This window comes from Gymnoscopelus microlampas (genome assembly GCF_963454915.1).
Source record: "Gymnoscopelus microlampas genome assembly, chromosome: 4".
Classification (NCBI taxonomy): Eukaryota; Metazoa; Chordata; class Actinopteri; order Myctophiformes; family Myctophidae; genus Gymnoscopelus; species Gymnoscopelus microlampas.
The window spans coordinates 23,614,694-23,755,692 of NC_139941.1; the positions used below are offsets into that span (position 1 = coordinate 23,614,694).

The 140,999-nt window shown below is 41.9% G+C and overlaps 17 protein-coding genes and 1 long non-coding RNA gene across 27 annotated transcripts in view; 9 read left to right on the forward strand and 9 right to left on the reverse strand.

The window, feature by feature from the left end:
• Positions 1-5,970: 5,970 nt before the first annotated feature.
• On the forward strand, positions 5,971-7,040 carry LOC311043725 (fatty acid-binding protein, liver-type-like; the record flags this gene model as incomplete). The annotated part of the gene is made up of 4 exons (XM_084055080.1): positions 5,971-6,037; positions 6,313-6,485; positions 6,815-6,904; positions 6,990-7,040. The coding sequence occupies 4 exons, from the start codon at positions 5,971-5,973 to the stop codon at positions 7,038-7,040; spliced, it is 381 nt and encodes a 126-aa protein (XP_083911206.1).
• Positions 7,041-9,029: 1,989 nt separating this feature from the next.
• LOC311044026 (fatty acid-binding protein, liver-type-like) lies at positions 9,030-10,066 on the forward strand (the record flags this gene model as incomplete). The annotated part of the gene is made up of 3 exons (XM_084055448.1): positions 9,030-9,096; positions 9,376-9,548; positions 9,947-10,066. The coding sequence occupies 3 exons, from the start codon at positions 9,030-9,032 to the stop codon at positions 10,064-10,066; spliced, it is 360 nt and encodes a 119-aa protein (XP_083911574.1).
• Positions 10,067-10,398: 332 nt separating this feature from the next.
• Positions 10,399-20,458, reverse strand: smyd1b (SET and MYND domain containing 1b). 2 transcript variants are annotated; one of them, XM_084054857.1, is made up of 10 exons: positions 20,202-20,458; positions 18,649-18,831; positions 17,320-17,533; positions 16,565-16,695; positions 16,058-16,096; positions 15,017-15,218; positions 12,490-12,582; positions 11,841-12,004; positions 11,193-11,361; positions 10,399-10,835 (listed from the first exon to the last, which is right to left on the reverse strand). In XM_084054857.1, the coding sequence occupies exons 1-10, from the start codon at positions 20,321-20,323 to the stop codon at positions 10,668-10,670; spliced, it is 1,485 nt and encodes a 494-aa protein (XP_083910983.1). In that variant the 5' UTR covers positions 20,324-20,458; the 3' UTR covers positions 10,399-10,667. The 2 variants fall into 2 exon arrangements, with proteins under 2 accessions (XP_083910983.1, XP_083910984.1); XM_084054858.1 differs by lacking the exon at positions 16,058-16,096 and having other exon boundaries at positions 20,202-20,457.
• Positions 20,459-22,275: 1,817 nt separating this feature from the next.
• LOC311044028 (protein CNPPD1-like) lies at positions 22,276-24,993 on the reverse strand (the record flags this gene model as incomplete). Its single annotated transcript, XM_084055450.1, has 2 exons — positions 22,276-22,349; positions 24,120-24,993. The coding sequence occupies 2 exons, from the start codon at positions 24,991-24,993 to the stop codon at positions 22,276-22,278; spliced, it is 948 nt and encodes a 315-aa protein (XP_083911576.1).
• A 738-nt stretch (positions 24,994-25,731) lies between these two features.
• On the reverse strand, positions 25,732-26,160 carry LOC311044029 (protein LTO1 homolog; the record flags this gene model as incomplete). Its single annotated transcript, XM_084055451.1, has 1 exon — positions 25,732-26,160. The coding sequence occupies one exon, from the start codon at positions 26,158-26,160 to the stop codon at positions 25,732-25,734; it is 429 nt and encodes a 142-aa protein (XP_083911577.1).
• A 1,630-nt stretch (positions 26,161-27,790) lies between these two features.
• On the reverse strand, positions 27,791-28,741 carry LOC311044030 (eukaryotic translation initiation factor 2 subunit 2-like; the record flags this gene model as incomplete). The annotated part of the gene is made up of 1 exon (XM_084055452.1): positions 27,791-28,741. The coding sequence occupies one exon, from the start codon at positions 28,739-28,741 to the stop codon at positions 27,791-27,793; it is 951 nt and encodes a 316-aa protein (XP_083911578.1).
• Positions 28,742-30,284: 1,543 nt separating this feature from the next.
• On the reverse strand, positions 30,285-31,235 carry LOC311044031 (eukaryotic translation initiation factor 2 subunit 2-like; the record flags this gene model as incomplete). The annotated part of the gene is made up of 1 exon (XM_084055453.1): positions 30,285-31,235. The coding sequence occupies one exon, from the start codon at positions 31,233-31,235 to the stop codon at positions 30,285-30,287; it is 951 nt and encodes a 316-aa protein (XP_083911579.1).
• Positions 31,236-36,538: 5,303 nt separating this feature from the next.
• On the forward strand, positions 36,539-43,505 carry lzts3b (leucine zipper, putative tumor suppressor family member 3b; the record flags this gene model as incomplete). The annotated part of the gene is made up of 7 exons (XM_084054588.1): positions 36,539-36,727; positions 37,257-37,727; positions 38,069-38,236; positions 38,657-38,785; positions 39,564-39,755; positions 42,041-42,271; positions 42,474-43,505. Exons 1-7 carry the CDS (start codon positions 36,602-36,604, stop codon positions 43,503-43,505), a joined length of 2,349 nt encoding a protein of 782 aa, XP_083910714.1. The 5' UTR covers positions 36,539-36,601.
• A 3,333-nt stretch (positions 43,506-46,838) lies between these two features.
• Positions 46,839-55,183, forward strand: ubox5 (U-box domain containing 5). 4 transcript variants are annotated; one of them, XM_084054606.1, is made up of 8 exons: positions 46,839-47,079; positions 47,879-47,942; positions 49,796-49,897; positions 50,027-50,802; positions 51,160-51,706; positions 51,737-51,779; positions 51,883-52,068; positions 53,651-55,183. In XM_084054606.1, exons 2-8 carry the CDS (start codon positions 47,889-47,891, stop codon positions 53,866-53,868), a joined length of 1,926 nt encoding a protein of 641 aa, XP_083910732.1. In that variant the 5' UTR covers positions 46,839-47,079; positions 47,879-47,888; the 3' UTR covers positions 53,869-55,183. The 4 variants fall into 4 exon arrangements, with proteins under 4 accessions (XP_083910732.1, XP_083910730.1, XP_083910731.1 ...); XM_084054604.1 differs by having other exon boundaries at positions 51,160-51,779; XM_084054605.1 differs by having other exon boundaries at positions 46,839-47,022; positions 51,160-51,779.
• A 1,007-nt stretch (positions 55,184-56,190) lies between these two features.
• On the forward strand, positions 56,191-57,193 carry avp (arginine vasopressin; the record flags this gene model as incomplete). Its single annotated transcript, XM_084054936.1, has 3 exons — positions 56,191-56,316; positions 56,703-56,907; positions 57,057-57,193. The coding sequence occupies exons 1-3, from the start codon at positions 56,194-56,196 to the stop codon at positions 57,191-57,193; spliced, it is 465 nt and encodes a 154-aa protein (XP_083911062.1). The 5' UTR covers positions 56,191-56,193.
• A 6,440-nt stretch (positions 57,194-63,633) lies between these two features.
• Positions 63,634-65,067, forward strand: LOC311043390. Its single transcript, XR_014600602.1, has 3 exons — positions 63,634-63,780; positions 64,379-64,499; positions 64,728-65,067. It is a non-coding gene; the product is annotated as an uncharacterized lncRNA (long non-coding RNA).
• Positions 65,068-68,154: 3,087 nt separating this feature from the next.
• slc35d2 (solute carrier family 35 member D2) lies at positions 68,155-74,086 on the forward strand. Its single transcript, XM_084056035.1, has 12 exons — positions 68,155-68,325; positions 68,482-68,515; positions 69,371-69,457; positions 69,557-69,624; positions 69,717-69,788; positions 70,043-70,111; positions 70,263-70,365; positions 71,164-71,256; positions 71,668-71,735; positions 72,356-72,434; positions 72,547-72,629; positions 73,941-74,086. The coding sequence occupies exons 1-12, from the start codon at positions 68,201-68,203 to the stop codon at positions 74,074-74,076; spliced, it is 1,017 nt and encodes a 338-aa protein (XP_083912161.1). The 5' UTR covers positions 68,155-68,200; the 3' UTR covers positions 74,077-74,086.
• Positions 74,087-76,501: 2,415 nt separating this feature from the next.
• Positions 76,502-80,613, reverse strand: znf367 (zinc finger protein 367). The gene is made up of 5 exons (XM_084056036.1): positions 80,024-80,613; positions 78,666-78,816; positions 77,767-77,886; positions 77,261-77,399; positions 76,502-76,764 (listed from the first exon to the last, which is right to left on the reverse strand). The coding sequence occupies exons 1-5, from the start codon at positions 80,318-80,320 to the stop codon at positions 76,512-76,514; spliced, it is 960 nt and encodes a 319-aa protein (XP_083912162.1). The 5' UTR covers positions 80,321-80,613; the 3' UTR covers positions 76,502-76,511.
• A 2,350-nt stretch (positions 80,614-82,963) lies between these two features.
• LOC311043835 (intracellular hyaluronan-binding protein 4.S-like) lies at positions 82,964-89,536 on the forward strand. 2 transcript variants are annotated; one of them, XM_084055207.1, is made up of 8 exons: positions 82,964-83,329; positions 84,433-84,544; positions 85,400-85,543; positions 85,820-85,891; positions 85,983-86,084; positions 87,495-87,627; positions 88,507-88,695; positions 89,346-89,536. In XM_084055207.1, exons 1-8 carry the CDS (start codon positions 83,068-83,070, stop codon positions 89,409-89,411), a joined length of 1,080 nt encoding a protein of 359 aa, XP_083911333.1. In that variant the 5' UTR covers positions 82,964-83,067; the 3' UTR covers positions 89,412-89,536. The 2 variants fall into 2 exon arrangements, with proteins under 2 accessions (XP_083911333.1, XP_083911334.1); XM_084055208.1 differs by having other exon boundaries at positions 87,504-87,627.
• A 1,762-nt stretch (positions 89,537-91,298) lies between these two features.
• cdc14b (cell division cycle 14B) lies at positions 91,299-105,838 on the reverse strand. 5 transcript variants are annotated; one of them, XM_084054695.1, is made up of 16 exons: positions 105,576-105,838; positions 103,073-103,163; positions 101,412-101,487; positions 101,096-101,188; positions 100,922-100,998; positions 100,742-100,808; positions 100,586-100,648; positions 100,409-100,496; positions 99,914-100,144; positions 99,067-99,205; positions 98,748-98,913; positions 98,506-98,603; positions 93,490-93,537; positions 93,263-93,385; positions 92,865-92,988; positions 91,299-92,185 (listed from the first exon to the last, which is right to left on the reverse strand). In XM_084054695.1, exons 1-16 carry the CDS (start codon positions 105,682-105,684, stop codon positions 92,162-92,164), a joined length of 1,617 nt encoding a protein of 538 aa, XP_083910821.1. In that variant the 5' UTR covers positions 105,685-105,838; the 3' UTR covers positions 91,299-92,161. The 5 variants fall into 5 exon arrangements, with proteins under 5 accessions (XP_083910821.1, XP_083910819.1, XP_083910820.1 ...); XM_084054693.1 differs by having other exon boundaries at positions 92,847-92,988; XM_084054694.1 differs by lacking the exon at positions 105,576-105,838 and adding an exon at positions 103,438-103,734 and having other exon boundaries at positions 92,847-92,988.
• A 319-nt stretch (positions 105,839-106,157) lies between these two features.
• Positions 106,158-109,999, reverse strand: prxl2c (peroxiredoxin like 2C). The gene is made up of 6 exons (XM_084054319.1): positions 109,743-109,999; positions 108,475-108,543; positions 108,248-108,301; positions 107,993-108,098; positions 107,655-107,789; positions 106,158-106,727 (listed from the first exon to the last, which is right to left on the reverse strand). The coding sequence occupies exons 1-6, from the start codon at positions 109,920-109,922 to the stop codon at positions 106,597-106,599; spliced, it is 675 nt and encodes a 224-aa protein (XP_083910445.1). The 5' UTR covers positions 109,923-109,999; the 3' UTR covers positions 106,158-106,596.
• Positions 110,000-114,635: 4,636 nt separating this feature from the next.
• Positions 114,636-118,237, reverse strand: LOC311044032 (uncharacterized protein; the record flags this gene model as incomplete). Its single annotated transcript, XM_084055454.1, has 6 exons — positions 114,636-115,387; positions 115,758-115,826; positions 116,363-116,510; positions 116,768-117,021; positions 117,549-117,656; positions 118,124-118,237. 6 exons carry the CDS (start codon positions 118,235-118,237, stop codon positions 115,355-115,357), a joined length of 726 nt encoding a protein of 241 aa, XP_083911580.1. The 3' UTR covers positions 114,636-115,354.
• Positions 118,238-122,484: 4,247 nt separating this feature from the next.
• Positions 122,485-140,999, forward strand: part of fbxl17 (F-box and leucine-rich repeat protein 17) — a 273,887-nt gene continuing 255,372 nt past the window's right edge. Inside the window, exons 1-6 of the mRNA XM_084055102.1 lie at positions 122,485-122,640; positions 125,416-125,921; positions 126,941-127,312; positions 127,522-127,644; positions 128,994-129,251; positions 130,428-130,559. Coding sequence (XP_083911228.1) covers positions 125,436-125,921; positions 126,941-127,312; positions 127,522-127,644; positions 128,994-129,251; positions 130,428-130,559 — 1,371 coding nt within the window. The 5' untranslated portion in view covers positions 122,485-122,640; positions 125,416-125,435. The remainder of the gene's footprint in view (positions 122,641-125,415; positions 125,922-126,940; positions 127,313-127,521; positions 127,645-128,993; positions 129,252-130,427; positions 130,560-140,999) is intronic.

Sequence of the window (140,999 nt, forward strand, 5' to 3'; positions counted from 1 at the left end):
TAGCTTTAATGATGAGAGAGCCTGCCTGTGGAACCGCACGATTCCAGACCTGGCCAGCAATGTTTCGAATATGATTGGTCGAAGTGTCCTTGAGCAAGACACCTAAACTGCTCCGCACCCCTTGTGGGCAGCGATCAGCTGGGTTGAGCTGAAACCAAATTTCCACCATGGGAGCAAGTAGGTCAATATTAATGTGAGGTGTTTGAAACCTTACATATGGCTGTAACTTTTCACACGTATGTGAAATATGTGAAACTGTGGGAAAGTCAATGACAGTGTATTGTGCAGTAAAATGGTCTATCACACATTTTATGACTCTGTTCTTCTTGATGTTTACAGTGAGAGTCATAACAAATATTTGGATGTGTATTACGTTGATCCTTGAGCAGCTTTTTCCACAGATTGAATACTTTATTAGTCAGAAATGTAAACAGCATGTGGTACAGTATAATGGAAAATATGAATATCCAATCAGCGTGAAGTGTTGATAATTCATTAGGGAGATTCAGGCAAGGAAACAGTATCTACAGCATCAGAGCTCTGGCCTCCCGGCCAGACCTCGGGCCCCACAGGGCAGAAGACTCCCTCGGCCCCATTCTCAGACAGTTCTTATAGTCCACTCTAACAGAGATGCTATTCTAAATAGTCATATAAGGATATATTCAAAAGATAAGGGCGACACACAAATTGAGGAGTCAGCTCAGCTGTTAGATTGACAGCTGTAGTCGAGTTACACAATACTACATATATTTGGCAATCTATAAATTCAGCCACCACAACAGTAAGACATGATTACTTTAGGACTCCTATGGCAAATGCATACTTTTTTAGGTGATGAGGGCCATATGTGACTCATACTCAGCTCACTACAACCCATAGCCTGGGAGTTATTATCGATCTGTGCTTAGTTAATGTTAGTTGCTAGGCCAACTGAGGATAGATACAATTCATAGCGTGGAGGGATGATTGCTCTGTGATTGGCTAGTCCATTGTTATAATAATAATTTCGGCCTATAGGAAAAACAAAAATCTGAAAGACTACTTGATCCACAGCAAATTGAAGCCATGGAACCAAGTAGCACGGGCAAGGCCTAACTACTTTAGCCCGAAACAAACGGTTAAAAACAGGACAAACAAAAACATTATTAGCCTAAGACAGAACATCACATACAACACCAGAAATTGTGTTTATCTGATTACTTGCCAAGTGTGTGGATTACAGTATGTAGGAGAGACAGGCAACTCCATAGCAATTAGAATAAGCCAACACAGGTACACCATTAATAATGAAAAAGATACCCATTTATTAATTGTTCAACACTTTATGACACATGGGATTGATGCCATAAAAGTATGCGGCTTGGAATTCAATAGATAATTTCGGCCTATAGGAAAAACAAAAATCTGAAAGACTACTTGATCCACAGCAAATTGAAGCCATGGAACCAAGTAGCACGGGCAAGGCCTAACTACTTTAGCCCGAAACAAACGGTTAAAAACAGGACAAACAAAAACATTATTAGCCTAAGACAGAACATCACATACAACACCAGAAATTGTGTTTATCTGATTACTTGCCAAGTGTGTGGATTACAGTATGTAGGAGAGACAGGCAACTCCATAGCAATTAGAATAAGCCAACACAGGTACACCATTAATAATGAAAAAGATACCCATTTATTAATTGTTCAACACTTTATGACACATGGGATTGATGCCATAAAAGTATGCGGCTTGGAATTCAATGACTGCTGGACAATGGGACAGAGAAGATTCCATGAAAAAGAATGGATTACAAGACTTGGCACAAAATATCCAGGAGGCCTAAACTTCTAAACTGCCCAAAAAAACTGAAACGATCCACATATTCTTACTAAACTAAACAATAGAGTTGATCACCTACATCAACCACAAAGTTGTGGGGGAGATCTCATTGTTGAGCTAATGAGAATATCAATGAAGGCACATTGATACCAAGAGCCATCAACATTTGGACCATCAACAGGGAGCTAATTGTCTTCCAAATTGGAGGTGTGAACATCAGAACTGTGGATATGCTAACTTGTTTCCAAAACTGTATCCCTTCAGTATCTACCCCATAGTCCTAAAAAATATAGTGTAAACACATCCTTAAATGGAATTAGGAAATAGCTTTAACCCGAGGGTATGCGGTCACCCTGACTCAGAGATTAGACGCCTCTGCCCTGCACAGTCTAATAGAAAGCACAAAGCTTTTAAAAAATAAGGCTGCCTCATCCAGGCAGTGGGCCAGGAGCCACTTTGAGTGGTAGTTGGGATAAACGCAGTCAGTGGAGCAAACGCAGTCCGCACCAATAATATTTACGATTCTGTCCCTATCGGTACATAACTCGGACGGCGCTGAGTCGACTAGCAGCCCAGCGGCTGGTCGACGCGGCCACTCGCGCCTGGAGGCGCGAGGGGGCGTCTCCTCAGCCTTAAGGTCTGCTGAGTCGGCGCGCCTCCGTCATGGCCCATAACTTATAATTATAAATCATAGGGAAAACACATCCTTAAATGGAATTAAGAAATGGTTTTACCTTTAGTCTAGGTAAACTTAATTATTTGCAAAACATGACATCCCTCATTCAAAACAGATGGCGAATGCATTCTTCTCTTTATAGGGCCTACACAGGTAATAAAATTGCCTGTGAGACCTTCATGAATTGAACCTCACAGTCAGCAGTCAGTCAGTCAGTAACATGTCAGCCGAGTAGTCTGGCCCAAAGCCAAAAGGCTCCATCAACAAAAGCCTTATCAGATTGTAGTATGAGATTGTATTCAACTGAACTCATTCACAACAACCTCTCAGCCTTTATCTGCATGCACACAATCGCGTTTGTGTAATTCTGTAAAAACGTTTCTGTGACTGTGACAGAAGTTTGTCTCACATCAATGCTTATATAACTTATAACTCACTGACTGAATCCTTACATGACTTTTTGTCGTATCCTTGAACCCGGCGGGATTGGTTTGGTGTCCCCCTTGCATCACCGTTGCATCAGTTATCATTGTTATCATTAAGAAGCAGTCACCTTTGAACCATGCCCCTTGGTCACTCAGAGGTTTAACTGTCCTATGATAAGCCATAAGCCTCTTGTCATTGAAGAATGAAATGATTTGTAATCAAAACAATTCTCTTTTTTTAACCCACAACAGATTGTAAATATATAGTTATATAATAGTATATGGTCAGATATATTATATAGCATTGTATCATATTGAAGTCATATTGGGAGCTTATTATTCTGCATAATTTTGTATTATCTTACAGTATATGTGCATGACTTTGCAAAGTGCAAGTCGATTTTTTCATTTTCTTATCACAGTGAGTGACATTCACTTAGTATCATCACCTGAGTTGCAGATCATAATGTCAGCAAAGTTGCAAAGAGTTCATGCTGAGTCAATGCTGTAGGAACAAACTGCTCCTTATCGTGACTGCATCTATTGTATGCTGCTCTGGTTACTAGAAAGGGGACATTTCTTTTCCTTTTATAGGTGACCCTTGTTACAAATCCTGGCTTGACATGGCCCAAGCACTACAAAGTAAGTTAAAAGTTTTCATAATGGCCTTAGATATGCAGCTGTTCCATATAGTTTAAAGGACTGCACCCAAGGCGTTGTGTTAAACTCATTTAATCCAAAGTGTATCTTGCAAAGCGATAACAAATAATTCCCTTTTATGCATTGATTTATTTAGACAAATAATTTCAGAGAGGGAAGAACATTCAACAAAGGTCTCCAGCTGGAATCATAAACATATAACAGGCTAGCTACCAAAATGAGAAAAGTGTTATGATCTGCACTGATTTACGAAAGATTGAATAAAACTCGGCTTTCTCTCTTCTGTTCTTGAACTCGAGCAGTTCTTATCGGTTCACATACAGCACATAAAGATAAAAACATAAAGTGAGTAGAGGTCCTGAGTAGGAAGAACATTAGCTATCTGTGAAGTACCATATATATGTACTGTGAAGTTGTTCACACACTGACATACAGTACAACTAGGCATTTGCCAGGATAATCTGTAATTTCAGTTCAGATAATCACATTCAACTCAGTTTATTATTTTTTAAGATATTATTTTTGAGCCTTTATTTATAGGACAGTAAGTTGGACAGGTTATTTGGAGAGAGATGGGGAGTGACATGTAGCAAAGGCCGCCGGGATCAGGACTCGAACCTGCAATGCGCTGATAGGCTACATTGAGCCTAGGTGCCTGGACCGCTATGCCAGCAGTCCAGGCCAACTTAGTCTATTTTGACTAAACTGAATTTGTACTGGACTTATTTCCTTAAGTAGCCTATTGGGAGACAGTTACATTTTTGATTGAATTGATCAAGCCGTAAGACAGTGTAAGTTCACAACGCGTTACATTGCCACGTGTTGTGAGCTTGTAGGTCGACTATTTTGGGGCGAAGAGATTTGGTGTAGAGTGAAAAAAGAGTGTACCAAGTGCAGCTGCAACTCAGGTCCGTTTCACTAAGGCCAACTGTATCACACTTCTCCAACATGAAATACAAGAGGAAGGACAGAGCAGATGAAAATAGAAAGAGGAAGGAGGAAAGGAAAGGAAGTTTGAGAAAGAGAAAAGAGCATGCATGGCGAGAGGCCAAGGTCGTTGAAGGAAGGGAGGAGGGAAGAGGATGAAGGAAGGAAAGGACAATGCATTAAGCTTTAGTTACTGTAACTGACTTCTATCCTGGTAGCATGAAAACTATCATCGTCACATCCAATCTACTGCTTTGGGGCTACAAATATCTATTACTATTTACTCACTTAACCACTGGGCCACTTAACCACAAAAATAGCTGATCGAAAATAGCCGATCTACAAGCTCACAATGTGTCGCATTCCAACGTTTGTAAGCTTTTAAAGTGGTTAATAAAGTCTGTCTGTCTGTTTCTCTTTTAGTCACGCCCACACCCCAGGTCGGATTGCAGTCAAACTTTCCATAGTGGTGTGTTATGGTCAGCGGAAACGTTTTGAAACATTTTATACTTTATATTTAACTTTTTAGAACTTCAAACTTTTACACTCAGTGGAAGCCTAATAGCTGAAACCTTGCCCAAAAATGGGTCATATAGATGATGATGTCATAGACTGGTGTCCAGGTACTTTGTGTCGCAATAAATGATCTGGGGAACACTGGGTAAACGGGCTATTATGTCCACTTACATTAATGGCTTAGAACAGGGGTTCTCAAAGTGGTGTTCAGGGACCTCCAAGGGGGTCCTTGAAAGGGTTCCAGGGGGTCCCCAGCAAAATAATAATAGTTTTGTTTTTTTAAAGATATATTTTGGGGCTTTTCTGCCTCTATTTTTTAGAGTGTATAGTAGAGATGGACAGGAAACAGGGAGAGAAAGATGGGGAGAGACGCGCAGCAAAGATCGTTGGGAACGGGACTCGAACCCGCGATGCGCTGTCAAGCTACATTAAAGCCTAAGTGCCTAATGAGGAACAGTTTAACCCTACTTTATACTTTGGCTATTTGAAAATAGCCAATCTACAAACTCATAACATAATGGAATAATTTATACAAGTTTTAATAATTTATAGACTTTTTAACAACACTAATTTTCTCTTATGGGTGTCCCTGGCACTAAATCTTTCCAGATGGGGGTCCGTGGCCAAATTATCAATTTGGGGGTTCTTGACATGAAAATGTTTGAGAACCACTGGCTTACAATCTTTTAGAATATTATATAATTGTCTACAGACACTGTCACATGACATTACTTTTAAGACGGTAACCTTCTATGATGTTCCTTTTATCCATATTATCTATGTACCATCCCCTCTTTTTGTCCTTTAGACTCTACTTTGAGCTCAGCTAGAAGTGGGTCCCCTAATTGGAGACAGCCGTGGTTAATAATTGCTGAGGTGGGAGGCAATAGTATAAAGTAGACTGGTAGCAGGCTTGTCCAACCTTACTTGTCAGCCACCACCATGTCTTTCTCTGGAAAATACCAGCTGGAGTCTCAGGAGAACTTTGAGTCTTTCATGAAGGCCATTGGTAAGACTTGAAATGTTGTGATCTTCTGTGGATTGTGAAATCCAAAGGAAACTGTACTGCATGGCTTGGCCACCATGAAAATGGACAGATTGATAAAATGGTGAAATGTTGAGACTTGGTCAAATTACTTTAGAGCAACAATGTTTCAATCAAGACTAGAAAAGGAATGTGACAGCATTTGTGTCCATTTGGCAGTGCTAAAGAATCAGTTTATGGCTATATTATATTGAAGCTGGTTGCCTTTTAATAAGTAAACCTAAATCTTTTTTTCCCAGGTCTCCCTGATGAACTCATCCAGAAAGGCAAAGACGTGAAGAGCGTTTCTGAGATTGAGGAGACTGGTGACACCTTTAAAGTAACAGTTACTACTGGCCCAAAGGTCCTTGTTAACAGCTTTACCATTGGACAGGAGGCTGAGCTGGAGACTATCACAGGAGAGAAGTGCAAGGTAACGCAACATTTCACATTCATTTGTTGGGCTACTCAAAGTTTGGTCACTTTGTGCCAAGTAAAGGGGGCTGCATGTCGTCCTATGTGACAAGGAAATTCTGATTCAGACTCATTGGCATAATGTATCGCTCAACTGCTTCTGTGCCCTTTTATGATTAACCCATTAAAACATTTTTGATTTTAGCGTTGGCTATTCAAAAATGCCAGATATACAAGCTTGCACTCATTGCAGTGCGTGACGTGCATCTACTGTTTTTGAACATTTTGGGTTAGGGTTAGTTTATGCATTTGACTTGATTTTTGAGCAACTGGCTATTGTCTCTCTAGGGTGTGGTTACGCGTGAGGGCAACAAGCTGAAGGTTAGCCTGAAGGGAATTGACTCCGTTACAGAACTGGTTGGGAACACGATTGTCCATGTGAGTAATGGCAACGGGCAGGAGGGTTAGTTTAACTGATTTGTATGTCTTTGCTCAATCACACCTGTCACTTCTTTCTTTTCAGACGATGACGGTGGCTGGCATTGTATACAAGAGGATAAGCAAGCGAATGTAACACTACACTACTTGGATAATAAAAATTATGTAAAGGCAGAACTTTGATCCTTTTTATTTGGGGGGACTGGGTATAATAGGCTTTCAAAGGTAGAGGCAGACCTGTACTGTAAGGAGCCAAGTGCATTATAGGTGACACTGGCGCCTTAACAAAAGTGGATGCTACTTATAAAGCCCTTTTAAATATGCTGCTATCCATGGTTTTAAAAGAACTGCACTCAAGGTTGTGACCTTATTTAATCAAATGTATAGCTTACAAAAATGAAAACATCCTTACTCAAAAACAAAGCATTATCCAGGGAAAGCTACTGTACAAACATATAATGGGATTTCCTCTTTTAGTTCATTTCGATGGGGTAGTAGAGGGGTGGAGACACTGGGGGCAGAGAGGGAGATCACCAGCTAGACTCTCATCTGGTGACACGTTCACCATGTAATGCAGAATCTGCTTAGCCACTGGACACCCACTGGATGTCTTGGATTGTAATTCTATTTTCTCTTTTGATGAAAGGGGTTCTTAATTCCGTCTTCTACAGTAGGTTGGTTCATCATGGACATTGGTCTGTTCTTAAGTGCCGCCTCTCTCATCTGGTAGTAAACATACTTGTTCTGTTTGAACATCCTCAACTCCATCTCTGTCTGGAGGCGTATTTGCTAGGGGGGAAAGAGGCCAGAGATTAGTGTCATTAGTTACCACACTGGAAAAGATGTCCCATGGTCTCTACTGTAAAGGCTTAACGGATACTACAGTGAAATCACAGCCATGGGACGACTCAGGATGCTTTTATGCAACAGTGTTTTGTGGCTGCTGTCCTGCCAGTTTCAACTGATGCTAATGTGAACACTTTTGACAACTGGGAGATTTGTGCTGTCCTGGTCCCAAACAAACCTGACAACCAGGGGCATTGCTTAACCCCTATTACGAAAAATGGCTGCAATAGTCTACGATCTCACAATGTGGGCATGTTGTGAGCGTATACATAAGCTATTTTAAATTGAGATTTCAACTTTTTTTGGGGGAGGGGGACAAATTTAGAAAACTTGGTTGTCAGAGCTATTTTCATTTGTTAAAACAGTTTCTGACACATTTTGAACATTTGTCCAGGTTACGTGCATAAAAGGCCACCAAGTGATTTGTCAGACTACATACAACCCCAGTATGCAGCCATGAACTTTACTTCAGTCAGTACACGGTAGCCTAGTTGAAATGTTGATTCGTCTCGCTGGCACCTGGAGTTTTGACTAACATCATTGATAATCGTGGATGGCTGTGAATTCCGGAAACTCCATTCTACCTTGCCTGAGCACCCTGGCGGTGGGTGCTCGAAGTACATCAGATGAGGTCATCATGGCTCCTGGGAGTGAAAACAATTCAGCCACCTCAGACTGTAAACAAACCACCCAGAAATCATGGAATATATGGTCCATTCTGCGCTATCGAAGGCAGAAGAGACTTTTTATTACAGACGACCGGTCGCATTAGATCTAACTGTAAATTGCCTCAATCTTTTCTGTTTTGTGCTAAGTGATTGAAATACAAATAACCTATATTTTAAAACGTTGTGTCCTTTTTTAATATACCTTTTTAAGGTCAATATGATTATTTTTCAATCGATAGGTTGGTTAATTATTGATATAATTTCCTAACTTATCAGGGTCTGTGGCCAAATTATCAATTTAGGGGTTCTTGACATGAAAATGTTTGAGAACCACTGGCTTACAATCTTTTAGAATATTATATAATTGTCTACAGACACTGTCACATGACATTACTCTTAAGACGGTTACCTTCTATGATCCTTTTATCTATGTACCATCCCCTCTTTTTGTCCTTTAGACTCTACTTTGAGCTCAGCTACAGTAGAAGTGGGCTGGCCCAGCCCTAAATGGATACAGCGTGGTTAATAATTGCTGAGGTGGTAGGTAATAGTATAAAGTAGGCTGGTAATGCCAGGCTTGACCTTGTATACCTTACCTTTCTGCCACCACCATGTCTTTCTCTGGAAAATACCAACTGGAGTCTCAGGAGAACTTTGAGTCTTTCATGAAGGCCATTGGTAAGACTTGAAATGTTGTGATCTTCTGTTGATTGTGAAATCCAAAGGAAACTGTACTGCTTGGCTTGGCCACCATGAAAATGGACAGATTGATAAAATGGTGAAATGTTGAGACTTGGTCAAATTACTTTAAAGCAACAATTATACAATCAAGACTAGAAAAGGAATGTGACTGCATTTGTGTCCATTTGGCAGCGCTAAAGGAAGCAGTTTACGGCTATATTACTGTATATTGAAGCTGGTTGCCTTTTAATAAGTCAACCTAAATCTTTTTCCCAGGTGTCCCTGATGAACTCATCCAGAAAGGCAAAGACGTGAAGAGCATTTCTGAGATTGAGGAGACTGGTGACAGCTTCAAAGTAACAGTTACTACTGGCCCAAGGGTCCATGCTAACAGCTTTACCATTGGACAGGAGTCTGAGCTGGAGACTATCACAGGAGAGAAGGTCAAGGTAACGCAACTTTTCACCTCATTAATTTGTTGGGCTACTCAAAGTTTGGTCACTTTGTGCCAAGTAAAGGGGACAGTGGCTGCATGTCGTCCTATGTGACAAGGACATTGTGATTCAGACTCATTAGCATAATGTATCACTCAACTGCTTCTGTGCCCTTTTCTGATTAACCCATTAAAACATTTTTGATTTTAGCGTTGGCTATTCAAAAATGCCAGATATACAAGATTGCACTCATTGCAGTGCGGGACGAGAATCTACTGTTTTTGAACATTTTTGAAAAAAATCAGAACTACTGATTTAGAAGGCATTTGTAGAATCTGTCTCGGGTCTTAATGGGTTAAATAGTTTATGCATTTGACGTGATTTTTGACCAACTGGCTATTGTGTCTCTCTAGGGTGTGGTTACGCGTGAGGGCAACAAGCTGAAGGTTAGCCTGAAGGGAATTGACTCCGTCACAGAACTGGTTGGGGACACGATTGTCCATGTGAGTAATGGCAACGGGCAGGAGGGTTAGTTTAAATGATTTGTATGTCTTGGCTCAATCACACCTGTCACTTCTTTCTTCTCAGACGCTGACAGTGGCTGGCATTGTATTCAAGAGGATAAGCAAGCGAATGTAACACTACACTACTTGGATAATAAAAATTATGTAAAGGCAGAACTTTGATCCTTTTATTTGGGGGGACTGGGTATAATAGGCTTTCAAAGGTAGAGGCAGACCTGTGCTGTAAGGAGCCAAGTGCGTTATAGGTGACACTGGAGCCTTAACAAAAGTGGATGCTACTTATAAAGCCCTTTTAAATATGCTGCTATCCATGGTTTTAAAAGAACTGCGCTCAATTTTGTGTTAGACCTTTATTTAATCAAATGTGTAGCTTACAAAAATGAAAACATCCTTAATCAAAAACAAAGCATTATCCAGGGGAAGCTACTGTACTTCAAACATATAATGGGATTTCTTCTTGTAGTTAATTTCGATGGGGTAGTAGAGGGGTGGAGACACTGGGGGCAGAGAGGGAGATCACCAGCTAGACTCCCAACTGGTGACACGTTGACCATGTAATGCAGAATCTGCTTAGCCACTGGACACCCACTGGATGTCTTGGATTGTAATTCTATTTTCTCTTCCTTTGATGAAAGAGGTTCTTAATTCCGTCTTCCACAGTAGGTTCGTTCATCATGGACATTGGTCTGTTCTTAAGCGCCGCCTCTCTCATCTGGTAGTAAACGTACTCGTTCTGTTTGAACATCCTCAACTCCATCTCTGTCTGGAGGCGTATTTGCTAGGGGGGGAAAGAGGCCAGAGATTAGTGTCATTAGTTACCTCACTGGAAAAGATGTCCAATGGTCTCTACTGTAAAGGCTTAACGGATACTACAGTGAAATCACAGCCATGGGACGACTCAAGATGTTTGATTTTCATGACTGTTTCAGTAATATCCAAAATTGGCCAAATATTTTCAAGATCTTTTGAAAATAGGCGATCTTCAAGCGCAGTTTGCAGATCGGCTATTTTCAAATAGCCAATGTATATAGGATTAAACTGGTTAAAGTGGTTAAACCTTTGATGCTTATAACACATTTTGCTGGGGACCCCCTCCCACTTTGAGAGGTACTGCTGTAAGAGGCCCAGTGCTTACCTCCAGGTCCTTGACGATGGGATGTGTGGGACCATGGGTGACCAACATGATGGCATAGGCCTTGCAGATCATCCCATGGCCAACTTCTATGCGCCCGGCCTGCCAGTGGGTCACACCTGCCCGCATGGCAGCCATACCCATGGCTGCGTTGTTGGGGTGATACAGTTTCCTGTGAGAAGGGTTGAAATTAAGGCATACTGTATGCACAAATGCTTGCTACCACCAATTTTATTAAAAAAAAAACTGAAATATAGAAATTCTCTGTTACAAGTAAAAGTCCGGAATTCAAAATGTACTTGAGTAAAAGTACAAAAGTTCAACATCTACAAAGTAACTAAAGCTTTCAATTAATTGTAGTGGAGTAAAAGTACAATATTTGCCTCTGAGATGTAGTGAAGTACAAGTACTGAAAATTTGAAATACTCCAGTAAAGTAAAAAATACCTCAAAACTGTTCTTAATTAAAGTACTTGAGTAGTACTTAGTTACTTAACACCCCTGGTTTCCAGTTAAACACTGCTGCTGAGCCAATCAAATTAAACTTATGAGAAACTTGACACGGAACAGGAAATGTTTATTCCACATTCTGGAAATAGGAACTACGGTTGTGCTCAAAGCCTATTCTATCCTTTATGGTCTGTATACTCACAAGTATCCCTCCACCATTTTGCGTGAATATTCTGCGGCATCGTTGTTGAACTGCAGGTAGGCCTGCACTTCACTATACGTGTTCCATATTCTCAGCAAGTAGATGTGAGTGTTCGCCAAAACCGGCTCTACCTTCTCTATGCATTCACTGCATATCTTCACCACCTGAGGAAAAGATAGGTAGAAAGAAAACAGAATCCAAAGTGGGACGGATGAGCGTGAGCTGATGAGCAATAAGCAACATGGCTGAAAAATGTATTTCTTGTCTTCAGTCATCTGAAAATTAGTTTCAAAGGATTTTCATGTGGTAGCCTAATGCGATTGGGGGTGATCTAGTGCAGTGGTTCTCAACTGTGGGGTCCAGGGACCCGACAGGAGTTCCAGGGGATCCCAAGCTACAGTAAATGATTGAGAATTAGGAACTGAATGGAACCTTACGGGTCTATAACACAGAGTTTATATGTGGAACCAAACTGGTTCCATTGGTACACTCTCAGTTAAATGAAAACTGAAGATTTGACATTGTAGATTGGGATCCCTGAGATAGAAATTGCATATCAAACTATATCAAAAACGGTTGAGAATCACTGATCTATTCTAGGGGAATCTGTGTCCATTTTGCATAGCTGTAATTTTAAGCTCGACTGTACCTGTCCGTATTCACCCTCTAAACGAGCCTTTTCCATCTTCTGCATCATCTGGAAGCAATAATCTGTTGCTTCCTTCACTTGCTCTTCAGGTATCTGAATATGGGGAAAGGGAGAGAGTCTGTGAGGCAAAAATAATGCTTGAATGAAGGCATGAAGCCTAATTCAGACCAAAGATTCACGACAAGACAAAACCGTTTTATATACTTCATTGTATAATGGCGTCGAGCACTGACAATAGCAGATCTACAAGCTCACAACACGTCGCACCTGTGACATGTTGAGAGCTTATAGATCTCCCATTGTCAGTGCTCGACACCATTATACGGCAGAGCATAAATTAAGCATTATAACGGTGTGGAGAAAAATCACAGTGGTGTGAATGATCCCTGAGGTTATCACATATCTGAAATATCTTCAAGTTATAAGTTTTGTTCTTCATAAGATATCACATAGCGAAAATTGCAGATCTATAGGATCAATACGAATCGCATAGTGACGTGTTGTAAGCTTGTAGATCAGTTATTTTGAGTTTTGGGCTAAGTGATTAAGTAGCCAACTGGATCCGTATATTGACAATATGCTAGCGAAAATGATGAAAAACCTATTAATAATCATCTGGATTATTAGCTTTGTCATTCAAACTTGATTCCAAAGTCTTTGATAACCTTTATCTTGAGAAGACCTTTAAACTGACTAAAGAGTCATGGTACCTCAAAGCTCTTTCACTTCTTATCAGTGTATCCTTTCATCAGTATCACTTTAACCCTGGAGTCCCTAAATTAGGCAAGACATTGCAGGCTACATAAAACAAAACCCTAATAACAAGAAAAATATATATATTTTTATTTTTCAAGGCTTCGAATTTTTTCAAAAATAGCAAAGCTAATGTACAACATAGATACAAGATCTAATATACAGCTGATAACATGTTGCAATGCCATGCGTTGTGAACTTGTAGATCGGTTTTATTTGAATAGCCAAAGTATAAAATTGGGCTTAAGTGGTTAATGGTAACAATTCTTTTCTTTAACCAGAGACAATTATAAAATGGAAAAGAAACAGGTGGTTGTTAACAACCCTCCCCCGCTTGAATGAGTTGAACCCTAGCTGTTGACAATCCCTGGCAGACACTAATAATAACTCTAGACATAGAAGACATACCCCTCTCTGTCTCTCTATCTATCTGTCACTCACTTACTCACTCGGACGCACACACACACACACACACACACACACGCACACACACACACGCACACGCACACGCACATGCACACGCACACACACACACACGCACACACACACGCACGCACACAAATGCACACAAGCACACACACACACACACACACACACACACACACACACACACACACACACACACACACACACACACACACACACACACACACACACACACACACACACACACACACACAATGGACTGGATAATTGTGTTGACAGAACTGTAATGCCTTCTATTTCAAACAGTATGGTCATGAAAGGTCATAAGGTAAGACACGTGTAAAGTATTATGTAACAGTTACATCATGCACTGATTAGTCTCGCTGCAGTAGCCAGCTGATTAGATAGATAGCTAACGTCTGGGACGCATCTCTTTAAAAGTGGTTAAGGACATGAACTGCCCGACCACAGACTTCTGTTACAGCACAGCAAGTCAGAGTGATGCCTGGACCCTTCCTCTGGCTAAACCCAGACATGCTGACTTGTGATCAGACCCTCTATTGTAAGACGGTGGGTCTATATGCTCTCATGCAACAGTTAATCGACTAACTGATTTAATCGATTATGATAAATCGATTTTCCCAAAATATTGCATATAGCAGATGTACAAGCTCACAAGTAAACTCACAAGTAACGATACCATTGTACAACAATGTATAAAATAGGGCTTAATCAGTTAATCAGACTATCAAATTAGTAGTTGATACATTTTTTTATTTATTTCGTGTTGATTCGTTGATATATAATATAACAGCAAAGGATTTTATAGCCTCAACTTTAAGTTTTATGTCCTGTCCCGAAAGAGAGAGAGGTAAAAATTGCTACTGTAACACCGGGGACTTGAACCCTGGTCTCCAAAAACACAAACGCAACAACACAGCTGAATCCCAGTTGGCAAGGGGAGAATATTGGCATTATGAGCTTTGGCTCATTGTCAACCAGTAGGTGTCCTCCTACCAGACAGAGTCTAAAGTTCTCAATGGAAGAGCAGGGAGACCACCTCCTCCAACCACTGCAGATGTACTAGTTTAGTTATATTGTATTAACGTAAGATTGGTTAGAATACATTTGTATTCATTCAAATAAGGCCTGGATTCGAGCTTTAAATAGTTTATGTACGACCACGACCCCCCATACCCCACCCCACCCACCCCACCTTTGCCTTTTCTGTGTTTTTACCACCCAAGCCAGCAGTAAAAAGGTTGAAAACACTTTTAGTATGTTTGTTCTGTGTAGTATAATACGGCTGTTAACAACAATAAAAAAAGACAATCTTTTGAGCACAAACCTTTTCTTCTCCTTCTTCCACTTCCTTTCCTGCCATCTTTAAATCGTCTTTAAAGTGGTCCTTGCATGACTGACACGTGCAGTCAAAGAAGTACTGGTTCTTCAGTTGCTTTTGACGGTCCTCTGTCAGGGTCAGAAAGTCCACATAGGCCACCGTCAGCTCCTCTCCCTCTGAGATCTTACCCAGGGCCCGCAGCTCAATCCTGGGGACGGGTTCAAAACAGAGAGGGCACTTAGGAATTCATGCAGGGGCTGTCTTGTTTGGTTTTCATGATCCCACATGTCTTTTCTCCTATTTACACTTATTTGAGGGAACTGATTTGCCCACAGCAATCAGTTCCATAACATTGCTTGCTTTCAATTCTAGCAGTTCAGATGAGAGACAGAGGACACCTAGAGGAACCTCTGCATACTGTACTTTTCAGAGGGTTGAGTTAATTAATATTATTCATTAATATTATTAATTAACTTTTGAAGCTACATTCCTGGGAATAGTCTGCATAGAAAATTGCTGTTTCTATCAGTTATTTTGTCAGCTACCGGCACTGGTACAACAAAGTATAAAGGCTTTACACACTCACACAACACTCTGTGTAGCAGCTATGCTAGTGCAAAGAGAGAGAGAGAGAGAGACACACACACACACACACACACATAAACAAGACAGAAAACGCAACAGACGGAAGTCACGAAAGACCAAACATGAAAAGAAAGTTGATAGACAGTGGAAGAGAGCCATGAAAAATAAGGAGGAAGCAGGGACAGCTAATGCTACGGAAGGTCATCTAGGTTATTATCCCCCTGTGTGATGCTAAATTAGATAGGGCAAAGGTTAGAGCATTCAAATAGCAAGCTATGTGGTGATGCATTCATAGAGCATCGGGGCATCAAGTGATGCAAGTGATGGAAAGGAAGGGGTGGTGAGTATGCTGATAGTTATGTAGTTAGGTGTTTTATGTGAGGGACTTTGATCTAAATGGGAATGTTTTGATGGATTATTATACATATGAACGGGGCCAAGGTGGAGGTGGAGGTAACGCACCTCCGTTGAGAGTGATACATAGTATTCAGAGCTGATTGACTGAAAGACAAAGCAGGAAGCGGTTTACACCAAACACAACCAGACTGCACACAACACATTCACATACACTATATATGTATAGAAGTTGCATACCAAACACACACGCACGCACGCACGCACGCACGCACACACACACACACACACACACACACACACACACACACACACACACACACACACACACACACTGCAAAAGCATTTACATTTGAGATTGTTTCAGACAAACAGGATTCTTAAGGCTATTAGGATATACAAAAATAATAATAATAATATATGTTACAGTACAAGTGAGAAACCAGTACCAGTGACAAAAGCGGAACGAGGAGCGCCGGGAAGCTGTTACTTTCGACAAGCGGCACTTCATATAAATGAGCTTAGCTTCAGTAGAAATATTGATCGATCAAAACAGATCATGGATATTGCTGAACAGTTATCGGCCTCAACAACAGTAAAAGGTGTTGTACATACTTGCCGTGGTTCATGACAACAGTGCAGTTGGGCCAGCAGTCGTGGTTGATGAGACACAGGTTAGGGAACAGACCCACACCTACTGCGTTAAGACCCCGCTGGTCACTCACACCGAAGCCATTGCAGTTGACCTGAGGGACAAAGCAGAGGATTATAGATAACTGCACAGTATAATAATTTAACTCAGATAGTGTAAAGACGTAATCAATTGGACCCGTAAGGTCCATTTGGTTCATTTGTACACACTCTAAGTGCCAAATGTATAAATTAATTAGTTTTCTGTGCCCTAATATAAATGTCCAGAATAAGTTAAAAGAGCATGGACATCGACATGAAAATAAGAATGGAAATATGACATTTCTGATATAATCCTAGATTGCTATTTCCATGCATTTGATGTATTACGTCGTGTTTTCCTTGCTTACTGTGAATCGCTCTGGATTAAGAGTGTCTGCTAAATGCCTAAATTGTAATCAGGCGATTAATAATTGTGACAGTCCTATGTGTGACACAAAGATGGTAGTGTGCTGCTGCAGTTCAGTGAATTAATGACAGACAGACGGACAGACAGACAGACAGACAGACAGACAGACAGACAGACAGACAGACAGACAGACAGACAGACAGACAGACAGACAGACAGACAGACAGATAGACAGATAGATAGATAGGCAGATAGACAGATAGACAGATAGACAGATAGACAGATAGATAGATAGATAGATAGATAGATAGATATGGCATGAACAACGCACCACTCCTAGGAGGTGTGAGACGTCGTTGGTGTTGTGCTGCTTGGAGCTGCGTGGCCAGAAGTCCAGGAAGTTGTGGATGTCTACCCTGAGCTCCTTATGGTCATCCTCAGGCATGTCCGCCACGTGGTCCTCCAGCTCCTCTACAGTGGTCAGCTGCGTGTCGGACACCACGCCGCCTTCCTTGTCGAGACGCCAGAAGATGCGAGCCACCAGGCTGGGCAGAATTAAGGGATGAAGAATGAAAGACACATCACTTCAGGCCCAGTGGTGTAAGGTAACTAAGTACATTTACTCAAGTAGTACTGTACTTAAGTTCTAACAAATTCATACACACTAATGCCAATGTATTAGTATCACTATTTAGACTTGCAGGTGTATTCTATTTTTCAAAATATCCCATGCACTGGTAGAGGATGCTGCAGCTTCTGATTTTAAGCAAAAAAAAAAATTTGCAAAAATTGCATTTTAATACTAATAAGTTATAACATTGTGGAATTCATTTAGCCTAACCGCTTCCATTTCTGCCTATTGTCTTTTTCAGATTCATTTGAGGATGAACACACTACACACAGAAAGCAATATTGTACCTTAACTTGTAATTCAAGTAATAAGTGATATGTGGTATATCAATTTCTGAAAGGAACCCCCTCAACAATGATCAGGAATGATGACTTATGAACAGTGGTGGAAGAAGTACTATTTTTTTTACTTAAGTAAAAGTATCAATACCACAATGTAGAAATACACATTTACTTGAATAAAAGTACAAAAGTATTGGCATCAATATGTACTTTAAGTACCAAAAGTAAAAATTACGCATAATGTCCCATTTCACAAGTTTTCAAAAAGTATTAAAATCTTTTGAAAATAGCCAATCTACAAGCTCACAATGCGTCGCAAGCTTGTAGATCTGCTATTTTCAAATGGCCGAAATATGTCTGATGTCCTCCTCCTGTGATATCTCCTGTGATATCATACGATCTACAATACAAACTTAATTGTCTCCATCTGCCTCAGCATCTTGATGCAGAATTCCTCAACATTAGCTAATGCATAGTTAATGATTACAACACTTAATTTGTGTTCTGTGCTGTGGTGGGTTGGCTTTTGTTCAGCTGTCCATTTAGTTGTGAACTAAGAAGAAATCATGATCATGCTTGATAAGTCATCATTCCTGATCATGTACTTTCCTCAGTTAATGCTTTAACTAATGTGTTGTTCATGCCCGAGACACTGTGATATCATCTACATTCCTGATTATTCATAAGCAAGCATGAATTCATGCAACTGAGTCCCCCCACACACACGTTTTGCTCTCGCCGTGCTTACCGGATGCTCTCATTGGGTACCTTGCCAACGCCGTACGTCTTAATGGCGCCACATTCATTCTTGTGTTCATCCCAGGCGGCACGCTGGCAGGTACGGTCACAGTAATGGGCAAATTTACACTGGCCACACCGCTGGAGCTTCGGCTGACTGCGGAAACAGCTGTGGCAGATGCGGTCTGCTAGGCTACAGAGGGAGGAAAGAAAGAAGCCATAAGAATAGGCATATTTTTAAATGTGAAGCATTTAGGATTGAGTGATGGAAGGGTTCCAGAGGTGGAGAGGTAGCTAAAGTAAGTAAAAACATGGTGCTGTTGGTCCCATTTTGTATTCTATAAATAAACACACAGGCAGGAACCAATTCAACTCTTATCAAGGTGTGAATGACATATGACCAAATGGTGACACCTCTATCCTCCCATCCCCCAAGGACAAAATGCATCACAGATAGTTCTTTCTCCTTTCCTCTGTTTCAAAACACTGATCAACCTCAATCTGAAATTGATGTTCTGTGCCCCTGACAATTTTGTTTTGTATTATTACAATCCAAAAAAAGAAACTATTCTAACAACATGTACAGTTCAAAACAGAGGAAGAAAACACAGACCTGTATTTGTGAGGTGCTGGCCAACATGGCTCAATCAAAGTAAAACAAAATAGTTTCTGCACAGATTTAATTAGAAAAATACCAACACTTCATCAGCCTTAACCCTGTGACGAAGGCAGCACAGAGCTGGAATGCTATTTTTCTAAATAAAAGTGTGTGTCAGAATAGTGAGTGTGTGGCAATTCGCATGATGTACAATCAAGACATGTAGACATTCCTTTGAGCCAAAACATCTTTTCAACAGGGTCCCTAGGCCGTAATAATTTGAAATGGGATCCATAACCTAATGAAAGTGAATTTGTCTCTCTATGCTATGGCATGAAAAAGGTTGAAAACCCCTGGACACGCAAATCTCTCTAGGAAAATGTTAATTATAACATTTCTTCATAGACATGAGATATTTGGGGTATTTTCTTCTCACGTGTCATCAACACGAGGAGAGTCCATTCATTATGGTTTAGATAATGAATTAACTGCATGCAGGAACATATCTCAGGAGATATACCTCAGTTCAAGAGGCCTGGTGTGTGTGTGTGTGTGTGTGTGTGTGTGTGTGTGTGTGTGTGTGTGTGTGTGTGTGTGTGTGTGTGTGTGTGTGTGTGTGTGTGTGTGTGTGTGTGTGTGTGTGTGTGTGTGTGTGTGTGTGTGTGTGTGCGTGTGCGTGTGCGTGTGCGTGTGTTGCAGTTTACTCTATGACCATGAAACTTCACGATTGACTGGATCTCTACTATAGAAAATCTCACCAATCCTAATTCAGATGAGATCAAATCACAGTTTGAAAAAGGTTGTATCAAATTATTAATTGCACTACCCTTGTTAAGCATATATTTTATGGAAAGAAGTGAGCAAACACAACCACAACTCAGCTGCCCATCGCCCCATTGTTTAACCTGAACACATGACTGAAAACGGTGAGCAAACACGTGCACAAGCCATATACTGTACTGTACCTGTCAAATACCACAGCGGCAAGGGCAGGCTCTGCGAAAAGAACATCTCCGGCCCAAAACTCCTTGGTGACCTTCAGACCTCTCCCTTTTCCAGGTGCGTCAAATACCTCAATGTTCTCCATGATAGCTGTGCTGGTTCCAGAGAGATGACCAGTCAGTCCAGCAGATGAGAGCAGAAGAGCGTCAGAGGCAGGAATGAGAGGCTACTACTGTTCAGGGGTTGGTGGTTAGTTGAGCTACTCCTACTATCTGTGTCCTCTTATCCCTCCAGCATGACAACTGCACATTCCCAACCAAAAGGTCTTAAAATAGCCCATCACCCCGTGAAGGGTGCCAAGTGACAGAAAAGGGATGAGGTGACATTTGCATTGCTAATGAGGAACAAATTGTCCTGAAAAGAGGGGTCAAATTGTCTTTCGCCTCCATTCAACTGCCAATCTAAGGACCCCTCTGTGATTTAACGACTATTTCATACATCCTAGTAGTTCATATCAAATGAACAAACAGAACCTCCCCTCCCCTACCATGAGTTGGTAGGTGCGAGGTCCTGTGGGGTATTTTTGTCCCTCAGCTGGGCCTGTCTGTCAGGGGTCGGCCATGGTGACGTTAGACAGCTGCATGGTGGCTTGACAGAGACAGGGCCACCCCATCTGTCGCTCCATTCACTTCTGGCAAGTTCTTTACGCTATCTCTCTCACTTTTCTGAATACCCCCCCACCCCCCCTCGCTCTCGTTCTTTCTGTCTAAATTTAATTCTAATTGGGGTGTGTGGAAAAAAATCCTAGACTACCATCTATAAGCCATGGCTGTAGTTGGCATGTAGTTGCCAGATCTGCTTATTATAATTTCCCCGCAAGATTTTTTTTGAAAATAGCCGATCTACAAGCTCACAACGCGTCGCATCGCGACGCGTTGTGAGCTTGTAGATCTACTATTTTCAAATAGCTGATGTATATATGTTAAAGTGCTCATGTGGCCCATAGTTGCTTCTTTTGGGCTGGTTTTCCTAGACCTGGTTGCTTGTTTCTCTCACAGAATCTGCCAACACTGAGTACTACAGCCATGGCATAGTTGAGGACTGAGATCTGGTTGCTCTTTGGCCAATACCTGGAACATCATATCTCTGGCTGCCTTACCAGTGCAGTACAGCACCCAGGATAGACCGGCCACCTGGGCACAAGCCCTGTCTTGACAGTAAGGTTCTTAAAGATTCCCGCGGCCAGACCCTAGGGGGGAGCTGACATTGAAAGACAGGTAGCCTACAATTCCACCTCCCTGGGGGTCCGTAAAACTGTAGGCAAACCGGGAGATGTCACCCAAACAAGCTGGGGGATGAGGGATAGTGCTTGAGGCATGGATTCATCTCAATCTGCTCAAGGAAGGGGGCACGGTGGCGCAGTCGGTAGCGCTGTCGCCTCACAGCTAGAAGGTCCTGGTTTCGATTCCCGCCAGGGACGCTGTGGGCGCTGGGGGCGTGTTCTCTCCTCCACGTCATCGGCGCCCATACCCTAGGTGGGGTTGGTGAAAGGGCCTACTCTGTGTGGAGTTTGCATGTTCTCCCCGTGTCTCCTAGGGTAGTTAATACCCTCACAAAAACATGTAGTAATCCTGGTCACTATACTGCCTCCCCCTGGTCAGCCGGGGCGCCTGATGGAGGAGAAGGGAACTGGTTGGAATAACGTGTTCCTTCCACGCGCTATGTCCAACCAGGGAAATTCCCCCCTGTCGGGTGATAAGAAGCGGCCTGCTTGCTCCTCATGCATTGAAGGAGGCATGAGCTTCAGCTTGGGCTCTCCCTAAGCTGGCAGAGGGTAGGTAGTGCCCAGGATTACATAGGCAATTGGCACTGGGTGAAAAAATGTGGGTTACAAAAATCGTGGGATAAAAATTATATAAAAAAAAAAAAAAAAAAAAAAAATCTGCTCAAGGACAAGAGCTTCATAGTGTCATATTTGATCCATTTTGTGTCTCCAGCTGATTTTACAGCTATCCACGGCTTCTTCTTTGGTGACTCTGGTTGTCTCTTTGCAGTGTAACACCAGACAGTCTCAATGCTGTCCTCCATGTTCCGCCTTCAGTACTTGAGGAAAGACCCAGAGCGAGCCACCAACAGTAGAACTGAGCTATGTGTACAAGCAAAGAAGCCACCTGGGGAACAGACAACAGCAGGTGGGAGTTCCTGGTAGCCAAGTGGTTAGGGCTCATACCACATGGGCTCTAATGCCATGTCACTATCCTACTGTCTCTGTGTTTCCTGTCTCTGCACAATACCCATCAAATAACGGCCGAGAAAAGCCTAAGAAATGAACTAAAATGAGAATGGTGGGAGTTAGGGAAAAAAATGCATGGGTTTCCGAGGCTAGGGATTGTGTTATTGTTTAGGATTTCTTTCTTTCTTTTTTTCTTTCTTTCTTTCTGACCCAGTGTCCTGGAGCAGGCTGGTCCCTGGAGGGATGCGAAGATCTGTTCAGATTATTGTACCCAATAATCAGCAGAGTAAGGAGTAAGAAGTGTGTTGTTTGGGGGAAGAGACCGAGGGGGCAAGAGGAAGAAAGCTGATGATAAAATTAAGGACAACAGAACATGCACACAGCCTGTGGGTGAATGTTGATCCGCTTTTATATATTGCAGGAAATACATGTAGAACTAATGACTATCATGTTATCATCCATTGAAACACTTAAGTGTTTAGCTTTAGATAAAACAAGTGTAAAGTGGGTGAGTTTGTTTTTGTGCAAGCTCCATTGTTTTGCTGTTCTCAGAAAGAGGAAAAGAAAGAAGGGGGCAGGGAGAGCAAGGAAGGAGAAAAATCAAACAACAAAGATATGTCAAGGAGAGGCAAAAAAAATAATTCACGGCCAAGTCACTGTGACAACATAACCATAAACAAACCACAGCTCCATATATGGGCACAAAAGCGGCATGCCATATATGGACATATACTGATGAGATCAGGAATCTCCACGTATGGGCATGAAAGGGACAAGGACTGACAGATACAGAAATCTCCATATATGGGCATGAAAGGGACAGGGACTGATAGATAGAGATCTCCTTATATGGGCATGTTGATGCTGATAAAAGTGATAAAAACTGACAGATATGTCCATATATGGGCATAAAAAGGACACAGGTAGACAGACAGAAACGGACATCTCCATATATGGGCACAAAAGAGACAGACAGATGGGTACAACGGGTACTCTGACCAAGCCCCCGACACTATGACGGCAGTGCGATGTAGGTGTTCGGGCCGTGGCCCAAACCTCTAGTATATATACACGCATAAACCAGCATGTGCTCTATGTACATGAGGTTAGACATGGTGCAAGGTGGGTCACAGGACCATAATGGAAATGCTGTGTTATCCTTTTAGCACCATTGTATAATCGTACCACTGTACTATTTGCAAACTGTTAATAAAGTATTCAATCAATCAATCAATCAATCAAAAGACACTTCGGTAGGTCCATGCACATTAGCAGCAGGTATGTACATGAGATTAGACATTCACTTGATAGAATGTTAAATGGCGATGTCAAATCATTTCTGGGTTAGTCAAAATAAACCACATTGTGATTTTTATCACAATAATTTAATTCAGAAGTCTTTTTGGGATTAAAAAAGCATCTGTGTCTTTTACTGTTTTATGAGGACAAGCCACTGTGAGCTGGATGCGGCTGTAAAATGCATTAGTTCTGTACTTTGCTTAACTTGAAGAGGGAAAAAAAGAACGATAAAGGAGTAGTTACACGGTACAGTGGTTCAAACTTTTTGTGCCTAAGGCACACCAATGGGCAAGACAACATCTCAAGGCACACCTGTATTCATGGACAAAATAGCCGATACATCAAGCTTGTAGATCTGCTATTTTGAAGGATTGTGCTGATGGCTTTGGTTGCTCCTGCATGGGGTCACCAGATCGGCAGTAGTGACTCTCGTTGCCCAGGACACAGCAGGGAAGGTGGTGGGCAGGACGGTGGGTGCTGGGTGTAACACAACTGGTGGTCTGGAGGTGCATTGGGCTGACATCAACTGTAGCTGTGCCCAGTGGCAGTGACTGGCTGGACCTAGGAAGAAGGCTGAGCTGGTGCAGCACAACGCTGGTAGCGATGAGACCTGCCACACTTATCAGATAGATCAGGCTTGGCATGCATGACACCTTAGTGAAATACTGGTAGATGGATGTGAGGGTGTGCCGCCACGCTGGTTGCTCTAGCAGCACACAGAGGTCGGTGTATGTGAACCAGCCACGTTTCATACCTTGCCTCTCTGCAATGCTGGTTTCTAATTGACCCAAAACGTTGAAGAAGTCACTGGGCTCTGTGTATAGGTCCCACTCAATGGCTTTGAGGAAATCCATCTCCAGGCCGTTGACTGTTTGCACGTCCAGTTTCCCAGCTGCTCCCCACTCGTTGTTGAAAACCTCCTCATCCTCTCCTTCGTCATACAGGTATTTGCTGGCAACCATCATGGAGATCAAGAAGAGGTCAGAGGAGGAGATGTGCTGCAGGTATTCAGGGTTTCTGTGTCGGAGTCTGTTTATGTACACTTGGGCCAGCATCATGGCACACGGGGAGATGTATGCCTCCCTGGCGACATGGGCCGCATACTTCTCCTGGAGCCTTCCTATCGGGCTAGGGGCAGATTTCCGGAGAAACTCCACGGCAATATCTGTAACAGGAGAAGAGAGGGTGTCTAGGGAAACATCGTGGTCCAAACCATAATAGAGTCGCTTCCTCACTTGTTCAGAAAACCTCTGATGACCGGGAAGAAACTCATCAAAACCCATACTGTCGGCTGAACAGAGTACATGAGCTTGAGGTTAGAAAGACATGCATTACTTTGGCTGGGGCCTTTTTCCATTTGTGGCATGCGTGACATCACGTGACATCACCCCCTTTATGGAGTCACATTCTCCATGGCGCTCCATATTATAGTCCATAGATGATCGCTCTTCCAGAGGGCAGGCATAACAACACAGCAGGGAATGGGAATATGTTTAAACTATATCAGTGTATTTGTACAGCGTGGCACCTAGGGGGCAAGCCATATCCTGAAGAGCATTGTGTTTGTCTGTGTGTCTGTCTATCTGGAGTCATACATCATAGATACGTCATATATATTTCATACACGACCATCTTGCTGCCTCACCACTTTATCCCTAAACTTTTTTTGCCATGTTTTACTATTTTGAAAAACATATTTTTACAATAGTTCAAATAGCCGCTCACAACGTGTCGATATAGATCGGCTAGTTGAACTGTTTAAAAGTGTTTTTCAAATAGTAAAACATGGCTAATAAGTTTAGGCATAAGGGGTAGGGCGGAGCGCAAGATAGGACCCTTCGTTTTTTACATGATGCCACCAACCCTGCAACCATTTGTCCGACAGTCAGCAAAGCTGTCCTCATAGGAAGATGCACATCAGCTTGTTTTCCTCTCGGCTCCATGGGATGCATCTGCATTTCATGGTCAGCTCTGTCTCCTCCCACCCTCACCCTGGAGGTCAGGGAGGTAGTCTTCTGTATTCAGAAAGAACTGTTGTCATAAGCTACTTTGATGGAGTCTTTGAAGTCTGAGGGCACATTCAGCATGGAGCACACCTGTCTGAACTTGGCACGAACCTTCCCCACATTCTCTAGCAGGTCCTCATCCTGGGGGTCATCATAAGGACACTTCTCCATCAACCCCATAAGAGTCTCCAGAGCCTTCACACGCTTCCTTGATTTGGTGTCCTTGTTGTTCTGAAGGAGACATTTCCAGGTGATAGCGAAGCCGTAATAGAAAGAAAGCTCTGCAGATACTCTAGCTCCATATCTGATTCCATGTTGCCGGCCCTCAAGCGTCCCTAGAGGAATCCCCTTCTCAAATCCCTCATGATATCCCTCCATATAACATGTGTTATCTGCCATGATGATGCTGTCGAATAAATCTTCATTTCCAAACCCACCATCCATCTTCATGTAGTGATCAAACTACAGCTAAATCAATTTTCAACACTTTGGAGAAATGAGTAAATAACCCACTATAAAAAAGTCTGTCATCAACTGCTAACCTATTCAGCAACAACACTGAAATTGATGTTGCAAGCAGTTTCACTTATACGTCCCTTATATGAAATTGTTGACTTCATTGCTGATGTCACTGGACCAAACATTTCTTCCACATTTCTTTTGGGGATATTTGGGTTAATATCTATCTATACTATAATGAATGGAATCTGTATACGTGTCTGTCTCACTCTGTCTGTCCCGGGCGTAACTCGGAAACTGTCGATCTCAAACTTGCCATGTTTGTCTCATGACCCTGAGGTGTGTGGTGTCAAATACTGTAGCAAGTCGGGCGGGTATTGTAAAACCAGAGGGGTTCCCAACAGGCATCGTTCCCAACGGGCATCGGCCCATTGTACTCCTGCCTGTGAAATCCCCAACTCCTTCATTATATTATACAAACCACTCACATTCCTTTGCATGGTTGGGCTGCAATATAGCCTATCAATAGCCAAACCCCTCACCTGTCCTGTCCAATACAAAAAGTGCAGCCATAAATCAATGGGACATAATCAAATGTTGTTGTCGGTTCCTCTTTTATATATACAATTATTTTCTTTTCTGTTATTTATACTATTTTACTTATTTAATTGTTTTTCTGTGGGAGGGGGGAAAGAGGAAGGGATTTGTTTATTTTTTCATAATAGTTGGTATATGGACTATGTTTGTTCATGTTATGACACCCCAAGTCATCCTCCCTAAGAGCAAAGAGAGGGGGCAAGAGCCAGAGAGGAAGAATTCTCATTCTACTATTCTGCCACCAAAAACGTGGAACGCCCTGACACCATCCATTAAAAGATGTGAATCACTGGTTTCTTTAAAAATTGCCAAAATTGGCCTGAAAAAACACCTATCAGGGGGTAAATGTAAATTCTCATCAAAAGGAGGTGTCATTCACTGCCTACGTTGTTCCTTTTTTTGCATTTTTTGATGACACGTATTTTTTTTTTTGTTATCAATTGTTTTTATTATCAAATCGACAATACAATTATATATTCATAATAATATGAATACATTTTTCAACAAAAACAAGATACAAACAACATAAAACAAAATAATAATAAAAATAAACCCACCCACCCCTCCCCGGACCAACAATTTCTCGAAATGTAAGGGCCAAACACCATGCCTATACCTGTGCAAGGTCAAAACACTGTGTACAACACTTAAACCAAATCTTTAAGCTTATCTGCAACATTAGACCACATATCAATGTTCCTCTCACTTGCTCCATGTAACCTCGCCGTTGACAGTTCTAAATAAACAGTATCCAAAAACGTTAAAACCCATTGGCCATGACACGTATTATTGTGTTAATTTATTCTTTGTGTTATCCTTTTAGCCTTAATGCCTGACTGTACCACATGCTGTTTATATTTCTGACTAATAAAGTATTCAATCAATACAAAATTAAAAAACCTGGTCAGGTGTAGCCTCGGAAGCCTCTTTTTGTTTGTTTAGGTGTGACGCGTTGTGACACGCATATTTTTGGTGCGTGACACCCGCAAGCAACTAAGGCCCTCAGGCCCCCTTTAGTTTAGTTGGCTTTGGCGCGGAGCTGTGCCCTCTTGCCTGTGACCGCCTGGTATCCGGTCCTGATGCTAGTGACCGAGCAGCGGGAGTGGCAAGCCTCACATTGTAGGAAGTAGAGACGCGTGTCCTTTTGAAGCGTGGTGTCGGGGGAATGGCAGCTGTAACACCTCACATATTCCTTGATGTATCTTCTCAAAATGTTTTCTATCTGGTAGGGTTGAAATCTACCTTTAATCAAAAGCTGGTCATTTCCATCTATGGAACCACTTGTACCCAACTCGGCCAAGAGGAAAGCTAGAAGATGCTCTGGCTGACGATGCAATAGACTGCAGATGTCATTGAAGTTCACAAAGGAGGTTTTCTTGGTACCCACTCGGACTACGTGAGGAGGCTTCAACACAAACCTCTTCTTCTCTCCGGCCACCATGTCTGGGTTCTTCTCCCTCATGTTGCTGTAGAGTCGGTCGAGCAGCTCGTCATATGTGTAGACTCTTTCTGAACCAGCCACGGCTAGTCCTAAGGAGCTAAACACGATTCCATCATCGTTTGTCCTCCCCTCGTCATCCTCCAGAGCGTCATCATTCTCCTGCATCTCTCCGTCCTCGAAGTGGACTTTCTTCGATTTCTTCTTCTTGGCTGGAAACATGAGATCGACGGTTTCCCCCTCCATAGCCTCCGTCTGCTCATCTTCAGTGATCTTCAGCTCTTGTATTCCCTCCTCAACTTTGTGAAACATCTTTGGTTTCTTCTTTTTTTTCTTCTGATTGAAAATGTTCAGATCATCCAGATCCAGCTCATTGTCTCCTCTCTCTGGTTCCACCTCCTTTGCCTCCGTCATCTCCTTGGACTCCTGTCCTTCGATAATCCCCTCTCCTTCCTCCTCATTCAGCATGAAAGGCTTCTCCATTTCTTTGTTGGTCATGTTGGGATGGAAAGTCATCTCGTCTCCTGGCATGTTTGCGGACTAATATTGGTATAATTAACTATCATGTCTTATTCATCGAGTCACACTGAAGCAAAATGTCCAGTAGCGGGCTTATATAGACGGCCACGTCACTATGACAACATAAACAAACCACATCACTGTGACAAAATAACCATAAACAAATCACGGGTTAGCTCCATATATGGGCACAAAAGCGGCATACCATATATGGACATATACTGATGAGATCAGGAATCTCCATATATGGGCATAAAAGGGACAAGGACTGACAGATACAGAGATCTCCTTATATGGGCATAAAAGGGACACAGGTAGACAGACAGAAACAGATATCTCCATATATGGGTACAATGGGTACTCTGACCAAGCCCTCGACACCATGACATATTGGTATAACCCACTGTAAAAAAAAGTTTGTCATCAATTGCTAACCTATTCAGCAACAACACTGACATTGCTGTTGCAAGCAGTTTCACTTATACGTCACTTATATAAAATTGTTGACTTCATTGCTGATGTCACTGGACCAAACCAAATGAGGACATTTCATTTGGGGATATTTGGGTTCATATCTCAATTCTATCTCTATCTATCTATACTATAATGAATGGAATCTGTATGCGTGTCTGTCTCACTCTGTCTGTCCCGGGCGTAACTCGGAAAGTGCCGATCTCAAACTTGCCGTGTGTGTCTCGGGCATCGGCCCATTGTACATGATATACATCATCTGCGTGTGCCCTCCTGCCTGTAAAATCCCCAACTCCTTCATTATATCATACAAACCACTCACACTCCTTTGTATGGTTGGGCTGCAATATAGCCTATCAATAGCCAAACCCTCCACCTGTCTTGTCCAATACAGAAAGTACAGCCATAAATCAATGGGACATAATCAAATGTTGTCTCTTGTATAATAATTTTCTTACCTGTTATTTATTCTATTTGACATATGTAATTGTTTTTCTGTTTCATAATTGTTGGTATATGGACTATATGTCTTTGTCTGTTCATGTTATGACACCCCAAGTCATCCTGCCTAAGAGCAAAGAGAGGGGGCAAGAGCCAGAGGGGAAGGGCACCCAAATTTAGAACACACATGGGAAAATTACCATTCTACTATTCTGCCACCAAAATGTGTAATGCCCTGACACCATCCATTAAAAGATGTGAATCACTGGTTTCTTTCAAAAACACCTAGAGACCACAAGGGGAGGTAAATGTAAATTCCCATCGAAAGGAGGTGTCATTCACTGCTACGTTTTTCCTTTATTTGTATTTGTTGAAGTATTGTGTTAATTTCTTTCTTTTTCTATGTTGATGAATTGAATACATAGGACCTCAATGGAAACAAGCCCCCAGGACTTTTTTGTGCTATCCCTTTAGCTTTAATGTCTTTAATGTATACCACGTGCTGTATACATTTATGACTAATAAAGTATTCAATCAATAAAAAAAACCTGGTTAGGTGTGACGCGTTGTGAGCTTGTCGATCGGCTATATTTTCGGTGCGTGAACACCCGCAAGCAACTAAGGACCTCAGGCCCCCTTTAGTTTAGTTGGCTTTGGCGCGGAGCTGTGCCCTCTTGCCTGTGACCGCCTGGTATCCGGTCCTGATGCTAGTGACCGAGCAGCGGGAGTGGCAGGTCTCACATTGTAGGAAGTAGAGTCGCGTGTCCTTTTGGAGGGTGGTGTCGGGGGAACGGCAGGTGTGACACCTCACATATTCCTTGATGTATCTTCTCAAAATGTTTTCTATCTGGTTGGGTTGAAATCTACCTTTAATCACAAGCTGGTCATTTCCATCTATGGAACCACTTGTACCCAACTCGGCCAAGAGGAAAGCTAGGAGATGATCTGGCTGACGATGCAATAGACTGCAGATGTCATTGAAGTTCACAAAGGAGGTTTTCTTGGTACCCACTCGGACCACGTGAGGAGGCTTCAACACGAACCTCTTCTTCTCTCCGGCCACCATGTCTGGGTTCTTCTCCCTCATGTTGCTGTAGAGTCGGTCGAGCAGCTCGTCATATGTGTAGTCTCTCTCTGAACCAGCCAAGGCTAGTCCTGAGGAGCTAAACACGATTCCATCATCGTTCTTCCTCCCCTCGTCATCCTCCAGAGCGTCATCATTCTCCTGCATCTCTCCCTCCTCGAAGTGGACTTTCTTCGATTTCTTCTTCTTGGCTGGAAACATGAGATCGACGGTTTCCCCCTCCATAGCCTCCGTCTGCTCATCTTCAGTGATCTTCAGCTCTTGTATTCCCTCCTCAACTTCGTGAAACACCTTTGGTTTCTTCTTTTTTTTCTTCTGATTGAAAATGTTCAGATCATCCAGATCCAGCTCATTGTCTCCTCTCTCTGGTTCCACCTCCTTTGCCTCCGTCATCTCCTTGGACCCCCCTCCTTCGATCATCCCCTCTCCTTCCTCCTCATCCAGCATGAAAGGCTTCTCCATTTCTTTGTTGGTCATGTTAGGATGGAAATCTATCTCGTCTCCTGGCATGTTTGCGGACTAATATTGGTATAATTAACTGACACTTTTGATCCATCGAGTCACACTGAAGCAAAATGTCCAGTAGTGGGCCTATATAGTTACATTGCATCTTGCGTCATCAAATATGACAAGTGTGTTGCTTGGGGCTTCCAGCAGCAATACTGCTGGGAAGCAAACCTGGAACTCGGCAAGTGTTACCTATAAGCTACATTATTAAGTATGTATTATGTACCATACACAGAACTGTGTATGTATATGGTACACAATAAACAGAAAATAAATGTGATACTGAGGACTACTCTTGGAAAAAACGGATTCAGTTTTTTTAAGTTTCAGGTCATCCATGTTTGTTGTGAGCAATATTTTCAACCTCTATTTGGATGGACCCGTGTCATGTGTGGAACTGAAATATTCTACCGGATAGAATCACTCACAGTGCATTCCAGGTCTGCATGGAGAGATCTAACATTTGTACAGTATGTTATTCAGTTATCCCAATATTAATCAAAACTGTATCCTGGATGATTGAGTGAACCGTACATCAGAAGCCTACTCAAAATCCAAATGATGTCATGAGGATGTTTTACATGAAGACAGGGCATCAACAAGCTGGGTTTATATAGGTGGACGTGGTTCACTGAACTGATCAAATGTTATTTTATATACTCTTTGTTCTACCATTATTAGTCATTAACCTGAAGGTTTTGAAATTGTGACTTTGTGGATTCGGCATAACCAAAGTGAAGTAGAGTGGAAGGGCTTTAAAATGTAAATACATTATTTTAATGACTTAGGCTATTATGGAGAAAAGAAAATGTCCGGCTGAATTGCAGGTAAATCCAGGTAATTAAGAGACTCTCAATTGATTAATTAGGACCACAATGGAAACATACCCCACGACTTTTTTTGTGTTGTCCTTATAGCCTTAATGTCTGACTGTCTGTACCACGTGCTGTTTACATTAATTTTGACTAATAAAGTATTCAATCAACCAATCAAATCATTGCATGGAGCATGGAATTATGGGGTTGATGGTGCCAATTAGCCACCACATCGCTTTTCCCATGAAATCTTTTCTCATCCATCACCCATGTATCTATCCATCCATCCATCCATCCATCCATCCATCCATCCATCCATCCATCCATCCATCCATCCATCCATCTCCATAGTGTAGCAAACCGGTGGCCCCTAAACACTTTTCAGGATGGAAGCAGTGGTGGAAAGTAACTAAGTACATTTACTTAAGTACTGTACTTGAGTACAATTTTGAGGTATTTGTACTTTACTTGAGTATTTCCAATTTCCAATACTTTTACTTTTACTCCACTACATTTATTTGAGAACATTAGTTACTAGTTACTTTGTAGATTTTGATTATTATTACAAAACATACATTGACCACTTCAGCCCTATATACATATCGGCCATTTGAAAATAGCCGATCTACAAGGCAAGCTCACGATGCTTTTAGACGCATTGTGAGCTTGTCGATCTGCTATTTTCAAAGGATTTTAACACATTTTACTTGTAACAGAGTATTTCTATACATTGCAGTATTGATACTTTTACTTAAGTAAAAAATGTGGGTACTTTCTCCACCACTGGATGGAAGGCATTGGAGGAATGCCAAAAGGGGGCGTGTCCCTCCAGCAGCCAAAGGGGCGGGGCGGTACCAAAGGTGGGTGTGTGTCTCTCAGCTGATGCGCGCATCAACCGACCGCCTCCATCATCAGCATCCGACGCTGACAGCGGTCGGTCGAGGACTGTCTGCAAATCCCCAATAATACCGACCCGATCATAGCATCGCAAAAAATAACTCAAAATCGTGTCGACCAAAACTGACGTTCGCTGTCTATTACACAATTGTTTACTGGGGGGCTGCCATCTTACACACGGCGGAGCTGCAAATAGTGAGTAACGTTATGCCTTGCTAGGATCAGGATGCTACAGTCGGTGATTCAAAGCCACTGCATGATATAACGGTCATTAACATGGTGTAGATTAGTAGGGAGGGGGGGGGGGTGCGGCAGACTCCGTTTATTTCATCTATAACCTCGAATAGATTATTTGGAAGCGGCAGGCTATTCAGGGCTCGATGCGGATGGTGCTTAAAGCCGCCCTTATACCGCCCAGGGATGCAGAGAGAGAGAGAGAGAGAGAGAGAGAGAGAGAGAGAGAGAGAGAGAGAGAGAGAGAGACAGAGAGAGAGAGAGAGAGAGAGAGAGAGAGAGAGAGAGAGAGAGAGAGAGAGAGAGAGAAAGAGAGCTCTCTTTCTTTCTCTCTCTCTCTCTCTCTCTCTCTCTCTCTCTCTCTCTCTCTCTCTCTCTCTCTCTCTCCCCCTCTCAGAGAGAGAAAGAGAGAGAGAGGGTCGTGAGGGGAGGGGACTGAAGCAGAGCAGCAGATAGATAGACAGTGTATTTTACTACTACTACCACCACTACTATACTATTCTATTCACCCCACTGGAAGTAAACCTCTTGTAAATGGGTTGAGGTGGGGGTGGGTGGGGATTGGGGGGACGGTGGTGCTGATGGTGTGTGTGTGTGTGTGTGTGTGTGTGTGTGTGTGTGTGTGTGTGTGTGTGTGTGTGTGTGTGTGTGTGTGTGTGTGTGTGTGTGTGTGTGTGGCAGTGGGGGGGGGGGGGGGGGGGGGGGGTATTGGCGTGACTGATCTTCTCTATATCTACTTCTCTTTCTCTCTCTCTCTCTCCCCTCCACCATGTCTATCTCTGCCTATTTCCCCCCCTCTCTCTCTCTCTCTCTCTCTCTCTCTCTTCTCTCTCTCTCTCTCTCTCTCTCTCTCTCTCTCTCTCTCTCTCTCATAATGTACCATAATGTATGCCAGGATAGAATATGACATATTTTCCACACACACACACACACACACACACACACACACACACACACACACACACACACACACACACACACACACACACACACACACGGTGGTGGTGATGATGATGATGATGATGATGATATGATGTTATGATGATGAACTTGATGATGTGGATGTTGTCAACATGATGTGAGTGCTGCGTTTTACTTCATGTCATGTGATTCATGGGAGGCTACAAATCTGAGCCTTTGTGAATCGCTTCATGAAATGCATCCCTTTGGATGTCAAAATGTGAGTCGATACTATGTCTTATGATGTCATGCTTTTACTTTGTACGCACATGCACGCGGACACCCACACACATATGTGCTTGTGCGCTGTACACACCTTTTGTGTTTATTTTCGGTGTTGGTATTCAGCTATATCCTAATCTATGCCACTCAGCCTATTTTTAAAGACACAAAAAGATAGTCTGTATATTGAGTTTGTGTGTGTTGTATGGATAAAGATGTATTTATAGGCCTACTCCATCACACGCCGGTGTCCTTTGCTGATATTCAATCTACAACGTGTTGCATCGCAAAGCGTTGTCAGCTTGAAAATCTGTTATTTTCACTGTTGTACTATACAGCATGTAAACTAGGCTTAACCGCATGAACCCCAGCATCCCTACTCTGAGCATGTCATAGCTGATATTTAGCGAAACTAGATCTACAAGATCACAACGTGTTGCAAAGCTTGTCGATCTACTATTTTAGCTTTAGCGATTTGGTGTTGAGGGGATAAACTAGGGTGCCCGGTCATTCTACAATTGGCTTCTAAATCAGTAGTTCTCAAACAAAATTGATTTGGCCAAGGACCCCCATCTGAAAATGTTTTGTGCCAGGGATTATTCAACATTTGTCAAACACTTTCAAGATTTTTCAAAAATATTCAAAAATAGCAGATATACAAGCTTGCAACGCGGCACAAACTGTGACACGCTGTGAGCTTGTATATCTGCTATTTTTGAATAGCCAACGCTACAATCTAAAATGACACAGATGCTTTCCCGGTTTTAATTGGTAATAAGTACTGTATCCAGGGTTTAAGTTGGTCTGTCTGACCAGAGAAGTTGCTTAATGCTTTTGTGTCAGTTGCAAATGTATGTCTGGTGCAAAAACAGACCATTCATAAGCCTTTAATTGAACAGAGGAGAGTTTTATGACACATTGCTTCACACTACAAACTGTCTAGACTTATCTTCCAACCCATCCATGTTTATTATCATGGTGGGACCCCACTAGCTGTGTATGTGGGATAGAATCTCTACTGTGTTAGATGTTCTTCTTGTATAACTAGCACTCCGAGGTCCTTCTGGTACTTTTAATTCATAGATGAACGGACAGCATATACGGATGCGTTTCGGCGTCAAGCCTTCCTCAGCGTGTGAGGGAGGCTTGACGCCGAAACGTGTCCGTGTCTGCTGTCCATGCATCTATGAATTAAAAATACCAAATTGACTTCGGAGTGCTGGCTATTACTTTCTTACTGTGTATCTTCGTGAGCCGTGCACCCGGCAAACTGCGTTATATACAGACCGAGTGTGTTTGTTTTTGTTTTCTTCTTGTATAAACTGCCTATTGTGTAATTACTATATTCTATAACTCCGTTTATTTCTCTGTGTTTCTCTAGTGTATGTGCCCCCACTACCTGCATTAGGTTGTGATGACCCACACTGCTACCAAATGTATGTGTGACCCTCCCTTCAATCCTGACTCCTAACCTCTAACCCCTGACCTTTGACCCCCACTATGGGCAGTGTTGGCAGTGGGGTGGCCGGAGAGCAGGAGTTTGCCATGAAGTCTGTGGGCACGAGGACCACCCTGCCTCGGGCCCCTCCTCTCTCTCGCCGTTGTCCCGCCGACCGCAGCTGCAGTGCCGAGCGCCTGCCCCGCCCCCCGGCCGCCATATCTGACGGAACGGCCTCCAGCGACGAGCGGGGAAGCGTTAGCATTGGGACTGGGACTTGTACCGACCGGACGGACCGGCCCACCGAAACAGCCTCCTCCACGAACACAGAATGCACCATGACGGCCCCGTCCAACAACAACCAGCTGGACTGTGGGAACGCAGCGGGCAGGAGGGAACGAGAGTGGGAGAGAGAGAGGCAACGTGAGAGAGGGGACAGGGGCAGGGACAGGGACCGCGACAGAGACTGGGACAGAGAGAGGCTGGAGAGGGAGCGAGAGAGGGAGAGGAACCGGGAGCGGGAGCGGGAGCGGGTGGAGAGGGAGAGGCTGGAGAGAGAACGGGAGCGTGAGAGAGAGAGAGCCAGGGAGAGGGAGAGGGAGAGGATAGAACGGGAGAAGATAGAGCGGGAGAGGGAGAGGGAACGGGAGAGGGAGAGAGAACGGGAGAGGGAGCGGATAGAGGGCGAGAGGCTGGAGAGGGAGAGGGAACGGGAGAGGGACAGGGAGATGCAAGGTGGAAGTCTGGATGTCTGTGGGAACATCGTGGGCCTGGGAGCGAACGAGAAGAACGGGGGTGGTGGCATGAGCCAACACCAGCAGAGAGAGATGACGGCCGGCCGAGCTGACGCTGACAACAATACAACCAAACAGAACCCTCCCAACCACAACCCGCCCAAGATCCTGCCCGTGTCGGGAAAACTAGAGCAGGTAATTCCTTGTTTGGTAGACTCTGGTGAAATAGACAGTGTGTGCCGTAAAAACTAGGAGGTGACCCCTTTTTTTGTGGCTGTTGAACCTTCTATCTAGCGCACCTTAAAGGGATAGTTCACCTCCAAAATTACTTTTTTTCTATCGATTAGTCACCCCATGGAGACTTGAATACATAGATATATTTTGTTTTTTGTTGCATTCCTAAGCCAATAATTTGATGACCGGCAGCGGTTCCGGTAGGAGACACTTAGAATCCCCTTAGTGTCTCCTACCGGTCCGTTGGTCATCAAATTATTGACTTATGAATGTGACAAAAACAAAACAATATCCATGAATTCAAGTGTCCATGGGGTGACTAATCAATAGAAAAAAGTAATAATTTGGGTGAACTATCCCTTTAAGCAGTACAAATATTTACAGTATTACACTTATCAATCTAGCTTTGTGTTTCACTGTCTCAGTTTATCCATGTGTCTTTGTCTCTCTCTGTTTTTTCTGTCCCTTCCACTTCTTTCTAATGACACAGAACAACTCGGGGCTGGTTCGTCCCTCTGCCTTCAAGCCAGTTGTTCCCAAGAGCTTCCACTCCATGCAGAACCTTGTGGGCCAGGCAGGGGCGGGGAGCGAGGGGAAGGCTGAGAGAGAGGGGAGGAGTGAAGGAATGAACGAGGGGAGAGGTGGCAGAGGAGAGAGGAGGGCTAGAGACGTTGGCGTTGGTGGACCAGAGCCGAGAGAGGTCCCAGAGGCCCTGCTCCTTGACCAGGACAGCCCGGTGCGGGTCGGCAGAGCCGACGGAGGGGGAGACGGCCCTGAAGGGGTCCCGGGTGGTATGTCCGATTCTGGGAGGAACTCCTTGACCAGCCTGCCCACCTACACAGGATCCGGGTCCGGATATGGGCCCCCTGCGGTCTTGGGACCCCTCAGTGCTTCCACCAGCCACATCAACAGGCTGGGGACGGTCGGGGCAGCCGCAGGCCTGGAAAAGCCAGGTTATCAGGTACGACCCGCAAACACACGTTGACAGGACCACCTTTGAAAAAAATACTACACTCTCTCACAAAATGATCGAAGGAAAAAGCTAAAACAAATGTGTTTTTTAGTGTGGATCCTCTATATTTCCTCCTCTATATTTACAGATGTTAAATGATTATTTTACGTTACAGGAACATGTTTCTTTATTCCAAAATGGGTCAATTTGAACACTTCAGAAACTGTTCACATTCAGATCCACAAATAGCATGTCAATTGCAGATGGATAACTAAGACAAGAGCTTACAAAGGCTGTACTGTTAGAGAGGGTCAGCATAATTCAACACAAACAACGGTGGTGTCTTCCAGAACGGACTTAGTGCCTCTGACAGTGGCCGCTCCTCCTCGGGGAAGAGCTCCTCGTCCTATCAGAGGCTGAGCCATCTGAGCGATGCACCAGCACCGCTACGCCCCTCCCCTTCATCTGATGACATCATCCAGGACCTGGAGGACCGGCTGTGGGAAAAAGAGCAAGAGGTCAGAGGTCACTCAGGGATGCCTCATTTCTAGCTATATTGTACTCACAGTAACACCCAGGCACTATACCCTGCCCCCCCTCAAAAAATATGGCATATTGTGTAAGACATCTTATATCTCAAATAGCTGAAATTTTGTACAAATTTGTTCCTACATTGCCATAGCAATAAATGATGTGTTATTCCAGTCAGTGAGTACCAAGTCTCAAGTTGTATTTTTGGTTTGACTGATCTAGACACTATTTTACTAACTACTGCACTGAGGGAACGCTTGTCATGGAGTTTAATTCATCTAGCCCCCTTGTTTCAAAATACAACTTTACTGGTATAAATTAAGCGTGACGATTCAACCCCGTAATGTATGCTCCATCTCACACTCTCTGTATCTGTTGACCCCTCTCCGTTCCTGCTTTGCTAACAGGTGCAGCACATGCGCCGTAACCTGGACCAAAGTGAGGCAGCTATCATTCAGGTGTTTGAAGAAAAGCAGCGTGTCTGGGAGCGGCAGATGGATGAACTGAGACAGAACTATGCCTCACGTCTGCAGCAGGTAACCTCGTGCACCTAGTACTTGTACTCTCACACACAGGGTTCGATTTGCTGGGGGGGGGCGGGGGGGACATAAATCCATGCCTCTTCCTCCCCCCCCTCTGGTCATTTATTTTCATGGTGGGGATATGTTAAAAATGAAAACATATAAAATGTATCTTAAGTTATTTGTTATAGCGAAAACAAAATGCATTGTGAGCTTGTAAATCGACTTTGTCATGTGATGAAGTATACTGTATAGGGCTTACTGTAAGTGGTTAAGAAAACGTAACAGAACACGCAATGTGGTATGTATTGTTGTATGAGCACAGTTAGCTAGATATGTACAGTATACTTGTCATAAATCAAGTGATTCAAATTGACTATACAGTTTCAAGTACTTGGATCTGAGTATGGTTCTTCATCTGAAGAATACAGTTATTTGTTTAGGCAAGATGCCATTTTTATCTGATGTCACAAAAGTTAGAAGGAAGACACATCCTGATAATCAGAGAAAAGGAGGCGGTTGAGATAAGTAATGTTAATGAATGAGAATTTGTTATGTTTGTAAGAAAACATTGCAGAGTGCAATGAAACACCAAAAAAAACATGAGAGGCTACTAATAGTGTCAAGTTTGTTTATAGCATATACTGTAGAAGTGCTTTTATTCACAGGTTGGAATTTGTGTGGGACAAACAGATGATGGCCTCTGATTATAACACTTACATTTAGAGGACAGGTGAAGGAGAAACACGATTAACCCAAGACTAACGTCCACACTCCACACATCTCTCTGCAGGTTACACGTCGTGCCCAGCGCTCACAGACGGCCCTGCAGGCCCAGATCGCGCGTCTGTCCCAGGACAAGAGGAGGCTACAGGAGGAGATGGCTGCTTTGCTGGCCCAGAGAGAAGACCTGGAGAGGAAGTGTCTGGACTATAGGAAGGAGCAAGCAGACATACTGCCACGCCTAGAGGAGACAAAGTGGGAGGTGAGACATGGTTCATGTGTGTGATTGTGTGTCTTGCTGTGACTTGGTGCTTTTGTGGCAGAATTATCTCCCAACTTGGTGCAGTTGAAATAAATATTCATAGGCTTACATCCTGCTAGAGTAGACTGAACTCTGAACCACTTCAGATGTGCATGTCTGCATGTGTCTATGTCCAGTAGGCCAGTAAAGCGTATGTAGATGGTGTACGTATTATACCCCCGCGTCATTATATAAGTAATGAATTATGTAGTATATAAGTATAACACATTACTTTTACAAATGAGGTAACAGTTACTGTGTCAATTTGTCTAGTAGTAACTTTCAGAAACTCTATAACTTTTTTTGCAGTGTGTCATACACACTAATGACACTGCCGTTTATCTACCATCTGCTATTAGATTTGTCCCCTGTGCCGATAGAGGGTCCTAATGCAGCTTCTTAGTTGTTTGTGTTTCATTGTGACTATCAGTCATCCGCAATCTATAGGACACTTTGGTACACGTTTGGGTTGTGTAGTTACCTTGACATGATAGTATTCCAAAGGTGGGCGAGACATCAGAAATAGTTGCTCCATTGATTAGAAATTGATAATTCAATATGCTCCTCTAGCATATCAATGAACACAAATAAAGCTGATTATGGCAACATATGACATCGCAAAACCCCGTTCTGCAATTTTTATTTTATTATCTATTTATAAAAATATCAACTTCCTGTTGATGAAGAAAACTCCTACTGGATTTGGATCCGGATCTTCAAATAGCAAAAGGTCAATGAGGAGCATATTTAGAATTATCAATGTATAATCAGTGGAGTAACAATTTTTTATATCTTGCCCACCTTTGGAGTTAAATCATGGCAAGATAACTACGCAACCCAAACCTCTACCAGAGTGTCCTATTGCTTTGGTCTCTATGTTGCCTCCTCATCTCCTCCTATTGTTGTACCAGAGCATTATTGAGACAATCCTACTGTATTGCTCCACCTGTTTCTTTAACATGCATCCGTTAGTAACCGGGCCAAATCGCAATAGAACAGGACATCACACACCTACTCAATCCCCCCAGGGGGGCAGCAGGGTGTACAGACAGGGTGTACTGTACAGACAGGGTGTACAGACAGAACACTGAGGTGCAGAAGGACTTGCTTTAGGAAAAGCCAGATACCTGTAGCTGCCTTAAACAACACGCCTTTCTCAGCAGGCCTGATTGTGTACTGCTGCCTGCCATAGTATGTTGTTATTATTGCTGTATTGTTGTTATTGTGTACTGTTGTATGTATTGTTGTCTGATTAGCCCCATTACGAACCTCTCACTCCGCTATACAGCTCCGACATGAGGTCCTACTATGAGGTCTGCCAGAATCGGTTGAACGGCCGCAAAGGGTCCGCTGTTTACCCTTTTCGACACATCGTATCCAAAAACTAATGGTAGATTCCAAACTGTACAGATGTTTAAGGTATGGTCCGGCGAATTTAACCCGTTTAAATCGCTTATTTAGTCAGCCTGTGGCCATGTTTCCCATTCAACCAGGAAAACCCCCCTACGTCCGGTGCCAGGTACTGCTCCTGGTTCGGCTACAAAGGGAAACATGGCCACAGGCTGACTAAATAAGCGATTTAAACGGGTTGTTTCGTCCCCGACCTAGCATTTATGATGCCGGACCATACCTTAAACATCTGTACAGTTTGGAATCTGCCATTCGTTTTTGGATACGATGTGGCGAAAAGGGTAAACAGCGGACCCTTTGCGGCCGTTCAACCGATTCTGGGAGACCTCGCAGTAGGACCTCATCTCAGAGCTGTATAGTGGAGAGGTTCGTAATGGGGGCTATTGTCTGATATGTACAGTGCTGTGGAAAGAAGTTTCCCCTTGGGAACGTCTAAGTCTATAACAGCCTTTTAATACCAATAACATTATTTGTGGCATTCCTCTCTATTCCATTTAGCCTCCCCTTAATATTATACCAGGGCCTTTTGTGCTTCAGGGATGCATTATATAACACATTACTCTGCAGAGAAACTAATATTCCAGCGCAACATTACTTTTAATTAAATAAATAATATGCAGTAGATTACATTCTTCTTCCCAAAAACAGCTGATTCAGCCTTCTTTCAATATAATTTACCTAAATAGTGAAAGCTATGCCACTCACCCACCCTTAAACCCGATTCCTGCTTATACCGAGAATAGCAGACCTGCAAGCGTCACATCCGCGACACGTCATGAGCTTGTAGGTTGACGTACGAAGTATGAATCGGGCTTTTACCTTCCTCGTTTGGGCAGGTGTGTCAGAAGGCTGGTGAGATCTCCTTGCTGAAGCAGCAGCTGAGGGAGAGTCAGGCTGAAGTGACGCAGCGAGCCGGAGAGATGGTGGCCCTGAGGGGCCAGCTGAAGGAGCTAAACGCCCAGCTGAGGGAACGGGAGGATGTGATGTTGGGTCTGAAGGACTCCTACAGCACCAAGACAATGGAGCTGGAGAAGTGCGAGGGAGAGCTTAGGAGGACTCTCTCGGAGGTACAGTATGGACGGCATGCATGCACATAAAGACACATGCACGCACGTGTGCACACTCTCACACTCTCACACACACACCAAACTTTTATTAACTATGTATGAATATATATATATATAAATAATATATATACTGTACTGTATACATGTTTAAATAACATTTGCTTATACCGTAGGTTTAAAATGGACATTTTCCTTTCCACAGGTGTCGATGCTCAGAGAAAAACTAGGTGTGTTTGAGGCTGAGGTGCTTACTTTAAAACGGGCTCTAAGTGAGTTTAGCAGAGGACAGGAAGCTCTCATGAACCAGCCTCATATAGCAGCAGGCCTACTGCCACCATGGGGAGTTCAATACTGCCCGCGCAACCCCTCTGAACCCACCTCATCCTCCCTCATCCCCACTTCTGACACGCTGCTCAGTCTCCAGAGCGATGAAGCCAAAGCCCAGAGGCAGGAAGCTCAGAGACAGGAGAGGCAGCAGCGCGAAGAGGCCCAGTGGCGTGAGATGGTGCAGCACCGGCAGGATTCCCAACTGCACCAAGATGTGCAACTGCGCCAGGAGACCCAAATGCGCCAGGAGGCCCAACTGCGCCAAGAGGCCCACCTCCGTCAAGAGGCTCAACTCCGCCAAGAGGCCCAAATACGTCAGGAGGCCCAACTGCGACAGGAGGCCCACCTCCGCCAGGAGGCCCATCTGCGCCAGGAGGCCCACTTGCGCCAGGAGGCCCAGCTAAGCCAGGAGGCCCATCAGCCTCTACGGGGCCAGGACGGCCACTGGGATGAGTCAGTAGACCTGCGTAGGCAGCTGGAGCAGCTACAGGCAACCTTGCGGTTGGAGCGGCAGCAGCGGGAGCGCCAGGCCCTGAACTTCGACCAGGAGAGACACACCTGGCAAGATGAGAAGGAAAGGGTTTTGAAATACCAGGCACAGCTACAGCTCAGCTACGTGGAAACACTACAGAAGAACCAAGCTTTGGAGAAGCGTATGGGACAACTCGGAGCCAAACCGGCTCCCGATTCTGCTACAACTCCATCGCCTTCTTCTTCTAACTCTCCACCTCCTCCGCCAGCCCTGTCCCCTATTTCTCCCCAGCCCCCAGGCTCTCTCCCTGCTCCCATTGCCCTCACCCTCTCCCCACCCTGTGAGGACCAGAAGGGCCCTCCGTCTCTCCATCAGCTTGCCCCGCCTTGGGCAGGACCATCACGCCTGGAAAGGATAGAATCCACTGAGATATAAAGACAGTCCCATTAACATTAATACAATACAGTGGCTACTGGCTACAGTACGATACGGTACATGAAGATGAAACCTCAATTCAAACAAAAACAGTACAGTTTGATATCAAAACTATTCATTCGCATTGAGAGTGAACACAAATACAAGAAACTATAGATACTAAAGAGTTACAAAGGCCTACAGTACTATCGAATTCAACCATAGCAAAATAATAAAATAATAAAAACAACTGAAATGGGAATATTACCATGTTTAATCAATGATGATGAACCTCCTGAGTAGCCTTTGTCTCACGGGTTGCATAACTGGACTATGTTCGCGAAAAGTGTGCCCATGCTGATGGACGGCATAAAAATAAACATTGAAATGACAATGCTTAGATTACAGCACCAATGCAGGGGTCATCTGACGACCACGCTAGAAAAGGACCAAGAAAATCAGGGATATTGTCTGACCATTGTTACCTAGGATATTATGCGCTATTTATTCATTGTGAGTGTGTCAGTGATAACATAAAAGAATTAGTAGGATTAGTGGACAGAGTGTGTGATGGTAAATTGCATTTTTGGCCAGAGAGCGCCTTATTCCAATCCTCCCAGCATGTATAACAATGACCTATTGCTGATGAACAGAAGAATAGAAAATCAAGTCTTTTTAATGTAAAAGAAAAACTATAGTTTAGCAAACCAATTAGACTATCTTACGACTAGACTGTTTCGTTTAAATCCCAGCATATGTATGAGATTGGTGTGACATTTAAGTTGATTAGTTACATGCAAAAGGTCACAGATTGATTGATTGCTAATTCCGTTTTTAGGTCATATCACGCACGGGGTTCAACCCTGAGCTCGACACATCAAACTATATCATTAAGAATAGGAGAGTTTATATTTTCTATAAAGTGACTGCAGTGAATAGGTTTGGTACATAATCATCCCCATCTCTGAATAATAAAGTTCAGGGACTTGGAAGAACCTGGTTCAGAATGCCTGCAGTGACAACAGATGAACTCTAGAGGTCAGCATATCACTTTTACAGTGCTACCAACTTGAGTGAAGGCCAGGAGAATGATTTCTAAAATGTTTTTTTTTATTTAACTGGGCAAAAGTGCAAGGAAAATATGAATGGAACACACATGTGAATTTGGCTATTGTAATTCATTATTATTATCTTATTTTCTGAAGAAGTCAGAATCCCCAAAAGTTTATAAATTCTATAGAATGTATGGCAGACCGGAAAGATGTTTATTGCAGTTATACCTACATTGTTTGTGCGTGCGTGCGTGCGTGCGCTCGCGCGCGCGTGTGTGTGTGTGTGTGTGTGTGTGTGTGTACATATCAAAGGTTTCAACTTATGAGATTGAGCATAGAGGGACAAGTGGCAATACAGTGCAGAATAGAGTGGAGTGCAGAATTAAGGCAGAGCAAAGTACAGTACAGTGTACACTGAGGCCGGCCTGACACAGAGACAGTGACTAATATGTCATTTTAAACTGAGGAAAGCTAAAAGCCTGATGACAACGGTATACGTGATCCTTTTATGAAAACACTTTCATTTCGCCTGTAGTTCACTCAGCTCCAAAAGGGCAGAGGGAAGTCAGAAAATCAGACACGTAGTGATGCTGTCTTGGCTTTTATATATGTTGTTTATGCCAGCATACAAAGATGTTGCTTAAGAATATTAACTATTTATCACTGATGTATTACATAGTATTATCATCTTTATTATTGTTATGAAATGGTGAAATGACAGAGTAAATTTGTGCCATTTAATTAAATTTGATTTCCTTTTTTTTTATCTGTGTAGATAGCCTGTTGGCCTATCATAATGGTGCAATCACCGCAACCCTGTCCAAAAATGCTGTTCCTTTTGATGTAGGTGATGTAAATGTATTTATTGTATTGTTTAGAGGACAAAAATGCTACAAATTTCATACATGTCTCTTATTTATTGTTTGCATTTATGTTACTGTTACTGTTCTGGCTTGATTAAAATCATCCCTTGGCTAAATTCAGCAGAACCAATAAAGATATGTGAGTAATAGCAATATTGGTTGTAAACCGTTAACTACTAATGACCTACGGTCAGTGGTGTTTGAAGGATTTGCATTTCAACCACATAAATGAAATGGCAGTGACCAAATGCATTCATAAGTCGCAAGCCAAGCAGCAATGACTGCAGGCTGTCTCCGCTGCATATTCATAACAAGGGGCTGGGCCCATTTCTAATCACGCATTCTCTGTTTTACATTTTAAACCCCATTTCTAATAACTTGAACATTGAGGTGCATTGTTAGCATTCAGTGTACATGTACATTTACAAGCATTTAAGATGCTGATTGCCAGGATTTGCACAATTTCTCTTCTCAAAATACAGCTTTGTAAAAAAAATATTATTTTATGTAATATATTTAGCTAATACTTTACCAAACAAATTAATGTGGTACACTAAAATGTAATTTGAATCATACAATTATGAAAATATGTTTACTTAAACTAGCACATCATCTATTTTCAACCTTATCTTCATATAGTTGGTCCTCACTAGTGTTCATTATATGATGGAAAATGTCCATCTGCTCACTCTGCGTCTCATTGGTGGGATATGGACACTTCAGAAACCTGCCATCATCGCTCAGGTTTCCAAGCTGATAGAAACTACAGCCTTTCTTTTCCTTGGAAGTTTATCCTGAAATAAATGCCATTGTTGTTGCTTTAATAATAATAGTACAACGTTTTAAATATTTTCTATTATTACCAAACCATATGGGGCAAAACAACCTGAGACATGAGTGACAGGGTATGGGGTGGCAGTACAGTACAGTACCATCAAAGGGAGTTGAAAGTAGTAGACCTAATCTAGAGGTGTACGGTTGAGATGGTGGGAGTGTTGCACTGTTGCTTCTACTAAGGCGGATGGAAAAAGCTAAATTGGAATAAGTAGTAATATGTACAGATTCAGCATCAGTCATAGCAAGCTAAAGATCATTTCACTCCCAAATGTTGCAAGAAATGTGGGACAGTGTCCAGTGAGGTGAAAGGTAGACATTCAAAAGAGGGTCAAAGTCAAAAGTGTGTGTGTGTGTGTGTGTGTGTGTGTGTGTGTGTGTGCGTGTGTGTGTGTGTGTGTGTGTGTGTGTGTGTGTGTGTGTGCGCGCGCGTGCGTGCGCGTGCGCGTGCGCGTGTGTGTGTGCGTTTAGCTGATCCATACTCCGGATCAGAGGGTGGCGGTAATGCACAAAAGAACTGGATGCCAACCGCCGTAAAACAATAACAAGAAGAACAAGACTAGTACCTTCTCGCTACCCGTAGTAAGTATCAGTGCCCACATGCTAAACTTATAGCTAGCAGTTCTCCAAGAAATTGCTTTCAGTTTAACTAATTCAATGTCAGTTAATTGTAGCTGCAAGTTAAAAGTGGAGGTATAAACATAAAGTCATATGACTTCAGTCCTATTAACGAATAACGCATAGGCAGCGTTTAGGTTCTTCACGGTGGTGTCTAAGCTACCAAACAATGTAAGAATCCTGAGCCAACACAGCAGCCTGTCTGACTCAACATATTAACAATAAACGGTAAATGACCTTATAAGTATTTGGCACTGAAAGTACGCTGCCGGTTATAGGTTTATTATCGCTTCCTGTGAACACTATGTTAATGGTAAAATACTAATCCGCATTCTGTACTCATGTTGGAAGATAATGAAATGCATGATTTAGACTCTAAATTGTAAGATTAGCGTTTAACTTCCTATAAGAATTGTGTGCTTGATATATGAAGCATAAACTTCATATATGAAGCTAGTACATATTTTTCACTCTTCATACCAGTAACCTGTAAGCTGATTGTATGACATTCTGTATAGTAGTGTGTATATCTGTCTGTCTGTCTCTTATATGTCATCATGATTTGTGTGCATGGGGATCTCATTTTAAACAAACTTAGTGCTTAATGAGTCTCCCAGTTTAGTAGACCTTGTATTGTGAATTTGTACTTCCATGTACTGGTGTTCTGATGTCTTACTAAATAAAGTACATCAATCAATCAAGCAAGCAAGCACAAACGCACTGTTTTCTAGTTGATCAGAATGATGCTCTCTAGCATAACACAACAGCATCGAAAATGACTGACCTCGTTTTAATATATATGGAACCAAATGAACAATAACGCCATTCCACCAAGGTCTATGGGGTCAAGGTTGGCAATACAAATGAGTAATTTATTCCATTTCCATAAATTAGAAGATGACGCCATATATGAGCCACAATAATAACACAGTTGTTGTCTGCAGTGCATGTTCACCGCATGAGCATTCAATAGGGTATGTTTATGTTAAGTGAATGGAACTAAATGTAAAACAAATGTTATTCACAGGTGAGAGAACATGGTTGTGAATCTCTGCCAGACGCATTTTCAGACCACAGTGCATTGTAACAAGGTATGATGATGACACATTGCAATGTTACTTAACAGGCACAGGCTAAAGGTGAAAATAAAAGCCAAAAGTGCAACATCTTGAGGGACAAGATGATCTTGTCCCTCAAGATGTTTCACATCCCACACTGTGTGGGAGACAGATTCACAGTTGACCTTGCCATGTTCTTGTTTATGTTTGATACACTGAATCTTGGCTTTTTTCTCTCTCTGCCATCGGTGACATTCATGCTTTCAAGGCGTTCTTTTCCCCTGGTGTATATTCTTGAATGCTCCGATCCTTATAATGCATTAGCTGAATGGTAGAAAGTCCCTGATTTGTGTCCTGGCCTAGTTATGTCAGGGACACATCATCCTACTATAATTCTAGTAACCTCTGTGCGTTTGTAGTGGTGGTGAATGTAGTGGTGGTGAAGACACCCGGTTCTCCTCACTGGCTGGACCAATTGCTCTGATTTTGCACACAGCCATTGACCATTACCATCTGAACACAACTGTGAAGCCCGTTTTTCAATTTCATCAAATCACAGCTTCTTATTAGCGTTTTTGTGTCAAACACTGTCGCCATGGTTACGGGGCTGCCCAGCTATGGGACGAACTGCCTCCCGGGTTGCCAGATCATGTGCGCATATCCCCCCACGGCTGCACTGCGCCGACCGGGTATGGTCTAGTCATCATACTATAATTCTAGTAACCTCTGTAGTGGTGGTGAGTACGTGAGTGAAGACACCCGGTTCTCCTCACTGGCTGGACCAATTGCTCTGATTTTGCACACAGCCATTGACCATTACCATCTGAACGCAACTGTGAAGCCCGTTTTTCAATTTCATCAAATCTCAGCTTCTTATTAGCGTTTTTCTGTCAAACACTGTCGCCATGGTTACGGGCCTGCCCAGCTATGGGACGAACTGCCTCCCGGGTTGCCAGATCATGTGCGCATATCCCCCCACGGCTGCACTGCGCCGACCGGGTATGGTCTAGTCATCATACTATAATTCTAGTAACCTCTGTAGTGGTGGTGAGTACGTGAGTGAAGACACCCGGTTCTCCTCACTGGCTGGACCAATTGCTCTGATTTTGCACACAGCCATTGACCATTACCATCTGAACGCAACTGTGAAGCCCGTTTTTCAATTTCATCAAATCTCAGCTTCTTATTAGCGTTTTTCTGTCAAACACTGTCGCCATGGTTACGGGCCTGCCCAGCTATGGGACGAACTGCCTCCCGGGTTGCCAGATCATGTGCGCATATCCCCCCACGGATGCGCTGCGCCGACGGGTATGGTCTAGTTGACATAACACACTTAACCCCTAACTGCTCCCCCCTGAGACGAGAGATCATCATAACCATCAGCTGGGTAAAGATGAAACCAAATTTCCCCCACAGGACCAACAAGGTCTCCCTTTCCCTCCCTCCCCACCCTCACTGCCTTCCCCGTTCCCCGTCATATGTTTTCTCATCATATGGTCCACAGCAAATTGTGTCCGAATCTGTACCTTGCTTCCATGCCATGACTTGACTCTTTTGTTGTCAAGTGGTGTATCAGTATGGCCTACTAACCTAGATACTAAATGTTAACAATAAAATACCTTTTAATTAACTTGTTTTCACTGTACATGCCAAATTAACAAAACGCTTGATTGAGCAAATAGGGGATAATGTTTAAAAAACTGCTAAATCCTGAGCGTCAATTTAACTCAGTGTAAAAATGTACCCCTGGTGCTTACAGTTACTACAATATGTCACGATGAATTATGATGAAGAATGTTATGTCTACGCATGTTTTCTTGGTCAGGGTTTTCTGTTCCGATAAATACCATTTTTATTGTCTCTCTTTGACATGCACATATGTACAGTTATGTGCAGACGGGTATGACGTCACCAACCTCCTGTCAGCCGACCCCGCTGTCCGGAGGCGGGGCTTTAAGCTGGAATACTTCCTGCGTCCACCTGTGCAGGTACATGATGCTGTCTGTTGTACTTTTGTACAGTTTTTCTTTTAAGATACTGCTCGTTGTGACTGCTGGTCTTCGATCATAACATTGTATTATCATTAATGTGTCGAACGATTCACACCGTTCTCTCAGGTGACTCTGAAGTTTGGCATCCAGGTGGAGCTGTGCCGAGTGGATGTGGAGCTATGGTCATGGGGCATGGACCGAGGACAGGCATGCAAGAAGCTGGAGATCAGTACCAGCTCAGATCCTCTGGCTCCCCCATGTCAGGACTCTAAGCAATGCCAGCAAGAGGACCAAATAAAGACTGTGGGCCAAGGCCAGCATGGGAAAGCCCAGACCCAAGAAAGACACCTGCAGCATTTAAACAGTAGGTCTAATGGACAGCAGTGGAGCCATCAGGCCAAACAGTGGAGAGAGCATGGCCTTGAGGAGCCCCAACAAAGAGGCTGTGGTGCCAGGCAGCATAGGGCCCCTCCGCAACCTCAGTCAAACATTGAGACCAGTCATGCAGAGCCAGAGTTTAAACTAATGGGCCGCTGTGAACTCAGGGAGGAGACCCTGGTGTGCTTCTCCCACCCGCACTTTCGGCCCCGGACGCCGTTTCTCTCCCCTCCCCCGCCACAGCCTGCCGTCTGCCGGCAAGAACAGCTGTGGAGCAGGGGTGCGCCGTCACTAGGCTCTGTGACGCAGCTTCGCGTGACTGTACCGTGTGGCGGCGCTGCCTCAGCGCTGGGGCTCAAGGCTCTGGCGGTGTGGGCACAGCCTGCTAGATGCTGCTCTGCAGCCGAGGTAGAACGGTTTAAGAGTGCCCATGAGGCAAGCCAAAGACCGCTGCCATCACCTAGGTTTTGTGCTCCATCTATGAATCAACCAGCACATATACTGCCGGCAGCCACTCCTCCTAGGTATATTTTAACTTTCCTTGACAGTTCATAAATGTTGTATAAGTGAGTGATTGCACAGGTTTTGTAGTGTGATGTTTTGAAAGATGCACAGCCTTCATCCACAAATGATGACTAATGATTCATTTTTACATTATAATGGCCCTATTCCTGTATTTTCTACTTTGGCATTTGTAAAATATATTGTAATTTAATTGTGTTCACCTCTAAGTACATATTTAAGTGTGTATGAAGGAGATTTACTTGGCAGTGATGTGTCACTCACTTTTCTATTGGTTAATACAATGAATACACTGGATTCACTGCCTATTGTAACTGTTACCATAGTAATGTCCTGTTCACTATGTTGTGTGACTGCAGTTGTCCGTCAGTCCCAGAAGAGTTCCTAGACCCCATAACCCAGGAAGTGATGTCACTGCCAATGCTGCTGCCCTGTGGCATGTCGGTGGACAACACCACCCTGGAGGAGCAAGAGAAGAGAGAAGCCACTTGGGGTCGCCCCCCCAGCGACCCTTTCACAGGGGTTCCGTTCACTGCAGCCTCCCAGCCCCTCCCCAACCCTCAACTCAAGACCCGCATTGATCGTTTCGTCCTGCAGACGGGGCTGGGCCTGAGAGAGGGGGCAGTGGGCAGACGTGGGGAAGGAGAGAAACCCCTTGCGTCCAGGCTCTTGGATCATACGGTAGAGGGAGAAGACAAGGACGCCAGTAGTAATAAAGGGATAGTCAGCCGTGCCATCATCAACCATGATGTTAGTAACAGACACAATGGAAACGGCATGGCAAATCCTCAGCCAGGTAGATCAGGGGCTGGTCCTCATACCAAAGATATTGCAGACTCTCTAAGACAAAAGAAACGAGAACGAAGTGGGAAACCCAAGGAAGCCCCACCACCCACAGACACCTTGGTCAGGTCTTGTCACACTGACAACAAGCAGCTGTTACCTGAATGCAAAAGAACAAAAATGGACAACGTTTCTGGTGAGTAGGACATAAAGAAGAAGTCAGCCCAATGTAGGTTCTGTAATGGTGAATTTACATACGCATGCGACACGCCCTTTACATTCTGTCTCCTCCTCTACAGCTCCGAGCAGCAGCTCTCATGAGCAGCGCTTGTCGTCCAGCTTGGATGAGGCCCTTGTCCTGGCACTGCGTGGTCGACCGTCCTTCACCTCACACTCCTCCCAGTCGATTGGGGTTACCGTTGATACTGACACGGAGCCGGAGCCATCTCACACCTCCCAGAGTTCAGCTACAGAGTCGCCAACAGGTAGGATCGGTTTGGGATTAAGACTGTGTCTGTCATGTACACACAATATTTCAAAGTTTAGCTGTCACAGCTAAAAGCCCCTTTCCCATGGAGGCAGGGAATAATCTGGGTATTGTGGCCTCAGGCTGTTACGATCTCTACTCCTAAACCCCATCTCCTAATACCCTCCGACGAGTGGCACTGTCTGGGTAAAATGGGTAATATTGGAGGGTCTATGTGGAACTAACTATAAAAAATGTTTTCAAACGTAACAGGATATCTAATGTCTTATGCCTGTTTGCCGGGTTAACTCTATTCCAACACCCAATTTGTTTGTCAAATCTTCCACTGTACATCTTGGTTGAGGTCTGTGCTTTACTGAGCTCAGGAGTTTCTTAAATACACAACAAAGGATGTATTGGTCCCTTTCACATTTCAGAGAATACCTCTGATGTATGGAAATTAGATGGCCATTAGATAATGGCTTGGCAAGTAATGAAGTGAACTTTCATGAACAGGGAACAAAAATCAGCTCAGGAATTTAAATTACAGTGGCCCCCATATCATCTATTCGTTCCTGAGATATGACTGATTCTTTCATTTTGACCACGACCTAAATATTAACCATCTCTGCGGTGCAGCCAGCTGATCCAGGTAGGGTAATAAATAATGGACTTGAGTGATAATAAACGTCCAAATTCACTCAGCCGACAGTCGGCAGACAACAGCAGGGATCCCACACGTTGGGGGTGATCTACTAAGTGTGTGTATTGGTGGGATTCGTGCTTTGCGGAAGTCATCAGGAGCTGATTGGGCATGTTAAATCTGGACCGTCGACTGCCGTTGGTCAAGCTCAGGTCAGTCAGCGTTATAATTGTAAGTAGGAGAAGGGGTGTAGGGTGGAAGTCCCACAGAAACGAATAAACAGTGGTCTGCACTGCAAATACAAAACCATAACATTATACACTATACCGTACAGTAGGTATATTGTCTGATAGGAGAGTTACTCAGCCACAGGGACAAATAACTAGTTATTTTATCTGAAATGCAACTTTGTAGGAGAGTTGCAGGCTGTTACTTCATTAATAAATTCACTGCAGTTTATATTTAGGTGTATTTATTGCCAATTACACTTTATCCAGCGCACTTCCGGTTTCCTTGAACACCTACACTTCCGGAGTCCATGACTGGATGTTGATTTTGTGCTTCCCCCGCAGAATGCTAATTCAAGCAAAAGAGGTCAGAGGACCTAGTCATTTAAGTGAATTTGGGCTGTGACATGGCTGAATGTTGTTCACAAACTGCCATGATTTGAAGTATTGGAATAGTCATAATTGGTCCTAAATTATTTAACCACAAATAAAAGGCATTATTCCTTGTTTTTATTTTATTTGATGTTTTAATAGGTTCCATACAGTATAAGAACGTCCTTATAACTGAGCAAATACTGCTCTGAAAGCCTCTGGGTGACCCATTATAATCAACAGTGTGGCTGTTAATAGAAGAATTGGAACATTTCTTTAATTAATGCAGTGCAGGCTATTCAGATTTCTGTGCAAACCTTCCGAGTCAATGATAAAGTTCTCCCTCTCTTCTTTCCCAGGTGAATCAAAGTGTTCTCAGTGTTCCTGCTCCCTCTCACAATACGCCACATCTACGTCCGTCTACCGCCTACGTTGTGGTCACTTTCTATGCCGCCCCTGCCTACACAGGATGTCACGGCCACTAAACACTATTACTTTAGAAACGCCCAGTCACATATTGTGCCCAACATGCCATAGACATGCCCCCTGCAGTGACATCATACGTGTTCATCACTAACGGATCACATTCATCCGAGATCTGACAGCATTCCAATGCAACCAAGACCTGAGAAGTTATCGAACATTATGCTCTAAGGTGGAGATAGAGTTGAAGACTTGAATTCCTCAAGTGTATATCTATGCCTCATGTTTAGAAAAGGTCTGTAAGGTTACTTGTTTGCTAGTTTCATTTGTATTTTCTCTTCTCTGTTTTGTATATTAAGTGGTAAAACAAAACCTCATTAAACAATATAAAATATGTATGCATATGCTGTGAGACGAGTCCATGTCTGCCTTGGGATTTTGTGATAAATGCACATTATTATTGCAATATATAGTTATTATAACTATACAAAAGGGTTAATTATAACATTGTCTATTTCAGCACTCATTTCCCAATACAATGGCAAATTCTTAAAAAAACACATTATACCAGGTGTCCTTATTTTGGGCATGTCATTACACTTGAAAACCTCCCGTTTTTTGTATATCCCCCGACTCATTTTCAAAAATTGAGCTAAAGTAGCTCTAGATCTACAAGCTCACAACATGTCAAGATGCGATGTGTTTGAGCTTGTAAATGTACTATTTTTTGTTTGAAAACCACTGCACTGTAGGATGTATGTATTTGTGGCTATTTTTCCATTTGTGTTCTTCTTTTGATATTACTAGAAAGGTTCTCATAGATTCTGCATAACCAACAGAAAATAACCAAAGAAAACAAACATTGTTCACGTCCCTCTCCTTTTTGTCTCTTCTCGGAGATGCACATGCAATTGCAGACTTGCATGTAGGGTTGTTATGCAGTGACGAACATTTTGTTTAGAAGTGGCTAGCACTGTGGCATGTGGATTTGTGCAAATATAAATGGTTCATGTACCTAGCATTGCAGTGAATTTCCTCAATTTCGACTATTTTATATATTGTATGCCACAGGGTCCTGATTTTCTTTTCTTTTTTACTTTTGCCTGTAAAGTGGAATGTCAGAAAATGTGTACAGGTTCAGAGAGGTGGAGAGCAAACATGATTGTATTGGTTTTCAACCGGCACAACAGCATAAAGGTTTATATGTTGTTTCCATGACAACTTGATACTTAACCAAGGTCGTGATCCCGCATCCGTTTAGTAAGAAGACTGAAAGCAATCCATAAATGTGTCACAATTTTCATCAGTGACATCATGGGAACAGATAAATTATCTGATTAGGACCGGGTAAAGGGACCTCAGGAAGTTTATTAGAGACGGATTCAGATATAAATGAAAGTTAAGTGATAACCTAATTATAGGTTGTGAAATTACATGACTGAATACTGTCCACAAACTGCCATCAAATATTGGAATAGTCAACAAATAAAAGGACTTTGCTGAATGAGGCGAGTTTAGTATTAGTGTGTGTGTGTGTGTGTGTGTGTGTGTGTGTGTGTGTGTGTCTGTGCGCACGCACGCCTGTGTTTAAGAGAACATGTTATGTTTTGTAACAAATCTACTTATATTTCTTGAATCATCGCACCTCAGTGTTATCTGTTAAATCACATTATTCTCCTCCCCACTTGCATTCATGGTCTTCTGTGCAATTTTATGTAGCATTTACCAGTTTATCAGCGTTATAATCTGAGGAACATAAGCCACTGCATGCAAAACAGTATTGACATTGAAAATAAATAATTGACCTAGACATGTACTGTATGTCTATTTGAAATTCTGATCTTGTTTTGTGCCTTTCCCCACCAGAATGAGATCGTTTTTCACATCCTGTCATGTTTTAATGCCTTTGGTGTCAGAGATGCCATCCATAAGCCCATGGGTCTCACATCTCAGCAAGCTGTGTGTGTTGTCAGGCTACATCTTAGTAAACACATGCACTCAACAGCTAATTTAGCCCCCTTAATCAGTGCGCTCATTGGAATAAATCTAATTAGTTGTCACTGAGTTCAATTAGTTGTTCATCTTAAGCCGCCTTTTGTGTGTGCCATCATGCCACCCATTAGAAATGTTATGCCAAACTAATCGTAGCACAGTCTTGAATACTGACTAGCCATCTTGTGCAGCCAGGTTAGGTACATTGTTGTTTTCGTGTGTATATTTGTTTGATGGAGCATATCTTATGCTGAGAGGGATGTGGCGTGACCTCACTCACTTTCACACAACCTCCCAGCCACCCCCTCCCTCCCCTCCACTACGTGTGTGGCTGTCTTTGCGCCTTGAGGAACAGAACAAGATGACACTGACGTCAAATGTGACAGTCATATGGTTTGTCAGAACACATCCATCTGCCTATAAGTAACGGGTCCGAGAGAGGAAACTGTATAGTTGCACTGCGCTTTTATCCAGACCAGCAGCCACAATGCCTCATTCCCTGTCTCCACTGTGCCTGTTGCTGGGACTCCTTGCACTGTCCTCTGCCTGCTACATCCAGAACTGTCCTCGTGGAGGGAAGCGTGCGCTACAGGAGACTGGACTCAGACAGGTAGAGAACTCTCATTTATTGTTCGTAGCACGACGGTGTCACTTTCGAACTGATACTTTAAGTTATAGATCTGTTCTTTTTTGTGAAAGCTCTCCTTTCCTCTTGTTATTTGTTTTCTATTTTACACATTAGAGGTTATGAAACTCAAATGTCACAGATTTTAACTTGAGAGGTTGTGATTGCAGCCAAACATGATGATGCATTTGTGTGTCACAAACTATTCTGTTATAACTGCTGCATATCGTTAGATTTGACTCGGTCAGATACAATATTTTGAGGAACTTGGTCATTTGAATAAATGAAACATGACAAACAGTATGCTGCAGGCTAGTGTAAAGTACTTAGAGACTTAATATAGCCTAAATTCTGACAATGTTCTGTTCCAGTGCAAGTCATGTGGTCCTGATGACAGGGGCCGTTGCTTTGGCCCCAGTATCTGCTGTGGGGATGGACTGGGCTGTTTGCTGGGCTCCCCTGAAACAGCTCATTGTGAAGAGGAGAATTACCTGCTCACTCCCTGCCAGACGGGAGGGAAACCCTGTGGATCTGAGGGGGGGAGCTGTGCTGCCTCAGGACTCTGCTGTAACTCAGGTAGGCCTAATCTATTGTAATCACCATGAACACATTTTCTGTCATTGTGCACTTCTTAAAGTGTATGACTAATGTTTCCTTATCCTTTCCTTTCTTCTCCATACATCTAACTTGTGTCTGACCTGTATATTCTTTCATTTTTTTGTCAGAGAGCTGTGCTGTAGACTCTGACTGTCTGAGTGAGGACCAAGTATTCGAACCAGCGCACAGCGTCACAGGGAGCTCACCTGCACAACTGCTGCTGCGCTTGCTACATGTGGCCACCAGAGGGCAGACTGAATATTGATTTGATACCCCACAGGTTGTCCACAAAAACACAGTGGGTTCCTAGAAGTGTCCTAAATGGAAGACCATCATATATGCCAATGGACATAGATTATCTGAGTGCTTTTTAGGGAATCATGGCCTAGCCTGTCTCCACTTTATTCTCATTCCTAATCCCTATACTATTGTGTTGTATTTGTAGGGAATGGGTAGGGTAAGGGAAAAATAAATATATCGCCAGCTTGTATAGTTATTGGCTATGTTGGTTCACTGTTTAGGGCAGCTGGGGATGAAGAATAGTTTTTTGACATGGGGGGGGGGGAAGAAACAGCATGAACACTTAAAATAAGAAGCCAGCTAGAATATTGAAAACGGCATTGTATTTTTCACTTACACAGAAATGCAATGCACATACACAGTAGCCCACTGTAAACATTCTTTTTATGTTTGATGTAATATCTAAGATCCCAGTACTACAACAATCTGAGATGAATATGTTGACCATGGTGTTTGAAGATTGTTAATGAATATTCTGATTGATACCAGACAATTCTTGAACACATAGCCTACCCATTGTATATATGAAGTGCTTTATATGAACTAAAGCCCAAACACACTGTGAAATCAAACCTACCACCTGATAGGCCTACAATTATCGAATTAAACACTGCTAAATCTTTACTGATATGATCTTGTAAGAAATGCGGAGTGACAATACAAAATATACCACTGCCTAAATATCTGTTGTCTGTTTTTTCTTTTATTGCGCAACGATTACGGTAATTACACCTTAAACAAACGGTTGAATATTACTGGCAACCATGTTACTGGTTTGTCTTGTCTGCCAGGACTTTCCCTCCACTAATCCAGAGTTTTTATGCGCACACAGTTCTATGAGCAAGCTCCACAGATAAATCAGTTTTTGAGTTCTTTATCTTAGTAACTGTCAAGTCTAATTTCAATCAGTGTGCATTTCTGTGTCAATTCGACACAATGTTCTCTGCAATGACATGTCAAGTCTCATATGCAATACATTTTCACAATCTTATGCTTGAACATTTTCCCTTGCTGAAACCTGATGTCTGCGACATTGCTTATCTGAAAGAAGTTGTCTTTTATCCATCACTAATCGGTTTAAATCAAATGATGCCATTCTTTCCGCTACTGTGGACATACAGTGCGCTTGGGAAATTGTTAAATAAGATAAATAATCTTCTCTTTGTAAGAGAAGGCTATAAACCATAATAAACCATAGTAATTGTGTACAATTATTTCCCACACTTTCAGTTGTCCCAAAGGACTATTGAAGAATATGGAAAATAACTGTAACTGCTAGGGTACTTTGGGACACTTGATGTCCTGAAGTATGCATCCTGCACATACAGATATTTAAAGGGTTAGTTACGTAGTAAATGCAAAAAAAGAATGGAATGATGGTCTAATGTGTAGAGAGGCCGTCTGGTAATTAAAAGGTCCCAGGTTGGGCCCCTGGCCTGTTTGTGTCAAGTGCCCCATGAGCAAGACACTTAACCCTAACTCTGCTTTATTAATAACGCCCACTTCTGCTAATAGTTAGGATGGGTTAAATGAAGAGGACACATTTAACTTATGTGCGAATCTTAATGTATTGTGACAAATATGCCCTTTCCCCCTTCCTTTTCCAGAAATGAGGTGTGAGTCAGACCTACAGCAATCTGGGAAGCCATCAGCAAAGAAATGAAAGAAAATCTAATTCTGTCGTGAGAGATTAGACCTACAGTAACTTTACCTGTTTCAAAACAAACATGACAAGTACGCAAGTCAATCAACCATGGTACAACAAATAGGCTACAATTAATTTTATTCTGCTGATGTATTTGATGTATGTGTCAAGGTATGTCTAGACATACTGTACAATTAGTTTGTTTTGCTGAGGTTGGTGCACTACACTACACTGAATAATGACAGTAATATGATAATGAGTCTAACATGGGTAAATAAATGTGAGTTATTTATTGCACTTGTTTTAACGTGTTCATAGAGGGTAGTAGCATACTGTTGCATTGCACTGTATTATGGTCACAGGAGGTCAGTAAAGGGGCACGCATGTGAGGAACAGGGAGCTTTGTGAGGGGGCAGGGTGGGGGTTAGATAGCAGGTGTTTCAGTCTCAGTCTCTTTAAGGATGTTTAGCTTTTACAGTATTTATTTAGTAGTTTGAGACTTTTAGGCAAGAAGCATCAGGTTGGAAACATCCCTGATCATGAACAAGCAATAGTTTCTTCACAACTGACATGCCATGCTACTCTAATTCTAGGTTATTATAGTAACTACATCTAATATATTATATCGCCTACAGAAACTGTTTTACATTTTTGTCTTTGTTAACTTCTTCAAATTTGTCAACATCAATGAGGAGGCATTGGTGCGTGACATTATGTTTAATGAGACTGGGATGTCTGCATGACTGAGTCAATTGCCTTCACAGAGTGATGTGCTTACATTGTAATACCTGCTGAACTTGTTATATCTTGCCCCTGAAAATACCCCTTATATTAAATTAAAAAACTAAAAGTATACTGAATACTGAAACTAGAACTAAACATTTCTAAACAATAAAAATGTAACTGAAACTACCAAACTCACTGACTAATCAAACGTAATTTAAAGTAATATTAACTGAATAAATAAATAAATACAATGAATTTAAAAAACTATAATATCCTAATAACCCTTACTCCTATCTCCAACACTTACCACTTACTACAAATCAAACTGTTTTTTTTTAAATCTCTGCCAGGCTGGAACAGCCGGGAGGCAGAGATATTGTCCGTCTGTCTGTGTGTGTGAGACTGTGAACATCTAATCACTGCTTTACCGATCGGTTATGAAACTTTGCACGCACGCTCCCAGTAGGCCATGTAGGAACCTCCACCCCAAATTTGAACATAAAAAATATTATAAAACATGATCAAAACAAAGCTTGTCATAAAAAAGTGCAGTTTTAAAAAATATATATATTTGTGGGGCTTTTCTGCCTTTATTGTTGTACAGTGGAGATTTGACAGGAGATGGTCAAAGAGGAGTGTCACGCATCCCAGGAATCTAACCCGGAACTCGCTGTCAGGCTGCGTCAGAGGTGCCCCAAAAAGTACAGTTTTAAATAGATAAAAAAAGTTGATAAAACAAATGCAGTATGATTCATATTTGGTATGGTATGAGAAAATATTTGGGTTAACCTCATTCTCTTTCACGTTTTAGTCTAATTTGGGGAAAGGAAAATGTCATACCAGGTAGAGCTGACAGACACTGGATTTAGGATCTTAACTGTAACTGCTAGGGTACTTTGGGACACTTGATGTCCTGAAGTATGCATCCTGCACATGCAGATATTTAAAGGGTTAGTTACGTAGTAAATGCAAAAAAAGAATGGAGTGATGGTCTAATGCGCAGAGAGGCCATCTGGTAATTAGAAGGTCCCAGTTTGGGGCCCTGGCCCTGGCCTGTTAGTGTCAAGTGCTCCATGAGCAAGACACTTACCCCTAACTTTGCTTTATTAATAATGCCCACTTCTGCTAATATTTAGGATGGGTTACATGTAGAGGACACATTTAACTTGTGTGTAAATCTTAATGTACTGTGACAGAAATATGCCCTTTCCCCCTTCCTTTCCAGAAATGAGGTGTCATGGATTTCTGAATCAATCAGCGATCCATGAGGCACATAGGAGTGGAGACAATATTCTAGGTGGTGATGATTATGCTTTATGTACATGATATCATGGTCAAAGTACATTAACACTCATGTCAGTGGTACGGTAGTTCTGCCTTGAGCACAGAGCAGAGATCATAGTTATACTGTAGCTGCATGTTATGGTTTAGACTGAACCATAACAAGATAGGCTGTACCAAAACAATAGCTATTAGGCCTAGTGGAGACATTTAGGCTCTTACAAGCTGTCAAATATCATAATGTATTGTAGTATTATAAGTGATGGTAAAATATAAAGGTTAGATATAAGCAGCCATATCATTTCTCCGGTGCAAGTCAGAACTACAGCAATCTGGGAACCCATCAGCAAAAAAATGAAAAAAAATCAGATTTTGTCGTGAGAGATTAGACCTACAGTAACTTTACCTGTTTCAAAACAAACATGACAAATACGCAAGTCAATCAACCATGGCTTATGAAAAAGGTAGTGCACGCACATCTGTGGCCCAGGTGCTAGACAAACAAAGTATAATGAAAAAAAGAATAGAGTCTGCACACTAGTAAAGTTGCAAAAAGTTCCACTTGGTAATTAATTGCTCGTCAACGTTTCGGCCTGTTCCTATTGCCATTAACAGGAATCAAACTCTCAACCTTCGGCTTTATTGATTGTACAGTGGAGATTTGACAGGAAACTGTGAAGGAGTGTCACGCATCCTGGGAATCGAACCCGGGACTCGCTGTCAAGCCAGCGGTGCCCCAGAAAGTACAGTATTAAATAGAAAAAAAAGTTGATGAAACAAATGCAGTATGAGTCATATTTGGCATGGTGTGAGAAAATGGGTTAACCTCATTCTCTTTCACGTTTTAATCTAATTTGGGGAAAGGAAAATGTCATACCAGGTAGAGCTGACAGACACTGGATTTAGGATCTGGTCCGACTTGAAGATTCAAGCCTGTCTGCTTTGTATTGGATGAAAAGACTGATGATGGAAAGAAAATGGATATTGGGAATTGCTGACAGAGAAAAGTTTTTTGTTTTGATTTTAATATTTCCTTTTTGTCTCTTCTCGTTTTGTTTTTGATACGTGTCTTTTGTGTGTGGTTTTGTCTCGTCCTGTTATGTTTGATTTGATCTTTTATGCCCTTATTTTCCCCTGCCTTTTCATACAGCTTTATTCGTATTACTTTGGTACTTTCTCAAGTCTGACCTTATTGCATGGTGACCTGAATCCCTGTTATTGTCTCCGCCAGGCCGATAGGCATGGCGAGAGAGTATGTTTTACCCTCCGTCCGTCCGTCCGTCCGTCCGTCCGTGTGTCCGTGTGTCCGTCCGTCCGTCCTTCTGTCTGCGACCAGCTAATCTCCGCCACCGTTGGCCTGGTCGCTGTGAAACTGCACACACACACTCCCTGGATGCCACAGTAGAACCTCTGCCCCACATTTTTCAGATCAGCCTGTCATAGCGCCACCATGAGGCCGACTTTTGCAAAACACATTTTTTAATGTTACTCCTACAGATTTTCTCCAAATAACACACAAATCGGTACACAGTACCTCTATAGCCATGTGATCAACACGGATCTGTCCGATTTTCCATATTCCATCCTGATTGGCTAAGATTGGCTTCCAAAGTTAGCAGGATTGGTTAATTTGGAACAAAATGCCTCAAATCATGAACGCAGCATGCACTTTCCGTGCAATTTTCCACATACATTCCCACTTGGCCCAGGAAGAAATGTCACTTGAAAACTTTCAAATCAGCCTCATGGTGGCGTTATAACAGGCCGATTCACGTTTTTAGCTATAACTGCACCGATCTGCGTGCAACTTTGCATGCACACTCCTTAGAGGCCAAGGAAAAACCTTTGCCGTGCATTTTTCACATATGCCTTTTAGAGCGCCACCAGGAGGCTGAGTTTTGAAAAACACATTTTTTGCTCTTACTCCTTCAGCTGCTGTTCAAAAATCACGCAAATCGGTACACAGTCTCTCTATAGTCATGTGATCAAGATGGATGTGTCCGATACTTCATATTCTATCCTACTTGGCTAACATTGGCTTCTGAAGTTTGCAGGATAGGTCCGTTTTGAACAAAATTCCTCAAATCATGAACGCAGTGTGCGATTTCTGTGAAATTTTGCACACACATTCCCACTAGGCCGAGGAAGAAATGCCACCCTTTTCACATTGGCCTGTTATAGCGCCACCAGCTGGTCTAATTTAGCAAACCACATTTTTGGAACAAAATGCCTCAACTCATGAATGCAGTGTCCGATTAACGTGCAAGGCCTAAGAAGAAATGGCACCCTTTTCACATTGGCCTATTATAGCGCCACCAGGAGGCCATAATAACCTAGCTGACCTGGCGGAGACTTGTGCTCCGAGGAGCACTTTTTCTAGTTTGAGTCTGTTGTGAGACTGTGCATTTCCCTCATTCCGGGCCACATCAGTCAAATGAAACTACTCCGGTAGTAAAGCCTGTTGGGGCCTGTACACCAGAATGTCTCTCTCAGCCACAAAATCAAATAAAAATTCAAAATGAAAATATTGCTTTGCATAAGTTGTAACATTACTGTCATGAATTAATGTTTTTGTGTGTAGTTTGAACACATGTACATGGCCATGTACGCAGTCACACCCATATGAGCATGCCGCTTTGAACTGTGTGTGTGTGTGTGTGTGCGCGTGTGTGCACGTGTGTGTGCGCACGTGCGCGCGCGTTTGTGTGTGCTAATGTGCGTGCGTGTGGAGGGGGGGTTTGTGTGCATGCTCTATTGAATGACAAAGTGTGTCAGTATTTAAGCAGTGGTGAAACATTCCACACCCCATTCTCCCTGTGTGCCCTGCTGTGTGACCATGGATCCTAAAGCTGTGGTGCTGATCCTGTGCTTGTGTGCTATAACCATCCCTTTCACTCAAGGTAAGCAGCACCTACAATCAATCTGGATTTAAATTCTTGTGGAAACAATGTTTTCATTTGAACAATGATAAAGACAATATTCAGATTGTGTTTAGCTCTAAAATGTGTATACTGTATGTGTTTGTGTGTGCTGGAGAGGGGGTTGTACAAGGAGGAGGTGAATTATGTGGAAGTTACACGACCATACTGATGCCCATACCGGCAACATCTTTTCTTTCGCTGAATTCATCCACTATGTTGAACCTGTTTTCACACACTGACATTCAATAGAGTTTCAAATGATAATACCTGTCAGTTCAGCTGGCCATTTAAAGTCACTCTTGTGTTCACCATAAAAATGAAATATTGGTTGATTGCTAGTAGATTTTTTTTCATGATTTTTCTCATGTAATGCCCTTTATTGACGTTGCATAATATTAATCACCACAAGGCACCACAAGATGCCACAAGTTGCCAGAACCATGTGTTACTGTTTAAAGCGTTCACACTAGCAGATACCCTTGAACCTTGACCTATCCTCAACATGTCATTGTTTTCACTTGCATTGTATCACCAAAATAATTCCAGATGATTCTAATCTCCTTTCCCCCTATTGTAGGAGGTATCCCAAAGTGCTGTACGTATCTCTCAAAAATAAAGCTCTCTTCACAAATGCTGTCTAAGGTTGCAAAATGGGATATGCAGCAAAGCAATGGCGCCTGTGACATCCAAGCACTTGTGTAAGTTGCAAAGACAACACAAAGTCAGATCGTCACAGTGCATTATGTAGATATCACACACTGTAGCTGTACTTCATGATCAACTAACACACTGACAAAGAACAAAAAACGAATTGCTCTGCTAAACATAAGACCACCAGGTTGCTGCTGTTAAATTGTGACGTGATCATGCATTATTCTCACAATTGCAGGATTACAATGTAACTTGTGTCTCATCTGCATTCACAGACTGTATTACAGGGACTTGGATAAGCCTGTGTGTGCCCATCCCAAACTCAAGAGAAGGCTACTGAAGGCACAGCTTCTGCATGGCGCAAATCAGACGATTTAGTGGAGTCAGGGTGGGGTGGGGGGGGAGAGAATCTTCCATACACTCTCCACTGGTTTTCTTTCTTTTTATAATTGGTGTTTTACAAACTGTTGGACAGGTTTTTCTTTGTATTGGTGATGTATCTGTGATACTGCTGATATCCATGTCCATTTAGTATTAAAACTGTGGCTCACTACTTTACTTGTATAATCAATGGCATGAAAATATACCTCTGTAATAAAATGTTTTAAATCTGAATATTTCAAATGTCTCTGTTTGAAGAACATATCTCCAGCTTTGTCAAACTATCAACCATGGCGTGGAGGTTTCACATACTACATTATCTGCAGGGCATTGCTGAAAATTAGCACTTGTGCTCAGCTACTACCCTGGGTAAATAAAGAACAAAAAATAAATAAAAATACTGTAAGTGTGCCACAATTATAAACTTGTTAGAGGAAATTCTATAACATCTAATACACAGTAAGACAAATCATAGCCTAGTGTCATTCTCGTTTTAAATCGATAAAGCTCTCCTCCCTGCCGCCAGCATGGTTGTGTCTAACAGAAACATAATTAAATAACTATTTACAATAACTATGAGTGATCATTTGTACACTTGATCTTTTTATATGGCATTGGGAAAACCTGTGTTGCACGTGTCTGCATCTAACATCTCTCACCATGTGTTTATGAATTGATTGATTGATTGATTGAATACTTTATTAACAGTTTGCAAAAAAAAACACAGAGGTACAGTTCCATACAAAAGGATGCTAAAAGGATAAACTTGTATTCAATTAATCGAAACATTTAAAGACATACAATTATATACAATAATATGCAAAAGCTTCATATAAACAAGTAGTGATCAAAAAGAAAAATATGTACAGTAAACAGTTTGGGGGTGGGGGGGCGGGCATTTCTGGAAGAGGTACATATCACTGACATTACTGTCATCTTAGTCAGAAGACAGCTGCACCATCAAGAAAGATTTTCATCAGGGTATGAAGATACAGTCACTCTGAGTAATGACATCAGTAATTAGGAATAATTTGATTGATTCCATGCCAGGACCGTTACAGATGTGTAAATGTGTATTATTATGTGTAACATAAGCTTTTGGTAGAATAAAGGCTTTTATCATCATTATGGAACTTTACCTAAACTGATGTTGTCTACACTTGTTCTGGAAACACGTTTATTTTTACCCCCTTTTTTTATTGACAAGTTTATTATAAGGACAGAGCACAAGTAAACAAGATTGTTGTGAATGTGCCAGTATTATTTTCCGTTTTCCATCTTCTCCACAGACTACAGCCATTTAAAACAGGTTAAAATAGAGGCAACCATAATACAAGGTTGCAAAAAAAGACATCACTCATCAGGTACATATATCAGCACCCAACTGACTTCCATGATGAGAGATTATTGGGCAACAAGTCACAACCAACATGCTGTGTTGCAGTTCCTGTTCTTATATTGTGTTTCTGTTGCACTAGATTAATGCTCTGTATTTTAATGTCTTAATGCTTAATGTTTTGTGTAAAGCACTTTGGATTGCCTTGTTGAAATGTACTATACAAAAAAACTTGCCTTTGCCTTGTCTGAATGTTAAGTTTTATCAGCAAAGGAAGTAGCCAGGACCCTCATGCTCGAATAAAAATAAGTTATTTTTAGGATGTTTCAGTCAGATTGAATTAAAATGTATGAATGTCCAGTTTATTCATGAACAATGTCAAAGCCAATAGTGCCAATACGGAAATGTGTTGATGAAGACATACAGACTTCCTTTGTTGGTTCATATTAATAAAGTAATCAACAGTGAGCCTTGGCACCTTGCTAGGCTATTATGCCATCAAAATATGGAATTCTCTACCAGCCATCAAAAAGTGTGACTCCCTACCCTCCTTCAAAACCACTATAAAAGAGCACCTGTCTGCAATTTGCAACTGGACCTAGACGTCTTCTAGCTTGCCAAAAGAACCTTTGGTCAAATCAACTGTTTAAGCTTTTGCCAAAACATGTGTAACCAGGCCAGAGGAATATACTTTCAATATTGTAGGTCCCTTGAAGACCGTGGCTTGAATCTGCATGGTCTGTGCAGTGAGACGTGTCAAGACAGGTTTCTCCATGGGGGTGCATTAGAGTGTATCAGAGTACATTGCCCGAAGCCTTACCACTCTAGGTGCTCACTTTGGTTTTGGTGATCAAATAACTTGGGTTCTAGCCGAGACAGTTTCATGAGCTATGGAGTGTTGACTGTTGACAATCTAGCAAACGGGTAAGAAAATACACTAAGAAAACAAATGGGGACATTACCAAATAAACTCTTAAGCACAAAACATGTCCCAGCTGCTGACTTTAATTTTCCTGCCAAGGGGTTATTGTAGTGTTAATGTGTTCCAGACAATTACTCATTCATTACAGTAAGAATTGAAAGTTGGAGGTTTTTTAGTTGGCAAGCCGATTATTCAACAGTAAACATTGAAAGCTGAAGGCTATGCCCCATCCTGCTCCCTGAACCTGCACCTATTAAACAGGAGAAAAACAACATTTTTTAATTAAGATAGAGAGAAACTGTTAATAGGCTCTAACTCTATGCTCATATTGGAAAGAAAGTGGGCCTCTTCCTTACTTCCTTCACAGGTGTTACTAATGATACTTGAGGCTCTAGTGTAGCACAGTGGTTCTAAAAAAAAACGTTTTCAAGGACCCCCATAACTCTGAGAATGTACAAATGGAACTAAATGGATTTGGTTCCATTTGTGCACTCAGAATTACACAACTGTAAGGTGCCATTTGGAACCCCCTCAAGGAACCATGAGGGTACCTGGACCCCACTTTAAGACCCACTGGTGAAGTGGAGTAGCACCCTGACTCTGTCTGACCAGAATGGAACAGAGCCTTAATTAGTGGTTGACCTTTGTGTGGTTGAATTAGTTGTTTGACCTTTGTGAAGGCAGTAATGAAGAGGCCCACTTTCGTTCCAATATGGATGTTCAACTGTTTATCAGTTCGACGTTTGCAGAACATGCTTATCAGTTATTATGCAATAGCATCCTCTAGTGGACGTTGGAACCTATGGTTGGAACACAGGCCACAATCACAAACTAACCTCTCTACCTGTGTTAACTTAACTGTATGCTTAGGGCGATGCTGTATAAAATAATATGACCACGGCTTGGTGTGGCCTATTAAATTACGTGCCACAGGCATCAAACATGCATTATCCATGTGTAAACAAAGGTCCAGTAGGACACTTCTGAATTATGTAATAATGTGAGGTCCGCCCCGCCCTCTCTCCGTCACCACACAGACCAGTCAGAGAACAAGGAACAGGAATTACTTTCAAAAGTCGGTAGCTGACATCCCGATTCTGACAACAATCATGTCTGTCACACTTTCTCCAGAAAAGGAACACTCGGGATTTCTCAAAATTTCATCTGCGGTCTTTTACGCCTTTAGCTCGTTTCTCATTACTGTGGTAAACAAAACTGTTCTGACCAACTTCAGGTAGGTTTATTATCATGATGTCACGGATATACTACACAAGTATTTGCACAACCGGATGAAGAATGTCAATGTGTCAGTCGGTGCATAGCACTAATGTTGATGTTACATTATTGTGTGGACTAATTCAATATATTTATATATTTTTACGCCTATTAGATTTCCTTCATACATGTGCCTAGGGATTGGACAGGTAAGTCGGTCTCTCTCTCTCTCTCTCTCTCTCTCTCTCTCTCTCTCTCTCTCTCTCTCTCTCTCCCTCTCAATTCAATTCAAAGGTGCTTTATTGTTGGCATGAGAAAACATACGTTTACATTGCCAAAGCAAAAGTGGAACAAAACGATCAAAACAATGTATGTACAAATAGATATTGAATATAAATAGGAATAAAATAAAAGTGTCAACAGAGCTGTGTTACATTGCAACTTTGAGGGAAGACTATCTTAAACCATATTTAAAAAAAATACATTTTCTCTCAGAAATAGTTATACATCCATATAGACCAATTATTTGTTTACTAACATTGAGCCTGGACGCACAGGTGATTGTTTCACGCAATCAATTCCCAACCTGTTTCGGGGTGCACTGGTTTCAGCACACCCCAACCCCCTCTTGTGTGTGTTGGCTAGTGAGACGCGTCCTAACGAGACCTGATATAATGGGTTTCGTTGCGCGCATACTGGCTGCACGCAGCCAGTATGACGTCGTCTGTTAAGGGGTCTATAGGAGAGGCTAGCTTGGTATAAACTTTTGAAAGTTGACAGCAGTATTTCGATGTAGCAGCAATTTATTCAAATGTAATTGAATGAAAGTTAGTTGCTCTGTTTATATGGACAGTATTTCTATGTACTGAGGTCATTTGGTGTAAACAGTGCAGGGATACACAATGTAGTGCTTAATAAGTTCCATTAGACGTCCTTCTCTCTCTCTCTCTCTCTCTCTCTATCTCTATCTCTATCTCTCTCTCTCTCTCTCTCTCTCCCTCCCTCACATTAAAGTGTAACATTGTGTCTGTCTGCCAATAATGTCATACTTATGGATTTTTCAGATGATCACCACCATTGTAGTCCTTTATGCTGCCAAAATGAACCAAACAGTTCAGTTTCAAGATTTTGACAGAAGCGTTGTCTTTAAAGTAAGCATTTTCATTTCAATGTAACCTCACATTTCAGTCATTGGTGTGTGTTGTTGAGTACTTCAAAGGCTTAACTTTCTTGACACCCATTCTTGACAGATTTTCCCTCTCCCCTTACTGTACCTTGGGAACCATATAACAGGCCTCGCAAGCACCAAAAAGCTAAGGTTTCACCCAATCTTTTTTATCATCACTTCAAACAACTGATGATTTTAGTCCATTTTTGGATCGCTGTTGTTAATTTGTCCACTGTTTACAGCTTACCCATGTTCACGGTGTTAAGGAAATTCACCATATTGATGACAATGATCATGGAAGCTTTGATATTAAGGTTGGTTATATCTTTGATCTGTATGATCTGTTTCAGTTTTGAAGCACATATATGTTGTAATAAATGCTGCAGGTCAAATGGAGACCTGCAGCATTCACTTCTCTTTGGAGAAAGAGAAGTGAAAGAGAGAAGAGTGAGAACCCCTTTTAAAATAGATGAACATGATTTGAGGGTTGTTGTTTATTTTTTACTTGAGGGAGAGACTCTCTCCTCTACCTTCTGCTTTTGAACTGTATGCTTGGCTATTTTTTCAGGAAAACATTTCCCAGCCCTCTTGTCTACTGTGTCGTGGCCATAGTCTTTGGGGCATTGGTTGCTGCAAGGTACTGTTGGTTTTTTTCTCAACCAGAATCACCCTGGGAATAGATTTTCTTTTCTTTAAAAAAATTAAATAAGACATTTTCCAATACCAGACTTATTGGAACAAAAGGTGATGACTGTGCTTTACCTTTCACTTCTCTATCTGCCATATAGTTCTGACCTGGCCTTCGATGTTGGGGCTTATACTTTCATCCTGCTCAACGATGCCTTCACTGCTGCCAACGGTGTGTACACCAAGCAAAAGCTAGGGATCGAGGTACGTTTCCCTGCACGTTCAGAACAGGGGGTATGTCATATGATGGAAGAAGGGTCTCCCCATATTCAGAAATCATCCAGTAAATTACATTTTGTTATGTGAGAAGATGAATAAGCCCACCCTGGAATACTCACCCAAGCTCCATATGGCGAGGATACTTTTATCATCAATATAAATGTAATTTCCCAGTTAAAAGTAGAGAGGCGTACAGAGCATTGCACGTGTAGCTGGTTTTGAATGCAAGACATTTACAATGTACATTTATAGACCAACATTATACCAAGTAAGTCATTTCTATATAATTGTTTTTAAAAAGCAACCAACATTGTAGTCTAGATATGGACTAGTATGTAAATATGTAAAGTTGTACCTTATCTGTTGCCCTACCTTTAAGTAAACACAATGGTTTTCCAAACAGGATCCATAGATCCCTGCAGAAGCATACACACTATACGTACTAGATACACAGAAGTGAAAAGGGGGCGAGGGAACATGAAATGGTACATAACATAAGTATATACATAGAAATGCCCACCTAAAACACACACATTTTAGAATGCTGATACCCCGTCTATCTGTCAGTGTTACCCATGTTATCTGTCTGACCATCCTAGAAGTTAAATGACTGTAAACGTATTAGAATCAATCTCTTGTTGTACGAGGAGATTTGCAGCATTGCTAACGTGTGCAATTCCCTGTCTGTCTGACTATCTATCCTGCCTTTAAAAAGCAGGCTCTTTGCAGTATTACTTACTTTCTGTCTCATCATAGTTTTTGTCTGCTTTGTTTTCTGTCAAGGGTCTTGGAAAATATGGAGTCTTATTTTACAACGCGTTACTTATTGTCATCCCCACTCTGTTGGCAAGTGCATTCACAGGAGACCTGCACCAGGTACAGAACACAACCATGTTCCTTTATTCTCTTACCTGTGTGTGTGTGTGTGTGTGTGTGTGTGTGTGTGTGTGTGTGTGTGTGTGTGTGTGTGTGTGTGTGTGTGTGTGTGTGTGTGTGTGTGTGTGTGTGTGTGTGTGTGTGTGTGTGTGTGTGTGTGTGTGTGTGTGTGTGTGTGTGTGAGAGACACATACCGTATGTTTACATACCTACATAAATACATTCATAATATGTATGCAAGCTTCTGATTCCCAGATAACCACTCTGCCTTGTGTGCGTTTGTATGCCTGTGTGTTTGGGGGTGGGTGGCGTCTGGCGTGGTGTGTGTGAGAGAGAGAGTGTGTGAGTCACTGTGATTGTGATCAAATGTTATCCAGATTCACTTACTGCCTTTTCGGTTTGTGTCCTCAGGCAATCACATTTCAGCACTGGGTGGAGGCCTCTTTCATTCTTTGCTTCCTTATGTCATGCATTATGGGGTAAGATCCATTCAAATCATGCAGCACACTGGTTAGTGTGTATCAGTCATTTCACAGCTATCCTAGCACTAAAACATTGTTCGTAACCTGTTTGTTTTTACATTAACCACATCAACCCTGGTGTCCCTACTTTGGGCTAAGTTTCAGCAATCTTTGAAATGTTTAAATTTTGTATTTGCATTTTCCAAAATAGCAAAAATAGCAGATCTACAAGCTTGTCACATCGTGACATGTTGTGAGCTTGAAGATCTGCTATTTTCTCTATCCGTTTTACGATGAAGTATATACATACCGTTTAAAGGAGTAGTTCACCCAAAACGTAACATATATTCCATCAATTTCACACCCCATGAAGCCTTGAATTCATGTCGATTGTTTTTGTCGCATTCCTAAGCCAATAATTTGATGACCGGGTCATCAGTCAATAGGAGACTCTTTGAGTCTCCGCCGGTCATCAAATTATTGGCTTACGAATGCGACAAAAACATTCACATTCAAGGTTTCATGGGGTGTGTAATTAATTTCTTTGGGTGAACTACTCCTTTTAAGTGGTGAACACCGCCTCATGCACAAACACACATAAGTGCTCATTTCTCTAAGCCAGAACTATACAATTTCAGGTTTGTGCTGATGTACTCCATAGTTCTCTGCAGCCATTATAACTCGGCCCTTACCACCACAGTGGTAGGTGCAATAAAGGTAAGAACCTACTTATATGAATTGCCTTTCTGATAAAGCAGAAACCCAGTCATTATTACACATTTTAACAAATTTAACCAACCAAATTAAGTTATTTTGTGTTTCTCTTCAGAATGTTGCAGTAGCCTATATAGGCATCTTCATTGGTGGAGACTACTTGTTTTCCTGGACAAACTTCTTGGGGCTTACTATTTGGTAAGAATAAACGTTTCTACACCATATGTCTTAAGTCCTCCAGCAGTAGTTATAACTCCCCTTGAAGACTTTTAGTTCTGTCTTCTCAAGTCTCTTGTTTGTGTTTACTTACCTCAGCACCAAAACATCACCCAGCACAAAAGTAGCCTTTTAGCCCCACCCAACACATACTTTGCAGGCCACTCAGTAAAGGTTGGTATAGAATACATTATACAGTCTTTACAGGGAAAGAAAGAACCATGACAAACCTGCAGGCAGGTGAACAGTAGCTCACCAACTTAAGAACAAAGCATGCAGCATGACAGTATTGGTCCAAAGCCAGTACAATTAAAACAATGAAGAAGGTGTCTAAAAATGGCAGGTTCCTGATTATCTAGCTGCTAGATCATCAGGAACCTGCCATTTTTAGACACCTGCAGTGCTTCCCAACCTTTTTGGTGCCACGGCACACCTGGCATAGCCAAAATATCCTCTCTCTCTCTCTCTCTGTCTGTCTGTCTGTCTGTCTGTCTGTCTGTCTCTCTGTCTCTCTCATTAGGCCGCAAGGGCTAATTTCAACTGGCCGCTAGGGCCTGTTGAAATGTCTTTTTTGGGGGTAATATATATATTTTTATGTCTTTCATTGGAAATTTTAAACGGAACACCAAGGCATCTCAGACTGCACACTAAAGGGCCGCGGAACGGCGGTTGGGAAACGCTGATCTAGCATACAGTGCAAAGAATGCAAATAGACTTTCATTTGTCCAAGTTTGTAATGGTCAGAAATACTGAATGTGCGTTGTGGTGACTCAAGAGAAGTAAATAACCATAATATAACCTAGAGTCTGTGTTGTCATTCTCCTGGTCATCATGTCAGTGATGACCTTGGTGGTAAGTTTCTAAGCTAGCATGGTTACAGAAGAGTAGAACCTAGTTTATCACTACTGCTGAGAACCAGTTATCTCAATAGGACACAATTAACATAATGAGCAATTGTTTAAATAATTGCCATTACTTGGAATTATCTTGCACAGTGTGGAAGTCACAAATATGGTGCTACTTGTTACAGAGGAAAGCATTTACATATTCAGTACATATTTTAAACACAGTATGGAAATATTGGGCAGTGTTTCCATAACATCCTTAAAACGTGTCCATTCCAGTTAGGCTTGTATAACCATGTTATACTATAAACAGTATAAGGCATGTCTTGGGTTTGATACATTTCATAATTTGCAAACTGATTTAATTGCTCCCTCACATTCATTTAAGTCATTCTGTTCATTTCAGTGATCTAGAAATGAATTATGTCTATTCTCCCTTGGCCTGCAGTATGTCAGGTGGACTGGCGTACTCATACCTGACCTTTACAAACAAAGGACCATCTGAAGGTCATGGAAACAGAACTCAAGGACAGCTGAAGGTCCTCGTTGATGAGGACTCTACAGAGAAGCGTTCTATTAACTAAATGGACCTAATTTAACCGTACCTGTTTATGGTGCTTTTTTTTTGTGCTCCACATTGGAGCAAGTGATTTACTGTCACTCTTATATTTATTTAAACATGTTACCGGTAATTGATTTCCTGTCATACTTGATTGTATACCAAATATTAAGTTGTGCTGCCAATTGTATGATAATTGCAATATCGTGCAAAGAAATGAATGTTTGTCCAGGGTCATGATCAATGAACAATGTTTATTGAAAAACCAGCAAGTATAAAACAGTGTGGAGCCCTGTCAGAGTAATATTTGACAACGTGTAGTAACAATTCTACTGACCAAGCAAGACTGTTTGTAAATGCAACAAACGTAAATGAACAATGTTGATCTGCACTGGGGGGGGGGGGGGACTGAAATCCATAATAACAATCTAATGTCAATCTCAAGTTGGTAGATTGTGCGCACTATTCTAACAAACACACTGTATATATATTATATGCCAAACTTTCCTCAAATCAAATTGACAAAGGGTTAGAGATACTTTAAGATATACTATACTTGGGTACAATAAATCATTTTGTTTTGATTATCAACAATTCAATTGTCTTCCAGTTCCACCTCAACTACATAAATGCATTATGTCAATCACATAATTTCAAAAACATGTATCATAAGTGTCAAATTGTTGCATGGTGCACTCGCTTCCTATAAGAAAACCACAAACCTACAATACCATAAGGGCAAATATTTCCTTTGATCACGTTGCTTGACAAAACAGACTTTTTTTCAGTTGAAAATCAGTTTCATTGAAAATTATAAATTAAACCTAAACAGTTGGCCAGTCATAAGAGGCTTCCTACAGTGTTAAATATGTAGTGTTCCTAGTAACCCTCAAACACTGCACATATTCTGTTTATGAAAGACAAGTGCCACTTCCTTGGACATGCCAAAAAACAATGTTCACTCCATTGCAAGCTTAATCCATGGATGCAAAACATTAGATGATACAAGTGCTAAAGCAGATTGCTGGGACTCGGGGACTGCATCAGTATTGAGGTCGATTAAGTTAGGACAGGTAGCCTATGTAACTGTGGAATGTTAGCTCAAAAGGACACTTATAACTACATCTTACAAACTCTGAAAGTTATTTTTAGTTGGAAGTTAACTTTTACAAGTTAACTGTGCAAGGCAGGATGTTTACTTTTACAGGCCTATAGAACACTTTACACATTTGGAATTAGACACAATGTTAGCTAAAAGGGAAAAAAAAAAACTTAAATAAATACCTTATAAGTGAAACATGATGAAATGAGATTACTTATCACTTATTACTATCATAAACCACTGCAATGCCTAAATCGCAAAATGGTCTGTTACCTTTTAATATAAAAGATAGCTGTATCTTTAACATCACACATGATTGTGCAAGACATCTTGCCCAGTTTGAAATCAGCCTCAGAACTACAGAACAAAAAGAATGTTAGATGTTTGAAAAATATCAGCAAAAAGTTCCAATCAGCAATTTAGAATGTTTTAACCTATTACTAGCATCCAACCTATTTGTTCTTACATACAGGCTATCTTAAAGTGAGTTAGGGGAAAGACTAGATACGCCCCCCATACTGTCAGGTTATGTAATTTTGGTTACAGTCACAGCTGTGTGACACTTGGGGTAGCTCTTAAAGGTAAGGTTGGAGGGTTGGTGAAAACTTGTGTATTTTCAGACCTCTGGGTTAGGCTTGCAATGGCTTATTCCAACAGCTGCAACACAACATTCTAGCTCCCTTCCTTTCATGATCCACCCGCAGTTACCAGTACCACCTATGTGAAACAAATGTATAGATGAGAGTAAAACGGCTGGACATGCATGGTTATCGCTGTCACTCCGCGTTTTGTTTTCAACACAGAAAAGGACAAAAGATGCCAGTTGACAGTTGGGATGCAACCGACACATCCTGTCTGAACACACCCTGTATCATTCTGTTTCTCTTAGCTTAATCCATATATATAATTATATACACACAATATTCACATCACTCATATAAAACACCTCTCTCGTACACTCTCAACATACTGAAACTCGTTTTAACCAAAGTGCAAACAAAAAACAAAACAACAAAAAAAAGGTACACTTTCTTTGCCTTTACAAGGCAAATGAAAGAGAAAGACATTCTTCATATAATCAATCTACGATCATAGCAGCCTATAAAAGGATAACATGAAGCTGTATAAGGTGCTTTAGTTTGTGGCCTCCTGGGGCCGTGCAGGGTAAAGGATGGTGCTATCCATCAACACTGATCTAAGGCCTATTATCTCCTCATCATCGTCATAGCAGAGTTTCGCATCTCAAAAAGGATGAACTAAACTAGTCTTTGATCTGCATTTATGAGCAATTTCTACCTATAGATCATATTGCAGGAAAGCGCAATGGGGTTAGAGAGGGGGAATGGGTGGGTGGGGCTTCAGGGAGACAGATTGTTGGCCAACTCAATGAGCGCCAGGGCGCCGTGGAGACGCTCCCGTTGCTCTTGGAGACGACGCTTGGCGGCTCCCCCCTGGCTGGCCTTTTCTTCTTCTGCTGTCTCCTCCTCTTCATCTGACTGGAGGAAGCCCATGGGATCCTGCTGCTCCTGGTCTTCAACTCCCCCTTTGCTCTGGGGTTTCCCCTTGGTGGCTGTGGCTGCAGGGGCACGCTGCTCACGGGTTTCCCAATACCTGCGAGGACAGAGATGACAGTGTAAGCAATTGCAATGCAGGTATTACATTAAGTTGGATGCATCCTATCTACGCAATTATAATGCTGCTATGAGCCCAGTATAATGTATGTTACCCCATTTTTGTCTGTCCACTGATGTTTTCATCATGGTAATCTTTCACCAGTGAATCAACATGGCATGAAAATATATGTAATTTCATATTGTAAATACTAACCACGACTGATCTGTCTCAACCTAATACACTTTATCCTGTCAAAGAACTCTGCGTGTAGCTTGTAATGAAATTAAAGGATTATAGATTTAGTGATATCGGGGCATGGGGCAGTATGCTTGCTGATAGCACAAATGTTTTACTATTATCATTTTGTTATTATAGCTGTACACTTGCTTCCTGCAACTATTTATTGGGAACCAAACCAAGACACGTGACGGGCCTACTTCTGGTAGGACCCCACACCTGATAAGAGTACATTACTAATAATGTATTCACTCACTTTGCCAGCCACTCTGCCACAGCCTTATTGTCCACAGACTGGGACTTCCCCAGGGTCTCTTTTGGCTCCTCCCTCTTCAGCCGGGAATATGGGTGCTTAGGACAGTGTCGATTGGCATGTGTGAAGCGGTTGCCACATCCTACAATGAAGTCCACATGTCAGCAGAAGATATATCAAATAGCAAAGGACAAAATAAAGATGAAGTTGGTTCAAATTTAAATGAGTGAAGGCTTGATTTCTTATTATCCTGGAGAAAGCAGATTCAAAGGCCAGGTGTAACGTACTTATTGTGCGTGATATTGGATTTAGATACTATCACAAACAAACAGGCATGCCAGATGATGTCTATTTTAGTCCGGATAACTTAACAGTTTTCAGTTCTGCATTTATCATCATTTAGGAATTTTAACTGCATCGATTAATAAAATAATTAAAAAGAGATTAGCCTAGTGCCCTTCATCCTTTAAGTCTGAGTCCTGGTGACTGCTGATCTACAAGTGACTCACCCTTATCAGAGCAGACAAAGGGTTTTTCTCCAGTGTGGAGCCGCTGGTGGGTTTTCAGTTGGCCGCTCTGGACAAATGCCTTTCCACAGTCAGGATAGTCACACAGATAGGGACGCTCACCTGAGAGAGAGATAACATTTGTAAGCAACATACAATCTATATATATACAATTTGAATCCTGCGCCATGTCGGTTGTCAGTATGTATGTATGTAGCCAGTGTGACGTAATCTGACATCACGCCAGTGTGACGTAATCTGACATCACGATGAGACGGTATATGACATCACATCCTACCTATAAATTCTAGGATGCCGTCAGATCGCACCAGTTCGACGGCTTCCATAGTGGGTTTTGGTCATTGGAGAGGTGATGCACGTCACCTCTTTCTGAAGTGGGTACTTTCAAAGCCTGCCGTGGATTTAGGAGAGCACAAAACTCTCTCTCACACTGTGAGGTGCCTGTAAGGTGGCACTGCAAAGTGAACGACGCGTCACGCTAGACGTTCGGGCCGCGTAGCGGCCCGAACTTCTAGTATATATACAATAGCCTGTTAACCGCTTAAACCCTATACAGTATACTTCATCGACCAGAGTCCCTCAGGACTCTATACTAGGGTATATCTAGGGTATAATAGTATTAATACTTTCACAGAATGTTCGAATAGGGATGCTAGGATTCTAGTGGTTAAATATTAAAGACATAGATATGTCCCTTGCTTTTCAGAATGTTGGCGTAATATTGTTTCTTTGTTCCCTGGCCCCATGGCATATCAAATATAACCCACTTGTCCATCGATACCTAGCAGGGTCACAGAATCTTCATCATCTATCACTACCACTGCTAGTGTGACCACTGCGGTGATGCTGCCCTATGTCCTCTCTCCTGTGCTCTCTCTCACCGGTGTGTGTTCTCTTGTGGGCTTGCAGAGACTTCTCTCTGGGGAACACTCGGTTGCAGATGTTACAGCGGATGCGGCTGGAGGAGGTCTCCCCTTCGTTGATCAGCTCTCGGACAGTGTCGGCGCGTGGGCGGCCGCGGCGGATGCCATCCTGAAAGGAAGAGAAGTGTGGCTTTAGTCTCTACGTCATTGAATGAAAATGTCAGACGATTGTCAAAGTGACTCTTTTTTACTGAGAGCATGTGCTGTAGTACAGTGGTTCTCTAAGAGGGTTCCAGGGACTCTCAGGGTTCCCTGAGGGGGTTTAAATGGACCCTTACAAGTCTGTAACTCTGACAGTGTACAAATGGAACCAATTGTACACTGTCAGAGTTAATTGGGGTCCTTGAAATGTAAAATTTTGAGAACCACTGCTGTAGTATAACTACCAGCAGTACTTTCAAAGATGCAGCGAAAATATCGCTGCAATTTACTCCACAATATCATAGCATCATGCTCTAAAATGTCACAAATCAACATATTCCCATATATTCTAAATGGTTGAATTTAATTGAACTATACTGTATTTATGGCCTGGTACTCAGTTGTATTGTTTATTATTATCATCATCAATCATCATTATTAACGTGTAAGGTTAATAATGACTGTAATCCCATAAAGCTCAAGGACATTTTAATCATCCTACATTCAGTTTATATATGCCCCTGACTGAGTAGCTGCAGATCAGTGATAGGTTCTTTTAATGTTATCCATAAAGCCTGTATCTGTCCAAGCTTAATACAAAAATGACCACAGCTCACATTGGTTACATTCATTCATTGTTAGAAGGACACATCATTCATGCATATTCATTTCATTCACATCCGGTTCGATTTTTGGCGCGCGACTGGACGTCATGTATGAGCAGCTGCTCCAGGACCAGGAAGAGTCTGGGGTGGTTTAAACCCAGCATGTCACGCCCTTCTGCGCGGGCGTTTTTTAAATGACTCCATTTTTATATCAAAGCTTGATATGAATGAATGAATTCTAGACCTATCCTATTTATATTGCTTGTGTATATTTAACTTATGGTTATAGAGATTGCCTTCAGGCTGCATGATCCTTTTTTCCCCTGTTCTTTTTTTTTTACACACTGACTGTATACAATTACATTATAGCCTACTTATGTGTTTCCAAAAGCACAATGACCTACATTAGAACATTCCATACATGCATTCTGTAACAAATATGTTGGTCGTAACGGTGCTATAAGACACTCACTCGATATTAAACTCAGAAAGCATTCAGAAAGCATGATCCTGCAGTAGGTTTTCACTACTCACTTCATTCATGGGCTGCTAGATTTAACAGTAGCCTACCTTCATCTGGTCAGGTGAGGAGGGAGTCATCATGTCAGCTTCAGTTTCACTGGCCGTCTTGGTCCCAGTGGGGGACGATGCCCCGTTCACGCTAGACCCCGGGCTCAGTGTCACATTGTGGGCATTCTCTCCCCACTTCCACGGGTACACCATGAAGTCACTGAAGCCCGGACTGGTCGGCATCAGGACCTCTGTCTTCCTCGGCTTGATCGGAGTGGTCTTGATCACAGACACTAAAACTCTTTTGGGAGAGTCGTTGCAAAAAATAACATGCGGGTGCTGCTTATTGTCAGCCATAACTGGAACGTATAAAAGCAACGCCTACTGTCAGATGTAAAAAGGGGAAAAGAAGACTCAAACTAATCTCGATGAGTTGAAAATCCAACAGAAAAATAAAAGGGGGGAAAAAGTCACTTTTTAGTCGGGCGTGAATATATCCTTCATTTCCAATGAGACAAAACAATCCAGTGAACAGTCTTTGTTGCAAAGTATCCAGCAGATGTTCCTTGTGTGGCCGTGGTGGGCTGCAGGCTATCCTGTGTATGAATGAAGTGTGTGCGCTCTCCTCTAGGAAACGTTGTCCCGCGTTGCAAATCGCGCCTGAGCAGTTGACCGACAAATGGGTCTGGGGGATCCAACCACATGTGTCGGAAACCACCTATTACACGAGCCACAGAGCCGGGCGCGCCCACCGGGGCAGCGCCGCAGCCAATGACAGCACTGTGACATATACTTCTCATCCAATGAGCTTTAAATGCTCACTGCGCGCCTTGGTACATTGACACCAAGGTTGCCATAGCCACTTATTATAAGCGACTTTGGGCTTGTTTTTCTGTAAGTCTCATGTAAATATTGGGAGTTGCGGGTTGCGGTTTTTGGGGCTTTTTTTCTATATACTATGAAAATAGTAGATCTACAAGCTCACAACGCTTGTAGGTCGGTTATTTTCAAATAGCTGATGAATATACATATACATTTAAAGTGCTCATGGCCTACCCTTCTTTTGGGCATGTTCTCATAGACCTGGTTGCTTGTTTCTTTCACACAACCTGCCAACACTGATTGACACCAGAACTGGCCAATAGAGATGAAGGACAGTCATGTTCTGTGACAATGCAACCAACGACAGTAAAGGGCGGTTAATCTTACAGTGCTGTCGGATCATATGTCTTTTTCCCGCGCCGAAAAGTCTGTTTATGTTATTGCATTTTGGCCAATTTAAAGGGAAAGGAAAGAGTGATTCAAAGGCGCCAAAGTTACGTAATAATTGCTGCTGGTTGAAGCAGTGCTGAAACAAAGCCTGCTCTGTTGCTCACATGGAAAATATGCCAACACACTATATAGGCATCTTAATGGATGTGCTGTGTGAGTTATTAGCTGACATTTGATATAAATATGAAATATTACCTCCCCCCACACACTCTCATTTTAAGTATGACTCACATGTATATGTAGCCTATCATAACACAAAATAGCCTGTTTTGTGTTGTAATAGGCTACTAGAGTCTAGAACTAACATATCCTGAAATCAACAAGTCAAGTCTTTCTTCCATTCTTGGCTCTTTATAATTTGTAGGCCTATTTTATTCTTATTTTCATTCTTTTTTTGGTTTGTTTTATTATTATTATTACTATTATTATTACCCTTATTATTATTATTATTATTATTATTATTATTATTATTATTATTATTATTATTATATAGGGCATGCCTACTGTATATCAGACAATACTTGTCTATTGAAAGCAGTGCTTTGAGGCACTATTGCCTCTAGAGGGCCTACTACTACCCATTGTAAGATTGTTTTTACCCCACCCCCTTCAAAATATAAGTATATCATATATACATATCAAGTACAACAATTATTCAAAAGTATCTGTGAATTGGGTGAATGTGTTTTTATAAAACACTAGGCGGCCTACATGATGTGACAGATGTCAGATGCAGCGTTGCCATGTCCGCTTATTATAAGCGACTTTGGGCTTGTTTTTCTGTAAAGTTGCTTGTAAATATTGGTGGACGGTTGCAGTTTTTTGGGCTTGTTTCTAAAGTGTAGTTGCTTATTTGGGCTTGTTTCCTAATGTTGTTTAAACCAGTGGTTCTCAAACATTTTCATGTCAAGGACCCCCAAATGACGTAATCGTCTGCGTATCCCCATCTGAAAACATTTTGTGCCAGGGACCCCCATTCCAGATTTGTGTTAAAATGTTTCAAAAATATTTCAAATTTTCACATTCTTCCCAAGATTTTCTTGAAAATAGCCGATGTGTATCATCAGTATCGGTATATGGCTTAAAGTGCTCATTGTGTACTAGTCGCTTCTTTTGGGCTTGTTTTGGGCTTGTTGTTTCTCTCGCAAAAACCTGACGCAAAGGTCCTCCTAACCTCTCATCACCAGTCTTTCACCTCAGAGGAAACAAAGGTCCTGAAAGAAGACCTCATGAATATTGAGTAAAGGGGCGTGGTATCTCGTCCGCAGCGTTGCCATGTCCGCTTATTATAAGCCACTTTGGGCTTCTTTTTCTGTAAAGTGGCTTCTAAAATATTGGTAGTTGCGGGTTGCGGTTTTTGGGGCTTTTTTCTAAAGTGTACCTGTTTATTTAGGCTTGCTTACAAATTATTTAATTATTTTTTTTAAACCAGTGGTACTGAAATATTTTCATAAATGTTTTGTAACAGTTTTGTGTTGTTAGAATATTTTTTTTTAATTCCAAATATTCCACATTTTATTTCAAGAGTTTTTGAAAAATAGCAGATCTACAAGCTGAGCTTTTAGATGCATATAGGTTTAAAGTGCTCGTTTGGCCTAGTTGCTTCTTTTGGGCTTGTTTTCCTAGACCTGGTTGCTTATTTCTCTCACAAAATATGGCAACGATGCTCGGTCCCCCACACGTGCAAACGTTTAAAAATCTCAACAATCAGTCAGCGTGCTGCTGCCGGGTGTTGACTGTAGCGGTTCGGCCGTCGTTTGAATCTGTACGTTATTAATGTTAAACTAACTAATATTTCTATAGTATAAACTGTAGAACTGCAGGCGGCATTGATGATCCACATAGCGACGATGCTACCGGACGCCTATGGTTGTGTTGTGGCGAACAGATTCGGGAAGCTTCTGGATGACGACGCCGACCCGTTCGACCTGATCAATGAAGCCGAGAGTGAGAAGGAGAAGAAGAAGGAGGAACTGAAGAGCATCACTGCTGCTAAACAGAAGAAACCCGCACAGAGGGGGACCAGGGGGAGACGCGTCGCCCCCCCCCTGGTCGTCGTCCCAGTGAAGACCAGCAGCCAAGAGTCCCTGGCAGGTAAACCCCCCCCCCCCCGCTTTTTTTTGTACTTTTTACTGTACATATTTTTGTTTTTCTTTTTCAATTCTAAACTGTTTTATATGATGCTCTGCATAGTAGTGTGTATATCTGTCTGTCATTTAATGTCACTATGAATTGAGTACAAAAGGACCCCATTTGAAGCAAGCCATTAGGCTTTTCGTTATTTAGTTGACCTTGTATTCAAACTGTACTTTCATGTGAAACTTTTACCCACAAATTGCTAGGTAGTGGTGGAAAGTAACTAAGTACATTTACTTTATTTAAGTACGCATTGTGAGCTTGTAGATGGGCTATTTTAAAAAAAATCTATTATACATTAGAAAAGTTGTGAAATGGGACTTTCGTAGTACGTCTACAGCTTACGTCTACTCAAGTAAACTTTGAATTCCGGACTTTTACTTTATTGCAGTACTTTACTGTATTACTACATTGCAGTATTGATACTTTTACTTGGGAAAAAAAATGTAAGTACTTTTTCCCTCCACTGTATACTCCCTGTAGTAGGCCATGTCTGTCATGCTGCTGCTGAGTAGGCCTAACACAAGACATGCTAGAGACTGTAGTAGGAAATAATTAGTAGTAACCTATTGCAAGTAACCACATTGGCTTTTCATTTACTGTTGCAATAATAGGTTCCTAAAGTAATCTGACCAAACGAAATCTAGAACCACCAGTAATATTGTGTTGTCAATCAATGCTTTCTCTCCTGTGCTTAGTCTGACTCACTCAGGGCTAATTCAATCACAGGGATGCCCTCAGCTCGTTGGAGCATGCCCAGTTAGTGCAATCCCTGGGCTAGGCAGGCGAGTCAGTAACAACACTACAGTTAAAATCCTCTGGCATTTTGTCTTATAATGCAATTTTGGGTCATGGATGAGATGGACGACTTGGAAGTATTTTAAGCACAGACTCCATTTGAACACAAGCAATTTAAGCACCGTTTCTTGCAAATTCTGAGGACAACATTGCTCCAGAACAGTGCCAGCAAGCCCAGCACTCGGCATAGGGATAAACTTAACTTAACTTAAACTTAACTGTAGTCTTGAATATAAATACTTGTTTATAATTATTTGCTTTAGGCCGTAAGAAGCAACCACGTGCTGAAGTGGTGAATACTATGACTGGCAATGCAGCAGTGGATCCTAAACAAGAAGAACATTACCTACTCCCTAAGGAGTATTCCATTCCAAAGTATGTATTTACGAACGCAGCTGACACACAACTCTATATTTATTTACATGGTGTATATTAACTGTTGTAGGCTATGGAGCCCCAGAAGTCCCATGTGTGTTTTAAAATGAACCCCATCAGCTGGTCTAGGAAACTGCTTATGATTTAGTAATCCATACTACAGTTAAAGGTAGGGTAAGTGATATGTTTTGGTCATTTTTATTTTGTTAAAAAGGTTAAAGTACTATATTCTGATAGTAATCATTGCTACAGAACGTTTGTTCGGTCACAGGGGTCTCTCCAGCTCTTTAGTAAACACAATTTAGTACATTTTCAGGTAGGTGACAAAATTTAAGCCAATGAGGAGAGAGCACTGAAAATGCATTTTCTGTTTAATAAAGAGCTGGAGAGACATGGTAGACTCCTTTTACTGAACAAACACTCTATAGAAACGAGTACTATCAGAATATAGAGCTATTTAACACTTATTTTAACCAAAGTAAATCACTTGCCCTAAGGTTAGACACCATCAGTCCCCCCATGGGTTCACTTCAATAATGTATTCCTCATACAAAATGGGATTAACACGTGTGTGTGTGTGTGTGTGTGTGTGTGTGTGTGTGTGTGTGTGTGTGTGTGTGTGTGTGTGTGTGTGTGTGTGTGTGTGTGTGTGTGTGTGTGTGTGTGTGTGTGTGTGTGTGTGTGTGTGTGTGTGTGTGTGTGTGTGTGTGTGTGTGTGTGTGTGCCTTCCCCTAAATATCTTAGTATTTGATACATGTCATTTTGGTCCAATAAGAAATGCTGCCCCCCACCCCCTCATCTCTCAGGGTCACTCATTAGTGGGGTGAAAATAATTCTGATGTAATTGGTCCTCAGACCATCCTATGATGCAGACTTTGATCGCAGAGGCCGAGGGGGATCCAGAGCGGGGAGAGGAGGAGGAAGAGGAGGTGCATACTCCAGGAATTCGGAAAACTTCAACCTGAGGGGCAAGAGGGAATTTGAGCGGCACAGTGGAACGTAAGGCCTAATATTCCATGAAGTGTGGTTCATTGTCTCTCAGGGTTGTCTACATGCAGTGTGGTTCCTTGTCTCACAGGGTTGTCTACATGTAGTGTGGTTCTTTGTCTCACAGGGTTGTCTACATGCACATGCAGTGTGGTTCTTTGTCTCACAGGGTAATTTACATGCAGTGAGGTTCCCTGTCTCATAGGGTCATTTACAGACAATGTGGTTCCTCAAACAATATTGCTGAACCTCTTTTCTTCGTTTTTTTCGCTCTGCTTGTAATTGCAGGGGCAAATCCCCAGAGGACAAGAGAGGAGGCAGAGGACCCTATAACTGGGGGCCTGTTGGAGACACTGCTGGGTGAGTTGACCTTCACCAATGACATAATGACCTTTTTGTTTAAGGTCATGGGAGCGGGGTGACTAAGACATTGTTTCCTTATCTTTTAAAGTGAGTTGATGGAGGTGACACCAGATGCTACAGCCAAACCTGAGGACCCTCAACCCAAGGACCCCCAACCCACGGACCCCCAAAGCCTGTCACCACCAGCCCTGTAAGTTATGAATGCTTAAAGGTAGGGTAGCATAAGAACACCCTCTTCAGGCAAATGCAACTGTAAACTATATCTATTTCACCTGTCCCAACAGACTGTTTCTTGGCCCTTTCACACATGTACTCTATTATGGAAGTTTTCCAGACTTTAAACGGAGCTGTATGTATGAACGCAACATTTCGGCTCAGTAGGATCGGACATGCAACAGACTTTATACTGGCAGGACCCTTGAGTTAAGTCAGGCTTATGTGTGACTGGATGAATGCGGTGAATTTAAATTCAGCGAGTGGACGTGTTTATGACTCTTCTATTGTCGACGAGTGGTAATTGTAGACAACCTACAGTGTGCACTCGTCTAGAGAGAGACCAATGTTATTTATCCAGCTTGAATGATGGCTTGTTTAGATGAAAAGTGGGCTGTATGTCGTTGTCTACATTAGGCCTACTATGGTAGGAAAGATGTTTTGTTTGTTTTCTATGGGTGCATCAATGTGAGACTGCATGTCAAGCAATTCAATGTATCTGTCATGTTCTGTGGAAGGAAGTAAAACAAATATTGCATTTGATCCTCGCATCTCCCTCACGCTGTTATATTTAAGTGGGAGTAGCCATTCAGACATTCAAGTTCCCCAGTCCAAATTGACTTAGCATTTGTAAAAACATACCCTGAAACACCAAAATTATGAGGGTCTTCCACATTCAGTTCAATGCCTCTGAGCAGTCAGAGAGAAAGGTCAAGAGGATGACAAAGACACTAACAGACATTACCCTTTAAGGCAAACCTGGTGGAGATTTGCACTCCCGCGTGCACCTTTTTAGAATATTGAGGGGATTTATCATACATTGGGTGAGGGACTCGTTTTATATACTGCAAGTTGATCAGAAAAAGGAAAGGACATCCCTAAAATCTACTTGTAGTCTTTTGATGACAAGTTCTTGATTCATGACCTTATTTGTATGCGTCTACTACCCAGACACCGCCCCCCACCTTATCAAACGGGCTATTTACCTTCATGTGTGAACGCATCTGAAATGGACATTCTCCTGTTGCATGCTGCATGCGTGAAAGGCCAACACCGGACAATGTCCCGACCTGATTCCTCGGACATTTTCCAGTGTTCAAATGAGAAAGCAGCTTATAACATTTTAGGTGAAAATAGGCCATACCATGCTCAACTGGGGTGTTGTCATACCTTCCATGTCAAAATGATCTTAGTTAAATGCAATGGAAAAGCGCCATTAGACCACTTTCTCAACATTGTGTTCTTGTGCCACTTTTTGCCATAAATGTGTGTATTTGCATACTGAATACAGACTGACACTACTCTCTAAGCTAAATGAGTAGAGTAGTTGTGCAATAGAAAAGCGTGATAAATGAAGTGTAAGTGATCCTGTCCCACTTTGTGATAGAATCTATAGGAGTCTGGATGATTGGAAATCCGAGCAGGAAATGAGTCGCCCCAAGGTGGAGTTAAACCTACGCAAGGCGGACAGCAAGGTCCCCTCCAAGGCTACGGTCATACATCAGTCCAAGCATGTGGAGGTGAGAAAATGTGCACTTGTTTTCTCTTTCATGATAAAAGGGTAGGGATCATTGGTCCAGCACAACGGGCACATTATGGGCCACAGACGACTGCAAGACTCTATATTCAGAACTGGATCCTGCTCTATTAAATCCTAGCTGAGTTTTAACTTCTGCGTTCCTATTTTGGGCATGTCATTCATTGTAGGCAAAATGTTCACAATAGTTTTGAAAATGGCGCTCTACAGGGTCACAACACGTTGCATCGCGAGCTTGTACGATCAGCTACTTGATATACTGTTATTTCAAAACATTTGTCAAAATAGGGCGTAAGTGGTGAAAAAGTAAATCCACGCTGAATCACATGATGTTGCTGTGCTGCATTTCTGACCACACCCAGTGATAGTCAGTAATGTGATGTCGCAGCAGGTGTACTCCACCAGTTGTCATTCGAGCCAGTGCACAAGTATTGTCCATCTCAGTCCATAGAGAGCAGTGCAGCAGTAGCTTTCTACCCTACCTGCCGATTCACACATTTAAGTTGATGAAGGTGACTGTTGTGAACTAGCCTGCCAACAGGCCTGTGGAAATGTAGTTTAAATTCATAACTGGTTTTCTATCACACCAAGTGTGTGTAGTGAACCATTTATGGGGGTAATTCTGTAGCAATAGTGTTGAGAAAAAACATGTGTCCCATGATGTATAGTTTTCAGAACAGGATGGTATTGAAAGCTTCCTCTTGCTAGAATTTGAATGGCTGCTAATGGAAATGGCATTGACTTGACAGTCAATTTAGCCAACCAACTTTCTGCCAGATGCATCAAGTTTTTGCTTCGTTGCATGTTCCTTTCCTTGAATTGACTGCATTTCTCTTAATTTCTCCCCAACCTCTGTCTACAGAACAAGGAGTCTCTGGAGTACTATGAGGAAGAGGAGGAGGAGGGCTACTATGTGCGCAGGGCAAATGACATCACTTCCCGCCTGGACATCAATTTTGGGAGCCTGAAACGCCCTACACGAGGCAGAGGAAGGGAGACCAGAGAGAAACCAGCCAGTCCTACAGAGCAACCTGAAACCAGGCCCTTGATGGTATGTTCTCAATGTCACTGTATGTTAGAGCTTTAATCAAGCCTTAAAATCTCAGCCCAGCCCGGCCCGAGAAATGTGACAAACTGGGCCCGGCCCGAGAGCCCAACATTTTTATGAACAGCAGCAACCCTTTTCTCCATTAAATATTGACTATTCATGAAGAACAATTCTACCTTCACAACTAGCAGTTGGGCTCATTCTGTTTTTCAAAGTGACTGTCCCACTTGGCAGTTATAACGCCTGTCAAACTGTAGGTCCTTGAAATTAAAAAGGTTGATAATTACTGCTGTACAGTGTGTAGAGGTTACTGACTTTAAATAAACCAACAGCCAGTCAATCTCTCACACCTGCCTGATACTCAATAGGTGTGTAGCTAATAAAATGGCCACCGTCTGTAGTTCATCAGGGAAAGAGGTTTCCATGTTTTCAAAGTGCACTTTGATGTCATGAATTCTATTATGTGTTTTATGAATAAATTGCCAGCAATAGCGGTGTCATAGAAAATAGATTTATAAGGGCTAGATGCTCCCTATAGTTTTTATGAAATTGAATTTAGTCTATCAAGCCTGATTTATAACATGATGCGTTGTGAGCTTGTAGACTGCTATTTTTGGTGCACAACACACAACAAAGTATAACTCTTGTTTTAGTTCCAGGCTGAAGTTGCTCCGAACCCAGACGACCCAGAGGACTTCCCAGCACTAACAGGAAGATAAATGGACCCTTGGCTCTGTGGGACATTTCTCTCTGTCACATGGTGTAAATGGGTTGTACTTCGAGCATTGCTTTTGTGTTTTTGCCATGTCAATGTTTGCGGGGTTTTATTGTACATTTTCACTGTCCCACTGAAAGCAATGTTTATTATCTGACCTCTGAGAATAAACACTAATGCAAATGTTAAAATCACTGATCTTTTTTTTGTGCCTCATGTTTTTGAATTCAATTGCTGGAACAAATATAATTCTGCAAATAAGGTCATGAATCAAGAACTTGTCATCAAAAGACTACAAGTAGACTTTAGGGATGTCCTTTTCTTTTTCTGATCAACTTGCAGAATATAAAACTAGTCCCTACCCAATGTATGATAAATCCCCTGACGGATCAATATTCTAAAATAGAAAGGTGCACTCGGGAGTGCAAAGTCAATTTGGACTGGGAAACTTGAATGTCTGAATAGCCTGTGGCGGGGCTTATCTCATAGCTTGTTGACGGATTTAAGAAATATTGAGGTCCTTGGCCTGCTGGCAGTGTGCACAAAATATGATCATCGTTATATGATTATGTGGTGCTGTGGACAGACGCATAGATGATTGCATGAACTTCTGCAGAGATGACAGCAAATGCTTTAACTGAGGTGGAAAAGGACTTGAGTGTTTTTTGACAACTGTGGTGCTAGGCAGACAACGGGCATGGCATCACCAAGTCTTAAGAATATATTCCCAAAATGGATAACTGCATGGCTTGCATCCTGTTTCAGTCATTCCAAGTGATCAAATCTCAAACATCCTATAATCACTGTTGCCAAATCCCACGAGTGTTGCTGATACAGACTAAGAAAACATTTCCTCTTGGTTTGTTATTAAAAAGAAATGGTTATCAATGATCGGAACCTTTTGGCTAGTAAAGACTGGGTACAATATTTACTTCAGCGACTATGGGGCAAATGAAATGTGTGCTCATGGTCACTTCTCCGTTGTAATTAAGAGACTCACGTCCTACTTCTGGACTAACGTGACAGTTACAGGAAATCAAAGTTTGGGTGCTCTAAGGGAGGCCCCCAAATTGATATGTATTTGGCCGCAGACCCCCACCTGAAAAGTGTTCCAGGGGCCCCATGAGAGATTTGTTAACTTTTCAAAGTTATTCCAAACCGATCTACAAGGTCACAAGTGAGATTGACAATTTTGGAATAGCTTAGAAATTAGAACTTAATCTTTCTGTTGAGGAGCAAGCAAGAACATGGCAAATTCCAGGGAAATCCAACCAGTAGTTTCCATGGATTAAAGCTAAATTAAATCTCACGACTGAAAATGTCCTAAACGTGCGATTTGTGAAACCTTGTGAAAGGATCCCCCACACACACACTAGCGCAGATTCCTAAACAATGAATACAATATGTAAAATTAGGACGCTTTAGTAATATTGTTCCTGCCTTCAAATGCGCTAATCTTAAAATAACCGAAAAATAGCCTTTCTACAAGCTCTCAATGCATCGCAGACGCATTGAGAGCTTGTAGATCGGCTATTTTTTGCTGCGCAACATGCTTCCATAGAAGACATGCTGGCTTCTATGGAATCCAAATGACTGAAATCAGTCTTGGCGAGTGAGAACTTTAATCCATGAGTTTCAGTTATGGGTTTGGAAATTAAATCTGAGCAAGTGTGAATGAAGGGCCATGGGGTCACCAAAATCAGTAGTTTATCCACTGGTGATCATGAAGCACAGCAAATTCCATGGCTATCTGCCAGTTTGCAAGGGGCATAAATGTTGGGCCGACCCCATCACAGCCATCCATTGAGCCCTGGGGCTAAAAATACATCTTGAAACAGCATGAGAACTGACTACCAAAAACCAAACAAAGGGGAGGAGTACTGTATGTTTTAATTAAAAAGTCTGTTTCCATATGTGCTCTGAGCAGATATTTAGTGCATTATGAACATAGGCTATTATATATGGCCCTGACAGAAGCACAGACCTCTATTTGACAACATGATTCATTCCAACATGTAGTACAAAATATTTACAAAATACAAACTTTTCTGTATATCAAATGAGTCATCTATTTACAGTTTCAAAATACAGCAGCTAAAGAGAAAAATAAGCGCCACAAGAAATTGACAAATACAAACATGTTATATGAGCTAAATATTAGTAGCGGTGCAGATAAAAAAAATTATGCACGCGGTACTGCAACATTAGGTGCAACAGTCAGTGGCAGAAAACTTGCATTGCGAGTCCATCCAGTGAAAAGATGCATTCATACTTATGCACGGTCATAAAGATCAGCTAAAGCTTCGCGCAAGTTAACATCAAAACATTATTTAAACTGGACATGCCCCTGATGTCAGGGACTAGAAGCTTCCTGTTTTTGGAGAAAATGTCCTAAATTCACATTGACATGACGGTCTGACAGTTCAGAATCAATCTGAGGATTACTAATGCATGCAACAAGTATAGAAACAACCAGGCAATGATTAAGCTATGACAGTGTTTGTTGCATGACGCTGTATTAAATAACCATTAAAACGAAAGAATTGGCAATCTGGCTGTACATGTTGATTATAACTATTGAATTTCAAAACAGACAAGATCATTTCTTTAACATAATCCCTTGATCCACAATGAGCTAAACATATAGGACTGAATGAAATGAAAATTCCAATCCCTTCCTTTGAATTTGGCCAAAATCAAATTGAAGAATTTCCTCAGCATATTCTGTCCCCGACTCAACGAAGTAGAGGTGCTCTAGCAGCTGTGGGAATGGAGTGGCTGCAAAGACAAACGTGACACAATTACTATAAAGTTAAGAAACATCAACGTCATGTATCTTATTTTCCATCTATAAAACTTGAACTTCGAAAACCTGAATTGCCACTGACTAAATGTATGTTTGCAAAGATCTTTTCCAGATAGCAAATTCATTATGACATACAAAAGAGCCTATGAGTGAAAGACGGTACAAATGGAAATGTGAAGAATAGAAGAGGTAGATACCAGAGCCTGGAAAAGCGCATCGAGTGCAAAGGGGAGCGAGCTTTTCGTCCTCTGGACACAGTGTGTCTGTTCCAGAGAATAAACATACATACAAAGGAAGAAAGAAGGAAATGGACAAGGTTATCCGATTAGTGCCAACAGAGGACACAGCCGAAGCAGCCATTATTATCTCAAGGCAGAAAGACAAAGTGAGGAAAGCAGAGACCAAAGAAGCTATAGCCAATCATACTCCAGAATCACCTCATCAGAAAGGACATGCAAGAAGCCGTTGAGGAGAATAGGGGCCGGTAGAGAAACATCTAGCAACCAGACAGTAGTACAGAATGACGTGGCAGATGTAGCACCTAGTGTTGAGCAGATTACACCCGTTTTTGATTGACAACAGAGGATAATTTAAAAAAAGTAGGACTCCACATGGGGTCTGAACAGAGCTTGCCTGCTGATGGGCGTGTACCATGTTTAGGTTGATTGTGTTGGTTGCGAGTCTACGGTCGCCGCATGGCTCACAACATAGCGGGTCACTGGCCACTACATGCAAGTTGCCTAGGGACTTGGCTAGTCTGGTGTGACACAGGGAACTGGGAGAAGGAAGGAGGGGGGTGATTAATTTAGTTAAATAGAAAACAGGTTCCATGAGTGGCTATAGCTTCTTAGTCACTTCAACTCCACTTAAACATTTTCTTAATGAATTATATTTCCTATTACATTCTGATAAATGACATATAATTGAATATGCAAGGTACCATGGGGGACTGAAACAAATTGCCACATTTAGTTGTGCTGCCATCCCAACAACAGATCTCTGGGTGTAGTAGAAGACTGTTTGTAGTGTGATGTGCCTGCCCCACTAACCTGCCCACTACTCCGTTTGCTGGCAGTGAGGTTCTGGTCCGCTTCCTGCTGTCTGAGTGGTCAGACAGAGCTGAGGGGTTCACACTAGCCTTACAGCTCTGCCCACTGGACTGCAGGATGGTCCTGTGACAGGGACCGGGGCAAAGCGCAGGTTTAGCTTGAAGCATACTTTGACTCTGTGTGCACTGTGGCGCAACTAAATTGTGCACCCAACACAGTTTACTTACCGCGGAGATTGCGACGATGACCTGGTGTGAATCTTGTTCTCTTCCTGTCTGTAAAGACACAAAACAAGGAAAAAGGGAAGAGACGGAGAGATGAGGGAGGCATGAATATATTCTGGGAGGAGACAGTGAGATGAGGGAGGCAAGAATATATTCTGTGTACAGAGAGGCAGCCAGCAACCACAGAATCAAACTATTATATTAGACTTGGATTTATAGTTCAAAATGCAGTGGAGTCATTTGTGCAGCTGCAGCAGACAGTGGATGTTAAGTGAAGCTACAGTATATAATATGCAACAGGAAAAGCCAGGAGCTGCCGCAAATCAGTACAGACCAAAGTGATGCTGTTGATCACCATCAATTGTCCCCAACTAATTTTACAGTCGTCTCTTGAGGCATAATCGTCCCTTAAACAGTGACAGTGTGGGACAATGGGAATGCCAGGACCGTGATGTGGCGCAGGGAGACCGTGATGTGGCGCAGGGAGAGAACATTGTGCAGTTTCTTAAACTGATTACAAAAAAAACCTACTCAATCACCAATAAATCAAAAACGGATGGGGATTGGGGTTTGTAGAGTTGCGGGAGGGAGGATGGTTGTGGGGCTCACTTACAGCATTGTCAGGGCTCCCGGGGGGCAGGGGGTGACAAGGGGCAGGAATCAGGATAGGGGTTTGGGCTACAGACGGACAGCAGAGATCATTGAAATCCTTACAAGTCTATACAGAAATGCAGGCTGGAAGAAGGGAAGCCATACGTAGTCCTCCACAGGACAAGGGTACACAGGGATGAGCATGGCTACCAGCCATCTGAAAGGACACATCCAAAGTAACAACAAAAGAAAAAAAAGAAGGGGAAAAAAGTACAAGAAAGGATGGAGAGACGAGAGATGCCAAGGCAGGATAGAAACCCACAGATGTTCTGCTTTTCTACCAGGATTGAATGAGATCAAAAACCTGCTACAGAGCCTTGGATCCTACAGTCTGTCACCAAGCTTCTGCATTAGCGATAATGCACTAGTGATGCATGCAGCTGATCAGAATGTAACTAGAGACATCTATTCATCAACCAAATAAATACGATATTAATAGTTCTCAATGGTGTAATTGTGTCCATGGAGAGATATGGATGTGAGAGGAAACAAAGCATGGGATGGTACATATCCACTCATTGAGTAATCTCTAAAGACAGATTCAGAGCTCCGCAGCTGAATCTGTCGGCAACTCCCATTACAACGTGTAGAGTTGTTGTTATTAGGGATGAAAACAAGGAGCACCACCGGAAGAGGAGGGCTGAAGGAGAGTGAACGGGCCGACATCCGGTCTCTACACCGGGAATTGGGCGGTGCCCCCAGAGGCAAATTCAAAGGATTCTTTTTTTTGCCGATGGGTTCCCAGATTGCTCATCGAGTCACAGATGCAATGGGAAACCACGCGATGAATGAATGCTGAACCCTGCCATGTTTGCACAAATTGAAAACACAGGCATATTCGGCACTCATGCATGTCTCATAAGTTTTCATGCTTGTTGCCATGCAAGAAGGGAAGAGGTCAGACATACTGCCACCGCGTGTTTAGCATGCATTCAGCACTTTACATAACATAAAATAAACACTGGAGCCAGATGGTGGAGTTAGATGTTTGTGTTATCTTGTATGCTGATAAGGTCTTTGGGTCTGATATGCAAACAAACCTGACCTCCCTTCTGACAATTGAGGGATCCATTTTTGATCCCCATCTCTCTCTACAGTCTCTCTTTAACAGAAAATAACTTGGGCCACTCTGTCAAACTGGGGTTAGAATTTGAAATGGGGTTATTTGTCATGCCATCTTTGAACAATGCCACATGAAGCCACACATTAAACCATCAACACCTCTGTGTCTAGAAGGATAAGCCTTATCCTTCTAGGTTACCTATTAAACCTATGCGCACATACAGATACAATACTTTTGACAAGCACATTATGGCTACTAAAACCAACAACGAAGTACCTATAGTCGACCAAGAGCTACAAAAATCAAACGTTTCTCTTCCGAGTGGTGTTTTCATGGGAAGCGCCATGTCAGCAGTGCCAGCCAAGCACTAAATCATCTTAGTCAATTGATCAAGATCTCGTTTTGGAGCCGTGATCAGTTGACCAGCTAGTGCAGGTGCATGAGTACTGAACCGGAGTGCTTTCCTTTAAATCAGCAGATATCTCAGATATGCGTAGATTTCAGTGCAGAGCAACTCAGCCTGTGTCAAAGAGTGGTCGATAGCGCATGTCATATGTCATATGGTGCATCCATTGACTGCATACCCGCCTTAGGGCTAATTTATACTTCGTCCGACAACCGTGTCAACTGAAAAAAAAAAAGGTGTCATGACTTGTTACAAGCTTTTCAGTGGAAAGTTTTGTCAAGCGACACGGTCATGCGACGAAGCATAAGTCAGGCGTTACACCACAGACACCCCCAAAATAAGGCAGTCAGCCATACCGTTAGCCATACCATTCACTGGCATAGCAACCGGGGCTACAGGAAGAGGATGTCAGTTAGTAAGGAAGTGACATGCACTTACCTCCATCATACAAAACCTCATATCCTCTCTCTTTCTGTCTCTTTTCCTCTGCCCCACTCTTTCTCTGCCTCTGTCTGCTATCTTTTGAACGGCAGGCAACACACCGGCCACGCCGTACCCATGAGATTGCAGCAGAACACTACCGCCTGCCTGACATGGGATAACAAAAGCCAAAGCCATGTAGGTACACAGGCAGAGGCATGTCGACCATCCACAGCCATGCTGGCGCCCAACCATATTCACATGATGGCCATTTTGCTCTTAACCCATTCAAACGGCGAACGCATCTGTGTAACCACTTTATCCATATTTTATACTTTGGCTATTCAAAAATATTAGATATTAGTGATGAGCGGGCCGACCCGTAACCCGCGGGTCAACCCGCGGCGCGGGTGGGTCGAGTCAGGATTTCAGAGGCAATTATGCGGCTGCGGGAGAGCGGGTCAGCCGCTCTCACACGCAAAAAAAAAAATCACAAGACTCTTGTTTTGTCTTTATTCCTAATAAGAATAAGAATAACAATAAAACAGTTTGAATACACTTGGGGTGTCTACTTGAAGATTATGATTTTACAGAAATCGCGGGTCGCGGGCGGGTTGAGCCATAGATTTATATATGGTTTCGCGAGGCGGGTTGGGTTCCGTCGCGGGGCGGGGCGGGTCATGAAAAAACCCGACCCGCTCATCACTAGTAGATATACAAGCTCATAGCACGGCACCGAGTGCCGCGCTATGAGCTTGTAGATCTGCTATTTTTGAAAAATCTTCAACATTTGTGCAAATATTTGAATATAGATATATTTTTAAAGCGAACATTTTTAACTAAAATTTTGCTTCTGGGGGTTCCTGGAACAACATATTTCGAGATGGGGGTCGGTGGCAAAATACATATAATTTTGGGGGTCCTTGACATGAAAAAGCACCACTGATGTAGCAACATACGTTTTTCGAAAAACTGTAGGAGTTAGAAGATATTTGTAGAATCCCCAGAAGCAAAGATTTGATAAATGTTTGCCTTAAAAAAATATGTATTCAAAGATTTGCACATATTTTCACAATTTTTCAAAAATAATAGATCTACAAGCTCGTACGTGCTATGAGCTTGTATATCTGCTATTTTGTTATAGCCAAAGAAATCTTAAAATGACACAAATTCTTTCCCGGTCTAATTGGGTTAATCGGGGGATGCATTCCCGATGAATTAAGAGCAAAATGGCCACCGTTATGGTCAATAGCTGAATTCACTCAGGCACAAGTGATCTGGGTTTTTACACTCTTGGCACAGGTCTGCTTTTGACATGGCTGTTTGAACAGGGACATAATTACATTCAAAGTGGTTCCTCCACATGATCCATGCCACAAAGTGTCTAACTTCATGGTCGTAACTGCAATACAGTGCCTCCTGCTGGAGGGCCGTTGCCATGCAATTGCCTGAGTATAATGATTTACATACCATAGTAAGTAAATATATTGTGTCCATGTCACCTTCACAGATTTTGATGAACAGACACAGCTTATGATTTAAAGTTGTGTGATATACTGTATAGGTCAAGTTGGTTTACATTTTAGTTTGTTTCCCCCTCTTCAAATCAAAGTGGGCAGGAAAATACATATGGCCGTAACGTTAGATGTTCAACTTCCATACTGTAGTGTATTTACATTTCAGATCAGTATGGCTTCTGTAAGTCCAGTATTTGACAAAAAAGGCATCTCCATTGTTGTAGATTTGACATCAGCAAAGACAACCTCCATCCAACTCTCCAAGCAAGTTTGTCTTCCACTCCTTGCTCTATAAAATGTCGTATCTATTGTCCAATGTCCATCCTTAACCATTTAACCACAGAAATGTTCTAGATGATTTCAAAAATGGCTGATCTACAAGTTCACAACACATCGCGGTGTGAGCTTTTAATTCAGCCATAAAAAAATATAAATAATGGACAGATTTTTCCCCTCCTATATTGACTTGCCAAAAATTAATTAAAATGAAATAGTGTGCAGACTATGCACTTATTTTACACAATATATTATGTATATAGAGTAAGGGAGTTATTGTATTATTACTGAGATGCTGCCTCAGTGCTAAACACATCATATATACTGTATCTAAATCATGGTATTAGGAAGAGAGCGCAATATATCGGATAAAGTTAAGTAGCCATGCCCAAAACATTATGTCTATAACTACACTGAGCTATACTAAATCTAATGAGTCATACTGTGGATGAAGGCAATGGTGAAAGAATGACAAAATAAAAGTATGCATGGACCCTAGAATTCAAACTGTACAACAAAAGAAAGAACAGATTGTACTATCATTACGTAACCTCTTTGGGTTTTTACAATATCAACCAAATAATTGTTATATGCCTATAGGGATATGCCTAGGTGCTACTTCAGTGTACTGAACAAGCCAAAGTGATGACTCATGATGGCAGTTTGCAGGCAGCTTGAATACTTACGACAGCGAGCCTGTGGATGACCTGGACTGCCTCTTGCTCTTCAGGGCCCGCAGTTTGTCCCCCTGTGTTAGACCATTCCTCTCTTCTTCATCGTTGTACTGAACATGATCCAACACAACACAGACACAAAGGGCAAGGACTGATGAGTCATTCAATAGCCTATTTACTGCTCATGGAAGTCATGTGAAGAAACCATACTCGTGGTAGTTTAACAAGAGCACAGGATCGCTCTCAGAACTCACCAGCTCGGCTTCCTCCTTATTGGGTGTGTTGTTCTTGTTGTTCCCGTTGATGGTGATGTCGTCGACCCCGGACAGGATCCTGGTGACCGCCATCTTGCCGTTCTCCGGCTCGTTCATCGTCTTCTCCCGGAACACGTCTCCCTCTACCCACATATCGTTCTGCTTGCTGCCAGACACAATTAGAACCGACCATGCTGTAAAGTCTTCCTCGTTTCCATGCCAAAACTTCAATTTCAAGGTAATAGGAAGTAGAAATTGGCAGTGCAATGAGCTGGCCATGACATGAACTAAATAAAATGAGCCTTTAACAAAGACTTACTCCTCGACAAAGTTCTGCTGAGGCCCGATGACAGATCCTGGTCGGCAGATTCGAATCCATGCGATGGCTTCTGCAGCTGTCAGGCGGTAATGCTTCATCATATAGCAGCCAATCAGAGTGCCGGTTCGCCCCAGGCCAGCTGAAAACACAGCTGTAGTTGTTTACAACGGTCTATCGACAGGAATCGTCCTATAAGTCACTGAGATGTTTCACTCATCTTGGTAAAGGTTTACCAGTGCAGCGGGTGGTTAAACACACTTGAGAGGGCAAATTGAGACTGACATTCTCAGTCTGCTTTCACTTACAGTAGTATACCATTTCCAAGAGGGTTGCAAACATCCAATGCAGCATCCCATACTAGAGATGCGCAGAGGGGCTCTGACGTCACCTGAATCCACACGTACAAATTAATCATCTACCTGCCATCCGCCCGATTTCATTATTCTTCCGAGATATAGATCCGCCGCCTGCCCACACATAACTCATTAATCAGTAGGCCTACTATGAGAAGTGGAAATTAAATAGAAACATGTTTTTGCTGTACTGGACTGCTTTCCTGAACGCAACTCTGAGAGTGTACAAATGGAACCAAATTGACCCAGTTAATTTGCGAATGCTATGGACACACCTGGAAACCATAATCAAAACTCAAGGGAACAAATGACATTGATGTCTTATGCTTGGTTGAAGATGAAAGAGGGGGAAATTATGATAAAGCAGACGTTATGCCACAACCTGTAAGTGTTTATTTAGTGAGAAAAGCTCTGATGCAGACCATTTATCAGACCAATGGTGTTGGCGACTGGGTGGGGAGGGAGTTAGGTCAATTTTGCTGGCTGTTTCTCACCTTTGCAGTGGACGGCAATGCCTCCTTCTGCATTTTCACAGATGTTGAGAAACTTCCTGACGATGGCGTCATTTGGCGTGCTTCCATCAACAAAGAAGAGGTCGTGGTGCTCAAATCCTGAGTCTGTGAAACGTCTGGCGTCGTACATCTTCTTGTTGAGACGAATGATACTGGTGATATTGTGTTTCCTAAAGTAGGGGAAGTATGCCTCGGGAGCATGGAGAGGATACCCTGGAGGGAGAGACATACAGTATATCCAACATTTCGTAGACAAAAAGGCCAATTTAATCCATTCAGAGACTAAACACATACTGTATTTGAAGTCTGCACGTAGGCAATTACATTTATATATATATATATATATATATATATATATATATATATATATATATATATATATATATATATATATATATATATATATTTTTTTTTTTTTTTTTTTTTTTTTTTTTTTTTTTGCCATGGTGCAGCCGATTCAATGTTTGTTTAACTCACCATTCTCAATTTTGCTTTTCGGATGAGGCCCACTGAATGCAAGGAACTTTCCAGGAATGATCCAGTTGAAATCTCCATTTTCTGCTCTCTGCAGCAATAAAGGGACAAAAAGGTTAAAAAACAAATACCCCTACCTAAAAGGCTATACAAACAACTTCAGAACACATCGTTTCATACCTCATAGTGTTCATATTCCTCTACATCAAAGTTGGAGAAGTCAAGCCAGCCAAACTGCAAAGCCTTGGAAAAGTGTTTATTGAGAGTTAGAAGCATGATATGCCTATTTATTTATTTATTTATTTAAAGGTTCACTTTGTAACTCAAGGGCCATACCTTGTGGACAGCACGTAGACAATCCAGAATGTTCAGGTTGTACATGCAGGTTCCAAATGAAGCATCTCTGTGAAAAACACAAAACATCTTGACAATCATTCTCAGTGTGGCTGTTCTGAGGGCCTTTTCTCCCTCTCTCTTAATATCCTCACCAGAATGTGTGTTAGTGTGTGTGGTTACCTGAATGGAAGGTATGCGTAGTTCCTGTACACCAGCAGACTGTAGGCCTCCTCTGGCATCATATGAAGATGCATTACCTTCAAACACAAGTCACCAGTTTAACACATTTCTCTTGATTGTGACTGTAATAATTTCAATAATTTAGCACACAAACCTTAGGTGCACAATACTTACAGCATATGAGCCAATGAGGTAGGCAGCATTGGCTTGCTTCTTTTGGTCTCCACATGTATAAAATATTATCTTCTTCCTGGCATGTGTAATGGACTGTACCAACAAAAGAAAATGCAGTGAGTGCTGATTCCTGCCATTAAACAATGTAAACGTGTACATAAATTGATTTAGATTTTTTTTGTCACAATCTAATATGTTTGGAACAGTCCATTGTGTGAGAATGTCAGTTTGACTGCTATGGCTATTGAAGTTCCTGGACTGTCCTGTCGTCCTCCCTTTCACCGAGTGCAAATAATAACGCAGTAGGTTTTTTTACCTTGAGCTTCTTTGTGAGCTTGCAACAGAAGCGATAAAACATAGCCAGGTTAAGGGGGCCAAAGTCCGCATAGAAGCTGTGTGAGAGAGAGAGAGAGAGAGAGAGAGAGAGAGAGAGAGAGAGAGAGAGAGAGAGAGAGAGAGAGAGAGAGAGAGAGAGGTAGTCAGGGTGGCTTTTCTTTCGACATGCTGTGATTTGTTTGGGGGCGCTTACTGATTTTCTTGCCTTCATCGATAGCTACAGTGTAGAGACAGGACACAGGGAGAGAGTGTCGAGGAATACCTTGCAGTAAAGGTCCTCCCGGTCTGGGAATCACGGTTAGGCCTAAGCCTATGTGGTACGCTAATTACTGGGCTATCGGCGCCCCTGATATGCTGTGATTTTGTCACTTTGCAGGATATATTCAACCAACTCGAGAGTTGTATAGTAAAAAAAGAAAAAAACTGACAGGGTAAAGACTATATTAGGAAGCACCTGCAATATTGGGTCAACTGGGACAAGACAAAAAAGCTGGAAAGATTAGAGGACATTTTTGTATCACAGGCATAAATACTGGGTACAAAAGGTCATTCATATCCTCCTATGCCGTATCCACCTTCAACACGAGTTCATTGAAACAGCATTTTCTCTGTCCCACAGGCCCTGAAACTGCTACTGCAGCAATGACAACTAAACTGCCCACAAAAAGTTCGGAAACTTCACTTGCTTTGATGTTTTTATGTGGATATTTGTCATTCTGCCAACACCAAATCCAAACGTCCATAGTTAAGTAAAGTAGTACAGTACAGTAGCAGACAATTAAGTCATTGTTCAGTGATAAAGACTATGACACATCAACTATAGCAAATTCTTATAGATTGGTGTAACAAATCTTTCAAAAAATAAATAGACATTTCTTAAATAAAAAAAAAAAACATGGAGCAAAACAGATTTTCTCTTGAAGTTATGAGCAATTTCCCTGTTAGTAAGCATTAAGTCCATCGTTTCATTTTTTTGCTGCATAAAAGTGCTCAAACCAGTTCCAGTGTTCTGGAGAGATGTAGGTGTCAGATGAGCTCAACAACACAAGGCGTGTATTAAGCATTGTCCGCCCTTTTCACTAGTGTCATATGTGAGACAAACATCACAACACAAGCAAGGCCATACACTAATCATAACCATAAACAGTGGTGTAAAGTAACTAAATATGTTTACTTAAATACTGTACTTCAGTACAATTTTGAGGTATTTTTTTTTAACTTAATTTCCAATTTTCAATTCTTTTACTTCTACTCCACTATATCTCAGAAAAATATTGTACTTTTACTCCACTGCAATTATTTGAAAACTTTAGTAACTAGATTGATTATTATTACAAAGCACACTAACCACTTCAGCCATATACATATTTTGGCCATTTGAAAATAGCAGATCTACATCGGCTATTTTCAAAAGATTTTTTATACATTTTGAACTTGAGAAACGGGACATTCTGCACAATGAGTACTTCTACTTTTGATTGATGCCGATACTTTTACTCAAGTGCATTTTGAACACGGGGACTTCTACTTGTAATAGAGTACTTCTACATTGCAGTATTGATACTTCTTCCATAACTGACCATAATCCTATACAAAACAGCATGTTCCAGAGCTATATTTGGAATGTGACTCTCGACTTACTTTTCATATGCCAGCTCATCGTCTATGCAGAAACAATGTCTCTCAGCTGTGCTTTTGATCTTCTGCTTTAGTATGGCAAAGCACAGCTTATCTGGAACACACACAAATCAGGAGGCAATCAATTATAGGCGCGCGCGCGCACACACACACACACGCACACGCACACGCACACGCACACGCACACACACACACGCACGCACGCACGCACGCGCCACACGCGCACACACACACGCACACACAACAACAACTTCGGGTGCGTTCGGAAATTACGCACCGGAGCACACTCGCCTATTAGTTTGTATTGGCCAGTGCGCTCAGTGCTGTATTTTCGAACGCACCCGAAAATGTTTTGGCAACAAACTTACCTTTGATGAACTCGACACTTTTAAACGAGAGCTCGTCAGCGGTCATCTTGGGTGCAGTTTTGAACATGCCGTCTGGTAATGCAATGCAATGCATGCGTTGTTTTTCCTCGTGAACGCGCGCGCGCACAATGATTAAAAACCCGAAATTACAATTGCACGCTCAAAATAGCGTTTACTCAAAGGGTAAAATAGAAACCTTGAGCAAATCAAAACGTTTAACGCTATGATCGACTTGACTCTAGCTGGAGAAAGTTACAGAGCAGCAGGGTTGAGGAGGAGGGAGGGAGCTGAGCGTTATTGCGCACTCGGCTAAAACAACCAACTCCGTCAGAACCCGCCCCTTGCAACCGTCAAACTGTGTCGCGCAAGGCCATTGGCTGAGAGGGATCGAGGGCGCTTCCCCCGTTGCAGGGTTTACCCGTCAATCAAGCTTCACCCTGTGTCTTACACAGGGTTGCCAAGTCCACTTATTATAAGCGACTTTGGGTTTGTTTTTAAGTAAAGTTGCTTGTAAATATTGGTAGTTTGCGGGGTGCGGGTTTTCGGTAGCCTGGTTCCAGACCATAGACCCCGCCCACTCTCTGAGTGCTTCAGGCTGATAATCAGGCTAGGTTTCCAGGCTCGTTTCTAAAGTGAAGTTGCTTATTTGGGCTTGTTTCCTAATGTTGTTTTAACCAGTGTTTAATTTCCAAGTCAAGGACCCCCAAATTAATATATTTGTCTGCGGACCCCCATATGAAAACCAGCCCGCAGATTTGTGTTGTTAAAATGTTTCAAAAATATTCCGCATTTTTTAAATTTTCATCAAGATTTTTTTGAAAATAACAGATCTACAAGCTCACAACGTCGCATCACGACGCGTCGTGAGCTTGTAGATCGGCAATATTCAAATAACCAATGTATAATTGTGTTTAAAGGGCAAAGGGCTCGCTTCTTTTGGCCTTGATTTCATAGACCTGGTTGCTTGTTTCTCCACAACATCTGGCAACACTGGTCTTACAATTTAAAGTTCTGCACAGGAGACATATGATAGGCTGTGGGAACGTTGCCAAGGCGGTTGCTAGGATAATGAATGGACCAATGACAGGCCTGCTCTCTACTTGTATGAACCTCCCTTTCAGAAATCCAGACCTTTCTGCTGCTGCCAGTGTTGCCATGTCCGCTTATTAAAAGCGACTTTGGGCTTGATTTTCTGTTAAGTTGCTTGTAAATATTGGTAGTTGCGGGTTCAGGGTTGCGGATTTTCGGTCTTGTTTCTGAAGTGTAGTTGCTTATTTGGGCTTGTTTCCCTAAGGCAAAATGTTGTTTAAACCAGTGTTTCTCGAACATTTTCAAGTAGTCAAGGACGGTGGACCCCCAAATGAATATGTATTTGTCCACTGACCCCTGCTGTACCAGATTTGTGTTGTTAAAATATTTCGAAAAATATTCAAAATGTTTCACTTTTTTCTCCAAGATTTGTTAGAAAATAGCCGATCTACAATTTCAAGCTCCACAAGGCGTCACATTGCGACGCCTTGTGAGCTTACAGATCGTCTATTTTCAAATCGCTGATAAAGTGCTCATATGGCCATAGTTGCTTCTTTTGGGCTTGTTTTCCTAGACATCGTTGCTTATTTCTCTCACAAAACATGGCAACACTGGTGCTGCTGCTGCTCCAGATGATCACAAACATGAGACAACAAGGGAAAGTTCTGTTAATGTTCCCTCGGGAGGACACATACAATCAATGACACTGAGCTTACAGCCAGTCTTTCTCTCCGATAGATAGGCCCATACGGTGGATACGACTAACATAACTCGATTCACTCTCAGATCAAACACGAGAAAATGATGTTTATAAACCTCCAACCATTCAGTATTTTCTTCCACTACAGACTGCGGAAGGTCAGGTGGTAAAATAAAATGACGCAAAGCCAAGTCCTGATTCTGAATGCACTGACGATAGGGGACAGATGGTGTCGCCATTTTAGGTCAAACAATATATCTATTTGAAAAGAAACGAAAATGAATACAAATATGAAATATGATCTGAACTAAAAAAGATGCATTAGCGTGCGGCCGGCTGTGCACGTCTCAGTATCCCTGGTGGTGGTGGTCAACACTGGGTTCATTGGGTTCGTTCCGCAGTCTCTTACCTGTTATGCCAATGTAAATATCACACTTTGGCTCCGCCTCTGAGCTGTGAGCAGCAGCACAGCGCTTTTTCCTAGACTCGGGTCGCCTCCTCTCGCTTTTGCGCTTCATTTTGGTTTCATGCGCGCATTGATGCCGACATTCCCGATTAGCTCCGTCAGCCACTGCAGATCGTCCCAGGATTTAGAGCATTATCACTTTGTCATCCCCTTTGGCTGCGCTTGTCATCCGAGGAACGGTTGCCTTCTTCTTCTCCTCCAGCCTCTCTCCTGTGGTGACGTCTGCGTGAGCAGAGCAAGTTTGTGCTTTCTGAATCCCCTGCATGCATGTGACGTATCAGGCTTCAGTTATCTGCTTGTCCAGTGCCCACCCTTCGCTGTTCAAAGCCGCTGCCTGCACATAACATGGTGATAACCCAATAAACCCATCATGCAACTCACTGCACCATGGATGGATGGATGGATGCCTGCCTGTACCACAGATTCCTGTTTACTATCTCTTGCTCCTTCCAATAATTAACAAATGGTCACATGACAGGGAAGAACAACATTTTATTTACAAAATGAGCTGAGAGGTGTGTCATATATAGCTAGTTCTCTGACATTAGGCCATTTTTACCATTTTGAAATGAGGGCTTCCACTATTATTCTGACAAAGAAGTATAAACCAGCATGACACATCCATTTTATGGTACCCCCCCCAAAACATTTTTTTTAATATATTTTTTTTAACATTTGGCCAGAGTTTGTGCAATTCCATAAACAATTACATTTCAAAACAATTGTAAAAAAGATAATTTCATATCCCTCCAAAATCACACTCGAAGTGGGAAGATTGGAAAGGTTAATACCTCTTAGCAGGAAGAAGGACATCAGAACCATCACACACACATAAATATATATATGCATTGTACAAACACTCCCCTGTACACCTCATAAAAGAGGATTGATAGCATGCAGAGGAGCTGCAGAGCACAAAAGCAGGCTGACATGTACGTACATAGACTGTGCAGTCTATCATCGGCTACACATGAATGACCTTGGGCTTATTATTAAAGTCCAGAGTGTGTTGTACTCCAGCAAGCTGCAGGAGCCAGTTAATGGGCATGTGGTCCATGCGGTTCATGTCAAAATGGGAGAATTGAACATCAGAACCTGCAGAGGACAGAGAGATCAAGAAGGAGAGGGAGAAGGTGCATGTTAAAACATATTGCTCAGGTTCAAGTTGATTTACGACAGTATTGTGGTTCTCTCCAAGGTGCATAAATACACCAGAATGCACATACAGAATTCTCAACAGTGTTGCCGTGTCTTTAGACCAATGCCTCAGCTTCTTTCCTGCATCTCTCCAGTGTTATTATAGTCTTTTTTCTTTACTGTCCTTTTAGAAAGACAAATATACATACAGTATGTGTTTCTGCTCGATGAACGTGTGAGGACCAAAATATATTTGTGTTCTACTAAATTGTTTATTATAACTATAGACAGTGTGTAGGAGTCTTTTTGTTGTGTCATCTGGCTATCTGCTATCTGCATCCGTCTCAAGTATGAACATAGCTTCTTCACAAAGAAAGATATAGAAATTTCAAGATTCAAAGACATTATTTGTTGCTCATATGTATTTGAGCAGTGAAACTGCAGACTGTGCTACAAGTAATATCCAATAGTGCAAAATAGAACATATAGTATAATATATAAGTAGGTAATACATATATATAAGTTATAATACAGGTATGAGTTACTACTACTAGTAGTAAGTAATACAGTAGTAGGTTATACATTGTAAAGAGCATGGTGAGTGACCATTAGAATTAGAATTGGACCTTCCCTGAGACCGAGGATATGCAGAATATACTGCAAAATGTAGAATTGCACCTTCCCTGGTTATTGACATAGGACATTACGTCTATATATGTTGCAGCCAAAAAATATAATATACAGAACATAGAATATACAGACAAATAATGGATGTGTAAATTAGTGACGGAAGATTTACATAATATATATTCATGCAGCAGAAGGAAGAATAAATAGCCGTTGCAGAGTTGCAGAGAGAGCAGCAGACAATTGCAGAAAATATACCTGGTCCTATTATGAGTGTTCCACCTTGCTGATGAGGATCTCCCTGGAAGTCGAAGATAGGACTTGTCATGGCCCTCCACAAGCTTTTCATATGACCCACCAAAATACCTGACTTTACATGGGGACTAGGGTGTGCTGCGCTTGTGCACAGACACACACACACACACACACACACACACACACACACACACACACACACACACACACACACACACACACACACACACACACACACACACACACACACACACACACACACACACACACACACACACACTTAGTTATCTATGATGAGAATAAAGTGATCAACTGTAATGGACATCTCAATACTGAATTACCTGAATCTGAAAACACCTCTCCTCTTTCCATCCCAAGCTTTTTATAAAGGTGCCTCTCTGGGTCCACATATATCTCATAAGGATACCCTGTCAGTGAGCAGAATGACTGCACACAGAGAGGAAGTGTGGTAAGAAAATGGTTATGGTTCTCTTCAAAGTGTAATTACCCTCAATATCAATTATTAATGCAATAACATTTGCTGGTTAAGAAAGGCCATTATAAATAACTGCACCATTAAGATAAACATAGCCTACCTCTATATGATGAGGACCAGACTGTCCAATCACAACCAGCCTAATGCCAGCATCCTGAAAAAAGAAAAAAGAAAACTGCTGTTATTGAACTAAACATTGAAGTCTAGTCTACTGTATGTAATGATAGGCCTACCACTTATGATAAATGCTTACATTTAATAGACATGTAGGCTATACACTAAATAAAATAAATACAAATAAATTAGCAAGACAAGTCAGTCACATACCTTCAGTGTATGACTTGGTATTTTACTTAAATCCTCCACGTATTCTTTGCAACTGTAGCACAAGAAATTCTGTTGGAAGGAAAACAATTTAACAATGAATAGATGCATTCATAATAGTTTTTCTGACTGATATATTTGGTCTTAAATGATCAGTTGGGGAAAGTAAATAAGTACATGCACTCAAGTACAATTTTGAGGCATTTGTACTTTACTTGAGTTGAGTATTTCCAATTTCCAATACTTCTACTCCACTACATCTCAGACAAATATTGTACTTTTACTCCACTACAATTATTTGAAAACATTAGTTACTAGTTACTTGTAGATTTTAAATATTATTACAAAACATACATACTGTTGCAGCCAATTTGATGATTTTAAAATGTGTATATGAAGGTGCTGTGATATTGTGATATTACTGAATTGATCTGGGCATAGGCGGGGACTCAGCCAATTTCAGGTACAGCCTACTATTTGAGAATGTCACAAGTGCACAGCATTAGGGATTGGGAATCACCAGAGGGAAGCCACACAGTTTTTCAACCGTGCGTGTTTTTGTTTGTTTTCTGTTTGTTTTGAGTTATTTTCTGTTTATTTCCTTATCACAGTTAGTTGTTACAGTTAAATACCCGGCTTTTGTTTTGCTAAATAAATATCATCCTGCAATCTAAATAAACATCCGTAAATGCACTCAAGAAAAGACCTGATTTACTTTCAACACCACGCGTTTGGAAAAGCTTCACACCATCCCTCAGCGGCAATTAGTTGTGGTTAGTTTGCCACTACACATACATTAACCACTTCAGCTCTTTGGCAAAATATTGCCATTTGTATACATTTTACACGTATGATAACTGAAACGGGACATTCCGCATAATGATTACTTTTGATACTTTAAGTATATTTTGATGATGCCAATACTTTTGTACTTTTACTCAAGTACATTTTGATTACCAGACTTTTACTTGTAACGGAGTGTTTCTAGAATGCAGTATTGATACTTTTACTTCAGTAAAAATGTGAGTACTTTTTCCACCACTAAAAATGATGTTTATTCCTCCGTCTACACCTAAGGTCCCGAATTTCCTGATCTCGCATCATTCCTTTAACACCTGCGTAGCGAGGCTGAAGTTCACTTATACTTTACCTTTAAGTTTAAGCTCTTTCGACTTAGAAATAAAATATTATAATACAGCGCATCTAGGCATGTTAGGCGGCTACTCATTTTCTCACATCAAGGAAGGTTGAATTATACAAACTGTCCTCACCCGGACGAAAATAATGACAGATTTCCTGAGTTGATATATTTCCTTGAACGGAATAGAAACTCCATGTCGGTCGTAAATCAAACAGTCTTGAACATCCTCGAGGTGAATGTTGACAGGAGGTCTGTGAATCTCGCGATCGTCCTTAGTAACTTGTCGAGTTATTGGTGGGACGTGTTCCATGGTGCTGCTGGAGTGAAGTAGCTACAGTTACAGTGTGCTACTGACTGTTTCCACAGACGCCCTTCCTTGTAGACCAGGGAACAGGGACTATTTTGGGAGTTGCCTTTGAAGCCTGAACTGACTCCAGGTCTGGAGAAGAGAGTTCACGCCCAGTTTGCATTTCAAGGTCTCCCCTTAAAGAGGTGGTGCCATGGTTTTGCACTTTTTCTGTTTTTCATGTGTCTATGAGGTTGATAGAACTTCATTAATTCCCCTGGTGGTGTTTTTATGGTGTTTTATGTCTTCTCTGACTATTTTGAGTTTCTACCTGGAGGCTGAAACCTTGAGGGTCAAACGTGCCAATAGAGAAACAGCTCTTTAGTGACATAGTAAAAACATACCCTCCCCCTCATTATCATAACACAACAGGTGTGGGCATGAGGAGGAGGAGGGACTAGGACAGGTGGGTGGTGCTAAGGTGGTGGAGGAGGTGCTAAGGTGAGAACCAGTTATACTTAATGAACTGGAGGCGTGTCCACATAAAAACATAATTTTAACAATTTCTGTACACTTTTTTGAAAAAAATCTTCTTCCTAGTATAACCATAATACCTGATGATTATGTTTTAGGGGGGGGGGGGGGGATCACTGAAAATCACCCCGTCTTTAACTCTGACAGTGTACAAATGGAACCGGTTCCATTTGTACACTGTCAGAGTTACAGACTTGTAAGGGTCAATTTAGAACCCCCTAAAACTAAAGGAAGCCTGAGAGTCAACTTTGAGAACCGCTGCTCAGGCGCATACTTCTCCCAGGACTCTCAAAACGTCACGTCTACGTGAGGAGATTTGACAAGGGCCCTGAGGCGAGCATTCCCAAATTCCAGTGGTGGAAAAAGTACTCAAATGTTTTTATTCAAGTAAAGGTATCAATACTGCAATGTAGAAATACCATGTTACAAGTAAAAGTCCGGTAATCAAAATGTACTTGAGTGAAAGTACAAAAGTATTGGTATCAAAATGTGATACAGTACCAAAAGTAGAAAGTACTCATCATGCAGAAATGTCCCATTTCACAAGTTTGTATAAACATCTTTTGAAAATAGCCGATCTACTGTACAAGCTCACAATGCCTCTCTTCGGGAGGTATTGTGAGTTTAAATTGTAGATCGGCTATTTTCAAACGGCCAAAATATAGGGCTGAAGTGGTTGATGTATGTTTTGCAATAATAATCAAAATCTACAAAGTAACTAGTAACTAAAGTTTTCAAATAGTTGTAGTGGAGTAAAAGTACAATATTTGCCTCTGAGATGTAGGCTAGTGGAGTAGAAGTAAAAGTACTGAAAATTGGAAATACTCCAGTGAAACAAAAATACCTCCAAATTGTAAACAAAGGGATTCTACCGTTGCGCCTCAGCCTTAAACGGCCAGTCCGGTGCGTCACAAGAGTAGGGATATAATAGTAGCAGAAGAGAGGAACGCTGGAGCAACACGGACAATTTAGGCCTTTTTATTTAGTGCGGTGCAAGTAACAAAAATAGACTGACGTTTCGGTCTTACGACCTTCCTCAGAGTCATGAGTCACCTCCAAATTGTACTTAAGTACAGTACTTGAGTATATGTAGGCTACTTCGTTACTTTACACCACTGGACTAGTTGAAGCCGCCTTTTGTCATTCCCCTCCATATATTTTTGATGCACTTTTTAATCTGTAAATTCTTGTAATTTGTAAAAACTAAAGTATGTTAATTGTATGGACTAATGGTAGCAGTTGTAAAGATTGTAGTAAGTACATGTTAGGCAGTATCCTGGATGAGTGCAAGGTTTGAAGAAATTAGGTGGACAGAAAGGAAATGGTGACAATAACTAACTATTTTCCCTGACACTGTGACACATACACATTTGTTAAAAGAAAAAAAATCACACCCTTAGTAAAGAACAGAGGAGTCCTGTTTCTCCTGTTCATCCATCATGTACTTCATCAATGTCACTCACTGCTCTCTAAATGTTCACCAAGTTACTAAATGTTAATGGTGGGTTCAGGGTTGACACTGCACTATATACACATGAAATGACCTCATGTACCCCTTGTTTGTGAATGATGTGCTTCTGAATCTGATTCTAGTCTGTACTGTATCACATGGCAACAAGCGCAGCAGGTTAGAATGGGTGGTCCTATGGTGATGGAAACTAGACCCCCTTTGGAGTCAAGATACTGCTGGTGGATGAGAGACTGTGCAGGTGATGATGGAACCACCTTGGCTCAATCTCCTCAGACAATAGAGACCTTACTGTAGCATGGTGGAGATGGCATAGGAGGTTCTATGGTTCGTAGGAGGTTTGCAAGTATGACCATGGGTAATATCAATATTAAATGTATACATTATTTAAATAGCAAAGAGGAGGGTGGAAAAGGGGCCTACTTCAGTTCTTCGATCACAGAGCATATAACAACAGATAAAGATGGTCAACAAAATGTGGACCTACCAAAGTTCAATATCATTTTGATGAATTCTCAAAGTCTGTATAAAATATTGTCTCCTTCTTGGCTGAGAATTTCAGGATCGAGTCAAGGTCACCTTGGCATTGAGAACCTAAATCCTGATAAAAGACTTCCTGGTGTAGTGTCACCACACTGTTTTGGGCCAGGCTCATAGGTGGCAGGGGTGGAGCACGTGGCAACCTAGCACCTCAAACTGTGTGTGTGTAGGAAGAGAGTGCCACCTCTCATAGGAGGTGAACCAGTGACCTTGTGATTACTAAATGGTCTCTCTACCCACTAAGCGACAGACGCCGCAAGTTGAGTTTAAACATGGGTTTAGTGCAGTGGTTCTCAAACTTCAAGGATACCCAAACTCATTATGTATTTGGCGGACCCCAATCTGAAAAGGTTTTGTGAACCCCAGAAAAGAAGATTTATGTAAAAAAGAAATTACAATTATTCAAAATTATCCTCGCAGAGCGACACAAAGTGACGTGCTGTGAGCTTGTAGATCTGCTATTTTTGAATAGCCAACATATAAATGGATAAAATGGTTAAAATGATTGTGACCCTATATTAACTACTTTTGCTGGGGACCCCCTAGAACCCCCCTAAGGACCCCCAGGGGTCCCCAGACCCCACTTTGAGAACCAATGGTTTAGTGGGGTTAAGGTTATGGTAAGGATTGAAGGACGTTATGGGCGCACTCAAAACAAACAAAAAAGCTCACCTATTCTACAAACAAGAATATTACACTCATTTTTTATTGAGGAAGGAGGCAGCGTTTGGCACAGTTCCAAATTTCACCTCATCATCTGGGCAGCACTTTTTTTGTCACAAAATGTGTTTGAATGAAAAACATGAATCTTAGGTGTGTGCATTTCATTAAGGGCCCCTGTGCTAATGGGCCTCTGTCAGTCACTCCTCATTGACTGTTCACCTCTTCCAGCTGATTAAAGACAGAAGTGTTGATAGTCAAGGGAATAGAGAAAACTCACAGAATTTAACCAAACCCCGGCATCGGTATTGTGGGGAAAGCTTTCACTGAAAATAGCATATCAACTAGCTCACAACGTGACGTGGCGCATTGTGAGCTTGTCGGTCGGCTATTTTCAGCAAAAGCTTTCCCCACAACAGAAAATACACTACTATTGAGCCCTGAGGGACTCCAGTTTCCCATGTGGGGTTTAATTGGTTAATAGAGATCATACCATCAATGTGTTATTCATTTTATATATTGACCTCACCTAACTATCATAAAATGTCAGACTATGTCAATGTGGTAGATATTTCTTATTTGATGCAAATGAGCATGAACTGAAATCACAAGAAATGTATGGCAGACATTTTGGCTATTTGAATTTGCAGCATTCCTTCACATGCAATTTTGTTTACTGACATTTTTCTACACTTGATATTGTCAATCCTCAGTAATTAGAATGAAGAGCTTTTCATAGCTTATATTCACACGGAAGAGAAGAAAATGAAGTCATGAAGCTTGATATAAAATGGTACAAAATATATAATTTATTACACAACATATAAAAATGTAAACAACTACAACTGTTAGATACGGTAAAGAAAAGATACTGTACTGAATGTACAACAAAAAAGAATATTCAATGTACAAAATAGATGAAAACATACTTAATGTACAAGAGAATAAAAGATTAAATCAAAATTGTTTATGCGATGAAAGAAAGCATGCTTTCATGCACAAAATAAAAGATTAAACCATAGTCAATATAATAATATAACAACACTATTATTTACAGAACTGTTCCCAGTTTAACAACATGACTATTTACAATGGTTGACGTTTACTTAAAACAAAAGATGAAAGCATTACTGTAAAATACTACTCAAAGAAAAGGGTGACTGGTTGTCTAAGACTAGGACCCATCTCGCAGTGGTGTCCCATAAGAACTTAACCTAAATATCTAGTAAATACTCAAGTACCGGTATTCAAAACTACAGTCTCTTTCTAATACCATTACATGGCTGTATTTAAATATAAAACATCTCAAGAAAACAAAAAAAATACATTTTCAGAAATAGTGAAAATAGCAAATGAAAAGCTCCCAGCGCGTCGCCGTAGCAGTGCAACGTGTTGGGAGCCTGTAGATCGGCTATTTTCACTAAAATAAAAAAAAGGGCATAAGTTGTTAATACAAATACATTTTGTAAGATCCAAGTGTCACTTCCTAGAAATGTAAAGGGGTCAAAAGGGAGTGAAAGTGCTTGCAAATAAAAACAAAAATGTACTCGAGTACACTACTCAAGTAAATGTCCTTCATTACTGTCCATCAATGCCAGTGTGGCTCAAAGTCCTGAAGTTCGGGGATAATTGGAGATCCTGGAGAGCGGTGATTGAAGTCCGGTGGTTGGCTAGCCCCATTACGAACCTCTCCCTCCGCCATACAGCTCCGAGATGAGGTTCCACTGGCCTGGCTAGTGATACCGGAAACGGTGAAACACCGGCAAAGGTTCCGTGGATTACCTTTTTTGCCACATCGTATCCAAAAACAAAAAAAAAGGTAGTCCCCTAATTCAACAGATGTTTGAGAATTTTGCGGAACCCTAACTTTTTAGAACTGGGCGAAACAACCGTTTATTTAGTCAGCCTGTGGCCATGTTTTCCATTGTAGCCGAACCGGGAGCAGTACTGGCACCTGACGTAGGGGGTTCTTCCGGGTTGAATGGGAAACATCGTCACAGGCTGACTAAATAGGCGATTTAAACGGTTGTTTCGCCCAGTTCTAAAAAAAAAATGGGGTTCCGCAAAATCCTCAAACATTTGTAGAATTAGGGGACAACCTTTAGTTTTTGGATATGATGTGGCGAAAAAGGTAATCCACGGACCCTTTGCCGGTGTTCCACCGATTCCGGTAGCCAGCCCAGTGGAACCTCATCTCGTATTCGTAATGGGGCTAGTGCTTGGCAGACAACCTTCATCGTTGGCTGGGTCCAGGTCACTTGGTGGCGACGTCGGCAGAAGATGGTCTCTGTGCATGGAGAAGAAACAACAGTGTTAGTATCAACGTCCAGCCCTTTCTCGTCTACAATACGAAAAAACATCTTGCTAATTAAAACCACTTTAATAAATAATACATAGAGTAAGTTGTCTCGCCATAAAGATAGTTACTAGTTACACATTACGTATTCAAACTATGCAAGCCACAAAATGTTCTAAATATTTTGTATAACTACAACTCAACATTTAATAACAATATTGTATCCTCGTTTGTATTTAAATTTCATCATGGAGGGAGCTTACCAATATGTACAGAGACTTAAAATGAAGCTCCGTATGGTGCTCGTATATGTCGGTAAGCTCCCTCCTTAAAGAAATTGAAAAACATTTTGCCAACTCACCTTCCTCCGAACCATCCTGCACCATGCATCCATGCACGTCCTTCTGATGGAGAAGTAATCTTCATCGATCTGTTTGAGAAAATGTAGAGATTTGTAACTTAACTGATTTCCTTCATAAATTAAACTAAATAAACTTCAGACATAGTTTTAAGTGGAGGTTAGTGGTGGTAAATGTACACAGAAACCAAAATACTGGTCAATCAGGTCACTTCAACAGGCAACACGGTTTTTAACTATTTCATAATTACAGACAAACTCATGGATGCTCCCCCCCGTCTCAGCTTGCAGCTTAACCACATGAACTAAATTCATAAACACATCATAAACACAGCAAATGGTGTTTGGGGAAAGCATTCGGCAAAAATAGAAATTTGACATGCTCACAACGCGTCGGGAACTTGTAGATTGGCTATTTTTGGCAAAGAGATACTCTCAACTCTTGGACTTTTATGAGATCAAGCACCAACGTCAACCAATAGTAAGAAAATGCAACCTTCATTTTCTTCAAAGATGGATGACTGGTCTAACTAGATACAAGGTAACTGATGCTAAGTAATTTCACTTAATTCCACTATTTTAGAGATCTGTAGTAAATGTGTACTTACCAGAAAGTGGTGTTTGGCTGGTGGTGGCCTTTCTCCTTTGCAGTGGACTCCTTGGCAGCATTCTCCGAGGCAGATTTCCTTTTTGGGCCAAACATTGCTGCACTTGCTTTGACAGGTGTTCTTCTGCTGGAGGAAGCCTTGCATACTCCTGCAAAAAGTGTGAGATGGGAATAAGCAGCGTGAGCATTAACTCCAGTCAATAAACAAGGTAAATAGTCACATAAATACAGTGTAGAGAACAATGTAGTGCCTCAAAGAAACTAGGATTCCAGGTAAACAATGGACATAGCATCTGTCTATACAACATGCTATCTGAATAATATTCTTACACATTTGTGGTCAAGAAAACAAATGTATTAAAATATCAAAACCATGAGAACAAGAGACCGAGATGCATCTACATACTTCATCCAACCAGTCGTGGGTCCTCGCTTCTTCTTGGCAACGGTAATCCTCTTCCTGGTGGTGACCTGTGGGGGAGGAGAAACAGAGGAGTCAGTTTCCATGTCTGAATCGTCGGTCAAACATGGAAACCAGCTCACCTGTGGCTGTTTGGGTGCTTCTCCCGGTGAAGCATCCTTCACTGGCACCTTCCTCAGTGTCATCCTGGGATTCTGGGGGTCATCGACCAAGGTGCACGTCCAGTTGTCTTGAGCGTCCTGTGTGAGGAAATGACAGACATACATAGTTGTAACTTGGGCTCATTTCCTTCAATAAATGAAACTGCAAGAAGTCCATTGAATTTTGTTTTTAAAGACGTGTTTTTTGTGTAATATTTTATCCTACAGACAAACTTGTGGATGCTTTCTTCAAGTCCCTGCTTACAGAGACATGAAAGAGGTTCTCTTTTCCTATTTTCTCTTCCGAAAATAGGCAGTCTACAAGCTCACAGCACGTCGTATCGTGACTCGTTGTGAGCTTGTAGATTGTATATTAGTTTAGAATAGGGTTAATGCATTTTCTTTTTATAATAATTTAAATCTACAAAGTAGTAACTACATTTTAGAATAACTGTAGTAGAGTAAAAAGTACAATATTTGGCTGTGAAACATAGTGGAGTAAAAGTATTGAAAAATGGAAATACTCGAGTAGAGTAAAAAAGATTCTTCTAAATTGTGCTGAAGTACAGTACTTGAATAAATGTACTTAGTTACTTCCACAACAGGTAGTATATGGCTGTACTTACTTGAAGGCGCTCGGTCCAAACTCTCTTCAGAACCACCCTGGTGTTCAACGGGTTGTTGGGGTCCTTGATCAGGGCAGAAGTCCAGGTGAAGCTGGCAGCTGCAGCATTCTATGGGAGAAAATGTAGACATTTGTACATTAAGCTTATTTCCTTCATACATTGAAGTGCAAGAACTAGAAAGCCATTGCATATGTCATCTCTGTAGGGTGGAAACCTCAGTCACATGTCCAAAACTTTTCAGGATTCAAAAGTATCAAAACCAGCAGATCGACAAGCTTGCAGATCAGCTATTTTTGATACTGTGTGACGCTTTAGTATGATCAAGTATAGGGCCTTAAATTTACAAAAAGAAAACACAAAAAGTTAAAATATGGAGATACGGTAAGAGCTTTCTGCCCGACAGCAACTCTATATTTATATTTTTGAAGTAAACACTTGATTTGAAAAAAATCAAATGATACTTAGCCAGGAGCCACTGCTCCTTAACGTGGAAAAGGTTCAGGCATCTAGTACAGATGCTTCCTCTGGGCATCTCCCTAGGGTGCTCCTCTGGGAACGTCCCACTGGGAGGAGACCAAGAACCAGTAGTTATATCCCCACGCTGGATACACCTTGGGAAACCTCAGGATGAAGTGGCTAATGTTGCCAGGGAAAAGGAAGTCTGGAACTCGCTGCTGGAACTGTTGCATCCTCAACCCGACTCCAGATAAGCGGTTGAAGATGCATGGAACATTATATACAGTTAGTAATTTACACAGTAGTATTCATTTGTCTGTTTGTAACTCTGAGTGTGAGTAATTGTAACCGTTTACGGCCCCCAGCACAATATAGTATCAAAATCAGTTTAACCACCTTAACCATAGGGCATAGCAGTGGCAGCCATGTTGTGGTGCTACAGATAGAAAATACTTTCCCCAGAGATTTCCAGGAATATTTATATAAATTATTTTAAGGCTGGAACCAAGCCATCCAGGCTCCTGGTGAATCATGACCATAAAACATGTCATGCTGAGTGAAAAAGTATTCGAATATTTAATTATATTAAATACTATATTTAATAAATACAATTTTTTGCAGTTTTCAAATACTTTTTCACACAGAATCAAATGTTCAATCTGTGGCACCACAAAATAGCTGCCACTGCTATGCCCTATATACACATTACACCATCTTATAACAAATAGCCGATGTACAAGCACACAATGTGTCACGATGCGATGCGTTGTGAGCATGTATATCTGCTATTTTCAAAACATCTTGAAAAAAAATGGATATTTTGTTTTTTACACAAAATCTTGTATGGGGTCCTCCTTGTCACACAATATTTTAGGATGGGGGTCCGTAGCCAAATACATATTAATCTGGGTGTCGATCGTGTCGTTGGCATTAAAAAAAACGTTTGAGAACCACTGATTTAAACAGTAACGTCCTTAGTGTTAAATGGCCGTTCGTAACAGAGTCAATGTGGGTACATAGCTGTTTAAAAACAGACTCCCATTGAGAGTTGATTTCCCCAAATTGCTTATAAACGGCCTTTTAACACAGAGGAAAAAAACCGTTTGAGAACCACTGATTTAAACGGTAACGTTACCGTTTAAAACGGCCTTTTAACACTGAGGAAAAAAAACCGTTTGAGAACCACTGATTTAAACGGTAACGTTACCGTTTAAATCAGTGGTTCTCAAACGGTTTTTTTGGCAACGACGCGACGACGATGCTAAATGCTACATTCGACCCCCAGATTAATATATTTGGCTACGGACCGTTTGAAAGATGTAGTTAAAACAAAACAAAAAGTTAAAAAAAATGCATCTTTCAAACGAGTTGTGTCATATATTGGTCATGACAGATGCTAAATGCTACATTGTAAATTGTAATAACAGGCCATACAGTCAACAAAAGACACGAAAACGACCCCATGCTAACTAACTAACGTTTCAAATTAGACAAAACAAACAGTCTTAAACAACGTTCTCTAAATAACATTACTACACGTTTACAGTACATATTATATATTAATAAACAATGTTAACGTACCATCTCCATGGCCTTAGATAACGTCGTCGTTGCCGGTGTTGAAGTGAAGTAGAGAAGTAGAAGAATCAACTGTCTGCTTGTGTCAGAATGTCTCAACGTCCATCCAGCTGCCAAGTCAGAGCGCGAGTGATCTAAAGTCAAAATCACACATCGTCACAGACACCTGCTGCCAGAGCTAAAGACCCGCTGTGATTGGCCAGTCTAAAGCAGACCCGCCCAATCGGTACACGGACTCCGCCCTCTCACGTGCGAGAGCAAAGACGAGACGAGAGTAGACATACAAGCTCACAATGCGTCTCACCTGCAACGCATTGAGAGTTTGTAAATCTGCTGTTATTTGTTTGTTTGTTTTCAAAATGCAACCCGCTGTTTCCCATAATGCATTGAGCGGCGTTTTTCAACTGATTAGTACGGATTCAACAACAACAACAACAACAACAACAACAACAACAGGTGGGACTGTACTCCTTCAACTGTTTAGTCGTTATTATCATTAGTAATAATATATTAAAATATGTCTGCATTGAAAATAGCCAATCTACAAGCTCACAACGCATAGCTTTGCCATGCATTGTGAGCTTGTAGATCGGCTATTTTCAAAGGATTGTTATACATTTTGAACACTTGTGAAATGGGACATTCCACATAATGAGTACTTTTACTTTTGGTATGTTAACATTTTGATAATAATTTTGTACTTTTACTCAAGTACATTTTGAATACCGGACTTTTACTTGTTGTTGTTGCAGAGTATTTTTCTGCATTGCAGTATTGATACTTTTACTTAAGTAAAACATTTGAGTATTGGAACCAAATGAACCGGTAAGTTTCAGAAATGGTCCATTTTGCTCTTAAACTACATCATTTAGGGGCACCCTGCCTGGACCCCCTCACCATAAGTACAAGTAGGTAGGTCTACTCTACGTACGAATACAAGACAGCTGGGCAGTGGGCACTAGCCAGGGACATCTTTATGGGATTACTGAGCACCTGGACGAGTGGGCACCTGGGGAGGTGGGCACTAGGGACAACTGTACACCAAAACCATCTGGGCACTAGGGACATGTGGGCACCTGGACGAGTGGGCACTTACGGGTGGAGATAACTTGGCATCTGGAGAGGTGGGCACCGGGACCGGGATAACTGGGCACTAGGACGAGTGGGACCTAGGGACATGTGGGCACCTGGACGAGTGGGCATATTGTACTTTGAAACTCTGTTATAATATACTTTTGACCTCAGTACTGTTTTGGCAAAAGTCTTATATTGTACTTTTAACCTCGTGGTGTGTTGTGTTTCGGGGTTTAAAGAACAGTGGGTTAAATATCACTTTACCAACAACACATTTAAGTAGCATGCGATGCTATGTAAAGTTAAAACAACACTTGTGGACACGAATCCCAATTCAGGTGCCCACTCGTCCAGGTGCCCAGTTATCTCCACCCCTAGGTGCCCACTCGTCCAGTCCAGGCATGTCCCTAATGCCCAGATGGTATTGGTGCTCAGTTGTCCCTTGTGCCCAGGTGGTATTATTGGTGCCCAGTGCCGACCTGTCCTGTGTGTTACCCTGGGCCTACGGAATACATGCTGCAGTGCAGAAATTGTGCCCACCGTGCGCGCACATGACATGTGCAGTCTGCAGTGTGGTCGATGGATAATCATAAACACACCATGCATGTTTTACCTCAAAAAGATCTTAAATACCAGACTGTCCCGGGGGGGAAAACTGCTCACCCTATTTTGAAGGGTCTCCGGTCCCTATTTGGACTTTATCTATAGACAGACTTGCCCTGAAACATGACTGTCATATATTACATGACGAAACTTCAACCTGGTGTTTGCATTTTCTCCATTCTTGGCCCGTACATCTACATAAACGTTCAGATTTCAAATATAAAGTACGTATTCCAGGAACACGGATGTTAGAATTTTGTACGGGCCCTCAGAAGTACCCATATCTTCCGTATTGTTCAATAAAAAGCATTTAAATCCGATTGGTGGCCATTTTCTCATAGACTTATATTGTATTAGGGTGCAATACACCCCCCAGCCGATAGGGTCACGTAGTTGAGAGCTATGGCAAAAAAACTGAGAAAATGGCCACTGACCGGATTAAAATGCTTTTATTCAATAATACAGAAGATACAGGTACTTCTGAGGACCCGTACAGAATTTTAACATCCGTGGCCATAGGGTAAGCACGTTATGTTTGAAATGTGAACCTTTATACTGATGTACGGGCCAAAAAGAGAGAAAATGCAAACGCCAGGTTGAAGCTTCGCCATGACGGTCGTGACAGACGACCGTCGTGTGATCAAGTATAGACCAGTGGTTCTCAACCAGTGGTCCGGGGACCACTACTAGTGGTCCTTGAGGGGGTCCCAAGGCCGGGGTCCCCAGCCAAATTAATAGTTAGGGACCAAATTGACCTTTATGTGTCTGTAACTCTGAGAGTGTACAAATGGAACCAAATGGACCCTACCGGGTCCATTTGGTTCCATTTGTACACTCTCAGAGTTAAATGAACACTAAGGATGATGATACAGTGTAGATTTGGGACCCCCAAGAAATGAAAATGGTTGAGTCCCTGGCATATCTTTTCAAATGGGGGTCCCTGGGCTAATATGTGTCAATTTGGGGGTCCTTGACACGAAAAAGGTTGAAAACCACTGCTATAGACAGACCAGAGATCAGGCTGGCCATTTAAAGTCCAGTCACCGAGTAGTGTGAAGAGCTAATAGAAAACCGACTTCAGATCAGATCACCCCCAGGCCACGGCTCGTGCTATATTAACTGACAAGCAGTTCCACCAATCACGGCCGAGCACTGCTCCTCAGCTTCCTCTCCTGTACAACTGGGTGCGGAAGTGTTTCCTTCTTCTCCTTCCAGATCTTCTTCCACTGTTTGGAGAACATAAGAACACAGAGTAACGGTAGTTCAGCTGCACTTTATTCGTTTGCTTTCGCTTTTATCTGCCTGAGAACCGTGTCAAAGCTGGCCGTGTCGCCTGGATTATTATGAGCGCCGTTCAGAGGAGGGAGCAGCGCATGAACTGGTGAGAAGAAGAAGAGAACATAATAACATAACATCATAATATCATATCTCATACAGCTAGCATCTCATGGAGCACACACAGGGCAGGCTAGCCATAATGGAACAGTATTAGGCTAACATTAGAAGTGTGTTCTGGTTCCTATGTTGAGAGGCTGTTTAAACGGACTGTTTTTGCTCTGTGTCGCGGAGCACATGCTACATCAGGGGTCTTCAACGTTTTTCAGGTCAAGGACCCCTTATCTGAGAGAGAGATGAAGCAGGGACCCCCCACTACATATTATAACATTATGTTGCAGATTAAACCATGTCATAGATTTCATAAATAGTTTCATAGACTTGTTTGACAGCACTATCATCAGTGTTGGATTCGTGTTAATGTCTATTTTCAGACAGTTAACCACTTAAACCCTCACTACTTAGACAACTTGTACTTGATCTACTCTTTTTCCCCCTTACACCAAACCTGTTTTTCACAGTAGTGAGCTTGTAGATTTGCTATTCTAGGGTTCAAGTGATTAATGTAAAAAAAAAAAAGTTCCTATCACACAAACATTTGGTGGCCCCCCTGTAGTAACCCTGACCAGCTAAGGGGTCCTGGACCCCCTGTTGAAGACCCCTGTGCTAAATAGTTTTTATGTCATTGAAGGGGGGGACACAGTGTCTCTCTGCGTGGGCAAACAATCTTTCAAAAACACTGTTTTGAAAGGTTTGTGTTTTTCATTTGGCAGCAACAGCAGTGCGAGGGTTTGATGACACTATAGTTAGCTCAGCTGTGGTGTTGCCATTAATACTGCTGGACGTCAGCCACTAATATAGTAAACATTAACAATAACATATTTATGTGCATTGTGCACTAAGTCAAAACGTTATGACTGCTGCTTGGTTGGCAGGGGGCGTGTGTGTTTGGAGCTATGGCTTGTCTACAGCAGTGGATCTCAACCTGTGGGTCGGGACCCCCATGGGGGTCCTTACATGATTTTGTGTGTGTGTTTGGGGGGGCGATGACTTTTAAGACCTTTTTAATACCTAAAAAAAAGAAATGAAAAACGACCATTACTGCATCAAAAGTAACAACAGACTATACTATAAAAACTGGTCACAAACATTGGCCAAATTGTCAAATAATATAAGAACAAGGGAACCAGGAGACCTGGTACTGCCAGTGGTTGAGATCTGGATGGCTTTGCATGACGTGTGTGCAGAGGAAAAGAGGGACAGACCGACCGACCGACCGACAAAGCCTCATGTAGGCCGACCCCCTGGGTCTGGCAAAGAAAGAGGCAAACATTGTGAAAATAGCCGATCTACAAGCTCACAACGCCTTGCAATGCAATGCGTTGTGAGCTTGTAGATCGGCTATTTTCTGTGGCTATTTGTCTGTGGAACCGAGTCAAACTAATTGTAATGCTCAACTCCACCACACTGGTCTACAGTGAAAAAGAGGTTGAATGGTATAAACACCTGATATACATACAGGGTGCTAAGAACCAGTGGCATTTGTTGTGATCTACTTTGATGGCCACAGCCTAATGACACAGGAAGTTTAATAGCAGCACTTTTGAGGGCAGTTTAAGTGCATCCCAACAGTATTAGCAATGGAATACATTGTAATCTCTTACTTAATGGTGATTGTTAAGGTGTAATTGCATTTCCACATTTCAGACTCATAGGAAATGCACCGTTTTGCTTGGTTTGAACAAAGTATGCCTGTATGTATGTCTTGATTATGAATTGAATACATAGGACCACAATGTAAACAATGTGGCATTGCTTGCGTAACTGTACTTGTCTTGCCCTACTGTTTGCAAACTGTTAATACAATATTAAATCAAGCAATCAAAAGGACACTGTGAAAGATGATCTCTTAAGTTATCAACATATTTTTTCTTTCTCTATTTCGCTGTCCCAGTTTGCTCTCCTGTGGATACCAACATAATAGCCAATAAAGTAATTGAAAATCAAGATTTTAGGTTTCTAGATTATGTAATTACACCCAGCAATTGATTCAAACATCATATTTGGTGGTCATCATCAATCATTACCATTACAGAGTTAATTACAACATTGTATATGGATTGCATCTTCCCATCCATCAGGCACAATAAAATCACAGAGGGCGTTGCGTAGCCTACTCTTTGGCCACATATATAGAACTGATAACACAATGAGCAACAAAGAATATCATGGCATCTAATCTTTTCCCAGCAAAAATCATCTTCAATAATTGTGATTGATTAATGTTCATATTGTTAATCTACTGTAATGTTCATGTTCTCTGCTCCTTCTGCCTGCATGTTTTCATTTCCCATATCTAATTTTAAAGCTCAAATTACAGGCTAGGGCTGGGCAACAATTGATATTATATCAATTTAGTGATATGAAATTAGATATTGTCTGGGATTTGAACTTTTGAACCTTTTCTGGTTTTGAAGACTGCGTTTCAATAAAGTGAGGTCATCTTACTTGACTGTTCTAGCGGTTTTATTATTTGCCTCTTTACCCACTTAGTTATTATAGGCAAAGGCATTGTGTAAATATTTTGTGAAAGCACCAATAGTCATCCCCGCAATATTTTAATAATCATAAATAATAATCGTAAATGCTGCCATTTCGGCCAGGTCTTGCAAAAAAAAAAAGTTCATTGAGTTAGTAAATATAAGTAAAATAATTGTGATTACAATATTCAACAAAATAATGAGGATTATAATTTTAGTTCTAATCATGCAGCAGCAGTCCTGTATTATTTCTCACTGCATTATTTTCCCTGCTCTTCCAGAGTATCATTGAGTCATCTATATGGGCCATCTTCTCTCGAAAAATGGTTACCGCCTGAAGAAGAGGACGCGCAAGTTGCATCACAGGAAGAAGAAGAAGAGGAACTGCTTCCTGCGGGGGCCGTGCATGCTGTGCTTCATCGTCCACGGCAACAGCGGCGGCCTCGACGAGGACAGCGACCAGTTGGAGGCCGGCGTCAACGGCAGCGGACATTGTCACAGCAACAGCGCCGCTGGCATCGGCGTTCCGGGTGTGGCGGGAGTCGGCATTGGTGCGGTGGCCGCCTCGAGGCTCGCCGGGCGATACGCAGCGCTCACATCTCCTGAGGATTGTGCCAAGTTCCTTCTGTCGCCACGGGAGCTAGCTCTCTGGGAGGGCCAGGGGAGGAACTTGTTGTCTTCTGTACCTGCCAAGCTACTGCCACCACCATCTCTCTTCAGAAGCGCCGGTGTGTCCCTGCCCCTGCCCATTGCTGTGCCTGGCTGCACTACGGACTACGCTGAGATGGTGGGTGAAGATGAGTTACTGTCACTGATTGATTGATTTTCTTTATTAAAGTGTCATGCTTCCAAGGAAGCCTAGCCCATATGGACTTACAGGACACTTTTACATTTCATTTAACAAACAATGAACCGACATGCTGATTCACAAAGATCAAACAAATAACCAACTAAAACATCCAACAACATACAGGGCAAATTAATAATACAACCTAAAATACAACACCCTTGTAAGTGGGCCTGTTAATTCACATCTTGACTGGAGACCCAACATAAACCTACTTGAAAAGCTGGTCTTGTCTTCTACTCCAGGCTCTAGAAACAAAACGTGTTAAACAACCTCTCCAAATTCAGTACTAATTCATTCAATTGAACACTAACCTCACTAATGCTCCTGATAAAATGGTGACACTTTTTTTCTACTCTGTCTGTGTCTCAAAAACCCGCCTACCAGTGACATCATCGTCACTGGTAGACATCATCGTCACCGTTTTTCTTTTTTTAATTTCGATTTTTATTTATGCGAGAACAATGGCTTCTATTATAGAATGCTAACTTTCCAGGAATAGAAAGCCTGCAGTTTCTATTAGCTTGGATTCCCCATTGATTATGTCACTGGTAGTCGGGTTTCTGAACTGTCCACAGCCCTCCTCCGAGACACAGAGTTAGTAGACAAAAATGGTACCACATTCTCATGAGCATTAGTGAAGACCCATTATAAATTGTCACTGGTGAAGTTGTCACCTTTATGTAATAAAGGTTAAGCATTTGACTTTTGACCGTTCACTCATTGAAAATCTCTGCTAAATAGTTCATATACCATTCCAGTTTTGTTGTATGGCTACACTTGTATTGAAAAATGACACGCTGATGTGAAGTTACAACAAACGCATACCTACTGCAGGACTAATAGCCTTCACAAAGCATTGTGCTGGGAGCGACAGCTTGCATTGAAATAATGGGTCTGAGTAAGTATCTCATTCCACGTCAACGATCTGTGTTTTGCCCTCTGTTTCCTGGATGCAGGTGTGTAAGAGGAAGTGTTCAGAGGTGCAGAGGTGCACCCCCTGCAAGCAGCCACGCTGTGCCTTCCCCGCCCCTGAGGGAGGGCTGGAGAACCGAGGACTTGGAGTAGGAGGAGGAGGGGGAGGAGATGCCTCCTCTAATGCTGAGACTGGCCACTGCCACCTCCCCCTCTGTCCTATTCCTTCCTCCTCCTCTTCTTCCTCCACCTCACCTGCCGACGGCTGCTGCGGCCTGGGTCCCCACGGTGACTCATCCCAGAGTTCCGACTCGTCCCCATGCTGCCTGCATAACCACGATGACGGCCAGGGGAGGTGTCCCGATGCTGCGGATACATTGAGCATCAACCACCTCCCTTCCTCCATCCTTCTCAAGGTCAGAGATTCTCAGTTCACTTTGGGCATTGTTTCTGCTGTGTGTCCATGTGTTTGTAAGTTGATTAAAAGTTCAAATCCAAACAAAAACAGGAAGTACAGGCTTTGTTGTGACTCATTTAGCAAAAATGAGGCACAGTTTCCGGCGAGTTTACGCATAGAGTTTGACATTGTTTTTATGTTTGTTACGTCCTCTGTCGCCTACCCCAGGTGCTCTCACACCTGACGGTGAAGGAGCGCTGTCTCTGTGCCTCGCTGGTCTGCAAGTACTGGAGGGACCTCTGCTTAGACTTCCAGTTCTGGAAGCAAATTGACCTCAGTGGCCTACAGCAAGTAAGTCAACAGTAACATCTTAAAGAAAAACTGGTGTCTAGTCTTACTAATTTGACAAGCGGAGCGTTGAGTGTTTTTTTGCCTCACATTTACCTGATGTTTAGTATAAAGGGACAAGCTACAAGGACATTCCATATGTATTCATTTGTACAAATTCTGGGGTTTGGTATTCTATTCCAGTGATTTCCAAACACTGGATCAGGACAAATATTTGGGCTACAGACCCATTTTTACGGGTTGCAATAAAATGTCAAAATGACCAAAACAAACCCAAAAAAAGTATTCAAACATTTTTCAAAAGAATTTCAGAACATTCCCATCATAGTGCTTCGTCTAGCGTCTACACGATCACAATTGGCCCGTGTTCGGGGGAGGGGGGGGGCAGCAAGGGTAGAATAAATAAGTGAACTCATGCAAATAAAAAAAGAAAAAAGAAAAACAAAGAAGTCTGGCCTGGAATCTGTTAAATCTGCCCACACCAAAGATGGCAATTAGAGGACAGGGAGTCACAGAGAATCCAAGAACCGTAGTGAGTGTGTCAAAAAAAATCAAAAAGAAGCAAGCTTTGGGCAGGAATAAAAAGAGTGTGTATGGTCTGCAGGGGATTGAAGGCACCTGATACAATTTTCCTCTGGAAATAATCTACTGACCTTAGCCCTAGTGTAATGAATCCTATGAACCACTTTAAATTGAATAAGGCACATACGAGCACAGGCACAAGAGGAGTTGATCCTAGTCAGCGCGTCAGCCCACCTCACTCAACTCTGTCCCAAGTTCACCCTCCCATATATGCTGTTCTATTCTATTGCATTCTACTGTACATGTTCTAGTCCAGGCGAATTTGATCATTATGTCCTATTTACTTGACTATGTCTGTCTTTTATTTCTTTTACTGACCTACACGGTAAAATCCTCAGTGGGAAAAATGTATGAATACATTTATTTTTAACCAGACTGTGTGGTGAAGTATGTTATTATAATATAACTAGGCACATTTGCAATGGTTAAAGGTGGTCTCCCTACTCTTCCACTGAGAAATTTAGACCCTGTTGTCGGGAGGATACCTACTGATTAACAAGTAGTACTGCCTAAAGCGCAAAATCTCCGCAAGCCAAGTGGCGATTACTTTGGGCTAGAAATTTGGTCTCTCATGCGGGAGAACCGTGTTCGAATCCAGGGTATCTATGACATAAAATGTATGGAATGCATATTTGATTAATCAATTTGTAACTCCAGGAGTATACAAGGTTTCCATTTGATTTGTTTACATTTGTTCATTCTCAGAATTAAATTAACACTGAGTATTTTACTGACCTACGTCCGTCCTTTTTGCTTCCCTGCAATGTTAGGTAAAGGATGATCTCCTAGTGAAGATAGCATGTCGGAGGCAGAACGTGACGGAGATCAACATCTCCGACTGCCGTGGGGTGCAGGACCAAGGCGTGTGTGCCCTGGCCTCCCACTGCCCAGGCCTGCAGAAGTACACCGCTTACCGCTGCAAGCAGCTTGGAGACCAGTCCCTGTCAGCCCTTGCTACACACTGCCCCCAGCTGGTGAAGGTGCATGTGGGCAACCAGGACAAACTCACAGATGGAGCACTTAAAAAAGTATGTGTTTGAGAGTCAATGTAAAGACATTGTCCTTGTGTCTACATGATCTGAGTGTTTTTTTTATTTTATTATTGCATTTCCCCAACTCCTTTCTTTGATGAACCCCCAAATTGAGGGACTCAAAGTGTGAGTTGATGCGGTTTATCTGAAGATGACCACCAGAAGGCTCTTATCTCTGTTGCATGGGATTTGTTGGTTGATAATTTCCTGTGACATTTTCCTGTAGCCTGTACATAACTACGGTACTACATTTTAGATTTTTAGATTTTGTTTTTATATGGAAAGACAATGACAGGCAGATCTCTCAACTCTACATTCTACACAGAATATACGTCTCCATCCTCCCACTGGGTGTTGACCAGACCTTCCAGTGCATTCATGTTGATGTTTATTAATGAACACCAAGAATGTCAAACTGTCATTATCGTCCGAGTGAGGAAGAGTCCTTTGTGTTTGCAGTACAGACTGTCACTAGTTGGAGTGAGAGTTCAGTCTGGATGATGAAGACATCCTACTAGAAAATAAACAAGACTCTGTCAGTCCATCTGTCATCATCATTTGTTCTCCTTAGTGGGTTGACCAATTGATCTGAACTTGTGCATGCGCATTGACCGTTGGCATATGCACAGAGTGAGGAAGTCGATTTTTGCCAAATCATAGTCACGCTCGCGATCCCGGTGCCATAGCTCGGATGGACAGCAATTCCGTGGTTCTATGGGATGAGGCATCTGTTGTCATGGGCCCAATGCCCAGATGGACAGTGGATGGAAATGTGGGTATGGAGTAGTAATACATGGTGCAAAGACTGCAAACATAACTCTGTTGTACTGGGGGGCTTTTTGTCTGTCGTGTCTGTCTATTAGCAAAATAACTCCTGAATGGTTGGCCAGATTTTTATGAATGGTCAGTGGCTGCCCCAAATACATGGTACCATGAATTTTGACCTTTTTGACCCTGAAGTTTCTGTGTCAAAAAGGTCAAAATTCATGGTCACAATGAAGTTCAAGCCCAAAATTGGCAATGGATAGGCATACAGTATTTTCATAGAACTTGGTGGTAATAATCTGTATCAGGTCTCAAGGGGGAGATTTGTAGAATTGTATTCAGTATGAACTCGCTACCAACATCTCCCCATATTATATTCACTACTTTACATGTCTGTCTCCTTTTCAGCTGGGAGAGCACTGCAGCGAGCTGAAAGACATCCACCTGGGCCAGTGCTACAGCATCACAGATGAGGGAATGGTGGCCCTGGCCAAAGGATGCCCCAAACTGCAAAGAGTCTACATGCAAGAGAACAAACTGGTCAGTGTTACTTTAACCGGTCTCATCCTCTCCTCTCTCTTCTCTTCTCTTCTCCCCCACCCTCCGCCGCCTTAACGGTCTGTCTATGGAAGGAATAGAGGCAAGGCTACTGGCACATTGGCTGGCACATTGTGAAAACCAATATGTGTGTGAAAGATTTGGATGAGTGTGAAACTCTTCATGTGAATGAACATTGCATAGGCTTAAAAAATATTTCATTTTCTAGTGAGTAGACGAAAAAAGGCTGTTTCACTTTGTGTTTGTGCATGCATGCACAGCATGATTTATTTTAATACCTTAAAGAGGCAGAATATGGGAGAATACTTGAAGAAAGCTGCGTCTGGATAGGGTTATGCATATCCAGCATGCAAGCTTGCAGTAGAGGATGTAAGGGCTCGTGAAGGAATAGAATATGTCAGGGAGTCTGTGATATAGGCTGGCCCTAACCTGTTGAGAGCTTTATAAACAAGTAGAAAGGCTTTAGAATCGATTCTGGGAGACAGTGTAGTCTAGCTAAGACAGGTGTGATTTGTTCTCCCTTTTTTGTTTTTGTTAGCAGACTAGCAGAAGAGTTCTTTCTTAAGTGTTCTTTTTTAGGAAAAAGTGCAGTAATCCAAACTACTTGAGATAAAAGAATGAATTTGTTTTTTTAGCATCTTGCTGAGTTAGGAATGGTTATACTCTGGCAATTTTTCGGAGATGAAAGAATTCTGTTTTCATCGGTCGCCTCACAGCTAGAAGGTCCTGGGTTCGATTCCCGCCGGGGACGTTGTGGGTGCTGGGAGCGTGTCCTCTCCTCCGCGTCATCAGTACCCTGCCCATAGTAGGTGGGGTTGGCGAATTGCAATTGCCAGTGCCAATTGCCTATGTAATCCTGGGCGCTACTCTCCCTCTGCCAGTCTAGGGAGAGCCCAGAAGCTCATGCCTCCTTCAATGCATGAGGAGCTAGCAAGCCGCTTCTTATCACCTGACAGGGGGGAGTTTCCCCGGTTGGACGTAGAAGGAACACGTTATTCCAACCAATTCCTTTCCCCTCCATCAGGCGCCCTGGCTGACCAGGGGGAGGCAGTATAGAGACCAGGATTACGGCATGTTTTTGTGAGGGTACCTACCCTAGGGGACACCTGACTGAAAGGTCTCTAGAAGATTTGTTCTCATTTGGGAAGGAGTTTGCTTAGAAAGGGGAGGTTTGGAATTGCTTTAGACATCCACAATCTTAAATTATTCTTCCTCAGTAGATGTTTAACTAAAGCAGTTTTGAAGTCATCAGGAAAAGCTCCTGTTTCAGTGATGTATTAATAATATATAATTATTGAAGACCTTCTTAATAAGTATAGAATAATAAGTCAAGACTGGCAGTGGAAGATTTGCTCCTGCAAAGCTCTGAGTTTTAGATGCATGCTAGTGCAATTTCTCATTGTTGACAGCCCTTATGAGGATTTCCTGATTTTGCTTGGTCAAGTGAAACTTGTTCACAACTTAACCACTTGCGCCCTATTTTATACTCATCTTCTGAGCTTGTACATCTGTTATTTAAAAAAAAATATTGTGGGATTTTATTTGGATGGAATGATAATAATAATGTGTATAATAGGGGCATTCTGTACCTTGCAGCAACTACACAGATTTTCCTTTTCTCCTAGTAAACTCTATACTATACTATACTAGCCAATTGCCCAGATCATGTTTCTCCAACAGCTATTTGTAATTAAGACAAATAACGAGAGGGTGAACTGTGAACTTTTGCAGAATTGAGTTTCCCCTCAATGCGGTGTGTGTGTGTGTGTGTGTGTGTGTGTGTGTGTGTGTGTGTGTGTGTGTGTGTGTGTGTGTGTGTGTGTGTGTGTGTGTGTGTGTGTGTGTGTGTGTGTGTGTGTGTGTGTGTGTGTGTGTGTGTGTGTGTGTGTGTGTGTGTGTGTGCGTGCGTGCGTGCGCGTGTCATGGGTGACTGTGTGTTCAGAAGGAGGTTGACACGGCACTCATCGCTTCTTCACATGATGTGTATGAACTGACAAGGATGAATGGAAACTGGAACTGCTGGGACATTCCTTGTAAACTTGGAAACACACACACACACACACACACACACACACACACACACACACACACACACACAGAATTGGCAGGCAGAGCCCTCCAGTGCCTCATGTGTTCCTCGTTGTGGTGTCTGTAAATGTGTTGTGTCAGGAATTCCATGGCCTGACAGCACAAAGCTTCAAGCGCTGCAGCCTTCCATGCTGCCTTGTTGAGGGTTGTTCTGAGAAAGGCCTGTCAGAGCTTCCATATTGATACAGCCTACCTGTATGTAGGGCCTCTCACAAGCCTCTCTGCTCTACAGAAGCAGCGACACACTGGCAGCATTTTCAGCCAGAATAAATGTTTATTAACTGGGAATCGGTAGGGAAGGGAATCGGCAGGCATACGTGGAAAGAGTGAGCTTGGCTGTAATAAGCAGAAATGCTGGAAAGACATCCAGTATACGACCGCGTTGCTCTGCGAAAATAACTCATTTGTGGTCTTTTCGGCGAGCGATGTGGTTATGTGGCAAAGTATAAATTAGGTGTTGGTAAAAATGTACCCGAGAATCTGTATGGCACAGTACTAGAGGTTTGAGGTTTTTATTGTTACATGAATTCTTGTTCTTAGAGCCTCCTCAGCTGTACGACAACAATAAAGATACAGTAAGATTAAAAATAGATGATAATAATAAATAATAAACATGCATAAAAAAAACGTGCATAAAGTGTGCGAGTGTGGGTGTACGGTGTATGTGGTGGCCAGGTTTTGTTGTAAGCCTTCCATCCTCTTTTCGCTGCAAAATTGTCTTCTCGCTTCCAATTACCCTTTAATAATTATCACATGTAACCACTAGATGTCACTGTTTCTACATTCACAAAAGCTGCGAGTGTGCTGCATTTTATTTAGGGCACCGCTTGTTGATTCCCATGCTGAGAAGAGCATTTTCCCACCAGACCTCCACCGCATACTTACATACTTTATCTGTCATTTATCAGTCTCTCAGGATGGTGGTGCAGAGGGTGAACATATATAGGCCTCTGGAGCGATCTTTCCCATGTCACATTGCCAGCTCTCATAATGATCCTGTGCCTTATGTGGCCCTAATGCATTTGTCCTCTTTTCTTTTCAAATATTTCTCTCCCCGCTTCCATGAGGTATTATGGTCTTGATGAATTAGTGCACTTACAGTTGTTAACAATAACTCAGTCTGTTAAAACCCCATTCATCAACTTAATAGTATATGAAATTAGCGATTACCACGAGGTGAGAGATTAATTCTGCTGCTGATATCATTTCAACGCAGCAATATCAATTTCAGACAGTAATTTTACAGTTGCAGATATTGAAGAGCTGCAGAGTTGTGTGTTCTTTTTTGTTGTTGTTGCGTCCTTTTATTAAGCAATAGGGAAATGAGTATTTTGGGGGGAATTGTTATTTCTAGCCATGTTTGTTGCTTGGCCTGAAATTGTCATTAAGTTTGCCAGAAATGAAGATGGCCCAGAAATACTTCCCAGTCATCCCCCGACAATGCCATTTATTGTCTATGACAGCTTACAACATAAAACTTTCTCTCTTCCAACTATTAAAAATACAACACAAAACAAACTGTTTGTAGATTAGCAGGTTGGTGCGTTTAATTATGGTTTCTAAATGAGATAGTCCAAATTAAAAGCTTTGATTTCCTGCCACCAGAGTAGGCCAGGGAAAATAAATGTAATTGTGGCCTACCTAGTGAGTTCCAAATATATGTGGACAGCAGCCCTCCACTCCTTTCCCAACGTGTTGCGACGCATTGTGAGCTTGAACATTTAGCTATTTTAGGTGTGTGACAACAGCATGCAACTCATTATAAATCAGGCCTTATACATCCTGGTTAATGTATGTAGGCCTTTCTGCCTCACCCCTTCTCTGCCAGCCAGTGACTGATGAGGAAGACCCTCTGTTCTCTCTCTGTTCTTCCTTCCCTTTCTCTTCATTCTACTCCTCCCTGCTTTTAATGGAATAATTTAAAAGCCAGCGGATGTTTTCTGTGTGGCCTCTCTCTTTCTCTCTTTTTCTATCTCTCCACCTCCATCTCACTCTCTCTTTTTCTTTCTATCTCTCCACCTCTCTCTCTCTCTCTCTCTCTCTTGTCTGTCTGTCTGGAAGGGGCCCAGGCTTCATGCTAGAAAGCCTTTCTTCTGTCTGTAGACTTATCTAGCTCTGGAGCTGGTTAACAGTGAGGGAGAAAGAGAATTCCTTTGCATAGTTTAATAAATTGAGCTAGTTGAGGCTTTATAGAATACAAGTGCTGCTACCACTACTACTACTACTACTACTACTACTTCTACTACTGAAACACTTGATATTTTTCATGTTTATAGCTAAGAAATAAGAATTATATTTTTGGCTTCAGGATCGAGAGAAAGGTGCATAGCAGGGCTGAGGCTGTGTTTTGTCTCCTGTCTTTTACAGTTCTGCACACAAGGACAATTGTCCTTTTTCTCTTTTTGTAATTTTGTTTGGTGTATCCCAGTATATATGTTATATTAGACACATGTTGTTTATTATTATACAACTACATAGTATTATGAATATTATTTCCCACAAATTCTTGCTTGTGAAAAATGCAGGTAACTTAGACAGCCTCGTTCATGTTATTCATGTTATTGAAGAAACAAAACAAAATCGTGTTAATGTTTGTAACAAGGGGACCGTTATGAAGACCATTACACAGTTACTATTAGAATAGATAGGCGTTGCACTCATTGCTGCTGAGATTGTCTTTGTTTTTTTGTTTACATTTCAAAAAGTGACGCATTCACTTTTATTGCACATCAGCCCGGTGCCAGCTCATCCTGTGGGATATGGATAACCGTGGGCTAAGACTGTGGTTGAGTGTTAGTGTGTGTGTGTGGGGTGTTTCTAGAGTGACTTAGTGCCCCAGTCCTCTTGACACATCTACCCTCCGTTCTTTATTGCCATTCATTCAGTATTTATGCCAGAGTTGGAGATATTGCGCCAGCTGCCTTTCAAGCCATGTTTTCATCACCTTTTTTTCCCTCCCCCATTCATATTCTGTTCTCTCCCACCTCCTCTGAAGAAAAGACTCGGAGAATACCAAATTCCTTTTCTCTCTCGCCTCTCTCATTCAATTTGCCGTAGGGGGGGAAGGGGGGGCAGACAGTTGTGGAAGTTTAGCTGCATAGTTCTGTCAAGTTCATGGACTTGACAAAATACTAGAAGGATAGTATCCACTAACCACATGTCACACATCATTCCATGTGGGCAATTCTGTTTCCAAACTCCAAAGGTTCCTTTCAATTAAACACATGAAATATTTCTGCCGGAGAAGCAGTTTTTTCCTCCCTCAAATATTTCATATTCTCCTTTCTTGTTGAAATCAAAGCACGTCCACTTAATTTTTCCTGGACTGTGATAGGAAGATTGTGTCTCTTCTTCTGGGTTCTGAACACACACACACACACACACACACACACACACACACACACACACACACACACACACACACACACACACACACACACACACACACACACACACACACACACACACACACACACACACACACACACACACACACACACACACACACTCTCGCACGCACATACATAGGACCCGTGATTATTTACAGTTTTAATTAACCATTAGCGTGGGAATGTAAGAGGAATTGGAGATGACCTAACAAAGATTACCATGTGCCCTCAATTTAGTTCTAATTACCACTATGCATGTACAATCACAGTTCTTTTTTTCTCCTTCCCTGCTTTCACAACTTTTTTTGTCCACGGATCTCCATCTCTCCCATCATCTTAAATGGACCACAGTGGAAACAAGCCTCTGGCTTTTTAATGTTTAAAAAAAAAAAATCAATTGTAACGTTTTTAAATAGTTGCACCGTGTACTTGTAATACAAATATTAAATTCAACTTACATCATTTAACAATATTACGATTGGAAATTCCTACACGATATCCAGTGTTTCCAGAAGCTGAAGGTGTGAGGGAGGAATGGTTTTGGGTTCTCAAAATGCATATTTATGCTCAAACACGAAGTCTAATATCTTATATAGTACATGTGCACAGTAATAATCTGTATAGTTTACATATGAATTGTCTCCAGATTTAGGAAACTATTCTTTTATTAGACAAAAGTATACAAATCAGTCAGTCACACATCAACAACTAGTGATGGCACAGATGGCATCCTGCCTGAGAGCATTTGAGCATTATGTCAATGCATTTGAGCATTGATATACATTTTTCTGTTTTTTTTTACAGAAAAAAATCATACTGTGGCGGTCAGATTTAAGGGGTGGCGGCCCGCCACTGCTTAATGCATATAGGGGAAACCCTGATCTCTAGTCTCCTGTGGGAGACAAATAAAGTGAACCTTGGCCTTGACCATAATATCAATATATTATCGGACCCCCAATGTCAAACATTGAACTCCAGAGACAGGAACGTGTCAAACTGATGGCCATTTTTCTAGTCAAGCGGTCATCAAAAAGTAGTCCTCACATCCCTCTCTGATTGGCTCGTCTGACTCGGTTGTCTGTGACAAGAGAGTGTTTTTATTGGCTGGGAAAATAGGCAGGGAAGCTCCGTCGTGCCATATGAGCGTAATCAGAGAGCACAATGTGTGTTGATGTTAGCAGGTTTAACTAGCTGGATTAAAGGGAAAGCTGAGGAAGAGGAAGCGATGATGATGGCTGTCAGTTATTATGGGATAGCTTGTCACACACACACACACACACACACACACACACACACACACACACACACACACACACACACACACACACACACACACACACACACACACACACACACACACACACACACACTTACTCAGGCTTAGTGAAAACACGGGGGAGACGCAAGGGAGATCTTGGAAGAAATAGCTGCCAGCCACACTGGAATCTCCTCTGGAAACTCTGTTCAGGGAAGTATTTGACTGTGATTACAGATAAGTAGAACCACCCTGACACACACACACACACACACACACACACACACACACACACACACACACACACACACACACACACACACACACACACACACACACACACACACACTGCAATGTCCATCTCTCCAAGAGACAATATTGCTGTAATCTTGACATGTAGTCTAGTTGACAAAATGGATAAAAGTAGTACTTGCCAGCACGTTGGAAGGCAGCTGTATATTTAGTCAGTTTAGCTACCACTGCCACTCCATTATAGCGGTCAGAGTGGAGAGTCTATATTGACCCAGAATATTGGTGCTAAACGTCACTCAGAAGTTACTTTTTGCCAGGCCCTGGGGGGGGGGGGGTTACTGGCTGGCTGACTGACTCCTCATTGCACAACACTCCTTCATGCTTAATTCATGCCCCGAAATATCTAAACCGTGACATCGCATTGTGACACGTTTTGAGCTTGAAGATCTGCTATTTTCGGTGCGCAACATGGTATAAATGAGCCTTCAGTTTGTTGCAAACTGAAGCCAGTGATTTATCCCATTTCTTCCCTTTGCTTTCCCCATGAATTCAACACAGAGAAATGGATCTCCATTATCCCACATGACAGTGATGCACATTCATATCATATTTTTTGGGGAGTTCGATCAAATGGCACATCAAGTGTCTGGACAGAAAGCTGTCAGGGATTTATAACAGACAAAATGGAGACCAGGCCCTTGTATGCACTCATTTGGTCCAATTTGTTTTCCCAATAGTCAGTAAAAGATGTTGAGAGAGTAAAATGTTGTTGGTCCCCCTTATTCTGTTGCCTCCATAAATCTGTTATTTAACTCATTCACTGCCAGAATTATTTCTGGCCTGTTTGAACACCGCCAAGATTTTTAATTGAAAAAAAAAAGTACTCAGGAGCCGAGATACAGAATTTTTAAGTTTTAAGTTAACAAGGAAGTGGATGGGAGTCTATATCTTCGAAAAATCATATCTCCTTGGTCTTTGGGTCAAAAAAAAAAAAAAAAAAAAAAAAAAATATATATATTTTTATTTTTTTTAATTTTTTTAAAAAGTCGTTTTAGTCGTTCTTGGCAGGCATGGCTTATGGACAGAAGTCGTTTTAGTCGTTCTAGGCAGTATATGAGTTAACTAAAATCTGAGCTTCATAATTGTGCTCTCTCGCTCTGCGTTTTAGAACAAGTGTACATTCAGCTGTCTAATTGCACCAATGGGGATTTCAAGTTGAGCACGAAAGTCCGTTGTTCAAGATAAACACATTCACATTTAAACTTATTTCTGTACTACTTGTATTTTAATGTGTTTAAACTGTACACGTGAATTCTTTTGAAGATATCTTGTTGATTTAGCGTGCGTGCGTTGTGCACCCAATAGCGCGGACATGAATCGGCGTTCGGCGCCCCTTGGTGAAAATCAACAATACTTGACTCTAACTTCTTAACTGTAGTAGTACAAGTAGAGTAGTAGTAAGAAACCGTTGGTTTGCTTTGGACATTGTGTTTAATGTATTCTAATGATGTGTTCAGTTTAGGTTTAGTATCAAACAATCATGTTTTAAAAGACATCTATAATTCTACTATAAAGGTATGAATGAATGAGGTATCCTTTGTGAGTGTGTCCTGTGTGAGCAAGTATCACCTCACCTCTTGTATTCTCTCTCCTGCATTCTCTTCCTCCACACAGCTCATTTTGAAGGCCAATTGTAAAAACAAACATGACAAAAAAGTGTGTGGGTGGTGTGGATTGGGGGGTGTGGTAGGGTGAGGTACGGTGGCCGAGTTTAGGAGTAATCAGACCTGTTAATGAGCATGGCCTTTAACTCAGGCAGCTGACTGCACTTGTCAATACCGCTCCCTCCCCGCGGAACAAAACAGAAGCTTTTAAAATGGTGAGATGGAGAAAAGGAGGTGGTTAGGGAAGGAAAAACAAAGCCCTTTTGGAAATGTCACGGACGGACGATTTTTGAGTGTCTGTGAAGCAGGCTTTTAAGGCGATCTTTCACCTTGAAGCAACATTTTCTTTCAGAAAGCTCTCCCCTACATGACACCATGGACAGACAGGCTGGCCCTGGATTCACCACTGCTACTGTGTGTCTTTATGGAGAAGTACAAACAGACAAAAGACGGGGGCAAAACGAAAAAGAAGTATATCCTGGTTCCCTTGACTAGAACATTGGTTTATTAAAACACTCAACACAGGCAACACTCAATAAATTGAATGTTTGTAACAACAGATAACCCGAAAAGCCAATATAGTAGACTGAATGTTCATGCTTGCTAACACTCACATTTGTTCAACAAAAGCCCAAGTATCTCCTATAGCTCTTTTAGGGGGTTCTTGGTGGAGAATACTTGCCAGCGACAAAGAACTGGTTTGACTCTGAAAGAAAAGCTTATCTGATGGTGGGCGCACATGTAGTCACATGTAGGGCTGCAACTATGGTTTTAGCGATTAGTCTATTGATTACTATTTCAATTCATCAAATAATTGAGAAGCACATTGTCTTTGATCATTTGTATATCAACGAATCAACGTGATTTTTTTTTTGCTAGATATTTTATAATCGACCAAATCGATTTGTCTGATTAACCAGTGACAGTGTCACACATAAATAGCAGAAATGACAGATCTACGATGCAAGGCATTGTGAGCTTATAGATTGGCTTAAATTAACATTGATTATCGATTAAATGCATTAGTTTGATTAACTGTTGCACCCCCAATGACATGGAACCCTGGTGAGGATTAGTGAACTTAGCTATTATGTACCTAAATACAGTATGTCAGGCAAGACTGAAATAGCTGCTCACCTGATAAGAGAGATTTAACTGCTTGTCAGTCATATCAGTGTGTTTCAGGGCTTGTACGTGTAAAAGACAAAGGCCAGTTGTTCAAATCACTGATCAAGTTAATAAGCTTTCAACTCCTGTGCTGGAGACCCAGAGAACTGCCAGTTGTCATTGCAGTTTTAATTGGGGACTCATTTAGACCTGCTACACAAGGTTTATGGACTTAACTATCAGGCAGAATTTAAAAGTTGTAAAACCACAGCAGCCAGAGTCCACATCAAGTCTGATGTGTTGGGTTGGGGCTTCACCTGCAGAGGGCGCTACAAGACTGGCTAAACACAGTAGTACAGACCAGGTGGGCAGTGAGTGCATGGCCAGCTCCTGGATTTTCAGGTTTTCCTTGATGCCCAGCTCACAGATACAAGATCCCATATGGCCTTTAAAAACAATAGATTTTTCCAGAATACATTCTTAAAGTTGCTGTAGCTGCTCTGTTCGATGCAGGTGAAATATATATTTTGCAGGTAGACACTAACGCTTACACTTTAAGTCTGCTTTAGCACCTCTTAAGACCAAGGTTATAATTAGGTAGGCTGATTTGTATTGTGTGAACGTCATTACATCCAACAATGTCCCGTTTTATAATGGAATTAAGTAT

Excerpts from the sequence above, each read along its gene's own strand:
- cdc14b (XM_084054693.1), bottom strand. The coding sequence starts at position 105,684 with ATGAAGCGCAAAAGCGAGAGGAGGCGACCCGAGTCTAGGAAAAAGCGC. Across the intron at positions 100,809-100,921 it reads TACGCATACCTTCCATTCAG|AGATGCTTCATTTGGAACCT; the intron begins GTAACCACACAC and ends TGTTTTTCACAG. Across the intron at positions 98,604-98,747 it reads ATAAGGAGGAAGCCGAGCTG|TACAACGATGAAGAAGAGAG; the intron begins GTGAGTTCTGAG and ends GATCATGTTCAG.
- smyd1b (XM_084054857.1), bottom strand. The coding sequence starts at position 20,323 with ATGGAGAACATTGAGGTATTTGACGCACCTGGAAAAGGGAGAGGTCTG. Across the intron at positions 11,362-11,840 it reads AAAATGGTGGAGGGATACTT|GAAACTGTATCACCCCAACA; the intron begins GTGAGTATACAG and ends CCCTTCTCACAG. Across the intron at positions 10,836-11,192 it reads CCATCGTCAAGGACCTGGAG|CAAATACGCCTCCAGACAGA; the intron begins GTAAGCACTGGG and ends TTCCCCCCCTAG.
- prxl2c (XM_084054319.1), bottom strand. The coding sequence starts at position 109,922 with ATGGAACACGTCCCACCAATAACTCGACAAGTTACTAAGGACGATCGC. Across the intron at positions 108,544-109,742 it reads CTGTCATTATTTTCGTCCGG|AATTTCTTGTGCTACAGTTG; the intron begins GTGAGGACAGTT and ends TCCTTCCAACAG. Across the intron at positions 108,302-108,474 it reads TACCAAGTCATACACTGAAG|GATGCTGGCATTAGGCTGGT; the intron begins GTATGTGACTGA and ends TTCTTTTTTCAG.
- znf367 (XM_084056036.1), bottom strand. The coding sequence starts at position 80,320 with ATGGCTGACAATAAGCAGCACCCGCATGTTATTTTTTGCAACGACTCT. Across the intron at positions 78,817-80,023 it reads CCTCACCTGACCAGATGAAG|GATGGCATCCGCCGCGGCCG; the intron begins GTAGGCTACTGT and ends TCTTCCTTTCAG. Across the intron at positions 77,887-78,665 it reads CCACAAGAGAACACACACCG|GTGAGCGTCCCTATCTGTGT; the intron begins GTGAGAGAGAGC and ends TCTCTCTCTCAG.
- LOC311043835 (XM_084055207.1), top strand. The coding sequence starts at position 83,068 with ATGATCCACATAGCGACGATGCTACCGGACGCCTATGGTTGTGTTGTG. Across the intron at positions 84,545-85,399 it reads AAGGAGTATTCCATTCCAAA|ACCATCCTATGATGCAGACT; the intron begins GTATGTATTTAC and ends ATTGGTCCTCAG. Across the intron at positions 85,544-85,819 it reads TTTGAGCGGCACAGTGGAAC|GGGCAAATCCCCAGAGGACA; the intron begins GTAAGGCCTAAT and ends TTGTAATTGCAG.
- ubox5 (XM_084054604.1), top strand. The coding sequence starts at position 47,889 with ATGGTTGTGAATCTCTGCCAGACGCATTTTCAGACCACAGTGCATTGT. Across the intron at positions 49,898-50,026 it reads TCCTGCGTCCACCTGTGCAG|GTGACTCTGAAGTTTGGCAT; the intron begins GTACATGATGCT and ends CCGTTCTCTCAG. Across the intron at positions 51,780-51,882 it reads AAAAATGGACAACGTTTCTG|CTCCGAGCAGCAGCTCTCAT; the intron begins GTGAGTAGGACA and ends CCTCCTCTACAG.
- slc35d2 (XM_084056035.1), top strand. The coding sequence starts at position 68,201 with ATGTCTGTCACACTTTCTCCAGAAAAGGAACACTCGGGATTTCTCAAA. Across the intron at positions 72,435-72,546 it reads CAGTGGTAGGTGCAATAAAG|AATGTTGCAGTAGCCTATAT; the intron begins GTAAGAACCTAC and ends GTTTCTCTTCAG. Across the intron at positions 72,630-73,940 it reads TTCTTGGGGCTTACTATTTG|TATGTCAGGTGGACTGGCGT; the intron begins GTAAGAATAAAC and ends CTTGGCCTGCAG.